General features: G+C 43.3%; 1 protein-coding gene across 1 annotated transcript; it reads right to left on the bottom strand.

Moving 5' to 3' along the window:
- Nucleotides 1-39,778: 39,778 nt before the first annotated feature.
- LOC147672916 (fucolectin-like) lies at nucleotides 39,779-105,070 on the bottom strand. Its single transcript, XM_086947922.1, has 4 exons — nucleotides 105,014-105,070; nucleotides 102,186-102,253; nucleotides 84,654-84,957; nucleotides 39,779-40,135 (listed from the first exon to the last, which is right to left on the bottom strand). Exons 2-4 carry the CDS (start codon nucleotides 102,250-102,252, stop codon nucleotides 39,970-39,972), a joined length of 537 nt encoding a protein of 178 aa, XP_086804048.1. The 5' UTR covers nucleotide 102,253; nucleotides 105,014-105,070; the 3' UTR covers nucleotides 39,779-39,969.
- Between the last annotated feature and the right edge of the window lie 39,109 nt (nucleotides 105,071-144,179).

Here is a 144,179-nt window from a genome sequence, read left to right as displayed (position 1 = left end):
TCTAACACCTAAGCGGCACATTAGTTCACAACACAATAACATTACATATTAGCTGGTATTATTGCGACATATAAGCAGAATTAGTATTCCTCGTGTATAAAATAAAAATAATAATGAAATAACATGTGCATCTTACTCTATGGTTGGTTATTTTCGCAAAACATGCAATTAGTAAACATTATTGTTCTGGGACATTGACTTCATGAGGGGTACACAACATTTTGTGTTTGCCACCTCGCTCCATCAATTCCCTCATCTGGTGATTTTATCACCAAATACCTCCCAACATCTTGTAAAATGTAATTGAACATGTTTCAGTTCCTTTTCATGTTAATATCATCTATACTTTTGTCTCTTTCTCTTTTGAATCTTTGAAAAACTTTTCCTTAATTTCTTCCATTTCTATTTCGTTCTTTTCTCTCATTCCTGCCTGCTGTGCTTCATTTCTTTTCTTTATTGACCTTCTAAAATCTCTTCTACCTTTGTATATACAGCATAATATTATCATAAAAATCACTATCACTAAGACTGTTATTGGAATTAGTATTTTACCTATAATTGAACTACCTATTTCTTAAAACCAATGCTTAATTGCTGAGAAACTTTTACCCAGCCTTCCAAGGACACCCTCAGCCTACAGTGGTTCAATTTCTCTATGCAAATCTGTAATGTTTATAATACACTTTTCAATATTCTGACTTATCTGGGATATAAGGACAACAATGTTGCACCTTCAGAATTCCACAGACTCCTCCCTCTTTTGCTAAAATGATATCAAGGGCAAGTCGATTTTGCAAAACCATAGTCCTCATAGCAATCATTTCGGTATTCACCATCAGGAATCCTCCTGCGGTGTCGGTTGATAATCGATCAACAATTGTGGACAATTTTCTAATTCGATTTGCATTGAATGAAATTCCCACTGCTGGTATCAGTGCTCCGAATACATCACCTATTATTTCTAACACAGTTTCTCTTCTTTTTCGACTTAAAACCTTACCTATCTCATGCTTTCCATTAGTACCTCTATCTACATGGAAATTTTTAGGAAAGACCAAATCCACATAACAAGTCCTGTACCGTTGTTCAGGTAGTCTATAATAAGCTCTGTTCCCACAAATAAAATAAATTCCAGGAAAAACAGGATCATCTCCTCCTTTAAATCCCCAACCCCCTAAAATTCTATAGGTATCTTCACATTGACTTGCACCCACAAAATAGTTGTCATACATTGTGTTATCTCTTCTAATACAAAATTTTCCCATCATTGGTGCATATATATTTATTGTCACATTCACATTTTAGTCTCCAATATTCTCATCATCAAATGTGTAATATTTTGATTTTTCATGACTTATCTTCTCCTTTCGTTTATATGCAATTCTTCTTTCCTCAACCATATTTAAAAAGCCTTTCTCCTCCACTCTCATTTTACATGTCAAATTAGGAGTAAAAGCATACTTGTGTGTTAATTCATCTACTTCTATGAAATACTCTCCCATTACTTCTGCATACTTTCTTTTATTTAGTGTGTTATCAATCTTTAGTTTTGCAAAGATTTCATCCACATTGGAATGTTGATATTCCAGCTTTCCAGTTTTATAAAACAAGCTTGCAATTACACTACAAGTTACTCAATATGTAAGAGGAAGATGGTGATAAGTCACCCCTTCTGACACTGATGCTGGCAATTTTACACAAACATAGCAGTCGTCAATGTTCATTTTTTTAATGTATTCAACCAGTAATTTCGAAAAACTGTTTTTACTGTAATCACTGATAGACTTATTTTGATGCAATTCTGGTTTATTTACATGAGTCTCAGACACCTTTTCTTTCTCAACTTGCTTGCTTGAGCTTACATTCGGTTTTAATTTTGTTAAATTAGTTTGAAAGGGAATCACAATCGCCAAAATTATCCATAATACCACTAACAATTCCATACAAATGGTAAAGCATCTACACCATTTTCTAAAAATTGAGCATTTCGTTCGATGATTGTTCATTGCCATTTTCCCTAACAGCATTTCTTTGACCTTATGTCACCTATAAATTTCACACCACTCAGCACTCTAACAAAATTTTCTCCGACCTTGTGTCAGTTTCTATTCTAAATTAGGTTATATTTAAGTTTTCTAACAAGTTTTCTTCGACCTTGTGTCAACTCCGACCTCTCCTATATTTACAAACACCGTCTGACAGGACTTCAGACTTTTTACTTTAATATCATATATTTTGAGCACCTAACTTTCCATTTCTTAATTGAGTTCTTTACTCACTTTTCCCAATTGGCTTTGGGTCATACAGACTTTTTTGACTGCTATTTACTTCAACAATTGGCGGTAGGACAATATATGTCCATTCAGGTGATTTGTACTTCTGATATGGACATCTCACCCTCTTTGGCCTTTGAATAGTCTCTATTTTCTTTCCCAGTGTTTCCTTTTGACTGGTAATCTCGTTTACTTGATCTTCTGGCTCTTTTCTTGTATTCACTATTTTGAATCTTAATCCTCCAGCTCCTTTAGGTCAATTGTCTCCTTTGCAAACTTTCTTAGTTTTCGGCTCTACAGTGTTATGCTCCACTCTCCAAGATCTTTTTCTTGTGCTTTTTCTTAATGGAGTCTCGTCTGCACTTTCACCAGTTTCACTTTCTGTATCCCCTACTGTATCATTGATTATGATTTTCACAATGTCTTGGTCTTCATCAGATTTAGTTTTTTCTACTGTTACTCTGTTAGGAACAACTTCATAACTGGTACTTGGAATCTCATCTTTATCATGAGTTACTTCCTCTTCCCCTGTTTCAGGATTTCCGTTCCTGCTTCCAGAGTCTTCAGTTTTCGTTTCAGTTTTCTTTTTCTCAACAGCTTCCACTTCACTTTCTTTTGCATCTTTACTGGTGCTTATCTCTACCGGTTCTCGATCTTCAAGTTGATCTTCTGAATCTGGTATTTCAACAATCTCCCTGTCACCTTCACCTTCAGACGCAGAACTGGCTTCTGATACTTCCAGATGTTGACGTTCTTGTCGATCTTCAGTATCTGGATCCTTCTCTGGTTCACCTTCAGAATCAGAGTCAGTTGTACTTTCACTGTCGTATGGGTATTCAGGTTCTGGCATACGATTGGTGTGACTCGCATGAACCCACCTTTTCAATCCAGCACACTTGACTGCAGTAGTACTGACCAAGAGAACTTGACGTGGTCTTTGCCACCTTGGTACCAGACAATTCCTCCTGCAATGGACTTTCACTCTTACCCAGTCCCCAGGGACTAAATCATGAGCTGGATTTTTCTCTTTGGAATTTGATTCAGTCCCACCTGGTGGAGCACAGAAGTTACCACATCAGACAGATTTTTGCAGTAATCCAGTATGATGTCATCATTAATTGTTAATAGCTTATTAACTGGTACATAAGCCTGTATTATCACCCTGCCCATCAAAATTTCATGTGGACTTATTCCAGTTTTCCTGTCAGGTATGCTTCTCAGTGTCATCAAGACAAGCAGCAAAACATCAGGCCACTTCATTTCTGTCGCCAGACACATTTTTGCAATTTATTTTTAATTGTTCCATTTACTTGCTCAACTACCCCAGAAGCCTCAGGTCTATATGCACAGTGCAGCTTCTGGCAAATATCCAGAGCTTCGCAGATCATCTGCAGAAGTTCATTCTGGAAATGCGGGCCTCTATCTGATTCAATCGTGACCGGAAACCCAAACCGTGGTATTATCTCACGTAAGAACAATTTTGCAACAGTTATTCCATCATTCCTCCGTGTTGGAAAAGCTTCCACCCATCATGAGAACAAACAGATTATCACAAGAACATATCTAAGTCTGTTACATAGAGTTAGCTCAATGAAATCCATCTGAACTCTTGTGAATGGGCCACCCTCCCGTCCTATGGTTCCCAAACTTACAACACTTTTTCTGTTTGGGTTAAATTGCTGACAGACCAAACATCTTTGACACAGACTTTCAGCATTCATTCTAAACTTAGGGTTATACTAAGTCTGTCTGAAAAGACGGATCATGGCATCTCTTTCAATATGGGCTTGACCATGGTTTATTCGGGCCATATCTGAGATCATGCTATCAGGCATTACTGGTCTTTCATCTTTGTAAACCCAAATTTCATCCTCTTCCCTTTGCCTCCATCCTGATTTTAGCCAGACATCTTTTTCCTCTGTCCCTGCCTCTTCCTGAATCTGTTTCACTTCCTGTCAGGTCTCAACTACAGAGGTTAGCATTAAAGGACTTGGAACATGTTCTTCATTTTTTCCCCGATTTATTGAAATGTGGTTCTTTGTGCAATGCTTGGCAATCTCGTCCGCATAATTATTACCTCGGTGATATAACCATCACCTTTTGTATGAGCAGAACATTTTACCACAGCCAATTTTTCAGGTAATTGTCTCACATTTATCAATGTCTTCACAAATTCTGCATTCCAGATAGGTGTTCCTGCAGAGGTCAAATAACTTCTTTGGGACCAAAGCTGTCTATAATCGTGAACAACTCCATAACCATATTGACTATCTGTCACTATGGTTACTTTCACCTCTTTTCCCAACTCACATGCTCGTATCAAAGCAATCAACTCTGCTATCTGAGCAGAATGAATTCCTTTCAGACAAGATGCTTCCAGCACTTCTGCTACTGTACAAACAGCATATGCAGCACTTAGAACACCACTCTCTGTTCTCAAGCACGATCTGTCCACAAACATTACAAAATCTGATTCAAGCAAAGGCTTATCCTTAATATCTGGGATAGGTTTGGTACAGTACTCCAAAACATCTAAACACTTGTGATCAAGCTCACCTTTCACTTCTGCTTCAATGGTTTCAGGTAACAATGTAGATGGGTTGACATTCACACATCTTGCAATTGTCACATTTTCAGCCCCTAAAATGACTTTCTCATAATGGGTCAATCTGCTGTTAGTCATGTACTGGGTTTTTGCTCTTGTGCGGTGAATCTCCACTGAATGAGGTACATACACCCTCACAGGAAATCCCATCACAATTCCTTCACTTTGTTCCAGGCTTACACTTGTTGCAGCTACTGCTTTCAGACATCCTGGCAAAGCTTTTGCAACAGGGTTCAAATCAGCTGAGAAATACGCAATTGGTTTTCTCAATTTTCCATGTCTTTGTATTAATACTGACAAAACACATCCTTCTCGCTCACTGCAATACAGCTCAAATTCCTTTTCATAATCAGGCATTCCGAAAGCTGGTGCCTTACACAAATTAGTTTTTAACTGTTCAAATGCTTCCATCTCTGATTTGGTCAAGACAATAGGGTCTCTGATATCTGCCTTCGTCAATCTATGCAGTGGTTTCGCAATCAATGAAATCCACTTATCCACTGTCTGCAATAACCTACCATTCCAAAGAACATTCTTACCTGTCTTTGGGTTTTAGGTGGCTGCATTCCTTGTATCATTTTAATTCTTTCAATAGTAACTTGTCTGATTCCTTTAGCAATCTTGTGACCTAAATATTGTACTTCTTTCTGACAGAACTGCAATTTTGATGTAGACACTTTATGTCCCTCTTCAGCCAAATGATTCAACAATGTCACTGTATCAGTTACACAGGCATGCTTTGTTTTCGATGCAACCAATAGGTCATCAATATACTGCACTAACTCAGATTCTCCAGACATGCTCAAACTTTCTAATGATTTCTTTAGCAACTGATTAAAAATCTATGGACTTTCAGTGTACCCTTGTGGAATTCTACACAATGCTAGGATACGATTTTGGAATCGGAACACAAAAATTGGTTGACTTTCTGGATGCAATGGAACAGTAAAGAACGCATTGAACAGATCAATCACTGTGTACCGTTCTGCATCATGAGGAATCTGGTACAAAATCACTGCTGGATTCGGAACAATCGGACAACATGGGACAACAATCTTATTAACCTTTCTCAAATCCTGCACAATTCTAAATGTTCCATTTGGCTTTTTCAGTCCCATAATCGGTGAATTACATGGACTGCTCTCGATTTCTCTTAAAATTCCCTGCTCAATCATTTTCTCAATTACTGGAGTAATTCCTTGAATCACCTCTGCTGTCATTTTATATTGAGGTATAGTCGGGTAACTTGCACCTTCTTTAATGGTCCCTTTCACTGGATCAACCCCTTTCATCAGACCTATATCCTTTCCAGTGAAATCCCACACACTATCTTTCACTGCCTCTTTCCGTTCAACAGGAATTTTCTCTTGATCAAAAACAGGAAACAATTTATCTTGTTCTGCCTCAATCATGAGCATTGTCAATTTATACAAACTATCTTCATCTGGAGTCTGCAATTCTATGCCATCTGGTGAACAATATATGGCACAGTTCATCTTACACAGTATATCCCTACCTAGCAAACTAAAAGGACTACTGTCGCACACCACAAACCGATGCATATCTTTGTATGTACCAATCTCTATTTCAACTGGTTTTGTCAAGGGAGTATTTAATTGTCTATTAGCTACACCTACAGCTTGGATTGTTTCACCCGAGAGAGGAAGATTTTGAATGTCCACTGACCTGACAGTAGAACGGGTAGCACCAGTGTCCACTAGGAAAGTTATTTCCACATCATTCACTTTTCCACTCAAGAATGGACCTGACTGATCTACCTCAAGAGTGGCTCCAAGCATACACTCTTCTTCCTCCCTCAGGCACTGTCAGAAACTTTCATCCGGCTCACTGCCATTCTCTTCTTACAACCAATATTGAGGACACGCATTTACTTTTTGCGGTCTTTTTACCTGCTCATCTCCGCTGAATCCTGTCTCTGCACTGTATCTCGGCTGATTCCCACAGTATGGCAGTGGCGGTTGTGGCCCCTGACTTTGCTGATTTGCTATCTGCTGTTGCTGTGGCTGCTGCTGATTTACCTCAAACTGCATGGCGGATTCAATGATGTATGTTCCCCATTAATTCTAGGCGGACATTTACACTCTTGTTTCCAATGCCCTAACTTGCCACAATTAAAACATGGCATTTTCTTTTTCAATTCATCAATGCTCCCTACCAATTTAGGTGGAGAAGTGTGGCTCAGGGGTTAGAGGCAGCAGACCTGGAAGCTGAGATCGGCCCTGGACCAGGGTTCAATTCCCCACCTCGACGGGGCTTGGGCTCAATAATTCCACGGACTCGATAATTCTCGCTCCGGTGCCTACTCGACTCACGGGTTCACACTCTGCGACTCTGGGCAATAGCTTGCTTAATCTCCACAACGGCCCTTCGCGGCGGGATGCCTGGCTTTCACCTTGTGGATACCCTGCCTGGGTTATCTCACAGGGGAATACCAGGACGGGTTCCCTAAGCAAGCGCTTAGATACCTGCGATGTGGGTGATTTGCGCTATATAAATACATGTACATTTACATTTACCTTAAACCCACTTTGATCCCCTACATTCTTGCTCTCCATCTGCGCCACTTGCTGTACTGCTACCTTCACTTTTGCCCACATGGCTTTCTCTTTTGATTTATTTTGTTTTGCATCAATTTCCTCACTGCAATATTTTGCCTGTCTCAATACCTTATCCACTGAACTTGTTTACCAATCCATCATGCTATATTTATTCATGTCCGAAATTTCTGGTCTTAATCCATATACAAATCTATATATGAAGTGGCTCAGGTCCTTCTCATTTAATTCTTCGTAACCACTATGCTGTTTGAAAACTAACAACAATGTTTCATAAAAGGAATGTACAGATTCTTTTGGCTCTTGCGTGGTTCTGTCTATTTTTACCCAATCAGTTTCCTTTGGAGGTATCTTATTTTTCAACCATACTAATACTTGCTCGTACTTCCTCATCACATCTGGCGATGGTGCTCCTGTTACTTTGTCCCTTGCAAATTCCCCTCTTGGCCAATCTATAGCAATTTTACATTCTGTCCACAAATCTACTGGCACTACTATGTCAAACAATCCATCTAGATCAATCCATAAAACTTTTGACACTCTAACAAATCTGTCAACCTGCCGGTACCATTCTATTGGTTTTTCTCTCAATCTCGGGAAATCATTAGTGAAAGACAATATATCCTGTCTAGTCCAAGGGACATGTACATACCCTCCTCCAGGTATCTCTCTCAGTTATTACTGTTTTCTTTTCTCTGATCGGGAAAGCTGAAGTGGATTTATCACTATCTTCTTCTCTTTTCTTTGCCCATTTAAGTCTCCATTTGCTCACTTCTCCCCATTTTCGCAGCAACACAATTAATTCTTTTATCTGAACCATTCTCCCAGCTGTATTCATATTTTCAATGTCCTTCTCTATGAAGTCCACTCTGTATGATTTTTGCAATGTTTTGAATTTTGAAAATTCCACTCTTATATCACTAGCTAAGTCTTCTAATTGGTCATGCATTGTTTTTGCTCTTCATGTGATACGTTTACACATAAACATAAGATCATCATCCTGGTATGTTTTTAATCTATCTGTTCCAATTGTTCCACTCATTAATTCTTCCATATCTACTTTTAATTTTGCTACATCTATTACTTTTGGTTCATCTTCTTTTACTTTTAAAGTCTTAAGCCAGTCACTCAATTCCTTATCCGATGGTCCAACAGGAGTGTGTATCGGATCTAATTTGTCTAGGCTTCTTTCTGGAGTTACAGGATCAGATTCTGGGCCAATCGGATAACTATACAATGAACTTTGATTCAATGTCAATTCAGGGGGATTTGCATTAACAGTTCTATTTATTCCTGATAAATCAGGCTGATTATTTCCCCTCACTTTCTGTAAACTTTGTTGCAACTGGATTGTCAAACTTGGTTCTTTTATTCTTTGATTTTCCAACACTGGTATTCCCGGCCCTATCGTTACAGGGACAGTCATTGCTTCCATGTTTTATTAAGGTTCTGAATCAGTTCATGTGCTGAACGTTCATAATCAGAAATACTTGGTTGCACTTCACCTCGAATTTCACTACTTTGTACAATTTTGTGAGAATTATTCATTTGTACAGAAGTGCCTGCAATTCTTGCTTCCGCAACAGGAGTGCTTGGAATATATCTAACTCCCACTCTCTCCGGCACATCTTTTAAACTGGAATATTGTCCTAGAGTTTCACTAATTCTCTCATTTGCAGATGGGGCACTTGGAGTAGTCCATAAAGAACTTGGGTGATATGGGGGCGGTCTCCTATTTAATATTTCTTCTAAAACAGCATCCTCTGATTCACTTTCACCATAACTTTGATTCACAGTTACTATATTCTTCTTCTTCTCTGTACATTTCCGACCCTCATATTCATCCACTAATCTAACTGGATACATGTCATCGCACATATTACTATTTCTCCATCTCCGCATTCTGGTCTCATGTGTCTCTCCCCACAAATCTCTTCCTCTACCTCTTGGTCTAAGATGCCTGCTCAACCTCTCACTTTACATTTGATGCATCTCATCTTCCCATTCAACCAGTGTTTCAAACTGAGTTAGTCTAGGTCTCGCTTCAAGTTCCATCATTTTGTCTCTCAAAGTTCTCAAAATTGCCACATCACATGATCCTCCTTCTGGAAAGGCTAACACACCATCATTCTTGGTATACTGTATCCAATTATCCAGCCAAACACACGTATGATATCCATATTTCGTCAACATGTAGGAAGCAGGTGTTTTCGGCGAAGGAAGTATTTTTCCCTCTCTCATAACTACCTCTTTGTCTTTTGCAAACACATTTTTCAGTCTTTTAAACCATGAAGGTTTCTTCTTGTCATCATCATAGTAGTAGTATGACATTTTCGATAAACTTTTCCTTCTTTCAAAAGATTGCGTACTATTCTGTTGCTGATTCCGTAACACCAACCTGCCACAGCGCGGTTTGCACTAATGCACCAGTAAGAACACAATACGTCACTATAGTGCGTAACCAATAGCTTTTGCTGCTTCTCGTGACGAACCTATCAGCTTCTACTCTGTCTTGGTCACGCGGACCAATCCCAGCGCAACACTTTTGACGACACCAGCACTCCGGCTTCTGCAGCTCCGACTGACCCCTCCTTTACAGGGTTTTTTCAGAAAGCCATATTTAAAAGATATTTTACAAAATCCATTAGTAACTTACACAAAACAATTCCACTAATCTGTTTCGCTAATAAAGTGATAGATTTCTCAATTATACAAGTATTCTGTAACCGGAGTAGACAACGTTTATCTCCTCAGAATTTTTAGACTCGCCGATAAAGCAACACTACTGGCTTTACCCTTCTTTCAGGGAATAACAAACTCGCTTCTCTAGGAAAGCACATACAGAGATCTTTTTCACCTCCTTACAGACAATCCCAGAGTTTCACTTGAACACATATTGCAATTCCATTCACGCACGTTCATACAGAAATCCCTTTCTCAAATATACATGAACTCTGTATTACCCGTAGGCAGTACTCCCGCCTGACCCACCACAGAATTCCTCTATTGTTAGCAGAAGAGAGATGCCACTCCCTTTACCCTTCAATGAAGCACGGGTTAAGCCCTACTAATTTCTTCAGAGATAAGTTTTAGTCAGGATACGTAATGATCCCTATGCTTGAAACTTGAGATTTCATAGACTGCCTTCACTATACGTTTATCCTTTTATACCTAAGGTCCCTAAACAGTGATATGCGACAATATCACTGCAGTATTCGACAATACTCCTTTTTTGAAACAGACTAATTCACTGTGCGACTTTACACACTTCCTCCATCTGCAGACAGAGGCACTGGCTTCTCGCAACACTTGGAAGCCTTTTTCAAACGACATATAACGTAATACGAACTCAACAGATGTTAGTCATAAATCTGTACATCAAACTCTATATAACACCTTATACATAATCCTAGCTAATTTCCTTAGCAACCGTCCTCTGCTACCAAGTAATAACTGCTACAACGCGGCTTTAGAAATTATTTCCATCATCACTCACCATTTCTCTGAAACTTTTAAACACTCAAAACATGCAGCAGTGGGGCCCATAACACTCTGCATTTACTCTGCTCACTTACACTTGCCTTCAGGGCTTCTAGTGAATCACAATGGAGAAATGCTGTAACATTTGGTGGAGCATCTAAACCTATTCAATCTATTTATTATTTACACCTGTAATATTTAGATATTTACCATGGTTTTCATTTAAACATTAATTTATTCAGACACACCACCATAATGTTAATGGATCTGCTAGAAAGAAAATTAGGCGTAGGAAGAAACAAAGACCATCTTTTAATTCTTCATTTCTCTAATTTTTTTATTCAAGAGCAAAATCTTTAGTATGTCTGACATTTATGCATTAATCAAAATCTTTATTCAGCAAAAATTAACTTTATTTCAAAATGATCATTTTATTTAGAGCTCAGGTAAAATCGATCTATTTTAGAATCAGTTAAAGTTAGCAAAGAACAGATAGTTCCAGATTCATTCTTCCCTAACATCCCTAACTAACACCCTCATCTTATAATATTAATAATAATAATAAAGACATTTATCACCTTAGCAGCTATGGAACGTCCAGCTCCAGTGCTGAACGTTCCATTGCGCAGGTGCAGTTGGAATGTCCAACGGCCGACGGCAGCACTCCCGAGGTAGTGGTGCCGTCGGCCGTTGGACTGGCGCAGCACTTATGAGGTTAAAAAGCGCTATGGTTACGCCATCCCGGCGTGTCCCCGCACTAAAGAGAGAAGGAGCTCGCCAGAGGAGAGGTCAGTACATGGTCAGAAACACTAATATAGACTTACAAGGAGAACAGGTGTGTTTTCAGTTGATGGCGGAATTTGGTTTCAGAAGGCTCCAGGCAGAGACTGGTAGGAAGTTTGTTCCAGCCTATCGCCGCCGCCACTCTAAAGGACCGACCTCCCATTTTTACTCTCCTATAGCGGTGGGTCACAAGCGTGCCCATTCCGCCCGACCTAAGCGGTCTGCGTGGCTCATACCAGGTAACCGCCAAATAGCTGGGAGCTGTATGACAAAGGATCCGATGACATATTAGGAGGGCTTTGTACATTATTATTTTTTTCACTGGAAGCCAGTGGAGGGACTCCAGGGCGGCTCTGGAATTGGCTCTTCTTGGGAGTCTAAGTACTAGAGCTGCCGCGTTTTGCAGTATCTGGAGTCGTCCTATACTTTTACTAGAAGCTCCCAAGAAGAGGACATTCCCATAGTCGAGGCCTGACGTAATCAGTGCCTGGGTCATAGTGCGCCGAGCCTCCAAGGGGAGGAGGTCCAGGGTTTTATTGAGAGTCTTTAGGACTCCAAAGCACTTACCCACTAATCGACTAATGTGTGTCTCATAGGAGAGTGTGGGATCCACCCATATCCCTAAGTTCTTAGCTTCAGGACAGGGTGTGGGCATAGAGCCCAGACAGCTTGGCCACCAGAATCCTGCAAAGCAAACAAATAGGAAAAACATTAGAGTTCTTACATCCAGGAATCGGTCAGCAAACTGGCAGCATCTCCGATGGAAATTGAAAAAGCGACCCCAACCTAACAAATCCAGGGGTTTTTATACCTTATTTCTCAAGCTTAATCTATCTAAAATGTAACTTACACTACTTATTCAATCCCGGATTGGACAATTCGGGGTGGGTGAGCATCCTCTCACCATTACAACATTAATTCACAACGTGTCAGCGAAATAATAAAAGTTCTTTGTTTAGGACAGTCTTTGGCCTATGTGCATCCTCAAACAGTTGCATTGCCCAAATTTCTCAGGCTCTGAGCATTACATCGTTCATGCTTGGCACCCATCCTAGGTTCCGGGCTAAGGCAGCCTTGAACTTTTCTCGGGCACAAACAGTTCACTCTGACTTGCAGGTTTTAACGCGCCTGCGCTGTTCAGCTCTTGCTCACAGTTCACCCACACGTCCATTTTTGTCTAGGCCTCAGAGGCCATTTTCTGGAACTATTGTAAAAACAAACACAAATTCACGTTAGTGATTGCATTGAAACCCATTCTGTTTACCTCCCACCATGCTAATGACTCCCATTCGTTGTGACCTAGCCAATAAGCCACACAAATGCGTTTTATACTTACATAATCGACCCTCTCTTTTCACAAAAACGTGTACAAGAGCACATTTAAATAGCATTTTGCTGACATCTAAGCGGCACATTAGTTCACAACACAATAACATTACATATTAGCTGGTTTTATTGCGACATATAAGCAGAATTAGTATTCCCCGTGTATAAAATAAAAATAATAATGAAATAACATGTGCATCTTACTCTATGGTTGGTTATTTTTGCAAAACATGCAATTAGTAAACATTATTGTTATGGGACATTGACTTCATGAGGGATACACAAAATTTTGTGTTTGCCACCTTGCTCCATCACGCTCGGGCAGCCCAATGCTCACTCCATCCATTGGCTTCAAGATCCAGGGTCCACCACTGAGTGGACAGTGGGGCTGCTACCCCGCCAGCACGGGGCTTCCCAGGTGATTTCCATTTGGCAGAGTACAGACTGGAATAGCATAGTGAGCAAAAGAATGGTGGATTTAGGCTCGGATCTCTGTACTGGAATGAATGTTTGACATTCCTTTTCCCATAGGCTGCAATGTGCATCCGGCCGCTCCACCAACTGCGTCCAAGCCGCTCCTGGACACACCCATGGACCTTTCTCATGCTACTCCTGCAAATTCATCGGTACCGTCACCAACTCCGCTACGTTCACACCTCTGATTCCCGACCCCAACCGCCTACAATGCATCCTTCTCAACACCCGATCGGTCCACAGGCACGCCATTGACCTATAGAATCTACTAGACACCATCTCTCCAGACGTCGCCTTCCTAACAGAAACATGGATGAATGCCTCCTCCGCCCCAGACATCACCATTGCCATCCCAGAAGACTATAAGATCACACGCAAGGACCGTACCGGCCACACAGGAGGAGGAATCGCTATCGTCCATAAAAAATCCATCCACATCTCAACCAGCTCTGACGTCAATCTCGCCAACTCTGAACACCTTCACTTCCAGATCCACATCGACCCCAAGACCACACTCAGAGGCACCCTCCTTTACAGGCCACCAGGACCCCGCGCACAATTCAGTGAAGACATCACGGACTTCATCACTCCACACGCGCTCCCCTCCAAAGATTACATCCTTCTGGGAGACCTCAATTTTCACCTTGAAAAGAACAACGACCGCAACACCACCACCCTCTTGGACAACCTCGCCAACCTCGGACTTAAACAACTGGTCACTTCCCCCACCCACATCGCAGGTCACACTCTCGACCCTATCTTCACCTCCAGCAATCACGTCTTCTTCAGCCACACTACGGCTCTCCTCTGGACTGACCACAGCTGCGTTCACTTTACCTACAACAAGCCCAAACCCATCAACCACCCCCAACCAACTCTGCAAAGAAACTGGAACAAAATCACCATCGACCAGATCTTCTCATCGCTCCTTCTAAACACCCCAGCCCACTCTTCAAACCCCGACCAAGCCGCCACCAACTTCACCCTATGGTTATCCAACAGCGCCGACATCCTAGCACCACTGAAAAAACGACAAAGCAAACCTGGCAGCAAGAAGGCCTCATGGTTCAACGATGATCTTAAGAAGTCCAAGAAACTCTGCCGCTCCCTTGAGAAGGCCTGGAAAAAAGACCCAACCACCAGCACCAAGGACGCCTTCAAAAATGCCACCCGCATACACCACCAACTAATCCGAAAGGCCAAGAAAACCACCTTCAAGGATCGACTAGATAACAACGCCCACAACAGCAAGGAACTTTTCAACATCGTCAAGGAATTTACCAATCCCTCGGCCAACTCCAACGACATCACCCCCTCTCAAGCCCTCTGCGACTCCCTAGCTTCATTCTTCCACAACAAAATTGCAGACATCCACAACAGCTTCGACAACCAACCCGGAGACCAACCCACCCAACCATATGCTGAACATTCACCCCACTTGAACATCCTTAACGACTGGAACCCAATCTCCACTGAGGACACCATCCGCCTGATGAACTCCATCCACTCAGGATCCCCCACAGACCCATGCCCTCACCACATCTTCAACAAAGCAGACTCCATCATAGCACCGCACCTCCGAGACGTCATCAACTGCTCCTTCAACTCCGCCACCTTCCCGGAAAGCTGGAAACACGCTGAACTCAGCGCCCTTCTGAAAAAACCCACAGCGGACCCCACCGAACTCAAAAATTACCGCCCCATCTTGCTCCTTCCTTTCCCGGCCAACGTCATCGAGAAAGCTGTCAACAACCAGCTCGCCGCCTTCCTCGAAGCCAACAAATCCCTCGACTCCTCACAGTCCGGCTTCCGAGCAAAACACAGCACTGAGACCGCCCTCATCGCAGCAACAGACGACATTCGAACTCTACTGGACAATGGAGACACAGTCGCCCTCATCCTCCTCGACCTCTCCGCAGCCTTCGACACAGTCTCCCATAGCACCCTTCTACAGCGCCTCAGAAACATCGGAATACAAGGAAAAGCACTTGAATGGATCACCTCGTTCCTCACCGGAAGAACCCAGAGAGTCCGCCTTCCACCATTCAAGTCAGAGGCCACTGAAGTCATCTGCGGTGTACCACAAGGATCCTCACTCAGCCCCACCCTCTTCAACGTATACATGAGCCCCCTCGCGGCCATCGCTCGCCAACACAACCTCAACATCATCTCCTACGCGGATGACACTCAACTGATCCTTTCACTCACCAATGACCCTAGCACCGCCAAAACTAACCTACACGAAGGAATGAAAGAAGTTGCCGAATGGATGAAACACAGCCGTCTGAAACTGAACTCAGATAAAACAGAAGCCCTCATCTCAGGTACATCCCCCTCCGCATGAGACGACTCTTGGTGGCCGGAAGCCCTTGGAAAAGCACCCATCCCGACAGACCACGCAGGGAACCTAGGCGTCATCCTGGATTCCTCACTTTCAATGAACAGACAAGTCAACGCCGTCTCCTCATCCTGCTTCAACATTCTGCGCATGCTCAAAAAAACATTTCGCTGGATCCCCACCGAAACTAGGAAAATGGTCACCCACGCTCTGGTCACGAGCCGACTGGACTACGGAAACACCCTCTACGCAGGTACTACCGCTAAACTCCAGAAGAAACTCCAACGAATCCAAAACGCCTCAGCCAGGATCATATTAGACATCCCGCGTAAAGAACACATCTCTGGTCACCTGAAAAACCTCCACTGGCTTCCCGTCAATAAGAGGATCACTTTCCGGCTCCTAACCCACGCACACAAAGCACTCTACGAAATCGGACCAGAATGCCTCAACACACGACTGTCCTTCTACACCCCCTCCCGCCAACTACGATCTTCCAACCAAGCCCTCGCCACTGTACCTCGCATCAACAAAACCACCATGGGAGGTAGATCCTTCTCATACCTGGCAGCTAAAACATGGAACTCACTTCCCACTTACCTTCGCCTTACCCAGAACCACCTAGCATTCAGAAAGCAACTTAAAACGTGGATATTTGACAAGTAATCCCCCACCCCTCCCTAAGCGCCTTGAGACCCTCTGGGTATGTAGTGCGCTATATAAATTCTATGACTTGACTTGACTTGACTCTACTTGTGTTACATGCTAATCTCTATGTAGGGCTCAACTTCATAGAAGCAACAATTAATTCTAAAATTACATCATGGTATATGTGCATTTTTGTGTATAGGCTTCACACCATGAGCCATTTCTGCACACTTTTAAGAGCATTTGAGTATCATGTAAACCAAACGAACCATCCCACAGATCACTCAGGCCACATCACACTTTGTAAAACTGTTCACTGGGAGTTAGCTATACCTCACAGACCCCTTCAGAGTGCCATACAGCCATATGCTCACATGTGAAATGGGCAGAAATTTAACTTTTCTGTACTGAATTGGTGGAAATGTGAGAGTCATGTGAGATAAGTAGCCTCAGCCTGCAGAGAGCATGGCCTGACTGTGGCAGGATAACTGATGCACAGAGTAATATCCCTTTAGACCTGCGGATCATGGATGATTTTCACAGCAAGAGTTATCAGTACCACTAGTGGCCCTGAAAGTTGTTATATGGATAATATGAGGTATGGTGACGGAGGTGATCATCTGACCTGATACTTAGATCCATTGGCAACAGTCTCAATGCATCTGTCACTAATGACTTTCACCATACTCACAAAGGTCTGTTGACACTGTTTTAATTGTGTTGCTTCCACTGTACAGGCCTTTTGCACATGTCCAATTTCTGAGAATTGTATCTGCTAAATGTGAAAAATAGATAAACTAAATGTGTCCAGTTTTCATTTGACTTTTGAAAAGAAAAAAACAGAGAGAAAACCCCCTAAACCTAAACCCAGCCCAAAAGCCCCCAAACCTAAAAACTTCTCTTCCAAGGACACACCTACCACTCCCTAAACCTCTTCTTCCCCTTCCCAAGTGGTGCCATCTTCGAGGTGCCTGCTATGCCCACTGCATGCCCCTTAGTGAGGAGGTTCCCTGGCAGTGCCAGTAAGGGCAAGTTTGTTTGCACAGCATCGTGCTGTGGCACATGGGCAATACATGGACTGGCCACAGTTTGGAAGATATTAGTCCAATTGAAGTAGTTACTATGATGTGACCTTAAAACCATTGATGGAGCTAGACATGACAAGGGGGGACGTTGGATAGATGTCTATGTGGGTTGATATCCATATGGGGTAGACATTGCATTGGGTGACATGTTATAGGATAAGTATTTCAGCTTGGCCACTGTCAGAGTCATTAGGTTGCACTTCTCCCTATTAGGTAGGTTGGATATGTGTTTGATGTGTTGAAGTTAGATATTTATGTACCCAACACATGGAGGGTGTCAACTTGTCAAACAGTTGTGAAGGTCTGTATGGAATTGTGTTAATTCTACAGTGTATTCTACAGCTACTTCACCTAGATGTGTGCCACATGCTGTTGGTGCTGTGTTTGTTTTCATAAGTTGCACTTAGCCATTGCCTGCACATACATGACACTTGGTTATGGTATTGGTTGTCCCTGATACAGTTCAATTCCCAAGTCCAGTTCACAATATGTTTGTGAGACATGTGCAAAAAGTACTATGCCCCAGGGACCCAGCCTTTCAGGTTTCCACCTGATAGAGGCACAGCTATCCTGCAGAGAGTGCTTCCATTGTGCTCTTAGAATGGTTCTCACACTGATTCTAAGTAATTCCATTAACTGATATTGCCTTTTGATGTGGGTAATGTGTGAGAGTCTAATCCAGAATTGTAGCAGAGAAGGTGTGGTTCACTTTAATGCCACATCCATACCGATCTTTCTTTGACATCAAAACAGGGCCTTGGATGTGTGCAATGTGAGTGTGTCACATTCACTATAGCATCTTGGCTGGAGTTGTAGTGACAGGGCGTAATGGTAATAGTGGCATATTTTCATTGCCGCCTTCCCAACACTTGAGAAATGGTAAGCTGCATGACTAGTGAAGATGAGTAGTGACATGGAAGACAAGTGAGAAAGGGCAAAAGAAATATAGCATATTGGTTAGAGTTCCGTTACAAGGCCTCCTAGTAGTTGTAGTCACTGCAATGTCACTTTCATAAAACTTGGGAAATGGCAAGCTGCATAACAAGAGAAGATCAGTAGTAACATGGGAGACAAGTGAGAAGGGGAAAAATATGTGTGACAAAGATTAGTAGATATGATATTGTTGAGGAAGTGCTGATGTGTAACACAAAATTATGCACACATCACTATACAGTAGTTTTACTGAAAAACTCCAACTAATTCCACGGAGTTCCGCAGGAGAGCAGAGCAGTGCTTGGCCACCTCTCACTGCTTGTAAAGCAGACAAGGACATCTGTTTGGGGAAATTAAATTACGTCTTTCACTTACAACACCTGCAATAGGTTATAATTATTGATTGAATCCTATTAGCATTTTTTTACAACTGCAGCAAAATGATGGTGTGTATGTCCTTAAGAGGACCCCCACTCACCTCAAGTTATCTCCAGTGGCGAGGGAGGTGGGGTTGGGTGGGGATCGGCTCCGGGTACAGGAGAGGAGCTCGAGTCCTGGCTGTTGAGGGGTTTCTTTTGGCTCCAGCTGCCAAAACTGTGTCTCTCTTGTGCCCACTGCCCTTCTCCTAAAACGTTTGATACCCCATGATCAGGCCAGTGTCTGACAACTCTGGCGTTCCTCCGGGCCGTGCTATCCACGGCCAGTGGGTCTTGCCTCCTGCTGGTACGGCTCCGCATCCACGGTCTCCGAGGCAGCCAAAACCATCTTTCTTCTCCTTGCCCCTCCGTGGTTTGAGTGCTGCTTCGTGCTCCTAGTCATTTCCACGGTTCTTGGTAGAGTGCAGAGGGCGCAGGCTGATTCTCCTCTGTCTCTTGCCCTTTGCTGCTTTTACCAAGCACTTCCAGTTTAGAATGTTATGTTGGGGATTGGACCGCCCATCTTGTCTCAGGAGCTTACACACTTGGCTGATTCTGGCACATGTCACTCCTGAGTAATTTACTCTAAACTTAACCACAAGCAGACGTTCACAGACAAGCTAGGCACATGGCCCTAGAATCTGCTGCAGCCATGCAAATTCACGAGGAGGGTTTCGGGGAAGGCCGGTAAACTACGCCATGCTGCGGATACAGTGTTTTTTGCTGAACTCCATGCTCCAAATGATGAGTGGTAAAACTCTGCACAATTCATCAGTGGAACAAAGTTTATCACTGACGCTGACCTAAGAGGACATCCTACAGATGTATTTTTGATTATTGAAACAATAACATTCAGGGTCCCCGTATACGTCCTTAGGGACCCCAAATCCCTTGCCTGGTCTATGGCGGGGCATAGTTTTGCATAGTAGTCAATAGCAGCATGTTGCTGTATGACTTACTGCCGATTTCATCCCCAATGGAGCTGGTTTTAAACGTGGTCAAGACGGTAGATCAGCAGCAGGACATGTCTGATGGGTTCCATGACAGTAGAAGTTGTGTAGAGGCGTGTTTCAGCCTTATATCTCTCCCTTTCCTCCATCTCAGATGTGGTGGCTGGGCCACAATGGTCACGCTGGTTGTAAAGTAACTAGTGATTGGGCCGGCGGTTTCACTGGTGGGCAGAGCCTCCTATTAGGTCTATTCTGCATCCGCTGCAGTCGAAGGTGGCTGATCGTGTCAGCAGTTCAGCAGCAGTCTTCGGAAAGCCAATCCACACACCATGTAATATGGCAGTCGGTATGCCAAGCTCACGGCGGTAGGACTGCTGAGCTCACGGAGGTTGTGTAAAGTGGTGAAGGGCCCTAGGCCCGCATGTTGCAGGAGCAGCAATAATGTGGACGCAGACACCAGTTGGGGGTAGTGGGAATGACCAGGAGCACGTGCGCCCGGCCCCATTTATTGGCCTCGTCACCTGACCCAGTGACGTAGGTGCTGGGTGTGTGTAATGTGTGCTTACAGGCTGCAAACACTAGAACGTGTCTAATGCTCAGACACTACATCCCTCCCATTTTTTAATTGCAAAGACCCACATTCAGAAATCAACCTGTGGGGAAAATAACATGTATCAGGATGCAGTAAAGTGTTCAGCTTCCACAGTGTCTTTCTGTCCGCCGCTGCTTGGAATCACAGATGATGTTCAATCTGCTGTGGGGAACATTAGTTCACAGTGGCACCGGTTTGTGGTGCTCGATGGAAACAGTCTGTTGACGACTCGGCAACCAAATTGTCCTCACAGTCTTTCTTTTGTTGACTTCCGTGGCAACACGTGCAGTTAGAGTTCTTGTTGTTCGCCGTGCAATGATGTTCACATACCGGTCTCGGCCTTGGTTTCACTTGTGGTCTTTGTCTTACTTAGTCAAGTCAGATCTGTTGAAAGGCATCCCTCTCACCAGGATGACTTCTCTCGTTGGTGTTCCCCTGCCACGGGATATCCTTGAGGTCCTCTTTTCTCAGACTTGCGCTGGGCTGGATGTGCCACATCAGTTTACTCCTGCGCCGCCGTCAGTGGGGGTATGGAGGAGACGATGTGCCTCACCTCAGATTCCGCAGCCTCGTCCCGACGGTAGCTATTGGTTTCTGTCTTTGCTTGCGATGTCTTCGCCCTCCCCTGACCTTTCGGATGGGCGTTGGATGACCATCTCTCGTCGCGGGGACTCGCGTCCCAGAGGTCTCTGCCCCTGAGTCACCATGGCTGGCATTTGTCCAGTGTCCGTGTGACCCCAAAGGTGGATGTCACAAACGGTCTCGCCTGCTCATCGGCGCAGATCCTGGGTGTGCGGAAACATCGTCGATCAGATCAGCTGGTCTTCTTTGCCACTGGTGTTCTTACGGCCTGGTCTTCTTTGCCACTGGTGTTCTTCCGGCCTCGTGCTCCTCGCACCGTTGTCCTGGCACTTGTCGCCTTCCTTCTCTTCGGGAGAGTGAGAGGTCTTCCTGCACTCCTCTCTCTTTCCTTGGTTGGTTCACTGTGGGGACGTTGCTTCGCACTGACTTCTCCTTCCACTCTTAACTGTGGCAACAGGCAACGTGGATATACTTCCTTCCACTCTGGCAGTGGCAGACGTGCCACTCTGATCTCTCCTTTTCTTCCTTCCTTTTCGCGGTGGCAGACGTGCCACTCAGATCTCTCCTTTTCTTCCTTCCTTTTCACAGTGGCAGATGTGCCACTCAGATCTCTCCTTTTCTTCCTTCCTTTTCACTGTGGCAGACGTGCCACTCAGATCTCTCCTTTTCTTCCTTCCTGCTTCGTGACATCACTTGGTCCGATCTTGTGTCTTCTCTCCTGACCTGGCTCCTCCATGCAGGGCGCGCCCGCTGCGTGTGTACCCCTGGTCTTGTCCCCGTCGGGGACACTTTCTCCTTCTTCCTCAGCAGCCAGAGTTGGTGTCGCGAACCCTATTCTCTTGATTCTTGTTGGTGACGTTTGTGGGTCCACGTCTGTAGATCTTGTCTTGGTTGAACGTCCTGGACCGTTTGGCGGTCCACTTCTGCCGATGTCTGGCAGGTTATCTTCGGTCGTCCTGTCGGACTTTGCGCTTCAACCATTTTTAGGTTTCGCCTATTATCATTCGCTTGCGAATGTAATAGGCGAAAATTCAAGTGCTCGATCGACTAGTCAAACCACTGCAGTTTCTTCACAGTGCATGTGAGTCACCAAGAGAATCACAACAAGCCTCTCGTGAACGAGCCCAGCCAGCCCAGCCTCCCTCACACAGCTTCTCCCAGCCATATGGTCGTTCGAGTAGCCCACCCCCTCCCTCTCCAGCGCCTGCCTTCCGTGACTCGCATTAGATCATCAGAGGCAGCCCAGCCCAGCAGGAAGCCCACCCCCCTCCCTCTCCATATGGGCAGCCCACCCCCTCCCTCCCCAGCGCCTGCCTTCTCTCTCGCATCGCCTCACTGGCCCGTTTGTTACTTGGTGTGCCTTTGTCAGAGTTGCTTGTTATTTACTGCTTACAGCCTGTGTGCTCTTTTAGAAGCGAACGAGTTTCGGGTAAACACTTTTCTATCCCAACACAGTAGCAACAGATCATTCGTTTTCAAGTTCAGCCACAGTCAAGTATTCCGGTGTAAATACACGAGCAGTTGTATGAATTTGTGTTCAATAGGATATTTATTTACGCGTTTTATCTCCCGTGCATTGGCAGTGCATTTGATTCTTAAGAGTAACCTGCTAAGACGCATTCCTGTGTTGGACGCCTTGATACAGAAACATTCTTCAGTGATCTGCAAAGAAGGCTGTCGCACACGTTCCCTTTTCCATCGATCACTGGTAGTCAGAACGTGCATTCTTCTACCTATAAAAGCGTCCAGAAGGGGAAAACACCCTCACACAAATCCGAGGGCGTCCAAGTGTAAGGCCTTGACAGTGAAGCAGAGTACTTTGTCGCATATATGTGTGCATGCTGTCACTCTCACGTTGCCAGCTTTTGAAGGCGTGTCCTTTTCAGTTTTCAAGGGCTTCAGACTTCTGATTTTTCAGCAGTGACGTGACATGATGTTGCTTATTTTATTACATATTTCTGATAGATATACAGTGCGGATCAGTGAACGGATATGGTGCTTTACTGTGCATTTGAGTTCTGGGCAAACCAGTGTAAGTAAAAATTCCATTGAGCTGTAATGATACGTCTAAAAAAAAACAACAACAACAAAAAAAACGTTTGCGGCTTTAAATCTGAAACTATGATTCCGAGCTAAATACATACCTCTTTGGATGGGATGTTGGCCATTGTACACCGTTGAGCCCTTTTCATATTTAAGTTGATATTTGTTGTAATGTTATTAAAGCTAAACATGTGCTCAGTTCACTAATTTCTCCCACTCCATGTAAATGAAATAATGTAACTTCTTGTTCGGTTTTCTTTTTGCCTAGCGACATTTATCTTTCAATTTTAGACTCGCACCTGACAACAAAGAGTGATGATTGTTCTATATAAAATAGTAACCCCCCCCCCCCTCCCCAATACAGATACTATAGATTTTAAAAGCCCACTTTGACTATGTGATTTGCACAACATGATAGATTCCTTGTGGGAAAGTTATCACGGCGTCTTTTCAGCACAATTTTGTCATTTTCATCGGAAAAAATGTTTTTTTTGCAGTAAGTAATTGATCTTATTGCTGCTAAAAATTAACTTGTTTCTGTCGTACCCACTTCCTTTGTCCCTGACTGCCTTTTCTTAGTGGCATTAGATGAACAGTGTCAGCCTTGCCCTGCAGGATTGTTGTAATCCATTCACACCCACTTTAATAACCGAGGCGTGTGACCCAGGAATCAAGCAGAGTAGGGGGTTCAAATCCTGCCTTTTACGGAGATTGTGTAGTTTTGGTCAAATTGCTGTATTTCACAGTGCCTCCGGCTGTGTGTGCATTTCAATTGTTTCAAAGTGTAATTACCCGATTTAAAGAAAATATGCACACAATATTTCTGAAAATAATGGTCCGAGGGTCATGCAGTGACGTTTTGGGGTCACCTTTGTGAATTTCTCATAAACCAACTCGAACCCCACAGTCACCACAAAATGGAGCGTAGATATGAGGGGTGGGAGGGGGAACACAAAGGGGAGTTTGGAAATGTTTATAATGTTTTATGGTGACCATCCAATCCCAGGCACCTCAATGAGCATTAATTAGCAACTCATTGAGGTGTCCTCTGAGTGGCGCAGATGGGTGTCTGCAGCCCCCCTCCACTCCCCAGGGGCTCTCAGTGCAGCCCTGACGGGTGGGCGCTCACCCTCTAACTGGCAGATTTTCGCCACTTTGATGTCAGCCACACCATTTGTGTTTAAAGAACGTTTTTACAAGCTCAGATGGTGATCGGATAAGAGCTAGGAGTTAATTAAACGCATTTTGGGAGAGGGGCAAATGTTGGCAGTGGGGGCAGAGAAGGATGTGTGGGGAGGACCGCAGAAGAGCTCCTGTGTGGGTGTGAAAAGAAAGTGAAACAAGCATTGGCATAGCCAATAGGTCTCGTCTTTGGGACCTTCTAAGTGTTTAGCCATGCAACAGTTGATGTTGTTGCACCAAAGATATTGTGCGGCATAACTAAAAACGTATACGGTCCCAAAAGCGAGACATACTGGCTATGCCAAGGCTCTTTGCTCCCTCAACACACTTTTTTTACTTTAATAAGCGCGGCGTCATGGTCCCGGACAATGCGCTAAGCAATGCAATAGGTGTTGCTTTTGGTATTGTAAATAACAATACCTTTACATTTTTTTAAAGGCATTGCCATTTTTCTCCTATCCGCCAACCACCCTCATCTCCAAGTTGACTGTGACAGAACTCGCTCTGCTGTCTGAGACTGTCATCTCTACACCCCTCCTCCATTCTCATCCACTTTCCTCGTGTTGTATCCTCCGCGCCGCTCACTCACTGGTAATAGCAGGGGCAGTAGACCTTCCCTCCCTCCCGCCCTCTGTGCCTGCCATAAAGCATACCCCATCCTGCACAGAGGCGAAGCCGGGCGCCTGCAAGAGCCCTGCATGCAGAGAGCTCTTGCTATGAAGGACTTTCAAACAGCCTTTATTTGATGACACCTAACAATACCTCTTCAGAAACACATCGGATATTTTTTGTTTTGTTTCTTGGGCCTGTTCGCTTCTTACTCTTAATTCTGATGACATGGTGTGGAGGGAGTAACCTGTGCTTTGTCCCAGTGTTGAGCAGATTCCGAATCCGAGGGTGTGCTGTATCACTACTAAACCTGAGGGATTTCACTGGATCTTGAGGATCGTTCATTCTTTACATGAGGCATAAATAATACTGCTTCCCCCACTACATTTACATCGCTAACCAGCATGTCTGCATTAGCTGTGTTTTAAATATCTATGGATACCTAAAAAATATATACATTTCAGGGGGAGCCCATATTTTCTGATATGCTAAAAACGTAAATTATTAAAGCACTTTAGTTGTTGCACGTTTTTAATTTTACACCACACTTATCAAGTGACTAGCATTCAGCTCACTGAGCCACATTTCTTTCCTATGTTTAGATGGCTGGAACTTGGGTGGAACACTCGCCATTATTCATTTGTCCAGAATACAACATACACTCCTCATAATACCACTCAGTGCTACATAATTACATGCAACATAGTTGCACTCTATTCAATGCCACATAAATACACTCCACATAATACCACACAGTGCCACATAATTATATGCTCCACAATTACATTGCACTCAGTGCAACATACACTCCAAATAATACCTCTCAGTGGCACATAATTACACACCACACAATTACACTCTACTGAATACAACAGAAACTTCCCATAATACCACTCAGTGCCACATACTTATATGCTACATAATTACACTGCACTCAATGCAACATACACTCCAAACAATACCACTCAGTGCCATATAATTATATGCTACATAATTACACTGCACTCGATGCAACATACACTCCAAATACCACTCAGTGCCACATAATTACATGCCACAAAAGTACACTTTACTGAATACAACATACACTCCCCATATTACCACTCAGTGCCACATAATTACACACCACACAATTACACTCTACTGATTACAACAGAACCTTCCATAATACCACTCAGTGCCACATACTTATATATGCTACATAATTACACTGCACTCAATGGAACATACACTCCAAACAATACCACTCAGTGCCATATAATTATATGCTACATAATTACACTGCACTCAATGCAACATATACTCCAAATACCACTCAGTGCCACATAATTACACGCCACAAAAGTACACTTTAATGAATACAACATACACTCCCCATATTACCACTCAGTGCCACATAATTACACACCACATAATTACACTCTTCTCAATGCAATACATCTAAGTCACGTAAATAGAAAACATGTTGCATTACAAATGACAATGCCAATAACGATATATAAATATAAAATGTCATTTACAAAACAAATAGCTCCAACTTTCCAAATGCGAAACCTAGTGGCAACGCAAGTGCTTGTTTTGTTTGGGGACCCGTCGTGGGTCAGCACTTGATGGGCGATCATTCTGCGGATCGGCTTCTGGGAGGCGCCACGTCGTGTGGTCGTCCTTTTGCGCTACAACAGTTCTTGGGGACCCGTCGTGGGTCAGCACTTGATGGGTGATCATTCAGCTGATCGGTTCCTGGGAGGCGCCACGTCGTCCGCGATAACTGTTCTGCGCGATGGCGCTGCCTGCGCTCTTCTTTCGCCTTGCGGTGGCTGTGCGTTGCCACGTGGCGCGTTATCTGCGCACTTACTGTTCAGGGCTCTTGGACGCCTGTTGCGTGTCGTTGGGTACTTGCTGCTTTGGCTGTCGTCGGGTACTTGCTGCATTGGACCGTTGGCGGGAGTAGTTGATACTGCGGTGAACACCTGTGGCCACTAGGAGTCGCTGCTCTCTCCGTCTTCTGATCGCTGCAGTCTTTATTCTGGACGTTCTTCCAGTGCTTGGCAGTCGTTTCCCTCTAGACGTTCTGTCAGTGCTTGAGTTCTCGCTGAGGTGTTTGTGCCTCTTCCCACGTTGCGTTGGAAGTGGCGACTGCCGACTCCTTGCTGGGCGTGTGGGTGTTTCCTGCGTGGTTGCACACTTACTTGCTGCGTGAGATTATATGCTTTCATTGGGGGGGGCGCTACTCAATCCGTTGCCCCTTGCTATTGTTGACCCATCCTGGGTTTGTGCAATGCTTGTTTTCTTTTCTTGAACGGCAGGTGCGGTTTTCCTCTCCGGCCACTAGATGGCGGTAGACTCCGATTTGGCAGCAGCCTGCCTTGTGGCTCTTGTCTTCCCTGTGTTGTGTTTTAACAATTCATTTTATACACAATATATCATTTCAAAATTGATAAAAAAACACAGAGGTTGCCCAAGAGAGGAACTGTGCAAGAAAAGGAGTGATCAAAAGTGTGAAACAAGTGAACAGAAAGGAAAATCAAACTGGTGGATAGAAAAAATTATTCATGTTATTTGAAAACAATATCGGACCTATGATTAGCCGTATTGAAACCCTGGCCAACCTTTTTAGGTTTTTTGAATCAGGACACTGTTATAAGTAGTCATATATCTTGAGGATATTTTGCACTATATAAAGTTCTTTAATAGTTGGTCCAAGGGTAATTAGAAGATACAGTCGACGTTTCGACTCGTCTTATGCCCAACCGGTGATTTGAACCTGGGGATTGCGAGTCTTCATCAGGACTGGAAAAACAAAACGAGGGCCACCAAGGGATAATAATAACCCCATCAAAAATGCGAGAGCAAGAAGAGATGGTCCTGAGTTCCAACTTTCCATATAATCTCCTTATTTTCAGATTCCATCCTCACCACATGTTGGTCCTTTATGCTCTAGAGGGCTCCTGTTGGTTGGTCCTTTAGTTTCTAGAGGGCTCCTGTTGATAAATCCAGGTAGCTTATATTAGCACTTAGTACGGCGGCGTCCTTGAACAGAGCGCGGCTTGGCCGTATAACACGGGTCGTCACACCAGCAGAAAGCAACTTGATCCTAGGAATAGGCGCCCATACTATATGCATCGGAAAATGCTAATATAAGCTACCTGGATTTATCAACAGGAGCCCTCTAGAACCTAAAGGACTAAAACTCCAAGGTATTAACATACCATGATGCACACATGAAGTACTGTACCCCTCCCAACATGTGGTGAGGATGGAATCTGAAAATAAGGGGATTATATGGAAAGTTGGGCCCTAGGCCCGCATGTTGCAGGAGCAGCAATAATGTGGACGCAGACACCAGATGGGGGTAGTGGGAATGGCCAGGAGCACGTGCGCCCGGCCCCATTTATTGGCCTCGTCACCTGACCCAGTGACGTAGGTGCTGGGTGTGTGTAATGTGTGCTTACAGGCTGCAAAACACTAGAACGTGTCTAATGCTCAGACACTACAGGTTGGACCACCACTGCCGGTACGGTGATCCACAGACCGCCTAACTTGTAATCAGGCACTGAGTGTTACAAAATATATATGAACATCCATATAAATTAATTTGCATGTACTTCCAAAGAGTTCATGAGTATATAAGATCACATTAACATGAGGCCTGGAGCTCAAAATGGCTTCCTATCTGACCTTGACTGGACAAGCTTCAACAAGCTATTCTGTACACCCTTACAGGTCACCTTGCGTGTCTTGACTACATGATATGCAAATGTTACACAGTGCAGAGCCTGCCTTTCTGGTCTGCCCATATCTGGCTGTTTTGCATGGTGCAGACATTGCACATCCATGTCAGCCATATTTGGCTTGGTGCCTTATTCTAGTTCAGCTGAAATGGCACTTTCACATAGTATATAAGACCTAGAAACTTGTCAATCTGGGAAGAAGCGGTCTGAGAGCCCCTAAGGTGGCAGATCTAACTTCTTCCTTGCTAATGTAAATGTAAATGTAAGGTGTTTTGTAGCGCGCTCAATTACTACCGGAGTATCCTGGCGCGAATGACCGCTGGGGAACCCGTCCTGGCTTTCCCTGTGAGATGGTCCCCTGCTGGGTATCTCCAAGGTGAAGCCAGGCATCCCTGGCGTCTGTGGGGGGCCGTTGTACAGATGAGGCAAGCTTAATGCCCAGAGTTACCGAGTGTGATCACTGCCCAAAGTGGGCACCGGGGCGAGAATTATCAGTCCGCTGACCCTGGTCCTCGACCCTGCCGCGTCGGGAATCGAACCCTGGTCCCGGGCCGTTCTCAGCCTCCGGGTCTGCCGCCTCTAACCAGTGAGCCACACCTCTGCAATGATGCATGCTTTTGGTACCAATAAATACATTTCACTCTGTTTCTGAGCAACCTGCTGTGTCTGGTGAGTTTCATTCATGATATGCTCCTGGGAGGGTGCCAGTATTTCCCCATCAGAATGGTGTCAGAAGAAAGTGGGACATGTTGGAAGACTGTGATGTCACCAGTTGATAAGTGAGATGTAAGTTAAATAACTAACTTGCCTTGCTGCAAATGACCTTTCAGTCTTTCAAATATGTATTTAACTCATAGTATTAATAAAAGGGGCATTGACTGGCATTTAAAATAGACAGGTGACTGTAGAGAATGTTTTTTAAAAATATTCTCTGTATCAATATGCTAATTGATATGTGGATATACTGCAGGAGACCCTGGGTTAGAGAATAATTTATGTGTACCTACACATATAAGAAATAGTGATGCAGGTGACTGATAAGTAACTAAGTTACTTTATGTCAATAAATATTGGCAAATGGCTAGACTCTTTGGGAGTTTTATAAAATCCATTTCAGGAGATCCTATGCTAGGAGGGGGTATTGATTTTACCCACAAAAAGAAACACTCCCAGAATATAGTGCATGGAGCTTCTGATTTGCTGGTTGCACCGGAACACAGGGAAATAATTTTTAAATATGCGTAGTAATGTCATGGATGAATGACTGCATTTGAATAGGTTATTGATCTTCAGTACTGAATATCTAAGTTTCATGAATTATATAAAAAAAAATTATTAGGCGCATTAGTGCTTGAGAGAGGGAAATTGCCCTAACATTTTTTTCTTTGCAGGAGACATTTTAAATGTATCTTTCAGGGTAAGCGCACATTGTAAGTACAAAGCAGACATCACAAGACAGGATCTCAGATGAAAAGAATGGTAAGCGCACTAGAAAGCTGTTTAAAAGACCGTCAGGAGAGAAAAATTCAAATGAAGGTAAGAATATGAAGTAAAGTAATATGGACAGTGGAGCAAGTACAAAGTAGGGTTGGAATGCCCTTTTGAGTCTGTGAAAAAAAAAATTGTAACTTGCGTGTTTAAGAGTTTGCACCAATTCTTCTAAAATATTCTCATAATGAGGGGGGTTGGAAATGTACTCTTGACAGTGGCAGACATAAAAGTTCTTCCAGTGTTAGGAAAAAGTGGTTGGAGGAAAAGTGAACTTGGAAACATTTAGATTTTCACAAGAGCAAATCAACACATGCAGAATTGCTCATGGAAAAATGCAGTTCACAAATATTTTCTAGGAGTACTGTTTCTTGGCCTATATATGCAAGGATAAACACCATGCCTGCACTTTTTGAGACTTTGTTTAATAAGTGGGCTTTTAATTAGGCCTGGCGTTAGCCATGACTTTTTGTGTACATTAAAAGTATGCCCGTCACTCTCTCTTTTAGTTGGCATCACTGTAAGTGACTGTATTCTGCTCTTGCACAAGGAGCATATTGACCCACAAATTAGTTTTGTACCGTGCACAGAATTCCTGTGGCAATGAGTACTTTTGAGACCAAAAACGATTTTTGCTTTTGCCAGTGCTTATTAGAATGGTGAGGGCCTATCAGCTTTAACACTGATATGGGTTTACCAAAACAGTGCCTAGAAGAAGGCATGCATTGAAAAATAAAAATAAAAAGACCGAGCATTCTACATAGTCTCACTGGAACTACCATTGGTGGTGCAGTCAGAATATGAGGCTTCTTGGCAGCTGTTAGCTCAGGATGTGTCAAAAGGGCAGAAAAGGTCAGCAGAAATAGATTTGTAGGAGTGCGGGGAATGGTTTGGTAGAGACGGACCTGGTTACCTCAGTGTGTATTTAAAACAAATTTGTACATGATAAATGTAAATGACTGTTCCTAGGAAAAAGGCACTACATAGAAAAAGTAGGCCTCACAGAGATAAATATTAAAAGGCATTCACATTAATGGGTGGCGGCTCAGGATGGCTGCTCAGAGGATGAGCTGCTGTAAAATAAAAAATGCTAATAGATTTAGACTGTTTGGAATATTTAGCCCTTTGAAAAATATTCTGTGTAAAGTATATCAAAGTATATATATCCAGATTTTGAATGTGCACATTAAAATGTATCTCCAACTGGTAAAACTATGTTGTTGCACCACATGAAAAGTGTGGATATACATTTTTCTAATAACACCAATATTACTGTCTCTTAGTGACAAACTTAAAATGTAGTATGGCCTAATGGCTGCAGTGTCAAATACAAAGGCTTTCAAAAGAAATGCAGAGTAGCTCTAGAGACCTGCATTTATGCAATCTTTTGCTTTCATGCACAAGAATACTGGGAGAAAATTATGGCATTCTGAAAAGTGAGATGTTTTGAGACACTTTTTGGGGTGCTGGAGGGGCATAGTGCTAAAGAATAAAATAAATAATAAAGATCCTACCTTAAAAGAAAGATATAGGGGCGTGCTGGCGCGGAGCAGCAATATTTTTCAGCCATGCTTCTCGAGAGATACTTTCCAATGTGATCGTACCTTTTAAAATATCACCACGGAGGCACCCTCAGTCTTGCTTCTGGAGAAGTTCCTTCAACAAATAACACACATAGGGAACGCCTTGGAAGAACAGCTGCTAATAGGTTAGAAGGTCGAGGTCCACATTTAGAAGCCTAAAAGGGCTCAAGAGCAAGGGGTGTCTTTGACATTTTGACCTCTCAAAGTTTTTGAAAGAGGAGATGGCAAGCAGGGAGAGAATGAAAAGTTTACGTACTTTGTTTTTGGCCAAAGCAAGAACTATATGCAGTAATGCTAAGGGAAATGCTGCTTAAATATGCTATTTACTTCCTAAGAGTTTGTTTATGCCCAGTTTCTACATATACATGTAGACAGAAGTGAAAACTGTTTCAGATTTTCTACTTTCAAAATGGGGCAAGGTGGTTAGCTCCTGTGCAAGTTAAGGGTAAGAATAAATGTGGTTGCTCTCTCCTTTTCTCAATCTCTTTTGAGCCTTTCTAAACTGTCTATGAAATTGCCATGAGACATTTAATTGGCTATTCAGTAATACTGTTTTAAAAAGTGTTAGCATTAATAAAATGAATATATATATGTATATGCTATGTTAAAGCCCATCCTGTCTGATGTTTTAATGAGAGGATAAGTAGTCTACATTGCTTTATTAGCTAGTCTGTGTAAATAAGCTGACCCTGCTTATTAGAGCTGATGTTGCATAGTTTGGATCTTGAAGAAAATGTACCCACTAGAATGCCTGTAGAATCAGCAGTTTGGAATTTTCCTGCTGTAGGTGCTTTTATTAAAAGAAATAATTTCAGAAGTGTCTGCAGTCCTGTACAACTAATGTGAAGTCTGTCCATGCAGGGAGTTTTGAGCATGTTGTATCTGAGGTTAAAAAACTGTGACTGTATGTGATTTCTACATTACACTATGAAAGATTGTAATGTTGAAGAGTAGTTTAAACAACTTAAATTCCTTTGTATTAATTAAATATACTGATTCTACCATAGTAGGGTACAACACTACAGGTAAATGTACATTTTGCTCTAATGATGTCTAAATATATAATGTGCCTAGGGAAATTAGGGTCCAAATTAATTCTCAATGCATGGTAATAATATTAGGGATATCACATTAGTCTTCCTGGAACAACATTGGACACCAAAGGTCTGTTTAGGTACCATTAGCTAAAGGATAAATTACATTGTTTTAGGAACAGATGGGGATATAACTGTTTTTTTGAGAAATAATAAATTTGCAGGAAATATACAGGGTGAGTTTATTCCACTGAATAACATTAGCAAGGGGTGCAGCGTAGATACCAGAGGGCAGATAAGAGTATGGTATCAGTTTTATTGTTGCACAGTGTATCAGGATGAAGATATCAGACATGCCCAAGGAGAATTTCATGGTTCCACTAAAGTGGAAGGTGTTTCCACTAATGTGGGAGTTAAAGGGATACATTTCACAACTGTAATATAAATAAATATAATTTTGCAACAGTATATATATCTATATACATTTTCTAATGAATGGTATTTATTCACAAATGCCTAATGATAGGTTAGAACAGAGCAAGTACTGTTTACAGCTTCAGTAAGGATTCTCTGTTGTATACAACCTCTGTAGCGCACGTATAGATGTGTTGAGAGATGATGAATGCTGCTGTTAGACTGCAGTTTGTTACATATGAAAAGGAAATGGATGGATGTACACATAACTAACAAGAAGTTTATAGATATAGGAAAAGAAGAGGTTTTGGATAAATATATTTATTATAAAGTTGTATATAGCGCGAACTTGATACCGAAGGATATAATGCCCTCACAACAAAGTGATATTTAAAATAAATTAAAAAAAAAAAAAAAAAAAAGAGAGGCTGGTGAAAAAATGCTGTCCCCATAAAGTGATTACCTTGAACTTGGAGCCTGTTGTGCCTGACGCCAGTAGAATATTATTATTTATACCTGTAGAGGCAGAGTATTTTTCTCTCCTCAGTGGGTTTTAGCATTAAAGTCCATCCACTGGGTGGAAAACTCTTTGCCATCATACTGAGATACCAAATCCACTATGTTCACTGTGAGTCCCAAAGTCAATGCGCAGGCAGTGAAGAGAGACTTGGGCCACCTATGCCTGGAAGGCGGTAGATTGTCTTGCAGTAAGCTGATAAGCTCCTTGTGACAAGACTGGAGCAGGGACGCTCTGATATTGCACAAGGGAGGATGAATGCGCAAATGCATGTTGCTTCCCAGTGAATGGATTTAAACATTTGCTGGTGTGGGTGGATATGTTTTCAAAATGAATGGAGGTGTATCCAACAGGGAAGAATAATGCAGCAACTGGGGCGCAGCACTTCAGTAAAGCCATCTCTCCAAAGCTAGGGACCCAACAGGGCATAAATAGAAATAAAAAGGAGATCATTTAGTGACTACATTTATGCTGAAGAGGTTGGTTTTGGGAATAAAGTATAACATGCATACCCCATACCACCCTCCAACTTGAGGCCAGGAGGAGTAAATGAACTCCAAAATAAAAATAAAAATACAAAAATAAATTATTAGTAAAAGCAACCAATGGAACATTCCTGAAATGGCCTAAGGCTCTGAATTTAGGACTGCATGCAATGTGGCAAAGACTTCTAAAGTGATTATGGATTCCTTGGTCATTGCGAGAAAAATGAAAACTGTTTCTTTTAGTTTTAGGTGGACTCGACCACAGAGAGTGAACCAACGCCATGAATGGATTGAGGGGAGAAGAGGCAAGGCAGCGCCCCAACGCCTGAGAGGACGGTACCAGAAAGTGATGACCATCTGTCACCAGAGGACCTGAGCAACACAGCAGTCAAGAAGAGGACAGACCAGACCATTTCTACGATCCATGAGGGCCCATCATAAAGTGTCAGATGAATGACATCTACATCTACTGATGCTGTTGAGTGAAGTACACATGATGGTCTGCACCTGCACCTGCAGAAAAATAGACTGAAGAGGACAATGCAGGGCAGGTCCGTGACACAGCCCCTGAACAAGACGACCGCTCACTGCGTGCCTTTAAATTACTGACACTTGCAAAAATGCCCAGGAACTGAGTAAAAAGTGTCACTGTAGCTCTATGCATTGAACGGAGAAAATATTTGTTGGACACTTACTGCTGGTATCACAACAGCCTGCTGATATAATATTGATATCATCAAGATGTATCAATGTGACAATATATGCATTTTATGCAAAGACTGTGTAATGCCATCCAAAGATATGTAACTAATGTTTCCTACATATATAGACATATATATATATATATTGGTTTTACACTAATGTTGGATAGGTATATCCAAAAGGGGGGATTGTTACAAAATATATATGAACATCCATATAAATTAATTTGCATGTACTTCCAAAGAGTTCATGAGTATATAAGATCACATTAACATGAGGCCTGGAGCTCAAAATGGCTTCCTATCTGACCTTGACTGGACAAGCTTCAACAAGCTATTCTGTACACCCTTACAGGTCACCTTGCTTGTCTTGACTACATGATATGCAAATGTTACACAGTGCAGAGCCTGCCTTTCTGGTCTGCCCATATCTGGCTGTTTTGCATGGTGCAGACATTGCACATCCATGTCAGCCATATTTGGCTTGGTGCCTTATTCTAGTTCAGCTGAAATGGCACTTTCACATAGTATATAAGACCTAGAAACTTGTCACTCTGGGAAGAAGCGGTCTGAGAGCCCCTAAGGTGGCAGATCTAACTTCTTCCTTGCTAATTAGCAATGATGCATGCTTTTGGTACCAATAAATACATTTCACTCTGTTTCTGAGCAACCTGCTGTGTCTGGTGAGTTTCATTCATGATATGCTCCTGGGAGGGTGCCAGTATTTCCCCATCACTGAGTCTTTGCTGCTCTGAGTAATAAATAGGTGCTGTTCATAAGCTCTCAGCCACCCTGTGTTTCACCCACATTTCTAAGGACACCTCAGAACTATCCCACCTCCCTTGTTCAACTGCATTTGTAGAGTCTTTGTGAATTATCACTGTTTATTTGTGATACACGTTTGAGAAAAAGCAGCAAATAGAGCATAAATCTGTAACCCAGTTTAAAATCACCACTTTGTCGTCAGTAGAACCCATGTTTCGTCATGCACAAACGTGCTGCTTGTTTAACTCATTCGGCTAAGCATTTAGTAGTCTATAAATAGTTTTACAGGTGAGATATGAACGCCATCTAACTCATGTAAGCATATATCAGGTTATTGCATTTCCAGTCACGTTTATACAGTTACTTTGTGTAAAATAATCATAGAGTTAAAGGGCCAGTTGTACAACCGGTAAAAATAGCGACTCGCAAATTGCCTCAAAATGTGACAATTTGGGAGACACAAAATTATACCTACGAACAAAAGAGAACCCATGATTGCGATTCGCTAATGACTTGCATCACAATTTTTGGTAGCGGCTATTTGCGAGTCGGTAAACGCTCACGAATAGCGTACCCCTCAGAACTTCAAACTTATTACAAATTGGGTAGTAATCAGATCTTTCAATACCAGGCTATCGCGAGGTTTTTAACACACAAAACTGGTAGTACAGCAGGATTTAGATCTGTTACATTAATCGATAAATTAATGAGCCCCAACTTTGCCAGGATAGGTAGTATCTACTCTAGTTTGAATGGACATCGAACTGATGACTTAGATAGAATGGACACTAAATGGCAGCTTAAACTCAGTGTCCCACCTAATGTGTTCAACTTAGCCTATGACCAGGTGCAGTTATTTTTGCTTTCGTCTAAATTGCAGGCGCAGTTTTATAAAACTGCATTTTTTTTGTATATCACGCTGTCCAGAGTTGCTAAATGGTCGTCCGGCCCTGGAGCTAATTGCCCGCGATGTCAAGTAATTAATGCAGATATCGTACACATGTTTGCCACCTGCCCTACCCTTCAGTTATTAATACAAGATGTACAAAAATTCCTGAGCAACGTATTATCTATAAATATCCAACTAACACCCGGTACTATCATGCTAGGGCTATACGACCAGCTAGACTCAAAGGCGGCGGGAGCATTGATATTCGTACTAATGACTATCCTCAGGATATGTATTATCTCATATTGGAAAGACCTGAACCCCCCTCGTTTTGTCAATGGCAGGCAAGGTTATTTGCTACGTTCAGGTTGGAGTGGTCCATTTATGCCAAGAAGGGCAAAGGGGCAAACAAATGGGTCTATTCGTTTGGGGGCTGTGGCCAATTGGCTATAGTCTACTAATGTTTAGGTTTATTAGTATCTGTAAGTTTCTCTTTTTGATGAGTAATAATCTGGACTCACTAGGAGCTGTCTTACCTTTGTTCTGTTTTTCTTCTCTTTTTGTAGAGTGTAATATTGTTATTTGAAATACTGCCTGTAACCCTTTCTTCTTTTTTTCTTTTTTAAATCCACCAGGATGTCTTTGCCCTTGTAACCTTGGATCCCGGGGGAGGGCGGGAGGGGGGGTTAGTCAAGTAAATTTCAACATGTATTGTAAATTGTCGAATCTTAAATAAAACTGTAAAAAAAAAAGAAAGAAAAAGAAAAGGAAAACCAACATACAAATACAATTGGTAATAATGATAGTTTTGTCAGGAATTGAGAAATTTGCAAAGGAACCACTTTACAGCTTCCCACCCCAATTCAAAATAGCCACCCCCTACTATATCGAACAGCTTTTTTTTAATTGAACATTTTTTATTTTCATATGTGAAAGGTTCCTGAAAAGGTAACTGGCAAATATTCATAGGATGGCCAATGAATTGTGTTAGGTGAACAGTTAAAGGTTCTGTATCTGCCCCTAAAAGAGACTATGAGCCTTAAAAATCTGGAAAGGCTGTCAGATGAACGCAGGTCACCCAGCCCTTGCAGAACAACCAATAGAGTCAGTGCCTTTGAGAAAACACAAAGATTCTGCATGTTGTGTCTGTAAACTCCAATGGGTGTTTGTGGGGTAGGGAGGACTGTGGGGATGCAGGGACATGAGTGCCTTTTGTGGATATTTTTTATAAAATGCACAATAAACAGGCTCAAATGTCAGCGGGGCTGTCTCTGCTACTCATCCTCATCAAGCCAATAACATCCGGGACTGCTCTGTAACCGTGACGCGTGTAAAATACATTTTGTAAAGTTCTGTGGCTGTGGCAGAGAGGGAAACCACAAAATACATTGATGTGGTAACCCATATCACAAACATACAACAAACACTTCTGGGCTATCTAGTTTTGAGGGAAACTCCTAGTTGTTTTGATGAAACTTCAATTTATTTATTGCATATGAGGGTGAGTCAAAGAGATCGCCAATGAAATGGACAGGAATTATGCGATATCTGGGCAGGAGGGGTTAAGGTTTTCGAAATCACGGGGTGAGAGGTCTCTTGGTATTGCCAAACATCACTTGGATCCCGCACAACCAAGCCATAGGCCAGTATCATTGGATTCTGCAGGAAGGAGCGGGCCCATCGATAATCAGTGCAGCAGGTGCTGTTGCACTGGGGCAAAAGCCTGTGATTGGACCAATGTACCCCCAATTATTGCTGGATTTTGGTTACCATTTTGTTTATTGTGTTCATTGAGGTGACAAGAAATGATAGAAAAAGAATCAGGCATAGAATTCACTCACAAGCTAGGATCTGTAGTCCCCCATGGAGTGCTTCTGCTTTTTTGCTGTCCCTTTGGCTCGGTCTCTCCAATCAACTTTGTAGAGGCAAGATTCAATAGTTTATTTACTTTGTTCATGCCACAAAAGCACCAACTCCTCACCAAAGCACCAGGTCTGAACGTCTGACACACTGGGCATGAAGATACAGACTCGCTGGAGGAGAGAGAGGATGGGGAGCCCAGATGTGGAGGGTGGTGGATGACTTCCAGTATGTGGTGGGAAAGGAGGCAGAAAGTGGAAAGGCAGCTATAGTGCTACCCTTATATATTTGACAGCATTGCCTGAAAAAAGACTACATTATTAACACAACCAGTTTGTGAATGAGATATGACAGGGGGTGGATTCCTTGGACTGGAAACAAGCAACTTACGACCGGTTTCGGGGTTTCACTCCTCGTCAGCCAGGATCGCTTGACTCCAGTGGCATGGAGAGCATGGGACCCACGTATGACATTGTTTCTGTGTTCTGTCCATCAATTGTTCTTTTTGTATTTGTTACCCCGAATGGGACGGGTATGCCCAGACGTGGGTCCTTTGCTCATTTTACCACTGGATTCAAGCTAGCCTGGCTGATGAGAGGTGTTACCATGAAATCAGTCCCAGGATACTTGATTCCGGTCCAAGGAATACCTGGCCTGTCCCTTTTGCAGGAAACAAGCACATTACTACCTACATACGCCTTTACTCTACTATTTCAGGGTTTCTCAGGACATTCTGAAATTAACATTATTACACAGGCACGGCTACTTTGACTTGCGATAAAATGTCACTCAACGTGTCACACATAAGGCACTGCAAAGTCACACCTAAGCACAATTCAGCCATTGAAATGTCACACATAAGCAATATGGCACCTTGGCAGTGATGCTTGGGGGCACCCCCTCTATTTACTTTGCAGGGACGCCCCCTCCAGTTTCGTTACGCCACTGGTGGACGATAAAATAGGGCTATATTTCACAGGTGACACTTTCCATACCGTGTTTGGATTTTGGTGAACACATACTGTGGTCTTTCAGAAGAGTTACCTATGCCAATAAGGGTCTAGACAATTTGACACATTTTAGGGGTCAGACCACCAGCATTGAATACCAGTGTCCCAGAGTGCAGAGTGAATAAACATAAGCAATAAAACATAGCTACAAAAAAGGGGGTGTGCCTACATAAAGGGGCTTTTTGTGACAAGTTGTATACAGGACAGCAAGAATAGGTTGTAATTGTGTTAATTTAACATTAATACCACACGTCACAACCATTGAAAACGTACTGTTTTGGTGTCTCAGCTTTTTAACAATGGCCTCTTTCAGATTATGGTTACAATACAGAATACATCTAATACAGTACAAAAAAACTTTACAAGTATATATTTATGTAATTGAACTGAAGGACACATTTCAATGTTTCCAAATTATTTTTTTAATCAAATGAACAAAAATGAAAAAAATAGACATCAACCTAGTATGATAATTTTAATTAGCAGTTCATGCTTCAGCAATCGAAGAACAACTGATGCGTATTCAATGCTCTAGAATATGCAATTTCCTGTGTGATTTGTATTGAGTATAGCTAAGAGGAATTTGATGAAATGCCTTTATTTGCCGTGAATGTGTGGTTCCGGGTCAGCAAAGACCTGCACTTCACAAAGCGTGAGGCACTCCTTTCTGCCTCGTATAATGACGTTCACATAGCGACCGACCATTCCATGGCAGTTGAAGGTCTGGGTGGCGCCGGCTCCGATTCCGGAAATGTAGGCGCACCTGGGAAAGCAATGAACAGACAAAGATGGAATAACTCATTCATATTTTAAGCGATCTGCATTAATTTGTGCTGTTCATTTCTCTACTATTCACGTTAAAATTCTGTTTTTTTAAAACTTTGTTTATTGTTTCAATAAGCTTATTGGCATGCAAAGAGATACAATTTTGAATAATCATATCAAAAGGTGAACAACCCCCTAACCCACCCCCCAGCAGGACAGGCGATAGTGCATCATACATTAGAACTAGAAGTATACTGTACCACAGAAACAGATATGAGCGTAGGAACATCAATAAGTCGAGACGTGTTGCCGCAGCATGTACAATGATTACCTTCTACAAAGCAGTAAGGGACATATTATCAAGAACGGTGTTAAAATTATCGCCACTTTAGCCGCAGGAAACTACAGCTAAAGCGGCGATAATGGGCTTGATAATATGCCCTTGTGAATTCCCATAGAAGCCCATATTCACACCAGAATATGGGCTTCTATGGGAATTCACAAGAGCATATTATCAAGCTCATTATCGGTGCTTTAGCGTTCGTTTCCTGCCGCAAAAGCGGCGATAATTTTAACACCGTTCTTGATATTATGCCCCTAAGTGTGGATAACAAGCAGTTCATGTCAAGTCTGGGTGAGTGAGCAAATATGCAGTAAGAGGTGCCGAAAAATCCTTAGGCTGTGAGGCTTCTGGTAATTCCTCAGCATACATCTCTAATGTATCCCTGCAGTAAAGTAAGTCCCGGATCCATTTTTTCACAGTTGGAGTGGTTTTCGCCCACAAGCAAATAGCTACAGCTCTTTTAGCAAACAGCGTGGAAATTGCAGTTATTTGCCTATTACATTTTTCACATAACCAAGCAGGCATAGTTCTGATGTGCAATGCAGAGGTTCCAGCACAACACCAGTGAGTATATTTGTCACCTTTGACAAAAAAGCAAATATTTCAGCACACATCCAAGCCACATGGAAGAAATTGTCATCAGCTTGCCCACATCGCACGCAATTAGCAGACTCGCGCAGACCATACTTAAGCCAAGGCGGTGCATTACACAGGTTTGACTTCAGTCCTGGGACCTCCCGTACCCCCCAGAAAGGGTCGCTGCCTGAAGGGGCAATGGAAGAACAGAGTCGGACTCAATGGCAATATGGGGTTGAAAACTCGGCGGGTAATGCCAGTTGTGTGCGAACTGCGCCTACGTGCATAGATAATATAGTTGGAGGTCTGGAGCTTCAAATCTACCCCGGACAAACGGTTGTACTAAAACATCCCAACTACATCTAGGCTTTTTCCCACCCCATACAAATGTAAGGATTGTTGATTGGAGCGTCTGGAATAGTGCTATACTCAACTTGATTGGTATGTTAAGGAAAAAATAAAACGGCTTGGGTAAAAAAGTCATCTTCACAACTGCAAGCCGATCCGCAAGGGAGCGAGGCAAGTGCGCCCACTGTTCCACCTGTTCAGTGATGCGTGTGATAGCCCGACCATAGTTTTCAGATATCACCCTATCAGGATCCCTATGTAACCAAACTCTGAGATACCGCACTGGTTCACTAGTCCATGTCAGCGGGAAATCCAATTCTATCTCCTTATTGGCAGCTGTCAGCGGAAACACCACTGACTTTGACCAATTGATGCCTAGGCCTGAGTAGTGCTCAAATTTCACATATTCCCGTAGCAATTCCGATAAAAAGGTAGCAGTGCGTTATACATATAGAAGCATATAATCGGCATATAAGGAGACCACCAGTGGTCGCTGCGAAATTGTAATGCCGCAGCCGCATGTAACTGTCTGAGCTTACAGGCCAGAGGTTCCAGCGCTAATGAAAAAAGCATTGGCGACCGGGGGCGTCCCTGCCGCGTGCCCCTATGGATGGGAAATGCCGTGGAAACCCAGCCATTTACTTATACAAATGCAACCGGTGCAGGGTATAGCACTCTAATCCATTTAAGAAAGAATGGAGGTAGTCCCATCCTAGTTAGGACTGTGAACATGAAATCCCAGTGAAGGGAATCAAAGGCTTTTGCTGCATCCAGCAGCACAGCCACCGCATGGAAATCCGGGGTGAAGTAGTTTAGAGTGGAGAACACTGTGCGCAGGTTGTGTGTAGTAGAGCGCGCAGATACACAACCAGACTGGTCAGGTAAGGCTAACAGTGGAATTAGTGGTTGTAGCCTAGTGGCGATCATCTTTGCTAGGACATTGGCGTCAATGTTAATGAGTGACAGAGGCCTATAGGATTCACACCAATCAGGAGGTTTATCTGGTTTCAGCAAGGTTACTAGCAGAGCCTCTCTCAGAGTTGGCGGAAGCTCCTCTTTTTTATAAGCCTCCGCGAATACAGCCAGTAGCCTAGGAGCTAGAGCATTCACATAAGCTTTATAGAATTCACTAGGTAGCCCATCTATACCAGCTGCTTTGCAGGTGGGCAAAGACATAATAGCTATTTTGACGTCCTCCACATCAAAAGGCTGTATTAGATTTTCCCTGTGCACGTTTGAGAGCCATCCTAACGCAACGTCATCAAGGTAGGAATCTATCTGTGCCGTATGTGGGGCATCTGCGCTGCGTACAGCGTGGTATAGAATCTTAATACTATCTCACTGATTTCAGGAGTCCAGTAATGTATTTCCCCTTTCTCATCCGCAAGCTCCTTGATACACTCCTGGCAGCACGGCGCTGACAATTTCTGCGCGAGGGAGCGACTAGGATAGCCCCCCTCCCCATAATAGCAAGCAGTTGCGCGCCAAGATCGGTGCTGCAATTCCTGATCAACTGTTTCATTATGGTCGGTGACCAGTTCCCGTGTCTTGGCCAGCGTGTGCGAGGAGGGTTGTTCCTCATAATCCCGTTCAAGTACAGAGATCTCAGTCGCCAACTTATCTATTCGACGCCAGAGGTCCCGTAGCACTCTACACTGGTCTCCTATGCAAACCCCCCGAATCGGCACCTTGAACGCTTCCCACAGCATTCCTTCACTATCACTATCAACTAACTCCTCATTGTCCTGAAAAAAAAATCCTATTGCTTCACCAATAGTATGTTTAAAAACTGAGTTGGTGAGTTCAGTAGGCTGAAGTCTCCATGCGAAAGCTGGTCTCTCACACATGGGTATCTGTAAGGCCAGGACCACCGGAGAGCGATCCGAAAGTGTGCAAGGCATGTTTCCAACTTTCACCGCCCAGGTGCAAACAGCCTCAGAGACTAACCAAAAGTCTATTCGGGACTAAGTCCCATGTACCGAGGAGACGAACGTACTTTCGCGGCACTCCGGAAGTTGAAGATGCATAGACAGTCCTAATTTTTTTCAGAGATTTGAGTCCAAGCACATTTCAAGTAATGAACTTAATCACACCACTCATACAGTACACTCAGCATTGGATACATACCGGTACCATGCAGTTTCTCAGACATGAAACGATACCCCCTCAAATCATTGCAACAAATGCATAAAATGAGTACACTGGCATCCTGCCCAGTTAACCCCCCCAGGTCCAACACCCCCACCCAGTTCAGCATCCTAAACATTGCCAAAGCCATCCCAAGCCCATTAAACCCCCCAACAAGGTAAAACAAAACATCTATGCATTTGGGACATTCCCATTTGGGGGACGCAGAGTACAACTAGCCTCCCATCCTGTGGAAGGTGGCCAAGCAGGTCGCAGTCTCGTGCCTGGAGGTTGGATCTTTAAAATTCAGTTTAAGGACAAACACAGACAAAGAGAATAGGTTTGATTTTAATTAGTTCATGAGGAGAGACTCATGACATACGTGCACACAGAGAGCAGACCCACGTCCATAGACCAACACACCTACAATCATTTCGCAAAGTTCAACTGACATTAGGGTGAGATTGGAACGGAAAATAGGTCCAGGCACCAAAATACAAGAGTCCCCCTTTACTAAAGAAGTGATCCATGCTTGCATACTGGGTCAGTGTTGATCTTGAAAACAGATACATGTCAGGGGAAACATCCTTTACAACGCAACTTTTACCACGCAGTGCCTTTACGATGCAACTTTTGCAACGCAAACCATTACAACGCATTGTGCTGGGGGGCACTCTAGGATAGGGAATAAGTTTAATTTACTATCCAACACCTTCCCTAGTGTCCACGGGGACTGGAGTTGGAATATTAAATTAAACTATTCACTATCCAGCACCCCAAAGCGCTATGCGTTGTAAAGGTTTGCATTGTAAAAACCGTGTTGTAAAGGCATGCGTGGTAAAAGCATGCGTTGTAACGTCATGGATCCACATGTCAGTGTTTTGCTACACTGTGTGCGTGATTTGCATGGGATGATTAACTGCATGGATTTGCTGCAGCCAATGTTTCTTTTATTATCATGGAAATCAACAGTAAGACCCATATTTATTTATTTATTTATTTATAACATTTATAAAGCGCACTGTTACCAAACGGTGTCCTGGCGCTGAAGTGAGAGCTCCCCATGCCCCAGCCTGAAATGTTTATTGTGCGAAAATCCAGGTTTTCACGCCTTTGCGAAAAGCCATCAGGTCAGTAATTTGTCTGAGACCCAAAGGAAGGGCGTTCCAGGCCCTGGCTGCCCCCAGGATGAAACTCCTGCCTCCCCATCGCCCCTTCATCGATCGAGGGGTTACGATAAAGCCCATGTTAGATGACCTAAGCTGCCTTCCAAGCCTATACCAGTGGAAGTACTGCTTTAGAAAAGACGGGCCGACTCCTCGGAGGGCTTTAAAGAGTATACACAAGGCCTTAAAAGAGATTTGCTTCCATACTGGAAGCCAATGCAGTTTTACTAATTCTTGAGAGACAGAAGCAAACTTAGGTAAACCTGAGATGAGTCGGGCTGATGCATTTTGCAAAGCCTGTAATTTGTTCAGAAGCTCCTGTTGAGCGTTGAGAAGCAGGCTATTGCAATAGTCCAGGCGGGACAAAACCAGGGAAGTCACCACTGTCTTCTTACAGCCATCGGGTAAGAATGGAAGGATCTTCCGGATAGATTTCAAAATTAAATGGATGGATGGAATCAAAGCATTGACCTGGGGTCTGAATGTGAGCTGATCGTCAATCAAGACGCCTAGATTCTTGACCTTTATGACTGGAGAGGGGGGTGTGCCCATCCGATCAGGCCACCAGTTCTGGCCCCAAAAGTTATCACTAGATCTGAACAGTATAACTTCGGTTTTAGCCGAATTCAATTTAAGACAGTTTTTGGCCATCCAATTGCCAACCAGCAGCATACATTACTGTAATTTACAGGCAACACCTTCCTCTTTGCCCGGTAGCAGTGACACCACAATCTGCGTGTCATCCACATACGATGTCAATTCAAACCCAAATGATCGAATAATTGGAGCCAATGAGGAGACGTAAACGTTAAAGAGGGTGGGACTAAGGGAGGATCCCTGGGGGACCCCACAGGGCAACACGAACGGTTTAGATTTGAACTCCCTCAGTGCCACGACCTGGACTCTGTTCGTGAGAAAAGCTTTTAAGATGTTTAGCGCTTTCCCTTGAATCCCGCAGGCCTCCAAACGGTCGACCAGAATCTAATGGTGGACCGTATCGAAGGCTGCTGATCGATCCAACAAGACCAGAGCCGCTCTCCCCCCGACATCAATCACTTTCCTAATTTCCTCCGTTGCTTTAATTAAAGAGGATTCGGTGACATGACCTGTTCTAAAACCGTGTTGGGACGGGTCAACGGCTTGTGTGGCTCCCAGGAATACGCTAAGCTGTCTATTCATAGCTTTTTCAACTAGTTTGGCTGGTAGTGGTAGTCTGACAATAGGACGATAATTATTTGGATCGGTGATGTCTAGATTTGTTTTTTTCAACAATGGAAGGATTGAGGCCCATTTCCAGCTGGACTGGAAAACCCCGTCATAAACATGTTGTTGAACAGCGTGGCTAAAGTTGAGGCTAAAGGAGCCGAGGCTAATTTGGCCACAGTGGCCGGGCTTGGGTCCCGTGGGGAGCCCAATTTAGTTCCTAATACCAAAAGCTTGATCTTCTCAGAGGTCACCGGGGAGAAGTGCAGAATCTTATCTACTATCAGATCGGCTGTTAAAGTTACAGACCTAGCGTCTGGCAGGTTTTCCCTGACATGCCCTTCAAGGGAATTAAAAATAATCTCAACCTTATTTAAGAAGAACTGCGCGAGATCCTCACACAGCTCCATACTGGGAGGCGTAGTCACTGGCTTTGGAGATGCAAGGCTTGAAACCGTAGCAAACAATTCCTTAGGCAAGTTTCTAACGCAATTAATGCGGTTGGTAAAGTAAGTTTGTTTTGCCTTCACAATCAAGACCATATATTCCGAAAGACATGATTTGAGTCTCCTCTTATCTGCCTCGTAGTAGTTTATCCACCAAGCCTGTTCCAGTTTCTTACAGACAAGCTTGTGCTCTCTGAGCTCTTCTGAGAACCAAGGGGCTGAGGTTCTCCCTCGCGGAGAGTTATGCACGCCTGGTCAATCCAATTAGAGTAGCCGGCAGCTGCATCTTCCGCCTCTAAGGGAAGCGTAGCCATGGATGCGACCAAAAGATCCTCCAGGGACCTCCCCTCTATCTTATTCCACGCCCTGCAGGTTCTTTCTAAATTCCTAATCTGTCTTGCCTTGTTGGATTTTGTTGCAGGAATAATAAAAAACACAGCTGAATAATCAGACCAAGTAACCGGGTAAATTTTTGTAACCTCCAGGTCAGGGTGGTTTGTAAAGATTCCATCCAAAGTATGACCCCCATTATGAGTACCAGTTGTTTTAATTCAACTCTTTTCATAACTTCCATTAGAACTGAGGTATCAGGGTCTAAACTATTTTCTAGATGAAAGTTAAAATCTCCTAAGAGAGTAAACGGCTTTGCGCATATGGCCTCCTCCAGAATGTTTCCCACTGAGTCTAGAAACGCTGACTTTGGGCCTGAGGGCCTGTAAAGTAAACAACCTCTAAACGACTGATGGTTGGAAAGCGTAAAATTAAAAGCGAGAGCTTTGCTTGTCTCTGAGGACACGGCTTGAAAGCTACCCTTAATTGAGCTATTGTATAGTATCGCAAGGCCGCCTCCTCTATTCTTTGGTCTATTCAGTATGAAACTGAGATAGTTTGGTGGGGTGGCAATGGCTATATCTGGCCCTGAGGCGGCATCTGTCCAAGACTCAGTGATGAAGGCAATTTTTATCTCCTGGGCCTGTATTAGCTCGGCACAGTCCAAACTATGTTTGACCAGAGATCTTGCATTAAGCAGGAGGCACTTTACTTTATTCACTGTGACCTCCGTTGTCTTCCTTGATATAATGGGGACTGCTCGGACTAGCGCCATTAGTAAAGTAGGTATTATCTGATTACAGGAAGAGCATACTTCAACACCGACACATGCCCCCCTGTCAAACTCCATTCATAGACAGCCAGACAGCCTCCCTCCTCCCCCCAGACTCATTAGTAGATTTCGAGCATAAACTTTGGCTGTTTTTTTGCCTGGCGTAAACCCACCAGGGGTCCTGGCGCTAGGCGGGGGCCGGGTGCAGACGGGCTTGCCTTTGGCGCGCCCGCTGCACGGACGCGCCAGCCCTGCTTTTCAAGTGCTGGGGAGGAAAAAAGCTAGAGCGCTCACCTTGGCCCACGCAATATGGCGGCCGTCCGGGTGAGTGCCTGTTAGCGTTTCCCCCCCGTTATAGTGCTCTCGTTTATGCGGAAATGAAAGCCTGTGCTCCTTGTTGCATGTAGAACCGGGCATAAATTCACGATAAAGTTACAAATTCTAGCAGCAATAAGGTAAGTGCAAAATTGCAAGGAAAGCAGCAGTCATATCAGCATTAGCAGCGTTATCACAGAACTCCCGGCTGAGCCTCAGGAGCAATCAGGGCTGCGCGGTCGCACCAGCCCCGCTTTTCAAGTGCTGGGGAGGAAAAAAGCTAGAGCGCTCACCTTGGCCCACTCAAAATGGCGGCCGTCCGGGTGAGTGCCTGTTAGCGTTTAACCCCCGTTATAGCGATCTCGTTTATGCGGAAATTAAAGCATGTACTCTTTGTTGCATGTAGATTAAAAAGAGCCTAAAAAAAAATGTAAAAACTTTCTGGAAGCAGGCATAAATGCACGATAAAGTTACAAATTCTAGCAGCAATAAGGTAAGTGCAAAATCGCAAGGAAATCAGCAGTCATATCAGCATTAGCAGCGTTATCACACAACTCCCGGCTGAGCCTCAGGAGCAATCAGGGCTGCGCGGTCGCGCCAGCCCCGCTTTTCAAGTGCTGGGGAGGAAAAAAGCTAGAGCGCTCACCTTGGCCCACTCAAAATGGCGGCCGTCCGGGTGAGTGCCTGTTAGCGTTTTCCCCCCGTTATAGCGCTCTCGTTTATGCGGAAATTAAAGCCTGTACTCTTTGTTGCATGTAGATTAAAAAGAGCCTAAAAACGAATTAAAAAAAATTCTGGAACCAGGCATAAATTCACGATAAAGTTACAAATTCTAGCAGCAATAAGGTAAGTGCAAAATCGCAAGGAAATCAGCAGTCATATCACCATTAGCAGCGTTATCACACAACTCCCGGCAGAGCCTCAGGAGCAATCAGGGCTGCGCGGTCGCGCCAGCCCCGCTTTTCAGGTGCTGGGGTGGAAAAAAGCTAGAGCGCTCACCTTGGCCCACTCAAAATGGCGGCCGTCCGGGTGAGTGCCTGTTAGCGTTTTCCCCCTGTTATAGCGCTCTCGTTTATGCAGAAATTAAAGCCTATACTCTTTATAGTATGTAGATTAAAAAGAGCCCAAAAACAAATTAAAAAAATTTCTGGAACCGGGCATAAATTCACGATAAAGTTACAAATTCTAGCAGCAATAAGGTAAGTGCAAAATTGCAAGGAAAGCAGCAGTCATATCAGCATTAGCAGCGTTATCACACAACTCCCGGCTGAGCCTCAGGAGCAACCATACACAAAAGCAATCATATTTACTGGGATTAATGCACTTAGACCAATAGGCTTTAGTGGCCCTACATATCTATGGTGCCAAAGAAGTTTGGGAATATCAAGGCTGGCTTACTTTTAGCAGAAGTAAACAGGCTACAGTATCACATAGCCCAGGACAGAGGTGGCTGGAGAGTCCTGGTTGATGGCCTATACCCCAGGAGGGAGTATAAGGCATAAGTAAGTAAGTATCACTGAGGGCCTGATTACGAGTACGTTTGTCTGACCGCCATGGTCGCTGTTGGATGTCAGACAGCTGAATTAGGAGTTTATTAGATTGTTGTTTGACAGAAAGGTGGAGAACCGCTGACTCCGACAGCCATACTCTGATCACCGAGATGGTTGTTTGGGGAAAGCCGCAGCAATAGAGCCGTACAGAAAAGTGACACCATTATCCTGATTATGAGTTCGTTTTCACACAAGCCGATCATGGTGGGCGGACTGCCTGCTTCAAGTCATCAGAAACTAGGGATTTGGGTTGCATCCTCACCAATTTCCTTCTTTAACCTGCAGTGTCCGATGTGGATGCCTTCCTCCAGGAACCTCCTTCACATCTTGACCCTGAATAAATCAATCCTGTTGGCACAAATATCCAGGTAAGTCCATTGTGCCATATTTACCCATTGAGTAGTATGTACACATATGGTCCACACTCCAGCAATGGATAAACACTAGCACATGGCATATTTCCACATATGTCATGCAAGTGTGCACATTCTGCATGTTTTTGTGTGGAAATGTACACAACTGCATCAACAATTGTGTGCTGCCACCAAGGACAGTGCTGCGGTACCAGCGGGATCATCATAATATGGCGCGCTGGAGTTTGCAGACTCGGCAATCTCATTCGGACTGTGGCGGTAAGGTAGTCAACCGACAAACTCACAATCAGATTCTTAGTGATTGATTCCCAAAAGTATGTTTGTGCGGTAAAAGAACTTTAAAAATTTGGATCAGTTCCTTCAATTGCTTCAGGTCTAAGAGTACACCTGTCACAAGTGCTAAAGATATTCAGTGTGAAATGGGCGGCATATCTAATGAGTGAGTCTGGATCTCCATGCTGCCATGACGGCCAGCTCTCTCTACCTTTTCCATATCTAGAAAAAGGACAAGCAAAAACAGATTTGTCTGCTGTGTGCAGTAATGAATGGAAGGCGGGAGGAGGAACATTGGCACCTGAGTAGAGGATGACAAGGAAAGTTAAGTAAGTACTAAAGTAAAAGTTATTGAGAGCTAAAGTAATCTAACTAAGAAAAATGACTGCAACAGAAAACAACTAAAGGAGCTTAACATGAATATATATCAAAATGAATGTGACACAGCAAATTACTGGAACTGGTTAAAGGTAAGGTACAGTTCATTACCCTATACAGATGGCATGAAGTATATCTAATATATGTGATCAGAGAAGAAATCATGCCCCAGGATTATTCCTGCTTTGGCTTATTTAAACTAATATGTATTTAAAATATGTATTTTGGACAGTGAATACTTGCACTATTCATTGCAAGATGAAGGCTGCAGGACTGATCCCAAGTAGGGGTAGAAGTTGCACATCTTGGAATGCAATCAATGCTGGAAACTATGAAAACCGGACCAGATCCCATTTCTGACGGCGACCCAGTGCAATCTGCTGAATTTGTCCTGGTGTCGTTTTCCAGTATCTTTTTCTGACACTGGGACATAATACAGCAACACCAGTACGTTGTCTGTATTCAGTTTGTAGCAGTAACCTGCAGGCAAGCCAGGGGTTTTCTTATTTTAACATCCAGCTGGGCCCAAAACAAAGGCCTGATTTAGCGGGCTATCAGCCTCCCTTTTTTCAAATCACATCTTGGGTGGGAGCTATCTGGAGCCTAATACCTAAATTCCAATGCAATGAAAGGAAACAAAGTCAAACATCTTGTTCACGAGTACCTAAAAGAAACTATGGGAGGAATGTTTTTATTTGTTCAACTGCATTATGTAAGAGATTTATTTGCACTGTAACAATGCAAAATGTATCTCTCCATAACAGTAATTATACAAATATTGATTCAAAAGGCACTTTGGGGCTCGTTATAGCGGTTGGATCACATCCTATGGCTCATCGGATGGACATTTTCTTCTGCGGTCCGACCAAAGCATTACAATGCGTGCAGTCACAGGCCGTAGGGGAAGGGACAGTCCGACGATTTCCAGTGGGCCCAAGGAGCCAGTCGGAATGTGGCGCGGTCTGTAACCCCTACAATAGGGGCAGTGCCTTCTCAGGCACCGTCGTAGGGATTAGCAATGTCCCTTTATGCCTGCCCTTTCATGGCAGTTCGCTCGCATTGAAAATGGTGGCGGAAAGAGACTTTTGGGGCCCCTAGCAGGCCACCCTTACGCCCTGTCCCTCCGTTATGGGACCTGGGGCGACTTATGGTCCCTAAAATGTGGCACGCACTGCATGGTGCCTTCCACACGGTGCAGGGATGTTTTTAAAGTGTATATTTTTTATTGCTGCTTGTGCTGCAGCCCAAGCCATAATAGAAAATATACATTTTGCGACAGCTGTTAAGGCATCGCATTGTAATGTAGGCAGGGGGAGCGTCGACTCCTTGTCAGTTGGTCCCTCTTCCGCTACTGTTCTGGTCGGGACGAGAGACGGACCGGTATCGTAATGATGCCCTTATAGTTTTCTTTATGTAATTCTTTGATATCACTAAGCATTCCAGTTTAAGGTGTCAGAGTTCTTTACATCACATACAGGTACATTAAATTAAAGGAATAAGGGACAAAGAAAATCCCCCCACTTTGAAGTGTCTGCCAAAAAATTAGCAAAGTGTTCATCCTACTCTTTCAATGCTGATCCCCAGGAGTTTTTTGTCCGGATGGAAAGTTTCCTTCCTTTCTCTTTTTTTCTTTCCATTTTTTCTTTTGCTCTTCACAGAGGTTTTTCCCTCCTGCTTTTCTATTTTTTTTCTCCCATCTTCCATGCTCTCATTTGCCTTTTGCATTTGGTCAATAGATTTCATTAATTCTCTTTCCATATATACCCACGTTTGGTTGCTTTGCCACTCTTTAGTGACCACCTCATAACTCTTTCCTGGTATCTTTCTGTCATGCTGCGCTTAATAAATTTCAGCCAGGCTGAGTGCTCTATTGGTGACACACAAGGATTCCAGCCTTGTCATGCTAGGGGCCTCTAGGGTATACAGTCAAAATATCGAGTTTAAAATATCGATTTGCATTAACATCGAATTAAAAATATAGAATGGACACAATATCGAATGGACAGAATATAGACTAAAAAAATATCAAATAGAATAGCAGTAATATCGAATTCAAAATATAGAATGGACAAAATTTCGAATGAACAGAATATAGACAACAAAAATATTGAATTGACAGAATATAGACAACAAAAATATCGAATTTGAGGTAAGTAAGTTAACACCAAAGCAGCTATGGAACGTCGAGCTCCAGTGCTGAACGTTCCATTGCGCAGGTGCAGTTGGCACGTCCAACGGCCGACGGCAGCACTCCCGAGGTAGTGGTGCCGTCGGCCGTTGGACCGGCGCAGCACTTATGAGGCTAATATACATTTTTTAATATTATCCAATTTTTTAAAGTGTTTTTTATGTTAGTATATGTGTGAAAAGTGTATATTTATTTTATAATTCATTTTAATTAAATAATTTTATGGTATTTAATTTTTGTGTAATATAATTCTGTAGAGGGTTGTGGGTTTATTGGGGAATAGGGTGGGAAGTAATTTATTTATAATTAATTAAATATTTTAATGTATTTACTGGTATTTATTTTGAATTGTTTGTTAATTAAAATTGTAATTGGTAATTAATTAAAATATCATTGGTAATTAATATTTATTAATTGATTAATTGATAATTATGTTAATTTTATTAATTTATTTGCTGTTGCGGGTTGTGGGTTTACAGGGGAATAGGGTGGGAAGTAATTTAATTGTAATTGATTTAAAAAATGTATTTATTTATTGTTTTTTTTGTTTTAATTTTTAATTATTCTTTAATTGTTAATTAATTAATTGTTAATTGGTAAATAATTTGTATTAATAGGTAATTATTGTTAATAATTAATTTGTATTTGTATTTTTAATTGATTAATTATTATATTATATAAAATTGTTCATTACTTTTAATTAATTTGTAATTGGTATTCATATTTAATTTATTTTTATTCATATATGAAGTATTTACTTTCCCTACTTTTGCATCTCTGGAGTGGGAATAGTAATTTTTACCCCTACGCTATCCAACACTTTCCCTACTGTTGCACTATCTGGAGTGGGAATAGTAATTTTTACTACTACTCTACCCAACGGCTTCCCTACTGTTGCACTATCTGGAGTGGGAAGAGTAATGTTTACCCTCCCGCTATCCAACGCTTTCCCTACTGTTGCACTCACTGGAGTGGGAATAGTAATTTTTACCCCAACGCTATCCAACGCTTTCCCTACAGTTGCACTCACTGGAGTGGGAATAGTAATTTTTACCCCTACGCTATCCAACGCTTTCCCTACTGTTGCACTCAATGGTGTGGGAAAAGTAATTGATACCCTCCCGCTATCTAGCGCTTTCCCTACTGTTGCACTCTCTTGATTGGGAATAGTCATTTCTACCCCTACGCTATCCAACGCTTTCCCTACTGTTGCACTCACTGGAGTGGGAATAGTAATTTTTACTCCTATGCTATCCAAACTTTCCCTACTGTTGCACTCTCTGGAGTGTGAATAGTAATTTTTACTACTACGCTATCCAACGCTTTCCCTACTGTTGCACTCTCTGGAGTGGGAATAGTAATTTTTACCCTCCAGCTATCCAACGCTTTCCCTACTGTTAAACTAACTGGAGTGCGAATAATAATTGTTACCCCTACGCTATCCAACGCTTTCCCTACTGTTGCACTCACTGGAGTGGGAATAGTAATTTTTACCTCTAAGCTATCCATCGCTTTCCCTACTGTTGCACTCTCTGGAGTGGGAATAGTAATTTTTACCCTCCCGCCATCCAGTACTTTCCCCACTGTTGCATTCACTGGATTGGGAATAGTAAATATTATGCCTACGCTATCCAACGCTTTCCCTACTGTTACACTCACTGGAGTGGGAATAGTAATTTTTACCCCTACGCTATCCAACGCTTTCCCTACTGTTGCACTCTTTGGAGTGGGAATAGTAATTTTTACCCTCCCACTATCCAACACTTTCCCTACTGTTGCACTCTCCAGAGTGGGAATAGTAATTTTTACCACTACGCTATCCAACGCTTTCCTTATTGTTGCACTCACTGGAGAGGGAAATGTAATTTTTACCCCTACGCTATCCATCGCTTTCCCTACGGTTGCACTCTCTGGAGTGGGAATAGTAATTTTTACCCTCTCGCTATCCAACGCTTTCCCTACTGTTGGACTCACCGAAGTGGGAATAGTAATGTTTACTGCTACGCTATCCAATGTTTTTTCTACTGTTGCACTCACTGGAGAGATAATAGTAAATTTAACCCTCCCGCTATTCCACGGTAAATGTATTGTGTATTTTTTATTAATATTATGTTTATATGTATGTATGTATTAAAAAAAAATATACATTTTTTTACTTGCATTCAATATTTAATAATGTTAAGGTTATTTAAGTATTTTAAGTATGTTTAAGTTAATTATATTTATTATTTCATTAATTTTCAATTACTTTTAAGACATTTTAAAAAAATCGATATTTTGACTAACTATATTTTTTACAACAATATTTTTGATTCGATATTTTTGTACTTACCTGTTTGGAGATAGGGATTCGATATTTCGGGATTCGCTATTTCTGCATTCTATATTTCTTACTCTTTATTTGTGTCATCGATATTCTTTCAGTGATCAGGCCGGTAGTCAGTACTGCATTTGGCTATGAGGGAGCTGGGTGGCCACGATCATCTGAGCAAATAAAAAATATTGGGCATATGTACAAGCCCCTATCGCCACCACAACGTAACTTTTTCCGACGTTGTGGTGGCAATCGGGGCTTAGCCTTATTTACAAAGCAGCGTTAATGCTGCCTTGTATATAAGGCTCCCTTTCACTCTATGGTTAGTGTGAAATGGGTGGGCAGTGGGTGCTTCAGTGGGCATTCCACCACAACACCCATTGATTTTGATGCTGCCCCCTATGTACAAATGCAAAAACAACAGTTGATGGACAGAATGCAGAACAATGTCATACATTCACACCAGTACAGAGATCTGGGCCTAAATCCATCGTTTTTTTGCACTCCACGCCACCCCAGTTCAGACATGGCCATATGCAAATCAGCCTTGACCCTGTGCCTCATGAGATCAGTCCAGCCCGAACTGCCAAGCCAGGTCTTTCCTGTACAAGGACAGCATACATAGGAGGCAGCGCCAAAATTAATACCAGGGAAAACCATGTCTTAAGTTGGCGAAATGAGGAGAAATACATTATTCCTCCTTGTTTTGCTTTTTCCATGTGTGCTGCTGTTTTTTGCAGCACACATGGAAAGGTAAACTGCCCTGGATTGCTTATATACAGGAAGGTCCCCCTTGTAAATATGGTGCAGTTTTGTGTTTCTGAAGTGGCCAGTTTTGTGTTTCTGAAGTGGTGGAGTGAGGCATTAGCCATGACGGCTAATGCCTCACTCCAACACTTCCTCGTACATATGCCCCTATATGTCTGCAGTGATGTCTTCATTGCAGTACTACACTTTTGGTGACGACCAGCTTTGCCAGGAAATCGAAAGTGCTCAGGGATTGGAGGTGCCCCGAAACCAAGCAATGCAATGGTCGACTCGGCTGTGTTTGTCGGCCGCACCGATAAGGAGAGCCGCGTTTGTGCTCATGCATGCGCTGTGGTTTCAGTGACTGAAATTTAAGAAACTACCACCCTGATGTGGAGAAAGGAGAAGAAAACTGCCAGGGCTATGTAAGTGCATGTTACAGCCAGGGCCGGACTGGGAACCAAAATAGGCCCTGGCAAAGTGCTCGGCTGCCCCCCCCATCCCTCCCCCCGGGGAGGGGGGGCCGTCCGCGCTCTTTGCCAGGGCCGGTTTTCGGCCGATTTTGTTACAGGGCCGTTTTTGCAGCTATGCTGCAAAAACGGCCCTGTATTAAAAACGGCCCCCAGGGTTCCCAAACCGGCCCCCACCTGTGCAGCCCACCGGGGGATTGCCCAGTGCCTGTAACGGCCAGTCCAGTCCTGGTTACAGCAGCTGAGGAAAACGCACCAACAAATAAGGGTCAGCGCATCAGGGACCACGTGGAGTCAATGCGGTGTGCATATAATCACTGTGATGCATGTGGCCAATAGGCAGCACTGACAGCACTACAGTGAGCATTTGATCATCCCAACACCGATATAGTAGAAATCTGCCTCCAACAAGTAAGGCTCAGCGCATCAGGGAACGCATGAGAACAGTGCTTTGCTATGTATTTCAACGGTGAGGCCTGTGTGAATGGCGCGCGGCCAACTGGTGGCACAAACAGCAAGCAGATCAGCGCAGTGGGATGCAAGTGTGAAGGATGGTTTTGCGGCAGAGAGTAAGGAGCACTGAAGTTGTTCTCGTGTGTGAGAAGCAAAGCACATCGAACCAGGGGGAGGAAGCGCTGCCGTCTAGTGGTGTGCAGGAACAACAAGCCAGTAATGTGAAGAGAGGGAAGAAGTGTATTGTGGAATAAAGTGAGGCAACCATCTGCTGGCTGGAAAGAATAGTACAGAGGGAAGTCATTTCAAATCACTTTACAAGTTGTACTGCCACATGGCAAGTGAGGATAATGCTCAGAATTCCCCTTTAAGTCACATTAATCATTGAATTGTAACATGGAGAGCAACAGGAGTGACTGGTATTCCCAGTACAAGCCTCTAAGTTTATTACAAAACATTTTAAATGAATATCAACAATAACATAACCATACCACCACCATTTTGAATGTCAACAGGGATCCACCCATAGAATGGGATGATTGGATGGAACTAATTAGTGGAATTTGATGGTACTAGATTTCCTCCCCCACCCATATCAAAGGTCATATGCTCGATCAGATCTGGTCCCTGAACTGCCCTGTGGAATCACTCTCTATTTCTCCTTGTTCCTGGTCCGATCACCACCTGATCTCATTTCTTCTTCCCATCCACCCTCCAGCTAAGCCCCCCCGGCCTAAAATCACCTGGGTCCGATCATGGGGTCGTGTCAACCTGGAGCATCTTTCTTCCCTTCTTACCTCCTCCCTCCCCTCCCTACAGGGCCTTCCCACCCTTTCCCAGGTTGATGCCATAGATCAGTGGCTCTCCTATGGCCGCGACTCCGTTGCCCCGCTCAAGCGCATCACCTCTAAACGTGACAAGGACGCCAATCGGTGGTTCAATGAAGAGCGTAAGGCCACCAAACTAACAGTACGCCGCGCGGAGCGGGCATGGAGGAGAAACTACTGCCCCACTCTGAAACTGGAATATACCAACAGCCTTATCCAGTACAAAAAAGACATCTTGGAGGCTAAAACATCTTATTTCTCCTCCAAAATCCTAGCCGCGGAAAACCAGTCCAAGGAGATATTTACCATCGTCCACAACCTGGCGTTCTCGGACAGAACTACTCTTAAGCCGGCCCCGTCCGAAGAACTCTGCCTCTCGCTCAATAATTATTTCATTCACAAAATCACTACCATCAAGGCCAACATCCCGCCCCCTTCCCCCTCTTTTGTTGACCCCCAATGCCCCCCCAAGGGCGTGCTCACCTCCCTTCCCCCTATCACTCGGCAAAGCTTGAACTCCTTGGTGCCCCTGGTCAAATCCGGCTCTCCGCTGGACCCTTGTCCTGCTCACATTCTCCGCCATATCTTTGTCTCCTGCCCTGACCCTCCCCTTCACCTCCTTAACAGCTCTCTTGCCCAAGGCTTTGTTCCTAACCCCTTGAAGTCTGCGGTAATTGTGCCTATCTTAAAAAAACCCGGGGCAGATCCTTCTGTCCCTGCCAATTTCCATCCTATCTCCCTCCTGCCATTCTTGGCCAAGGTGCTCGAGCGCCACGTCACCTGCGCTCTGAGCTCCTTTGTGGAGAAGCATGGTGATCTTGCCCCCCGTCAAGCCGGTTTCCGCCCCGCACACTCTACTGAGTCCGTTGTCATGTCGGTCCTGGACACCCTCAGGGAGGCCATGGACACCAATCAGCACCAGGCCCTTGTGCTCCTCGATCTCTCAGCCGCCTTGATACGGTGGATCACACCATCTTACTTTCCCGTATCGGGGCGGCGGGGATCGGGGGGACCGCCCTGGTCTGGTTGTCTCCTTCCTGAGCGACCGCACCCAGGCTGTTCTGAGGTTCCGTGACGATTTGAACCCGTGTTTTCAATGTTGTCGGAAATACATAATATTGATATCAGCGAACCGCAAATGATCCATTTAGCATATCCTGGTGTTTTCGCTATGCTACGAGCAAGAGTACTCCTGTTATGAACACATTTCTGATCTACCCACGGCATCCATCTTAGATCATGGCAGCCATTTTGTGTTTCTTGCCCTCACATACGCAATAACCTCTGATCACTTCATTTCGATTAAGGACACGTAGCCTTAGCCGGAGATTCACCTCTTTCATGACACGTGCACCTTAAACCAGATCACGCTGTAGCTACATGACTCGACAAAGGCTGCCTCCTCTGCCCGAGGCCAGCCCAACTGAACTGGTTCTCGTGTCCATTGTCCCGATCATGATTAGGCGGCCGAAGCCGGTAGCCTTGCCCATTTACAACCCACAAACATCTCTTATCCCGCTTTTCTATCTTCCACACCTGGCTCCGTTCCTTTCTTTCTGAATCTTTATTAGGGGGAGGTAACGAAATTTACGATGAGGCGGTCCGGCTCTTGAATACAATATTGACAAGGGATTGTGATGAACTAGTGGGAACCCCTCTTCGTAGATGTTTTGTATCAGATTTTATCAACGGTTCCTGTGTACGCCAAATATTTATTGCTTATGACACAAAGGTTTTGGGAATGTACCAACATGTGAAGAATTCGCCTGAAGGCCAAAATTTAGTATATAAGGAGCAACCCTCTTTGTACAATTTGAACAGGCTCCTAGATACTGCCCATGCGTAGTTTCTGTGACTTCTGTGTCCCTGCAGTAATAAACCTTTGGTCTTTGACGCCACCATCGAGAAGCCCGTGTTTCTGTTCATTTGCGCACCAAGGCAGGTGGAACTCCGGGGTCTTTGGGTGTTGTTCCCTGACACCTCTGGACGGAACCAAAAAGTCCAGAACTCCAATTGGCGCCGTCATTCGGTACCGGTCCAAAAGCCTGAAGAGTTCGAGAAGCTTCGTGTGAAGATTCCTGAGGGAGGCGCCCCACTTCATCGATCCCGGCATATCGCAAAAGTGGCCCGAAGTTCTCTTCCACGAGGGTTCCCATTCAGGACGGTTGCAGTGGGCCGTTGCCTTGACCGTCGCCCTGTCTTGGACCCGAGGTGCAGCCCTTAGTACAGCGAAACGTGACGGGTTTCTCCTTGGTGACGTCTTCAGTGCCTCAGTTAAGTATTTAGTGGTTGCTAGTTAGTGGGTTACTTTGAGAGGGTTGTTGAAATCCTTTTTGGTTCTTGGTTTGGTTTAGTTTCGTAAGATTATCATTGGCTGTTATAGTTACGATAATCTATTTGGTTCAGTTTGGGTATCGATACATCAGTTCGTTTTGGTAGGCCTAAAAGTTCTTGGTTCAGGTGCACATATTTGTTTCGTGTTTTGTTTGTTTTGTGTTCCGGATTGAAAAATGGTAAGTCGGAGAAATTGTATGTTGTCTTGTTTCGGTTGCAACAGTGACTCACGATTGGAGGACTCATGTCTGGTTCCTCCGATTGGGACTGCCCTATATGACTTATATTGTAAACATGGTGTGGGTCCTATATCTTATAATGAGGTGTGGGTCCGCTACACCGAGAAAGATGGTGTCCTTAGTTGGCCACTGCATGGTAGTTTTGAACCCGAAATTCTTGACAATTTAGAAGCGAAATTGTTTAGGAAGAAAGCCCGGCCGGCAATGTTTGATTCTTTCCGTTACTGGCGAAAAGAATCCAAACAGAGAGAAATGAAAAAGTTAAAGAAAGAACAGAAAGAGAAAGAAGAGTTGACTCTAGAGCAAGCAACTAAGCAGTTGCAAAATAACGAGTGTGAGAAGGCCATAGAGGTGGCCATTAGAGAGCATAATTTAGCGATCGACAAGTGCTATCCTGCCTTGCCATCGAAAACAGCTAAGATACTAGAGGACCCCGAAAACGATCCTCTGTTGTCTTATCTGTTACGGTCACCTCCACCGTATGCACAAGGTGCTACGGCTCCACCTGTACCGAATGTTCAATTGCCGGTTGCTGGACAACCTGGTATTCCTGCTCCTGCACCTCAGAATCAAGCTCCTGTACCTCCTGTAGTTAATGTGAATGTTCCTACGGCTCCTCCTCTTCCTGGGTTGCCGACTTCTATACCTGTATCTGTCTCACTTACACCTACTGTTCCACAAACTATTTTTCTCGATACTCCTACTGTTCCGCTATCTGTTCCTACTTCTACTGTGTTCTCTACGTCTGCGAGTGTGTTGACTCCACTTTCTGTTCGTCGAAGAATCACTGATTCCGTGTCTAATATGCTGTCTCCTTTCTATAAAACCTTAATTAAGACTCCTACTTCTGATTCTGTTCAGAGACGTAGTCAGCATCCAAGCACTGAGGAACGGGGAATTTTAGATTCCACGGCTCTCAGATGGATTTCGAAGAGTAGGAGATATAGTACGAGAGATGTGCTAGATACATTTATGCAGTGGAAGGAACCAACGCAACGGTATGTCTTTGATGAGATGTGTTCGTTGTTACGTGAGGAGATAGAAGAAGATGATGTTGAATCGAATTTAGAAGACTTAATTAAGGTTCAGAAAGAGTTTGCTGCTGGTATGATAGTAGGTGAAAATATAGAAGAAGCGATGGAACTGATCTTAAGTTTTAGAAATGATCCATCTCTTCGTTCACCGAGATATTTAGACAAAGGTAAGACGAAGCTGAGTCGCCAATATCCAATGAGGGAGGTTCCTCCAATTTGGCGCGAAGCTGTGCAAGCTGATAATGTTCGTGGTATTGTAGCTGCTCCAGCCCAATTCCAAAGGGTGTGGATACACATTCCGTGGAAGCGAGCCGAAGTGCTAGCAGTGAAACAGGCCTTACCAGATCAGCGTAAGAATCCTGCTGGATATTACAAGGAATTAACACAGACAGTTGAGGCTTGTATAATGAACTTAGCAGACATTGACATGTTATTTGGAAATGTAGTTCCTCAACCAGTGTGGGCTAAAATTCGTAGAGAGGATCATCAAGTTGCCTTAGGTGGTGATTGGGCAGCTATCACTGCAGCGGATGGTCAGCAAACGGGTGGTGCAAAACCTGAACCCCTAATTGCTAATCTTCCAGGTAGAATAATAGCGTTAATGAAGACTCTGATGCCCGCATTGCGTGTTAATTGGGACAAGTTATCCGCATGCAGGCAGAAGAAAGACGAAAGTGTCTCCGACTTCTTCACGAGGTTCGAAGAGACTTTTGTAGATCATAGTGGTCAAGATATGAGCACAGAAGGAGGACAGAGACTGTTTGTCGATAAATTTGTGCATAATTTGTTACCTGAGTTATGTAATAAATTAAAGGATTCAGAGAGTGCGTGGGCTGTTTCTACAACTGCGCAAATACTTGCAACTGCACAGTATTATGAAAATAGGGATAAAGAGGAAAAAGAGAAATCAGACAAGAAAACGAAAGATTTAAAGACTAAAGTTCTTTTGCAACAGGCGTATCCGCCTCGCACGAACCAGACTAACACGCAACAGAATTCATATCAAAGGACAGATTATAGTTCAACGAGGCCTCAATATCAGTGGAACCAGTGTGCGTATTGTAAGAAAGAGGGTCACTACAAGAATGAATGTCCGATCTTAGCGCAAAATAATGCAGCAGCAGCTCAGAGAGGTCGTGGGGGTTTTGTGCAGAATTCTAGAGGTCGAGGGCGAGGTGCTATGCCTCCACAGACGAATGATCGTTCTTCCAATCACTTTGATCAGCGAAATGGACAGTCAGCCCAGCAAAATAGATCTCAACAATATCTTGTTGAAGACTATTGTGAGGTGGATGAGGGATTTCAGCAAAATGGGTACTAGGACAGCCATGGACAGAGAGAGGGAGTAGTATCAGTTCCAGTGGATCAGAGTGGGCCTTATGTCGCAGTAGCAACATCAGGTGTAGTCGAACCGTTTCTGTTGGATACTGGTGCCGCAAAAAGTTCTATTATACATGCGAAACTCCCTGGCGCACCTTTGTCTGGCTCAACAAATGTTTCTGTAGGTTTTTCAGGCGCCCCTGTTTACAACCCCATATCTGGCCCTTTGTCTATTTCTGTTGGACCGTGTCAATTGAAAGCACCCCTGATTTTGACGACAGGTTGTAATGAAAATCTGCTTGGTTTAGACTTGTTAAAACGACTATATGCGACATTGTACTGTTCTCCGGAAGGGGTACAGCTTACATTGGGTAAAAGAATCACCTCTCCGATGTACTTGTCAATGGATGCACTCCCGCCAGAGCTGCGTTCACTCCCTGATTCTCTTTGGGCGACTGGTCCTAATGATGTAGGCCTTTTAGAAATACCACCATATGTAGTAACTTTGAAAGCAAATGTGAAATTTCCAAGAATTCCGCAATACAAAATATCTAGTGAAGGTGAGCGTGCACTTTTATTGATTGTGCAAGATTTGATTAAGAAAGGTGTGGTTGAAGAAACTAGAGGAAATGTTTGTAATAGTCCTGTATTACCGATTTTGAAACAAACTGATCCTACAAAGCCTCCAGTGTATAGGTTTGTCATCGACCTCAGAGAAGTCAATAAGATTGTAGTACCGCAGTTTCCTGTGGTTCCAGACATTACTGCCTTGTTAACATTGATTCCTGCTACAGCCACTTGGTTCTCAGTCATCGACTTGAAGAATGCCTTTTTCAGCATTCCGATAGCCGAGGAAAGCAGAGATATTTTCGGCTTCTGTCTAGGAGGTCGCAGTTTCAGATTTAAACGCGCTCCACAGGGCTACTGTGAGAGCCCATCTATTTACAGTCAAGCATTAAAAAGTCAGTTAGATTCCTTTGTCCTTCCTCCAGGTTCTGCTCTAGTGCAGTATGTAGATGATCTTCTAGTGGCTGCCGATGACAAGGAAACTTGCAAAGCAGCTACGGTTTCGTTATTGCATCACTTGTCTAATTTGAATCACAAGGTATCACCTTCAAAAATGCAATACTGCTGCCAAGAAGTGACCTACCTAGGTCATCTCTTGTCAAAGGAGGGAAGGAAGTTGACCCCAGAGAGAATAAAAGCAATTACGCAGATGAGTGTTCCTCGCACACAGAGAGAAGTACGTGCCTTTCTAGGTATTACCTCTTACTGTAGGCAGTGGATCCCAAATTTTTCTCTTTTAGCAAAGCCATTGGTAGCTTTGACTGGGAAAGGTGTTCCGAGTCCGGTGCCATGGTCTGATGAATGTCAAGAGAGTTTTTCTGAGTTACGAAAAGCACTGTGTTCAGCTCCTGTATTGGGTACACCCGATTACAGTAAGCCATTCACGCTCTACGTTCACGGGAGAGAAGGTTGCGCGTTGAGTGTTCTGACACAGAAGTTTGGTGATAAACAACGCCACTGTGCGTATTTTTCATCAACATTGGATCCGGTAGCTAGAGCGTTACCTAGTTGTTTGAGAGCTACAGCGGCAGCTGCGGCTTCCATTCGACAATCTGCTGGTTTGGTGATGAACAACATGCTAGTGGTCATGGTTCCTCATGCGGTGGATACACTCATGAATCGAACGAAGACACAACACCTTACTAGTGCGAGACTATCTGGTTACGAGCTGACATTACTAGCGAGTCATATTCAGATCAAAAGATGCAATGTATTGAATCCAGCAACGTTGTTGCCGGCTAATCAAGAGTCGAGTGATTTCGAACCACATGATTGTTGTTTTAAAACGGAGGAAGAGACAAAAGGACGAATTGACTTAAAGGATACTCCATTATCAGATCCAGATGGCACATTGTATGTGGATTGGTCATGTTTTAAATTGGAGAATGGTGATGTGACTGCTGCTTACGCAGTAACGACTTTGAAGACGATTGTGGAGACTGCAAGAGTGAATCAGAATTCTGCCCAAGCTGCAGAATTAATAGCTTTAACCAGAGCGTGTGTTTTAGCTAAGGGAAAGAGATTGAATGTCTTTACAGATAGTCAGTACGCATTTGGCGTGGCCCATAGTTTTGGCCGTTTGTGGAGAGAAAGAGGTTTCATTACGTCCCACGGGACTAAGATTCAACATGGTCAGCTAGTTAACGACTTGTTGGAATCCCTAACCTTGCCGACTGAAGTTGCGATTGTGAAGTGCAGTGCTCATAAAGCAATCACGGATGATGTTGGTCGTGGAAATGCTTTTGCTGATGAGACCGCTAAACAGACAGCTAGAGACATGATGAGCAGAATGTATGTTGCTACGTCTGCAAGATGGATTGCTGAATCTGGAATGTGTGAGGATACAATGGAAAGTGTGAAAGAGATTCAGAAAGAGGCAACTGAGGAAGAGAAACGTGTATGGAGAGAGAGTACGGGCAAATTGGATTCGAATAGGTGTTGGATTGATTTGACAGAACAGCAGCGTTGGATGTTGCCTGATGCGTATGTGCTTGCAGTGGTGACGATGGCACATGGAGTAGCGCATATAAGTTCTAAAGGAATCTGTAAGATGTTGGCTCCAGTCTGGAAGAATGATGGGATCAGTAAGTGTGCAGAGAGAGTGGTGAAAAATTGTATGGTATGCCTGATGCATAATCCTGGCAAGGGAACTCCAACTCCTGCTGGTCACTTCGCTCCTCCTTCCTGCCCCTTTGAAGTGATTCAGTTAGAATTCATTCACATGGATCGCTGTAATAATTTGAAATATGTCCTGGTGGTAGTCTGTGCTTTTTCCAGGTGGATCGAAGCATACCCACTAAAGGACAACACTGCCCTATCAACTGCCAAAATTCTTCTCAAAGAATATTTCTCTAGATTCGGTATGCCACGGATTGTATGGTCAGATAACGGAAGTGAGTTTATAGGGAAAGTTATGAAGAGTGTGTGTGCCGGCCTAGGTCTGAAACAAAAGTTCCACAGTGCGAACCATCCCCAGTCTGCTGGTTTAGTGGAGGGTTACAATGGCACCCTCAAACTGAAATTAGCTAAGATACAAGCAACCACAGGTTTAGCCTGGCCAGACGCACTTCCTTTGGCTTTGTTATCCACGAGAGCAACTGTACATTCTAGAGTGGGGCTTAGCCCTTATGAGATAGTGTTTGGCCGCCCGGCAAATATTTGGGGTGTGCCAAGGCCTAAGGAGTTTTGTTCTCTAGAATATCCTATGTTAATAGACTACCTTTACGACTTGACTGCTAAATTGAGTCTTATTCACCAACAGGTTTTCGATGCTTTACCAAAGCCTCCGGAGAGTCCAGGGCATCAGCTGAAACCAGGAGATCAAGTGGTTATCAGGAATTTCGCGAGGACGAAGAATCTTCAGCCCAGATACATCGGCCCCTTCCAGGTCCTGCTTGCAACGAGGACAGCAGTTCGTGTAGCTGGACGCTAGCATTGGGTGCACGCGTCCCATGTTAAGCGTGTACCTTTGCCACTTCCTTACGACGACTGGGTGAAGAAGGGAATTGGTGCCTCCGAGTCTGAACGCACGCCAAAATTCATCCCTTTCAGCGATGCCGAATTGATTACTGACACTCCGAAATCTGACTCTCCTCCTGAAAAGACTCCTTTGAACTCTGAACATTTGTCCCCTGCATCAGAAGAAACTCTGTCATCTGCGAACTTGAACATTGCAACAGCTACCAGTGATACGCTATTTGCCGATCAAACAGTACCTGCGAAGCAAAGATATAATTTACGAAACCGTAAAATGGACAAATAAAGCAGGCAACTGCATATTGTGATATTTTGAAATATTGAACTTTTGCCTTCAGCCAGGAAGTTTGCTATTGTCTTATTGTTTTTAAAATTGCCTTGCCGTCTGGGTAGCCGTAGGGTCGTGGCTGTGTGCCTAGTTGAATCTGCGGGGGTCTGACACAAGGTCGATCTTTCTGTTAGTTCTGGGAACTCCCAGGGCTGATAGAGGCATTTTCATCTACGTACACATCATCAGTGGTCGCGAGCGGATTGTAGAAGATGGAGCTTCCTGCGCTGCAACGAGAAAATGTGATTTATGTTCGCAGAAACAGACTTTACAGAATTCTTCACAGCAAATGCTTTTTGATGCAATGTGCCATTACATTTTTAATTGTTTTGATAACGTTGGTGGGTGGAATCGTTTTCGGTATAAGTTTGATTTTTGTGCCAGTAACTACAGTACCTCCCCTTAATCCTGTTACTTCTACTGTTTCCTCTATACACTCTTTTCATTCGTTTCCTGAACATGAACAAGCTCGACGCTCAGAATTCATTAACAACACTTTTGTACAGCTCTTGCACCAACACCAACTGGTAGTTAACACTACAGACTGCTGGGTGTGTGGCTTGATACCCCACACTATGGATAAAGGCATTCCCTATCTGGTTTTGCCTTTCAGCTACAATGGATCATTTCAGGCCCTTCAAACCATCTTTGCTTATGCCCTTGAAACCTATCCTCCACGTCCATCACGTTCCACTAAATATAACTCTGCCAACAAAGCCTTAGTCCAGGGAATTATTGACATGATCAAGGACGTCAATAACACTCCTTCATATCCTAGAGACGAATTGCGAGTATATTTAAGTTGGAATTCTTCAGACTATCGCCTTAGTTTGGGAGAAAGCAAGCGTAAAAGCTCAACTCCAATCTGGGTCGTACCTCACCGAGGTCAGGTCTGTCTGCAAGGTAATGGGAGAAATCCGAGAGCTCAGCTAGGGAGGAGTGAGTGCGTTGAGACTTATGTGTTTCCGACTAACTCTTCCCCTGCCTTTCTTACTGCTAGGGGTACCTACTTCATCTGTCGAGACAGAGCTTATACATGGTTGCCTGCCGACTTTTCAGGTTCATGTTATATTGCTCGATTGTTGCCTCCAACATACACTGCTTCATCTGAATACCACAAGACTAGAGTAGCGAGAGGTGTCTTCAGCAAGGAAGATACCGCTGGTCAGGAAGCTGGAGACTTCTTCAAAGGCTTCCTTCCGTTCTGGGGGCCTATGGCCAATAGTAGAAACATACGTCAGCTAACACGGGTAGTTGAATCTACTATTACCGAAACTGCTGGTGCCCTTAGCAATTTGACAGCTGAGCTTCAGGCGGATAGACTCATGACGTTGCAGAACCGTATGGTTCTAGACGTTATACTTGCAGATCGAGGTGGGGTATGCAGAATGATCCAATCGAGCTGCTGTGTCTTTATTCCCAATAATGCTCCAACAGTCTATGAGGCGATCTCTAAGCTACACAAGATTTCCGACTCTTTACACGTAGACAAGGGAAACTGGTCCTTCATGGAGTGGTTTTGGACTCTGATCTCAGCGTGGGGATGGAAGGTTCTAATGGTCGTTGGTGTCATCTTAGCATTCCTCTTCTCATGCTGCCTGATTATCCAGTGTGGTCCAGCCCTGTGTAGTCTTTGTGCTGCAACCTGTTTTAGGAAACCACCTGCGTTTGGAGAAAAGGCATGAGAAAGGATGATGATACAACAACATGTCACTGACCTGATGAGCATAGAACTAGATTCTGACATAGACTGAGTAATTGCCTATGTAAGGGCAAAAGGAGGGTCTGAGGTTCCGTGACGATTTGAACCCGTGTTTTCAATGTTGTCGGAAATACATAATATTGGTATCAGCGAACCGCAAATGATCCATTTAGCATATCCTGGTGTTTTCGCTATGCTACGAGCAAGAGTACTCCTGTTATGAACACATTTCTGATCTACCCACGGCATCCATCTTAGATCATGGCAGCCATTTTGTGTTTCTTGCCCTCACATACGCAATAACCTCTGATCACTTCATTTCGATTAAGGACACGTAGCCTTAGCCGGAGATTCACCTCTTTCATGACACGTGCACCTTAAACCAGATCACGCTGTAGCTACATGACTCGACAAAGGCTGCCTCCTCTGCCCGAGGCCAGCCCAACTGAACTGGTTCTCGTGTCCATTGTCCCGATCATGATTAGGCGGCCGAAGCCGGTAGCCTTGCCCATTTACAACCCACAAACATCTCTTATCCCGCTTTTCTATCTTCCACACCTGGCTCCGTTCCTTTCTTTCTGAATCTTTATTAGGGGGAGGTAATGAAATTTACGATGAGGCGGTCCGGCTCTTGAATACAATATTGACAAGGGATTGTGATGAACTAGTGGGAACCCCTCTTCGTAGATGTTTTGTATCAGATTTTATCAACGGTTCCTGTGTACGCCAAATATTTATTGCTTATGACACAAAGGTTTTGGGAATGTACCAACATGTGAAGAATTCGCCTGAAGGCCAAAATTTAGTATATAAGGAGCAACCCTCTTTGTACAATTTGAACAGTCTCCTAGATACTGCCCATGCGTAGTTTCTGTGACTTCTGTGTCCCTGCAGTAATAAACCTTTGGTCTTTGACGCCACCATCGAGAAGCCCGTGTTTCTGTTCATTTGCGCACCAAGGCAGGTGGAACTCCGGGGTCTTTGGGTGTTGTTCCCTGACACCTCTGGACGGAACCAAAAAGTCCAGAACTCCAGTTCGCCTTGGTGACTTCACGGCGGACGTCCGGAAAGTTCAGTGCGGGGTTCCCCAAGGTTCCTCTCTCTCTCCCCTCTTGTTTAATCTGTATATTGCTCCTCTAATTTTCTCTCTTCAACAGATGGAGGTCGCCGTATTTAATTATGCGGACGACCTCCAGCTTGTCTTCAATCTATCTTCTCCCTCCTCTGTTCTAAACTTTCAATCTGTTATGCTTCACATCAGGGACTGGATGAACCACAATCACCTCAAACTCAACCCTGACAAGACCGAGCTGGTGTTGAAGGGTGGTTCATCCCAGTCCCTCCTCACCATCCCACGCTACCGGAGAAAGAAGTGGGGAGGCTCTAAATTTGCCACCCTTGCCCCTACCCTCTGGAACTCCCTTCCCCTTGAACTCCGCACCATCACCCTCTACCCACAATTCCGTAAACAACTCAAGACCTATTTATTCATGAAATCTTTCGAATAACAATCCTCCTGCTCTCCCAGCTCTTTAACCTTGGATCCTGTCAATAATAGCGCCAAGAAACCGCTGGAATACGTGCGCTCTATAAGAAATTTTAAATTCAAATTCAAATTCAAATTTCCAGCAATAAGGAAGAAGGCAGTATTGTTGGCAGCATTAAGAAAAGTAGGTTAACATGTGTACATGCATTTACCGACAATAGGTCGAAGATGTGTGTAAGGATGCTGCATTGAAATGAAGAACTAGGGGCCACATGTATCAACCTATTTTTGCATTCGCAAATGGGCTGATTAGCAGAATCAGCCCGTTTGCGAACACAAAAAAGGGTTTTCAAATGTATCAAACCCAAATTGCGATTACCGAATCACAATTTAGGTTTGCGATTTGGTATTAGGAAGGGGCATCTTTAGGGCGTCCCTTCCTAATATCGAATCTCATCGCCATGCATGAATGTTTTGAGACTGAAATGCAGTCGCAAAACATTAAAATTTTACCACCTACTTCAAGTAGGTGGTAACCCATTCGCAAATGGGAAAGGGTCCCAGAGGGACCCCTTCCCCTTTGTGAATTTTTGTAAAAGCATTTTTAAAGAGCAGGCAGTGGTCCCACGGACCACTGCCAGTTCTTACAAAACTAAAGGAAAGCTTTTCATTTTTTTTGTGAAGCCTCCTGTTTTCCTTAAAGGAAAACGGGCTGCTTTACAAAAAACAAAGATTGCTTTATTTAAAAACAATCCCTGACATGGTGGTCTGCTGACCCCAGCAGGCCATCACCTCTGTGATTTTTGCGATTCCTAGGGGGTCGCAAATTGCAACGTACCTCATTACTATTCATGAGGTAGTTCATTTGGGATCCCCTAGGAATCGCAGAAAGAGTTTGACACACTTTCATGCATGCCATTTTGCGATTTACTAATTGATATTCGCAAGGATTCACAATTAGGAAATCGCATAACTGGGCTTGCATACATCTGGCCGTAGGTTTGCTAAGCAGGAGAATGTGATCATGCGGCAAGACAAGTTCTACACTCAAACAGAAACGGCGACAGAAACCGTTGATGAATTTGTGTCCAGATTGGGGAACATCCTTTACCACGAAACTTTTACAATGCGGTACCATTACCACGCAGGTTTTACAACGAAAGTCGTTACAACGACTTCACTGGAGGGCGCTCTAGGATAGGGAATAGTTTAATTTACTATCCAACACCTTCCCTACTATCCACGGGGACTGGAGTTGGAATAGTAAATTAAACTATTCACTATTATATATATATATAGTGGAGAAGTGTGGCTCACTGGTTAGAGGAGGCAGACCTGGAAGCAGAGGTCAGCCCAGGACCAGGGTTCAATTCCCGGCTTGGCGAGTTGGCGAGTAGATGGGTGGCCCAGATAGGGGGACAGGAGGAAGAGGTTAAGTGACAGCACTGAACTAGCCGGGGCCTTTGCTAGATACTTTGAGAAGTTTACACATCCAGACAGTCATCGACCCAGCCTGATTGCGCAGGGTTACTTGCCACCAGGCTGTGACCTACCCTAGATGCTCAAGAGGTTGAGAACCTAGAGGGTGATTTTACAGTTGAAGAGGTTACAAAGGCCATTGGCTCTCTACAGTCAGATAAAGGTATGGGCCCGAGTGGTCTTCCAATAGAACTATATAAATCCAATGTTACTACTCTTGCCCCCTTCTTAATAAAAATGTAGGAGGAGAGCCGAGTTCACAGTGTTTTGCCTTCTTTCAACAATTAGTCTCTATTGTAGTGATCTATAAAAAGGGTAAACCCCCAGAGAAATGTAGCTCCTATCGCCCCATTTCTTTATTGGAATCGGAAGTCAAAATCCTCACCAAGCTTTTGGCACGACGCCTCTCTCCATGCCTTCTTAAACTAATTCACCCTGATCAATCAGGCGTTATGCACACTAGAGATACAGCATTGAATCTCTGAAGGTTGTATGGAGTGTTGGGCAGGGCCGCCACTATCCAAGAAGACACCATTATTATGTTCCTTGATGCGAAAATGTCCTTTGATATGACAGAGCGCCTGTTTCTTTTTGCCGTACTTGAGCGATATGGCTTCGGGGGCCGATTCCGGTCTTGGGTGCGTCTCCTTTATACTGACCCCTTCCCACGGATTTCTGTTAATGGTTCTTCCTCCGCATCCTTTGTACTGGGTAGAAGTATGAGGCAGGGTTGCCCGCTGTCACCCATGCTTTTTGCCCTGGCCCTGAAGCCCCTGGCGATCTGGATAAGGTGAGACGCGCTCATTAGGGGACTGAACTGGGAGCCTGATTGGTCTGATAGGATTCGCCTTTACGCCGACAACAGTTTGTTGTATCTGGCCAGACCTTCTTTCTCCTTGCATCATGTCCTCCATATATTTACTCTATTTCAAAAATAGTCTGGGTATACAATCAACTGGAACAGGTCCGTGGTGTATATGTTGAGTGGGGTCCCTCCACTTTTACCAGTGGGGTGTGAGGCCAGCATAGTAATGGGTAGTTTTCAATATTTCGGAATCTACGTGATGCCAGACTCCTCTGTCTTTAACTAACATAACTTGTTGCCCCCCTTGCTTCGTCTCAAAAATGATATCCGTCACTGGAAAACATTGCCCCTTACATTGCTGGGTAGAGCGGCCCTGTATAAGATGATAGTCTTCCTTAGTTTTTGTATGTTTTGCAGAACACGCCATATTCAGTTCCTCCTCTGGATTTCCAACTAATTGACTCTGGGGATTGGGGTGCCCCCCGTATTGCTCGTACCAAAGTGACAAAGAGCTGGTACGATGGTGGTATTGCCCTGCCTGACTTCAGGTCTTACTACTTGGTGTCCCAATTAGTTGTCTTAAACCACTGGGTTCATCAAACTATTTCTGATCCTGCTTATAGAATGGACCGACATAATATGCTACATGGTTCCTCTCTCAGAGCACTTTATGGAGGTATTCGTTATGTACCCAGGTTTACTCCCACTTCTTCTACTGTGGATATATGGCATAAAGCTACAACACAAGTTACCCCCCTGCTGGACTCTGACCGCTTGGGTATGCTCTCCCAGCAGCCAAGATTCGATAAATGGGATTTGATAGGCCTTTCTTCGATCGGGGACCTGTGGGCGAGAGGTGAAGTGATCCCCTTTACCAATCCGCAGAGGGATTATCAACTGCACGATCGAGAAACTTTCTGTTACCTTCAGGTCAGACATGCATTGTATAAAGCGATTTCTAAGACCTCTGAGGTACTGGTTTCCTTGCCCCTGGAGGACAGGTTGTTGGACGATTATCTCCCGGAGAAGTTTATCTCACTGACTGACCGGAAAACCCTCAAATATACTCCAGATGCTCAGGATAAATTGTGGGCTACGTGGTCTGACAATGTCGAAGATCAGGACGATGACGACTGGAGGGAAGCGCTGGCATCTCCTTGCGAGGTAGCGATCCGTTCACGATTCAGACTCATACAACTCAAATTGTTGCATCGGACGTACTATACTAGCTCTGTACTGGTCAAGATGTGGGTGCTGGGATCCCCTGTTTGCCCGTGTGGTTGTGGCTTAGAAGGTACCTATATGCATCAATGGTGGTACTGCCCTGTTTTATGAATGTATTAGGAAAAAGTAATTGGTGGTATAAACCCTGTGTTTAGGTCTAAAATAGACAATTCCCCCTGGATGTGTCTCCTTAATATATTGGATGCCACAGATTTGTCACGGACCGAGCAGTTGTGGGTTACTCTTGGGTGTATGGTGGCAAAGTGTAACATTGCAAGAACATGGAGGGGTGAAGTTCAGCTACGTCACAAAGATTGGGAGTTAGACACGGATTGGTGCATGCAGGCGGAGAGGGTGGTTTACCAAAATAAGGGTTGCCCACAAAAATGGTCCAGAATATAGGATCATGCAACAAAAGTAGGGGTTTGCTGTGTGCCCCTGTTGTCCTTCCTCCCTCCCTAGTGGTAGACAATGAAGATTTTTAAGTGCGAAAATGTGAAATGTCAATGTATGCTCTTTTTGGAATGTTTCCCACTGCCTAAATGTTTATATTCACTGTGTCTTGAGACTCTGTACTGTGAGATTATAGTAATGTACTGATTTGTTTGATTTGTACAATAAATGTTTTTTGTTTGAATAAAAAGATTATTAAAACACAAAAAAAAAGTTAATGGCCAGGAGAAACTCAAAGTCTGGATACAAAACGTTCAGTGATTGTGGTGGTCTGTACTAACAAGACATCATTACTTCTCAAAGGAACCCTTCTTTGCAATTTTAGAATAAAAACAGATTGAGAAAAAATAATAAGGATCTAAACTCATATAATTTGCATGCAAGTCTTTGATGCCCATTCATAGCTCAAGTGCTATATTTGAACGCTTGAAACGTATGAACTGGAAGTAAAATAAATTATCTTGGAGTCAAAAGCAGTACCTATAGAAATAAAATACAAATGTGTGATCTGCACATTTCATGATGTGCTTTTCAGCAAGCACATTACCTCTGTAACCTACTTCATGAGTCAAAACTGACTGGACAACAAGCAGAAATCTCTCAGAAATGTGCTAAGCACTACAGTTATGTTACCGCAATCAAACCTCCAAGGATTTTGCAGCATGGATTAGGGAGTTTTGTAGCACAAAAGTGAACATTTTTCAGCACACCGTTGCCTTTTTTGCTACATTTTTGCTTCATCTTATTTTAGTGACATTCCATAGTTAGGACCTAAAACTAAGCATTGACAAAGCAAATAGGTCTCACTTTTGGGACCTTATAAGTGTTTAGCCAGTGCTATTGGCATTGCCAATGTCTTTAAGCTATCTTGTAGAGCAGTGTGGGTGCTGTGCAGCATGCTGAAAAGTTATAATCAAAAAGTGTTATAAGTGACACCTAAAAGATGGGGTACTGCATTTATTAAAGTGATCGCATACAGATCACAATGTACTAAACAATGCAGCAACATGGGCTGCTGCACAGTAGAAGGTCCTTCCCAAAGGTTGACTGCTCACCTTCCAGTAGTTTATAGCTTTGTTTAAATATTAAAGACTTACTAATAGGGTGAAATATTTGATATAACAGTATCAACATGGGTGAAAATGACAACATAATGGAGTAATTCTGTTACAAAAGATGCTGCATAATTTACCTTTACTTGCTGTTTAATTATTATTAAGTCCGCCACATAATTTGGTTGTCTCCTGTCAGATAATTCTAGTGGTCCTGGGTATATTAACCAAATGCCACTGCAATTGGGAGAATATGCTACTGCAGTGTTTTCTTCATATTAATGGATTAACCACATTTGCTGCATAGCACCGCCTGACCATTTGCAATACTCAGCAAAACACATTTAATTTCTAATCAAAAGGGATCAAAAGTAACCACAAACAAGTGTGACAGACATGTGCTAAGCTTTGGCAGGTGCTCCCTCAATTGCTGTATTTGTGTGTTCAGTGCTACTTATTATGTGAAACCTTTGACCAGACAGCATTACTGTTATGTTATGTTATGTTATTTAGTTTTTATAAAGCGCACACCTACTCGATAGAGTGTACCGGCGCTGGGCTGAACGTACAAAGACATAACAGGGCGCACCCTTACACTGGTTTATCCAGGAATAACCACGTTTTAAGTTGTTTCCTAAAACATCCTAAGTCATCCAATTGTCTAAGAGTAACAGGCATTCGATTCCATAGATGGCCCACTTGTACCGGAAAAGAGCGTCCGCCCCTACGTGTGCGGGCAAACCTAGGCACTGTCATCAGGTGAAGACCTGAGGATCTAAGGTTTCTGCTCGGGATATAGAAAGACGCCTGCTTCCTAATGTAAGGGGCTCCGAGGCCATGAAGGGCTTTAAAGGCCAATACAAGTGCCTTAAAGTAGATTCTATTACAGATAGGCAGCCAATGAAGATTCCTTAGATGAAGAGATTTCCGTTCTCTTGGGCCAAACTTGTGGATTGCTCTGGCAGCAATGTTTTGAATAACTCATGTTTATGCAGGAGGCCAGCTGGAAGGCCCAAATAAAGGACATTAGAGTAGCCCAAAATAGATGTTATAAGAACTTGGACCACCGTCCTTCTATGGGTGAGCGAGAGAAGGGGGAGGAATCTTCTAAGCATTTTCAGGATGGCGTAACAGGTCCCGGCGACTGAATTTACTTGAGTTTTCATGTAAAGGGAGGCATCCAGTTTTACCCCAGATTTCTCACTGCTCCGGCCGGTGGCTGTGGAGATGGAGTGTCGCCCGGCCACCAGCCTCTCCACGCATCCTGGGTAAATGAGCCGTAAAGGATCACCTCTGATTTCTTAGGGTCGCACTGCAATTGGTTAGATCTGAACCATGAAAAAACTGCACTTAAACATTTGTTGATCCTCTCTCCATCGGGCTCCTCTCCCTTTTTACAGGTAAACAACAGCTGAGTATCATAAGCATAGGATATAATAGTTGCACCGTAGGCCTCCGCCATAGGGGCGAGGGATGCCAGATAGAAATTGAACAACAGCGGGCTCAGGATGGAACCCTGAGGGACTCCTACTCTCATAGGAGGAATACGGGCAACAAAAGGGGGAGAACAAACCTCCTGGCTCCTGTCTGCCAAAAAGGAAGAGATCCATTCTAACACTGTGCCCCTGAGACCGCACTCCCTTAATCTCTGCAGGAGACGGTCATTGGGCACGGTGTCAAAAGCAGCGGACAGATCGAGTAAGAAAAGGGCCGCTCTACCACCCATATCCAGTGTCTCCTTATTGGACTCCAATATTTCGAGTAAGGCCGTCTCCGTGCTAAAATTGGTGCGGAAGCCGGATTGACTCTGATGGAGGAGGCCTTTGTTTCTGCAATATCAGTAATAACATGGTTTACATATTTTTCAATAGATTTCGCAAAAAAAGGCAGCAGGGAAATAGGCCTGTATTTAGATGTTAGAGTAGGATCTGCCGTAGGTTTAATGTCCGTTGACATTACAAAATTGTGCAACATCATGCACCATATTTTTCATTTTCTAGCCACACAGTTTATCAAAGCTGCCATATATTTGGTCCTCCACTACCAGCCACATAATTCCAGTGACACTGGCAAAGAGAATGTGTTGTAGCACAAAGCCAGCATGGTCAGGGATAGGAGTGGAGCCTGTGGCGAACAGTAAAACAGTCAGGGTGCAGTCGTGGACTTAAATGCGCAAGGCAGACTTTTTATGTAAGCAATAACAGAGGTTTCACCAAGGACGTTCTGCAATACGAGCACCCACTACCGATATGTGTATAGAACGTACCTCAAACTCTCAGGGTCCCCCCCCCCCCATCTTGGCACATCATCAGACAGTAAGAACAAACTGATTGGTCATCAGCTGCTGCTTGAGCACCTCCAAGCCTATATTGTAATTGTAATGTCATTTATATAGCGCCTACTACACCTGACGAGGGATCAGGATGAACACGAACTCACTAGCACCAGGCGCACAGTGCATGTTAGGGCACATATTTATTTTTTAGTTGCCCTGTTTTCAAATCATGACCTACCAGCACAGAATATGCAAGTAGCAGAAGTTTGATTCGCTACCCCCACATAGCCACTGCATTAATATTTATTTACAAAACACCTGCCACCAAAAAGGTATCTGTCATGAGCAAATGAATGTCTCTTGTACGCCATTAAAGTGCACCACAATGGGAAAGTATAACAAAAGGATCTAACAGCCATTAAAAGGAAAAGTCAAATCATATTTCTTAGAAGGATGAGACAGAATTGAGTGCTTAAAAGTAAATAAACTGCTTGTGCTTTGAGGAAAAGAAGCGATTTTGCCTCCTCACTCGATTGTTAATGAGGTAGCTGTTGGGTTGAACCATGATACCGGGGGGGGCAGATTTATGTTGGGAATGCGCCACGTTTGCGTCATGCAACTGCGGCGTAAACGTGACGCATCCCTACGACCCATTTACAACGTGACGCATCTAAGCAGATGCGTCACGTTGTAAAGCCCTGCGCCACTTGTGGGCGTTCCGGCGCAGGGTGGACGTTCCGGGGCATGTGTGCCTCGCAAAAGTGGCTCAGTCACTTTCAGGCCAATGATGCGTCAAAAACCTGCGCCTGCCTGAAGCAGACGTAGGTCTTGACGCAGCATTGGAAAGATGGGGCACCCCCGATCCTTGCTGGAGCTGCGTCGCGCTTGCGACGCAACTCCAGCAATGCGCCGTTTTTGCCCCATGGTGCGCCGCATTATAAATGCGGCGCACCATGGGTGGCAGAGCAGCGGCGCAAAATAACTGGTGCATCACTGGGGATGCACCAGTTATCATAAATCTGCCCCCTGGTATCTAAGTACGCATCTTACCCACTGCGGGGCCTGGGGTAAGCAGGGTCGCAGACCAGTCTTTCCCCAGGGTTATTCGCGCAAGCGGAAGGACATGGAAGGGTGTGGGAGGTCACGGGGTGGGGTTAAGGGCGGTCCGGTGGTGCACTTAAAAGGTGCTGGTGGAGAGGTTCCTCGCACCACCAGGATACGGAGAGCCAAGGGAAATGATTAATTGATGCACCCACCCACCCTGCAGTTATTAGGGTAAAGGGGGGAAGGGGGTATGCGCGCCAGTTTAGGACAGGTTATACGGCCCCAGGTTCACAGATCTTTTGAGGGGGTGTGAGTCACAGACGGCCAGAGCCACCCCTCAGGGGAGGGGAAGAGGTACCCAGGTGAATGAGGGCGGATAGCAGGATGCAAGGTGCATCTGAAGAAAAAATAAAATAGAAAGAGAGGATGCTTAAGAGGGTGCGAAGGTGAGAAGGGATGTATTAGAGGAACTTTACGGCAGGAATGGGAGGAGTGAGAGCGGAGAAACGGATGGAGAATGGAAGAGGGGGATGTGGTTAGTGTTGAATAAAGTTATAAGATTTTGATTGTTACCGTTTAATAAATGTTGGGCATGTTCGTTAACCATGTCCTAATAAATAGCCTTTTACGCCTTAAACAGGAGTGGAGTGGAGTTATTGCGCGATTGGCCACATCACACGGGTAAGGCACCATCAACCTGCAAAGCTGAGACAGAGAATCGGAAGCGCGCCAGTGCTTCGGGCACACTCCTGTCTTTTGAAAACGGACCCCTGAGCCATTCATAGACTGGAATAGGAGCAGGGCGGAGATTTGAACCTGGGTCTTGAGGGAGCACTGACGGATACTCCTTCCTGTTGTTGTAATATAAATATCCAGCCTTACATTCCCAACACCTAAACTCATTTACAAACAAAATCAAGTCCCGGGCTCTGGTGAGGTTGTTGCAACGTGGAAACCATTCTGAGCACCATAAACCACTGTCCACCCGTCAGTGGGACCGACGGGCTGTTGTTCAGTGACACTGGTGTGGCCAATGTGCAAACATTGGGAGAGGAGGGAGGGGCCAGAGAGGGAAAAGATATGAAGATATGAAGATAGAGTGAAGTGGAAGAAAACCAGTGTCAGAAGATATATTGTACGAGCTATCCGGGGATACTCACAAAGAGACAGACACACGGAAAAAGCCAAACTCTGAAAGAGAAGATATGAACTGAGAAAGAGAGACAGAGGGGCATATTATCAAGGGGGTTTATCTCCGCTTTTTTGGCTTTAAAAGACAAGAAAGCAGAGATAAAATTATCTCCCTATTACCTAGCTGTTGCTAACACCAGTTAGCGACAGCTAGTAGGAGATAGCAACCATCTTGGGCCCCACTTTGCATGTCAGTGATATTTATCACTAATGATATGCAAAGTGGGCGTGCCAAGATGTTAGCGACTGAAAACAGTCGCTAACATTGCTATCTCATATTACCAACTTTTGGAGATATTCGCGCTAAGCGCGAATATCTCCAAAAGCTAACACCTGCCCTGAGCAGTTCTTAGCCACGTTATCCAATGGGAGGTGGATAACATGGCTAAGAGCATTAGCTCGGTAATGCATGAATATCGCTGACTTTTCAGCGATATTCATGCATTGCAGCGATTTTTATCCCATTTGCGATAAACCTTGGTAATATAAGGTTTATTTGCGGTAACAATCGCTGCAGCGCAGCGGTAAATTTCTGTCTCTAACCAAGCAATAGCGATAATTATTGCTGTTGCTTGGTAATGTGCCCCAGAGATTTTAAAAGTTCAGCAGAGGAACAGATGGGGTTTATGGTCCCTTCATTTCCTACTGGCGCTTGATTCTTTAATAGTCAAATGTATAACCTCTGCTGCAATGACATCCAGAGAAACTGGAGCTGGTGAAATACAACGTATTCACTACGCATACAAAATTCTGCTCCTACTTTACAAATGCAGAAACTTCATGTTCTAGATGCTATAACTCTATTTGGCTAATTTTAGGGCGTTAAGTGGGGCGCGGACTTTGAATCCCACAACACCTTTATTTTTAGTGGGAGAGTACCGGCACTTCTCAGGAGCAAACAGGTACTGTAATTAGCGAGCATGTGCACTTTTATATTTCTATTTAAAGCGCTGCACGTTAGTAAAAAAAAAACTCACTGCCCTTCAATTTTTAACTTACTTTAAAGGACAAAGCGGAAGATTTTTCCCTGATCAGACAGAGCAATATTAGTATCCCTTATAGCCCACAATTTGTAGGTTGCACTCAACTTTCGAACCAGCACCTTACGACCCACTAGCTGGTTTACTTTACATCTTTCGAGATAAAATAATTCCCATCGTCATTCCTACTGATGTCATCTGTGCCATTTCTCGCATTCTTATGAAGTGCAGAAATGTAAAAGTTGATTCTCAAAATGCTACTTAGCTTTCTCCTCAGGACCGCATTCACTCTGAAACATAAATTCTATCCTGTACCAATGTGCTGCCAGCTTGCCGCTTGAAATCTGCCGGAGGAGCAGGCTGCCAGACTGAGCTCTGCAGAAGCAGCAGACGCCAGTCATGGCCCATCCTGCTAACAATACTGCAGGCTTCCAAGTATGAACCTCAGGGCCGGTCCTAGGATATGTGGGGCCCCGGGCAGAATAGGAGCATGTGAGGCCCCTAAGCAGAGACGACGTGGGATCGGATCTGGCCAATTAAGGAATTTTTTTATTTTATTTTTTAGAATTAAAATTAAACCAACACCCGCGACTCATGCTGGCCACGACTGGGTTTTGTCAATGGTTGTTAGCTGTTTAAACTAAATGTATAACAATACATTATTTTCCATTCACCTTGTTGTTATGATCAATAAGTAGCTCCTTCACACACATTTACAAAGAATCACAATTGGAAAACAGGACCATTGCTCTTTGTGCTCTGCAGAGAGGACATACTTTGGATGATCATGTAATCGGAACACTTTTTTGATCCACGGACAGGCACAGTGTGAAAGTTGTACTGCCTGCGTCCTCAACTCCAAAGTGCTCATTCGTAGCCTGTTATAAACACCTGGAGGCAACTCAGTACAAAGGGTGCATCATCTATTATTGATTTCTTCAGACAGTTCTCAAAAGCATAATCTGGCACATTTTAAAATAGTATTACTTCATTTTTTTGCCATTTTTAAACTTGGTAACACTGTTTGGGCACTGGTTGTACCCCATTAGTACCAATTTAACACCCAAATGTAGCAGTAGGGAACAGAAAATTGACTATTCCAGCTTTTCAAAGGACCTTGTCGCTGCATTTTTGTTAACTTTTGAACCACATGAGATGGAAAGCAATTTTGTTGTTAAAATCTATTGATTATGCATCAGATGATGGAGTATGTGGCAGATGCCCCAAATGCATTATTCTGCAGAAGTCGCCGCTGCCACACAATCGCATAATTCCAGTGGCCCTGCCAAACATGCAGCATCAGACTGGGAAAGAAAATAGGCCCACTACCAAAATAAAAGGGGCCCCCATTAGTGAGTTAGTTAGCTGGAAAAGTGCCCCATGTTTGTGTACGTTTTTTGTAAAGTATTGAAGACTGCACTGATTTGAGTTTGGGACAGGAAATGTTTGCTTTAATATCATAAAAATCAATAGTAAAAACGGGCTCACCTGACCATAAAGCAGGTCAACAACTAAATACTGACCTGACAGAAGGGCTTTAAGTAGGATGAAATAAAACTGGGGTTGTCTTTCAAAGGGGCATTACTGATGTATTAAGGGTGAGGCTTAAAAACATGTAAGCTATATAAATCTGGGCTTAGCATAGTGCGTCGCCCACTGGTATTTTGCTGCTTCTGTCATTGCCTCCGGATAAATATTGCAACAAGTAAAATTACACCTACAACAAGCCAATACTATTAGCTTTGCCAGTGGTTATTAGTTGCATAAGATGAATAGGCAACATCTATGGCTTCCTTGTATATAATATTGAAAATGTTCCAGTTCTGACATGATGAGAGTGAAAGAACTATAACGAGTCTCTTTGAAGTTTCAGTGAAGGTAGCGGAGGCTAGCACTGCTGCAGAGTTGAGATTTGTGTTTTTCACTCTGAGGGTGAGGGCAAAAATGGAGAGGGGGCCCGTCTCATCACCTGCTTTTCAGAACTTTCAATCATTGTGCAGACACTGGATCAATGGTTTTGCAAGCGAACTTAAGGACATGAATGTAGTGCCCCTTTTGAATGTCCATTTTAATTCACTACCGGGTCTGAGACTTGAGTGACCCAGCAGACTTTAATCCCTGCTGCATCCACTTTTACATGCTGATTCTGCTCCTGTGTATGCACCTCTTGTCACACTGCCATTTTTTTAAGAACTCCGACACCATTTCAAGTAAAGAGTTCTATTTATTATGAAGACAACACATGCTCCTACAGAAGTCGGAGCGTTAACTTCCAGTCAGTTCGGTGATCAGCTGTCAACTGTCATTCTGACAGTTCCAGACGATGACCTCACCGCCAGTACGGTGTCTGTGCAGGGACACTGTTATGCATTAACAGTACGGTGTCCAGGAGAGGACACGAGCATTGTAATCACAACACATCTTCCCCCTTTTGGGAGAAGGGAACAAAACCGTACAACCAAAAAGAGCATAGGGCTCCACTATCCACAAACATAATCTTTAAATTTTGCAGGTGGTCCCAACAATCTTCCTGTCCTGCTTCTGTCAAATGGCTGTGCAGACTCGCATATCGAGATGGGAGGTAACCTGAGTCTGACTCCTACTGGTCTGCATGGTGTTTGATTGTGTGCTATTTCTGCTCTTCCCATTAGAAGATGCAGGCCACTCATAGTCAGATTCCATGTCAGAGGAGTAGTGTTGTGTCACGTTGCCTCCAGGTAATCCATGTTGGTCTTTGGTGGACTTACTGAGTGGATTATCTTCCATGCCATCCACAGGATGTCTGTAGGCAGAGAGGGCTGAGAAATGCCAAACTTTCTCATCGCTTAAGCGTGCAGAATTGCAGTATACCTCGTACATGGTTAGGGACTTTGCATGAAGAAATCACTGAAAAATGTTTGATTTCTAAATATTCCTTAATTGCGCCTCGCAAATTGCGAGTCGCAATTAAGGAATACCTCCCTATTCATCCCTATGGGCGATCGCAAAAAGCTTTGATGCATGTGCCCCTAAGAAGATTAAGAAATCGCAAAGAAATATCGAATTTTTACATACATGCCATTTTGCTATTTCTAAATAGCTATTCCTTAAAAATCGCTGTTTAGAAATCGCAAAGGGGTATGTTGATACATGTACTCCCTGGAGTGCTCATAGATGACCCCTACAGACGCCCCACGCATGTGCCTTTTGACTCAATTTTTTTTACATTTGGATCCTAAATACGGAGCACACATGATCTTATGGCACTTTTCCCTCCACCGCTCTTACCATAGCGCTGCATTAGAGCTGCCATTTTTCTGTTAACCTAACTGCCACCACATGGGTCCACTTGAACATAGGACCTGGAGTGCCCATATATGACCTGTTTAGACTCTCCACGCATGTGCCTTTTGACTCACTAATTTTTAACATTCAGATCTCAACCACGGAGAACCCATAGGGGAACCACCATTACATATTGGACTCTGAACACTAAGGGGGTCATTAGGATTACGGGCAGATCGCCACCGCCCGTATAGTGGTGGCGATCTGCCCGCTAAAAACCTCCGCCTGCTCGGCATTTTCCCCCTGCCAAGATTATGTGGCCGAAACCTTTGATGTAAGAAGGAGAAGCCCATCCAGTTGCTGAATTCCACAGCACGAAACTAAACAAATCGGGGATCAACCCCAGCTTCCTGCATGTCCAAATTGTGTTATATTAGGCAAGTAGTCTAGCTGAATGAGCATCCATTTTTCATTACCACATATGAGAGCACATTCAAATACGTGATTTCAGAATGTGCGCCGTACAATTACCTCTATAATGTTTGATATAATCTATAATGTTACTCAATCTATAATAAGAATCCAGGCCAACTATAGGGAACACATGACAACTGACTTGCCACGTAGTTAACTAGCAGCTTTGTATTGGTATTTTCTTAGAATTTGTAGAAGATGAGAACAAGCTTTTCACCTGTACTTAGTTCTGCTATATTAGACTTCTGTTTTTTACAACTCCTCGTGAGGACAGAGGCATTGCTGAAGAGCGGAGCAGTAAAAGAGCAAAAAGATAAATTAGAGCAGACCAAATTACATGTAAGAAGATTGTGTTATTCTTCTGAAAACTCTTCAGAAAATATTGATGCCGGCCTGGGGTCCTCGCTGTCCTCACTCTCTGAGGTAAATCCGTTAACAGTGAGGAGGAGGAGGAGGAGGAGGAGGAGGAGGAGGAGGAGGAGCAGAGGAAGGTCACTTTACATTATTTAGAGCACATCTTGGAAGGGAGGGAAAGTAGTGAAAAGGCACGCCGTTGTGCTGCCTGAGAGTGTCATAGCGTTCTGTATTCAGAGCCAAGAGGCAATAAAACCATAAATAAATCAGGGAAGCAAAACTTTTTCTATTTTTCCCATCTCAAACACATGAGAAAGCGTCCTTTGCGCATCTTCGCAATTTGTGGCAAAAACGGGAGTCATGAAACCGCAAAAAGCTGGTGGTCTGGCTATTATAATTCCCAACATTGCTGGACACAAAATGATCTGTGCAGCTAGTGCCTTAACCCTATTAGATATTCCAATAGGGTTGCTTTGCTTTGAGGCCAATTAAGTAATCTAGTACAGATTTACTGTCACATATGCCATGGTTGCCAACTTCTTTGCAGCATAATAAACAAAAAAATAGGTATACATTGACTGTTAGGCTCTGCTTTTCAAACTCCAGTGCTTGTGACTCCACCCCCTTTCATCGGCTACACCATGACTGCCATTTTACACAGTTATCACAACGGTGGTCCAACAAGCAGTGTCATCTGTAAATGGCAACGAAAACAGAACATCATTCTCACTGTACCTTGCATTGCTATTTCCATGGTTTGTCAAAGAATTTCCGATGAGAATTTCTGCTCCATTCAGCCTTTCACTTAATGAATCTCTGGTGGTGATGGCAATGGCATTCACTCTGTGTGGTCTCAGCAAATCCACCCTCCACCAGGGATTATATTCTGTCTCAGTGTGGGAGCAGGATCCATGCAAAAAATTGGGATCCTGATTTCCATCTACCGCGTTGATCGCGTCTGACAGGAAATCTTCGCCATTGGCATTTTTAAAAAGAACGCTTGACTGGGTGGCCCGCCCACTCAGAGCCACATTTTCACCTGAGAGTGGACAAAACATTAATTGGTAAGAGCCTGCAAGAGCTTGTGTCACTAGTCAAGTCTTCAGAGCTAAAACATATTTATGTCATCACATAGCTATTATTAATACATTTACATGGTACGCAAGGTTGTGAAGACCAGTGCCCTTTTGGTGAAGCGGTGTTTACATCTAAATGCAGCACATAATCCAAGGTCAGGTCGAGAGGTGATTCCAGCAAAGCATTTAATAGAGGATGCATTAGAAACATTTTACAATTGAATCGAGTTAGCATAATACCATCTGTGCTGACATGCACAATGCACCAGCATGACCATTCTCAAAGGAACATTTGCACTTCCAAGACTGTGCACACAAACACAACCAGGCTATAATTGCAGTAATGTTACACCAATCCAAAAGGTTTAGGCATCTGACAGCAGTAGTAATAGTGCTATAAAAAAACAAACAAAATTACCAATATTATGCCAGTGCAACTATTACATCAGGGCTGGGCACTGTTGTTTATATAATGCCCATAATGTAAAGAATTACCAACACAAAGTCTGTGCAAGCCTTAGACTAAGTGTGAGCACTATTGTTCCAAGAATGCCTACATTTTGGCCCTGATAAGTGATCCGGGAATCCAACAGAGCCATTAGGAGGATCAACAGACCTTATTGGGATTAAAAGCACCACAGAAACACTGTAGAGTGTCCAGGCGATTTCTAGGGTAACAAATGATTAAATTGGTTTCTGATTCCCCTGGCATAGTAATTTTCTGTTTTTCAGTTGGCCCTCAAGGACAAACACATCTCATTGTACGTCCCCATCCCATGATTTATCAATGCTTATAATATCAGTAACTCAGAGGTAAAACCAAGCCTAATTACTTCTCACTCACTTCTAATAGGCCCCTTCCTCATGAATTACTGCTAATATGCTAAATCAGTTAAGACCTAAAAAACAACGAGAATCCAATCAGAAGAGTCGGAGATATGAAATTTTAAAGATTTAAGTGAAAATTGCGGCAGCAGTGGCCATCTGGTCGCACCAGACCGAGACGAAATTATAAGTTCAGGCCGACCTACATGGAGTGTGGGCACGCAACAGGGGTCAAAATAGGCCCACTGAACAAAGTATCTTAATTCCTGATTGCAGACCGATGCTTCATCCCTCATTGAGGATGCATCATGCAACAGCAGTTATTTGGAGCTGCAAGGCTGCAATGTGCTATCCAGCATCGTAGTTGAAGATGCTGTCATCAAGGGGATTGTGGTGCGAAGACCTACGTCATACCGCATCAGCGATTCCGAGGAGACTGAAGGTACAATGGGAATTTCTGCATTGGGGATGTGTCTTGCAGCAGTTTCAATGAAGGGTTTTGCAAGGCTGCATCGGTTCTGCTGGAATCACAGATCAGCTAGCAGAGCACCTTAACACCCACTTACAAGGGTCCAGGACTGAGGAGGCACCATTTGGCAGGCAATATTCACAGCTAGCAGTGAACACATGCTGGGAACAGGGTTGTAATAGATAGTTTTGTCCCTGATGCTCTGATAAGATGGCAAGGTAACGAGCCCTTGGAGTCACTGTGGTGGTCCTGGGTTCAAGATGCAGGTCCAGACCTTCTCAATCAGGCAGTATTGCAGCACAGCAAGGCATCAGAGTGGCTGCCCTTCTTGCAGAAAAGCAGCACAGCAGTCATTTTGATGAATCTTTCACAAGTCCAGATGTGTACTGAAGAGTTGACTCTGAGGGTCCATTATTTATGCCAGGTTCACACTTTAAAATGGGAGAAGGTTCTTGTGGTTTCCACCTCACTGAGGTGTGAGACATCCCCTTCCTCCCTACCCCAGCCCCAGCTTCTCCGAGATGCAAAAGACTAGTGACAAACCCTTTGTTGGTTGGGGGCTTAGTGTCCTTGTGCGCACATGGTTCCCTTTTCTGTTTCTCTGCCTCTGGTGCCCCGGGCTATCCTGTCTGGGCTTGGCAGTCCAGTTGCTGGGGTCTGTTGGTCGGTCTGATCTCCTATTTCGTTGTGGGACGGTCCTTCCCTCGGTGGATGTGTCCCTCTTGGGGGCTTTCCCTCCTGTTTGGCGGGTTTTTCATCCTATTGTGTCCGCTTGCTGGCTTGGGGGGTCCTTGGCTCCTTGTTTTCTGGATGTTCTTTCTTGCCAGTGTTTGGGGGCTGGGCTTGCCTCTGGGTTTTGGTCGGCTGTGTTGCGTCCGGCTTGCCTTTCCTGTTTGTTTGACCTTCTTTGGTGTGCTTTGTTCCGATATTCTGGGTTTGGACAGTTGACCTGGTTTTTCTTGGCTTGGTATGTTTCATTGCACAATGGAGAGAAGCGAGAGGGACGTGGAAGTAATGTTTCTATTATTTACCGCTAATCACATTACTCCTAGTCATACTCTCGCTTCTCTTCATTCCGGCTCGCCCTCCCTACCGGTGGCCCTGCCAGCTTTTTCTATGGTGGCTTGGTACCTACAGGTATGTTGGAGGGGACGGTGATGGATGGAGGAGGGTCAGTGGCGCTGATCCTCCACGATCTATCAGACGCTTTTGATACGGTCAATCACAATTTGCTGCAACAACGGCTGGAATCGATAGGGGTCCGGGGAACTGCACTGACCTTATTGGCCTCCTTCCTGAAAGAAAGGAGATTAACTGTTGCTATGGACAATTTCCAATCAAAACCTTATGTTCTGCCCTGTGGAATCCCCCAGGGATCATCCTTAAGTTCAACTCTTTTTATATATATGTTGCAGAACTTGCCCCATTGATTCGGAAGTGTGGGTTCAATTTGATGTCCTACGCAGACAACACCCAGATAGTTGTGGCAGCATATAATAAACATGTAAATATCAATAAGGACAAGCTAGAGAGAGAATTTAGAAGACTCAGGTAAGTACGTTAATGTATAGGGAAAAGCATTGTTTTCCTTATAAAGCCCTCACCCACCGACCTAGTCGGTGGCATGCTTCATCATCGGGCCCACCACAGTGGCACCGAATGTGCCCCGGGTGTGCTTCAACGCCAGGAGACTGCGGAGCTTGTATGATGCTGAGTGTGCAGTGAAAAAGGGTGAGAAGGTGAAAAGTTAAAAGCTATACAGGCGGTCCCAGCACCAGAGGGTTACTTACTTTTAATAAACGGGGCCTCTGTTAGCGAATAAAAGGCAGGTAGACGTAATTTTGGAGTATGGATTATGACCCCCAACGTCTAGTGTGGTCTACATGTTTCAGCCAGTGCCTTTGTTTAAGCTGGCTTTCCTCAGGACCATATATTTAAGTGAAAAGGTGCAAATTAAATTAACTTATAATTAAGTGTTTGTGTAGTTCTTTGACTATGTGTTGCGCACGCTAAGGCGCTATAACTGTTAGAGGGGGATTCCCTCAAGCTTGACTACAAATAACACATAGGACAAAGACAAGACGTACATGGTAGAGTCATATTAATATATTACATTGTTATATTTCAAAAATGCCGGCATATAAGGTGGCGAACGACCTATAATGGGCTTATGGTGATTTCATGCCAGTTGCATGAAATGGGTGAGGATTCTAAATGGAACCGTAGGTGTTTGGTGGTGGGCTAAAAAGCGTATTTACAAGGTGAGGTACAGGTAAGTAAAATGCTAGGTCCTCACTCTGTTTTGTCTTGTAAAAAGCTTCAAGGGTCACCTGGCAGAGAAAGAGACCCTGTATGGATGAGAGTTCGGTCAGAAGGTGTCCAACCTGTAGGGAAAAAGATTGGTAGCTTACCCCAGTCGTAGCTGTAGTTATTACTCACGAGTTTTTCGATCTGGTTCCTCCTTGGACCTATTCTTCCTTCCGCGGCGCCCGTTATGAGGAAAGGGGCCGCTGTTCTCTGTTTTATGTATTCTGTTGATTAGTTTCACCTGTATGCGGTAGAAAGAGAGGGAGGGGTGCGTGCTAATCGCCATGTCATTGTTACCCTGTTCTGCCCATGCGTTAAAGAGTAGAGCGCGATTCGCGCATGCGCTAAAGGGTGGGGCGCGAGTCACGCATGCGCGAATATGTAGCGCATGCGTGCTAGTATCGGTTTGGGATACTGGCTGAAGACAATGGTGTGAGCATGCCCGGGTATGTTGCGCATGTGTACAGGGGCTAGCGGGCTGGCTGAACGGGGGTGAGCCAGAACAGGGGTGATTTGAGCATAAATTATGCAAGGTATATATACAAAGACTATATTAAAAGTGCCAGTATTGTGGCAATGGATTAGTACCGTTAAATACTGTAAGGTACATGGGTGATTTTATAAGTGCACATGTGTGCACCGGGGTCTCATATTGGTATCTGGTGCTCACTTGGGAGAAGATAGGAATCTGGAAGGGGACGCTCATACATAGATACCTGGCACAGGTATCGGGAGTTTCTTACTGCAGGGTAGAGTTTTACATGGCTAGGGAGTTCCAAGGTATAGCATAATTGAGGCCATGTATATGGGTGGACAAGCGATATATCCATCTTTGTTCTTTTTGCAAGAGGAGTTTTTCATTGATTGTATTGTCAAATTTCTCAATGACGGTCCAGGAGAAATCATTGGGGGTGTGGTTGTGGGTGAGGAAACGGTCTGTGAGTTTGCTTATGCTCTTGCCACACCTTATCGTGCTCCTGTGTTCCGTCATTCTTATCCGGACTTTCCGGGTGGTCATGCCGATGTATCTCAGACCACATCGGCAGGTCATCAAGTACACCAGGTTTGTGGAGTTGCAATTTGTAAACTGTTGTTGAGTCCAAATTTTGCCTGGTTCCAGATTCAATGTTTTGGAAGGGGAGGTCAGGTGGCACACGCTGCAATTGTTGCAGGGTTGGTGGCCAGTGATTCTGGGTAGGCCCCATGCATTGAGGATGGTGTTGTCATTCCTACGAGTGTTTTGCCATGGCCTAGTATTGACCAGCTGGTCTTTGAGATTGGTTGCTCTTTTATAAGCAAAACGAGGTTTTTCCCAATTCCTTGTGCCGGAGTTGATGATCTTCCAATTTCGTTGGATAATGTTGGTACCTGGTTGGATGCTGTGTTATAGGTAGTCACACATGTTAGGGAAGGTTCTTCCTGTGGTTTCGCAAAAGTTTCCAAGAGTGCTTCCCTATTTTGATTCCTTGCCCTTTTGCATGTCTTGTTTATTATCCTGGTGGGATAGCCACGATCTTTGAGCTTGTGTATTAGCTCATTAGATTGTGATTTGTAGTCTTGAATGCTGCTACAATTACGTCTGATGCGCAAAAATTGCCCGTAGGGTAAGTTTTCCCTAAGGTGTCGGGGGTGAAAACTGTCAAATCTGAGTAGGGAATTCCTTGCTGTTGGCTTATATAATGTGGTGGTGGTGAGACCTCCATTCTCTGGTTTGATGTTCAAGTCAAGGAAAGCTAGTTCGGTGGAACTGCTGGTACTTGTGAAGCGCAGGTAGGGATCTTGGTGGTTGATCCAGATTATGAAGTTATCTAGCCGTTCTTGGGTGCCTTTCCATATCAGGAGGATGTCATCAATGTATCTCCGCCACATTTTTATGTTGGCGGAGAAGGGGTTAGTTGGTTGTTGTATATAGGTATGTTCAAAGTGTGCCACATACAGGCCTGCCACGCTCGGGGCGAAAACGCTGCCCATGGATGTTCCATTGGTCTGTAGGTAGAAGACTCCCTCGTATTCGAAGTAGTTCTCCTTGAGGGCCAGGGTGGCGCAGTCCAAGATAAAACTGCGGGGGGTGTTGTATTCCCAGGGGCTAGCCATCAGGACGTCATGTAGTACCTCCAGCGTTGCGTCCTGTGGTAAGCTGGTGTAAAGGCTCTCTATGTCTAGTCCTACTAGTAGGTCAGTTGTGGGGTCAAAGTGGATGTCTTGGATTACACTTAGAAGGTGCTTGGTATCCTTGATATAGGAAGGAGTTTTTTGAACCAAAGGGTTAAGGAAGAAGTCACAGAAGCATGACAGGGGTTCTAGTAGGGACTTTAATCCAGACACGATGCGTCTGCCGGGTGGTGGGGTGATGCCCTTGTGTATCTTTGGTACTGTGTAAAAGTATGGAGTCTTTACATCAGTGGGGCATAAATAGTTTGCCTCTTGTTTAGAGATCTTTTCTCTGTCTTTTGCATTTTTGATCAGGAGGTTGATCGTATTTTGTAGTTGTTCAGTGGGGTCCTTATTAAGACGTTTGTAATTCCTGTTGTCACTGAGGAGTCTCTTACATTCCTGGTCATAATCGGTTTTGTTCATAAGGACTATGCCACCTCCCTTGCCCGCTGGTTTTATGATGAGGGAGGGGTCATTTTGCAGGCGTTGGATAGTGTTCCTCTCTTTGTTGGACTGGTTGTTAAATGTCTCTTTATGTTGGAGTTGTTCCACTTCTGTGTATACGGCCTGTTCGAAGGTCAGGATCTCAACTGGAATACTCCCAGGTGGGGGAGTGAAAGTGGATTTAAGTTTGAGTCCAGTTTCATTGGGGGTGTTCTCCCTCTCAGTTTTGATATCGTCTTTTTTCTCAAAGAACGCTTTGAGTTTGAGTTTCCTGAAAAATTCAGCGAGTTCTATATGTAATTTGAACATGTCAAGTCTGGTGGTAGGGACGAACGAGAGACCTTTGTTAAGGACATCTGTTTCCTCCACTGTTAGTTGAGTATCAGACAGGTTGAATACAAGTGGGTCTGTAGGTCTTACTTGCTGGTTCCCGGTTGTTCCCTTGTTTTGTTTCTGGTGTTGGAGCTGACTGGCTCTTCTTCCGGTACCCATTGGACGTGTCCCGGGTTCCGCCTCTTGCCCCGTCCCCTCCGGCCCTGGGATAAAAAAGGGTATCGTTGGTTCTGGTTTCCTTGGAAGAACGGCATGTTTCCTGGGGGGTACATCTGGGGATAGCCGAAATATGGAGGCGGTAGGTGGCCGAAGTGGGGTGGTGGTGGGCCATAGTTGTAGTTTTGGGGTGTTTGCTATTGTTGTGGCCAATGTTGTCCTCGTCGACCCCTGCCTCTAGATTTGTTGGAATCTGTACTCGAGTTGCTCGAGATGCTAGAGTTAGAGCAATTGTCAAGGTTCTCAAAGGATTTTTTGGGGGGGGGTGTAGTCATCATCAGAGTATGGGTAGGTTTTGGAGTAGCTGAATCTTTTTAGATCCTTCTCGAACTTCTTAAATTTGGTCTGGGTTAAGTAGTCTTTGTATTCAGCTATTTCTCGGTTTTGGTCATTAAGTTTTTTCTTGTAACCTGTCAGTGTGGTTTTGAAGTGTGATTCTGTCGCTTGGATCTCTATCATGATGGCATCTGATAGGCGTTTGGCAGTTTTAATGATTAGGATTAGCCAGTCCCTGGTGCAGTGCCAGGCGATCTGGGCCCAGTCTTTACGAAATGCTGCATCATCCAGGAAAATCCTGGGGGCGTTCGTGACCAGAAGGCCGGTGGGAGCTGTGATAGTGCGTAGATATTGTGCCAGAATAACACCATGTAGAACAGTCCGGATTCTGTTCCTTTTCTTCTCTGTCAGTGAGTCCCAGTCAGAGGATTGGGCTACTGTGGCTGGAATATTGAAGTCTGCCAGGAGTGAGGGGTCAGATAGTTTTTCACTGACATCCTCGGCGGTAAATGTGAGGCCAATGTTTTCGGCCATGTTGGAAAATAGGACTCTCGCAGCTGCGCGCTGCTTAGTGATGCTCAGATCAATGGGAGAGAGATGACTAGATATGCTAGACCGTATCCCCTGATTTATATGTAAATATCAATAAGGACTAGCTAGAGAGAGAATTTAGAAGACTCAGGTAAGTACGTTAATGTATAGGGAAAAGCATTGTTTTCCTTATAAAGCCCTCACCCACCGACCTAGTCGGTGGCATGCTTCATCATCGGGCCCACCACAGTGGCACCGAATGTGCCCCGGGTGTGCTTCAATGCCAGGAGACTGCGGAGTTGGTATGTTGCTGAGTGTGCAGTGAAAAAGGGTGAGAAGGTGAAAAGTTAAAAGCTATACAGGAGGTCCCAGCACCCGAGGGTTACTTACTTTTAATAAACTGGGCCTCTGTTAGCGAATAAAAGGCAGGTAGACGTAATTTTGGAGTATGGATTATGATCCCCAACGTCTAGTGTGGTCTACATGTTTCAGCCAGTGCCTTTGTTTAAGCTGGCTTTCCTCAGGACCATATATTTAAGTGAAAAGGTGCAAATTAAATTAACTTATAATTAAGTGTTTGTGTAGTTCTTTGACTATGTGTTGCGCACGCTAAGGCGCTATAACTGTTAGAGGGGGATTCCCTCAAGCTTGACTACAAATAATACATAGGACAAAGACAAGACGTACATGGTAGAGTCATATTAATATATTACATTGTTATATTTCAAAAATGCCGGCATATAAGGTGGTGAACGACCTATAATGGGCTTATGGTGATTTCATGCCAGTTGCATGAAATGGGTGAGGATTCTAAATGGAACCGTAGGTGTTTGGTGGTGGGCTAAAAAGCATATTTACAAGTCACCAGGGATCGCAAAGGAGCCTTGAGCGGAAATGCAAGAACCAGGATCATGGAACACTCCAGGCTCCAGCCACATCCCTTTTGGCTACTGTAAGGCCAAGAAGCAGTAAATGCCATTTATAGATGTTACCACCCACTTGTTCCATAACATGGAGAAGGCCCAACTGCAGCATACGGGGAAGCTCCCAACCCAACACTTCAGACAAACAGTCCCACACACTTGTCCAGAACCTCTCCAGCGCACCACATGACCATACCTTGTGTATAAAGGTGCCCACCTCCCGACCACACCTCAAGCATTCAGGGGACGCAATCAAGCCAGCTTGCCATAGCCTCTCCCTAGTATAGTAAGCTCTATGTAAATATTTGAATTGGATAAACCATAGGCGTACAGCAATTGCCACTCCTCCAGGGGCTTCAAGGGCTTCTCTTCAATCCTCCTCTTCCAGCTCACCCACGTCCCCCTCCCATGTGGCCCGCAGCTTATCCAGTGAAGGGGAGCAATGCGTAACTAACGTCTGGTAGATGTGGGATATCTTTTTATTCTCCCATGAATACCTTGGCCTTCAGGGGGCTGAATTCGGGGAAGGAGTCCAGGCCTTCCAAGGCGGGCGAGATGGCATGGCGGAACTGTAAATATTTGAAGAACTGGGTTCGGGGCATGTCATATTCTTCCCTCAGCTCTTGGAACGATTTGATGGTCGTGCCCTTCATTACATGGCCCAACACCAATATTCCTATTGTGTCCCAGCCGCGGAATCCCTGTAGGGATGCCAGAGCCGGCAACCGACCATTCTGCCACAATGGGGTTTCCTCCGTCAGTCTGTTCCACCATCCCATGATGCGCAGCGCCTGACGCCAAATCCGGAAGACCACCTAAGTAACGACTGGGAGCCTCTTCCTCTTCCCAGCCGAATATAACATAGTGTGTAGGGTGTCCGGTTCCATCAGATACCTCTTGAGGGCGTACGCTGGGTCTCCCCGGTCGCCATACCACCATTTGTTCAATATCAATAGGTGAGACGCCTGATAATAGGACAATACATCTGATGTCGCCAATCCACTGCAGTAAGTGGAGAGGAAACAGGTACGGAGCGCCACTCTCACCGCACCCCCGGCTCAAAGGAATTGGCCTAACAATGAGTTGACCTGTCTAAACCATTGTGGCGAGATAGGGTAGGGGTGGTTCTGCAGTTGGTATAAGAGACGCGGGAGGGCCACCATCTTGAAGATGGCCGAGCGGCCATAAATATTCAGGGGCATACAGGACCATGTTTTCGTCTCCGACCGGACCCGGTCACAGACAGGAACGACATTACGCTCCCAAGAAACTCCAGGTAAGTCCGTCAGGAAAACTCCAAGATACTTAAGGCCCCCCGCCGCTTCCTGCAACGCAGACGCCCAGGACCCTAGTTCCGTGCGTTTTCCTAGTGTCCACAGCGTGTTTTTTTCCACAAATTTAGGTGGAGCCCCGACACCTCCCCGAATACCCGCATTATTTCCAGAACCCTCGGCCCAGACCTATTTAGTTCCATGAGGAAGAAGTGAACATCGTCGGCATATAGCGCGATTCTGTCTGACGGTCTGCCACCCATTCAAAGCCTTGCATTTGTGCGACTATTCGTACCCACGCCGCTAATGGCTCCATGGCAAGGGCAAATAGGTACGGCGAGAGGGGGCACCCCTGCTGAGTGCCCCATCCAATAGGGAAGGCGTTAGATACAGCCCCAGCCACTCTCACGAGGCCGTTAGGTCGGTCTACAGCAGCTTCAAATATGATAGAAATTGGGGCCCAAGATTCAGGTGAGGTAGGAGCACATGAAGGTAGACACGAGTCAAAGGTCCTATCTATGTCGGCCAGCAGGAGCGCCGCCTGGGATCCCGTGGCCCGCATCGCCTCCACCGCCACCTGTGCATGCCTAATATTGTGCCTCGTCGCTCTACGAGGCATGAATCCCGCCTGGTCTGGGTGGACAAGGTCAGTGATATAAGGAAGGAGGCAATTGGCGAGTGCTTTGGCCAGTATCTTCGCCTCAACATTCAGGAGCGATATGGGCCTATAAGATTCGTGATTTTCGGGGGGGCCTCCCAGGCTTACAGAAGACTACTATTTCGGCATGTCGCCAGTCACCCGACAGGCAGCCACAATCTCTGGCTGCCTCCAACGCCCTCTTATAGTACGTCCCCAACTGCAGATGATATTTCCAAAAGAATTCGCACAGGAATCCATTGGGCCCGGGGGCCTTACCAGCATTCATTTCACCAAGGGCAGTTCCCAGCTCCTCAGCCAACAGAGGGAGTTCGAGACGATCCCGTCCCTCCTCCCAGATTGCCCGTGGCGGAAGGTCTGCAAAAAATGTGTCAATGGCCTCCCCCGGGAGGGATTCCCGAGGGGCATACTGGGCCGCATAGTATCGCGCAAAACGGTCTGCTAGCTCCTCAGGGGCTGACAAGGAATCTCCAGCCTCATCCCTAAGACCCGGCAGGGCCTGTGCCTGGAAAGTACCCTGGCAGAGCCTATATAGCATCGTGCTGGACTTATCGCCCCATTGGTACATTCTGCTCTGTGTAGCCAGCCACACCTGATGTGACTCCTCAAGGATTAAAGACGCATAAGCCTACTGCATTAGTAGTAGTTGTCCTACGTCTCTATCATCCCCCGTCGTATTGCATTGCTCCTCTAAGTTACGGACCCAACCTGCTGCCTCTTCCAGGCCCTCCCTGTGTGTCCTACGGGCCGCCGCGCACCAGGCTATATCTACTCCTCGGAGTGTGGGATTTAGAGCCTCCCAGATGGTCATGTCATCAGTCCCCGACCCATCATTGTCCTCCCAATAATGGGCTATGGCCTCCCTCATGTGGGTCTGGTAATTGTCTTGTTGTAGATGCCATGTGGAGAGGCGCCATCGAAACGGCTGCCGCCTCCTATCTAGGAAAAGGTCTACAGTAATCGGGGAATGACCAGAGAGGCCTCACGGCAATATAGATGTTGAGTCCACCCTCCCTATCCGGGCGTGGGGGACAAATAGGTAGTCCAATCTGGGGAAATATTTTTGCACTGCAGAGACATAGGTATATTCCCGGCTATGGGTGTGCTGGTAACGCCATGTATCTATCCAGCCCATCCCCCTCACCATATCATTCAGTTTAGTGGGAGTGTCTGCCGCCTGCTCACCCCCAGGCCTATGGCGATACATCCGGCTATCCATAACATCATTCCAGTCACCCCCGACCACAGTCATCACGTCTGGGATCTCAGCCCATATGGTAAACAGTTTTTCCACAAGTGACCACTGCAATGGGGGCGGGGCATAGACACTACAGAAGACCATAGGTTCATCTCTAATCATCCCTTTGACAAACACATACCGACCCTGTGCATCCGCCCATTGCGTCGTGTGGACGTAGGACACCCTGCGGTGTATCAAAACATCCACCCCCCAGGAGCCCCTCACAAACCCGGCATGATAAGCCTATCGGTATCCATTTCTCTGCAGGCTAAGGGTTTTGGTGACCAGGAGATGCGTCTCCTGCAAAAGCAGGATATCCGCCCTTTCTTTCTTCCCCTGCCGCAGAACTGCGCCCCTCTTTATTTTATCAAGCATACCCCTTACATTCCAGCTCACAATTCGCAACAACGCCTGGGGGGGGCTGGCCCTAGATATTCAACTGCCATCTATGGGTAGATAAACCAACTGCCTGGGTGTCAGGGACTGTAAACTTATACATGTCTGTAATGGAACTTGAAGGGACATCGTGCTGCAGAGAACTACCCCCCCAACCCCGTGCCCCCCCCACCTCCCCACCTCCCATCAACCCCCTTCCCAAATTCCCCTCAACTCCCATCCCCCCATACCTCAGCAACATTGAAGTACCTGTCGCAGTGTGGGTGAGCGCCGACCCCCAACGGGAGGCCGGAGGCCACCCACCCCAATGGATCCCCATGAACTACTCACCCAATCCCCAACTTACCCCCCGGAAGTAATAAACTTCCCTTAACTCGGGGAACGTGTCCGCCCACAGTCTGCTGCCCTCACCCACACCCACCCACATCCCATATCAGCTAGCTATAAGCAGTTCAACATCAATTATAGTAAATCTCAAGTTCTTCAGCCGTCCCCAGTAGCAACCACTCAACATCTCGTGCCCCCCACATAAGTCTGAGCCTGCAAGTTGTCTTCATGTCCGCCAATTCCCTCAAGGATCCGGCTTTCGAGTGTCCAGGGTATCGGGCCCCTCTTCGATCATATCCTGAGAGGGAGAACGTTTTTTGGGCCGGGACCTCCAGTTGCTCGTACTCCACGATCGCCGGTGAGTCTGCCGCGGCGCCGTCGCCGAGGATGAATCAGAGTCCTGACCCGGTGGAGTGTACACTCTAACTCTGACAGTTTCGTCGTTCTAGGCGAACACCTTCTCCGGTGTGTTAAAGAAAAGGGTACGGGACCGAAAGACAACCCGCAAGCAGGCCGAGTAGAGCAAGGCGTATTGGATCTTCAGGTCTCTCAGCCGTGCCTTGGCCGCCGTAAAAGATTGCCGTTGCTGCTGCACCAGTTTAGTATAGTCCGGGAATATTAGGATCTTCTGGTTGTCGTACAGGAGGGGTTCTTTTGCTCTTGCTTGGCGCAGGATAGTGTACCGATCATGGTAATTGAGCAGCCGGCTATCACAGGTCGTGGGCGAGCACCAACTGGCGGTTTCTTGATGAGCACTCTATGCGCCCGCTCAACTACGAAGCAGCGCGAGAGGGAGTCCGACGGCATCCACCCCTCCAGCCACTGGTTCAGGAAGGCCTCCATGTTGTCCTTCTCGCAGCCCTCCGAAAAGCCAACAAATCGCAAGTTGTTGCGCCGAGCCCGCCCTTCTGCATCTTCGACCCGGAGGACAAGGCCCTTCTGAATCCCCTCCATACTGGCCACTTTTTTCTTTAGGGTCACCACTCCGTCTTCCACCTCCGAGAGTCTGGATTCGACTTTGGTAATGCGGGTCACGGCATTCCGCAGGTCTTGGCGCAAGAGGGTGACATCAGCCCCCACCCCCCCAATCTTCGCCTCCAGCATGTCCCTAGATTGCGTGATTGCTGTCATGAGAGCCGCATTGTCCGGCCCCGGTGTCTGGAGGCCCCCAGAGGCACCCGTTCCCCCACTCGGGCCCGCAAACTTATCCATGGGCCCCTGTTTCGAAGCCCCTCCGCCACTCCCGCCTCTGGTCATGATTGGTCTCGGCCGGACACCTCCTCCCCAATCTCACTGGGCGTATCACCCGGCTCCTGCTGTATCGTTGGAGGGGAGCCACGTCCCAAGACTATTTCTGTTCTCTCAGGCTCCGGGGGAATATGTGCCACGCTGTCTGTATCGCATTCAGTGCCTCGCTACCCCTTTATGCCACCGCCATTTTCAGCCGCCAATGCCTTCAGCGCCTTTCAGCTCCCCTCTGGCAGTTATAAGCAGGCGTAGCGTTCAGTAAAGGCCTCTTCCAGGGATCAAGCACCAGGCGAGCTCAGCCTCCATGGAACATGAACGGGGTGCTTGTACGGCCTCTCCACAGCACTCCCACTGCACCCTCCGGTCAAGGCTGGCGGACTGTGTTGCGGCTGCCCGTGACCCAGGTAGAAGCATAGTGGCTCGTCAGAGAGAGGTTCGCCTGGGCCCGCGCCGCAGCCGGACCTGACCGCCGAATGGAGGGCGTCACCAACTCGTGCAAGCCATGCACGCAGGGTGTCCCAGCGCGGAGTCCCCCCTAACCGCTGTGTCACATGTGCGTCCAAGAAGGGGGGGCCCCGGCGGTGGTCCGCTAAGTCGGGGCACCCGGTCATGCGTGGAGGGGGGGAATGGTCACACTCGTCCACCCCACAGCACCAATGCGGTCTGATGTGACCGCCGAAGAGGAGGTGCCCCCCCGCACAGGCCGCCACCCCACAGGGTCTCTCGACTCCCTCTACCTCACCTCATGGATCGGCCGAGACCGCGCCGTATGGAAGGTGCCCCAGCCGCCAAATCGAGACCCTGGCTGCGCCTCACTCTCCAGGCCGTACCGCCTCACTGTCCCCTGCACCGCCTGCCTGCAATCTCCAGTGTCTGTCACCTGCTGGCGGCGGCTAGGATCACCCGTGCTTCGCCCGGCTTCAATGCGGCCACGTCGCGCCTCCGTTAGGGTTCGCAGCACCCAAGGTCCCGGCTTCTTGTCTCGTGGTAGGCCTCACTGACCCGGGCTCCACTCCGCCATGACTGGTGCCTCGATCGCTCCCAAACTGCTCTCAGGGTGCGCCCACCGACGGAACTTGCAGGACACCTCGTCGGGATGCTTCTGGGTATGGGAGAAGCAGTATATATGCTTGGACACTGCAGCGGCGGGACGGAGCTCTCTCAGGCTGCGTCCCGGTTGTTGACTACCTTGGCCACGCCCCCTAGGTATTGTGTTTTTAAAAAAGTTTTTTTAACAGTTGCAGTACAGTACATTGAGAGTGCTTCCCTGGAGACTGTTAAGATGGGCCTTTCAACTCGTTTTCTAACTCTGCTCTGAGTTTTGTTTTGATGAACAATGTTTTGTGTCTTACACCATTTTTATACTGAATTGATTAAGCTATTGCTAATATAGTCAGGGTATTGCCTGGATCCAGCTACTATAGCAGCGCATATCTAGGCCACATTGTATATTTAAACATGGGGAGCTCATGTCTTCACAAAACCCTTCAGAACCAACTGCAGAATAATTAAGCCAAGACATAAATGTAATTACACCGGAGTAATGGAAGTAATTTTGATAATTCCACGTTACTCTTTGCAATTACTCCTGCTAGCGTAATTATGAGTAATTTGGGGGGTGGGGTTTGAACCCTACTGTGAGGGCATTCGTTTACTACTGCTTAATACAAAATGCATCCTCGCATCCATTTTCGATACAAGGGTGTATTTTGTGCTAAGCAAAGAGTGATAAATGCTGGGAGTAAATTGAGGACAAATCCTACCCCAAGGCCACATTTCATGAGCTTGAGCAACTGCTCACATGTGCTATTTGTGTTCTGTTGCATTTAGCAATATTTGTATGCACAATATGTATTCGCACTTCTATTTTTGGCGTGAGAAGGCATTTGTGTGCTAAAAAATAGCACTAAGCACAGAATGTCACTTCCCAAGTTATTTAGTTTATCTTGCAGAATTCTAAATTAATTCTGACTGATTATGCTACTCTGAATGCAAGTTACGCCCACCCCTAAAAATAATCTTATGTTTAGAAAGGTAACATACATTCGGTCTTTCAGGGGTATATTAGCAAGGGCGATATCGCTGCTTTAGCAGGACTTTTTCCAGCTAATTCAGAAAAGGGGGTGGTGATGGACAGAGTATCTGAATTAAGCAGAACACTCCTACCCAGTCAACAGATCAGGGCTTGATCCATCACTGTTTTTTAGCTCACTGCACCATCCCAGCTCAGAACCTGGCTGCATGCAAATTAGTCTGTCCCTGGCCCAGTGCATCATGGGAACAGGGCAGACCAAACTACCAAGCCAATTCTTTTTCCTGGAAAGGAAACAAGCTTCCGGGGACCGGTTTCCGGCATTGCAGCCGTCTTCGGCCCGGCTTGCTTGAATCCTGATGGTGCAGTGAGCAAGGGACTCATGTCTGAGCATACCCTTCCACGCTTATGGTGGACAAAACGATTCAGAAAAGGGGGTGGTGATGGACAGAGTATCTGAATTAAGCAGAACACTCCTACCCAGTCAACAGATCAGGGCTTGATCCATCACCGTTTTTTAGCTCACTGCACCATCCCAGCTCAGAACCTGGCTACATGCAAATTAGTCTGTCCCTGGCCCAGTGCATCATGGGAACAGGGCAGACCAAACTACCAAGCCAATTCTTTTACTGGAAAGGAAACAAGCTTACGGGGACCGGTTTCTGGCATTACAGCCGTCTTCGGCCCGGCTTGCTTGAATCCTGATGGTGCAGTGAGCAAGGGACTCATGTCTGAGCATACCCTTCCACGCTTATGGTGGACAAAACGATTCAGAAAAGGGGGTGGGTGCTGATGGACTTTTCTGAATCCTTTTTCCAGCTAAAGCGGCAATATTTTTATTGCCCTATTAGCAAGCTGTCGCTAACAGCAGTTAGTCACAGCTTTTAGGCGATATCTACAGGTTTGGGGCCCGCTTTGCAAGTCAGCAACATTTATCGCTAATGACATGCAAAGTGGGTGTACCCAAACTGTTAGCAACTGAAAACAGTCCCTAACTCAGCTATCGCCTATTAGCAAGGCAGGCATAGCGAGAAAAAAAACTCACGCTAATCGCGATTATCGCTAGAATCTAACGCCTGCTAAAAAGTTGACTTACCTGTATAGTTAGTGGGGGGTGGATTATCACATTTAGCCCCCATTGGCGTTGATGCGAGAATATCGCGGGATTTCCAGAGATATTCTCGCATTGAGCCACTATCGTCAGATATTTTATCGCATTGGAGATAAACGTTGCTAGTAGCATGCTATCTCTGCGATAATATCCGGCGATAGGCAGCGATAAAAAAAATGCGCTAAGAGCATTTAGTGATAAATATCGCTGCTCCTTGCTAATATGCTCCTCAGTGGTTATGACAGGGACCATCTGCTTCTCAGGAGAGCACTGTGGAGGGGTACACCATGCAGGGGTGGCAGGCAGTGCTCAAGGGCTTAGACAATGGGCACCCTAACAGAGAACGTTAAATTGCAGGATAAAAATGAAACTGCAGGTTCGTACATTGCAAATAAACCTAATAACTTTTAATAATGGGTGTTAACATTACCTATGAATGCTGAGCCCACAGAAAGCAGCAGTGTACAGACAAACGCAGTTGCAAGCACAGCTTTCATTCTGCAAAAATAAAAATAAATGTTTAACATTTTCGATTTCATTAAATTTGGATAGCAAACAGAAGCCACCTTGGACGTGGGCGAGGCTATTGAAGGGCGGAATGGGAATATAAGAGAACCACTCGATAAGCCCATCATTCATGGTGACAGCCTCAGATTTGTTTTCAATTTTTAGTCTTTGCAGGAGTCAGAACTATTTGAAGAGTTTGAGGATCAGCAACACAGAGCTATAAGAACAAAAAACTATTTACATTTGATGACAACAGATTAAATTAGAACTCCACCTGTAAATCTCCATTGGCGAAGGGGTGTGAGTCTCCTCATGAGTTTGGAAAGAAAGGTGCTTCATGTTAATCAGGTCCATCAATGCATCGTCAACAAGTAGTCCTTGAGTTCAGTTGCCGCTGTTGTAGGGTCAACTCCTGGTGATGCATGAGCTTTTCATCAGACAGGGTTCTGGCTTCTCACAATTCCAGGATGGCCACAATGCTTAATTTTTGGTCTAAGTATATGAAGTATTAGCTTCTAAGTGATACATGTCATGTTATATATACTGCCTGATCCTAAGGGATGCCATTATAGAGACGCAAGTACAAAGGAGATATGGCCATCTTTTTAGGCATAGCGTTAGCCAAGACGTTTTCATTTTACTAAAATGATAGCCCTGTGCCAGGTATAACGTATGCAGGGGGGGAGTGGGTGTTCTGACGCAATAAGCTTCATTGGACGCAAATGTGTCAATATGACGCAGGCACATTTGAAATGGGACCTGCCCATATGAAATGACCCATTGATGGAGTTGCGTCACTTTCATGACACACTCCAGCAATGTGTCATTTTTGCGCTTACAGATTCGTCAGAAAAACGGACATATCTGTAACTTCTTGCGACATGATGCGTCATACTGTAAATATGACGCATCCAGCAAGTCGCAAGGAGGGCGCAATGAAAAGTGGCGCATCGCTGTTCTTACACAGCAATGCGTCACTTTTCTTAAAGGAGGCCCTATATGTGTAATTTGTTAATTGTGTTTTGTTGAATAATTATGTGAGGGCATGACACCTCCCCAAACACTGCTGCCAGGCCCTTGCTGGTGCTTGCAGTATGCCACATACCGTGCAAGAGCTGTAACCATGACCCATATTTGAATGGGTTTAAAACTATTCGAAGATGGCTGCCAAACCATTTCCATGGGAAAAGGTTGATTGACTTTGAGGGGAGCAGATAGTGGTTCAGTGGACCATTCCAGGCTCTCCTTGATCTCTTCTGTGCCTAGACCATTTCTATTTTAATGCAGCAACTATCCCTTTAAAGGCCCAGCTTCTTGAAAAAATGTTTCCAGGCAAGGAAGGAGGTCTATTGTCCCTTGCAGACCTCCATCCCCGCGCTCACAGTCATTCACAAGGGATTCGATATTATATCCTATCTCATCATTATTAATAATGCAGGCGCTTTTGTGACGTTCTGTAAATATAGATTTTGTGACGTGAGTGCAAAATACAACCCTGTTTGCAAATCAAGAAACAGGCGATGGAAGGAAGGCTTGGTTAATATCAGTCACTGACGACCAGTAAAACCACATTCCAGACCATTGTTTTTCACCCGCTGTGCCATTCTAGATAGAGACCTTGTGTGCTTAAATCAGTCTTGATCCTGCTGCATTCGGAACAGGCCAGACAGACCGGGTTGCTTCCAGATGGCAACATCAACAATACCAGACCAGTTTCAATCTACTTAGATCCCAGCAGAGAGGTGTAGCTTGAGTCCTATTGCACAGTAGGCAAGAACACATTTTCCATTGCTCCCAGCAAAAGTCTGGTGTTAATTGTGTGGCAAAATGAAATATCCAGATGTCATATTACAGAAGATGTCCTGAGGCACAGTTGGCATTCTGCTAGTTTTCGCAGAAGGGCTTGCGACACCACCTTCTGTGTTTTGCATCCCAAGCAGGTGTCTCCGTATTGGCATGGAGGCATGGGCCCCATAAAAATGTGGAAACACCTTTGCCCTTGAGTGGTCTTACAGATGCAGGCACAAGAGCAATAGTCCATCTGGGGTCTCACTACTTTATACCACAAATGAAGTGGTGTCCAGTCTATGCATCCCATTGAGGATGCCCCTTAGTAGGACCTCATGGGGTCCCATGGATCTTCCCAGTCACCCTTGCGTTGGCTCCAGTGACGCGCTGCACTCACTTGTAGCGGGTCCCTGCCTCATCCTCAACGTGCGCCCAGTCCCTCTGCATTGAAAGACAGAATGGTAGTCTCAAGCCTCTTTCACTGCAGCGCTTGACGAAACAGAGGCAAGTTTGCGCCTGCAGTGGGGACAGCACATTTATATTTAATTTGGCACACTGCTGCTGTCTGCGGTGGCTCTAGAAAATTGTGGGTGCATCTGTCCCAGACATAAATAGTGTAACATTTCCCATAAGGCAACCCGGAAGTTATTGACATTTTACCACCCTAAAAGTAAATGTAGCCCCTGCCTGCAGATTTAATACCCAAACCAAATCATTTCACTGGGTCCATCCATGGGCACTAGGCTTGTTCTGAATAAACATTGTCATTTCTCATTCTAAGTTACCCTCTTTCCATAAGTGAAACCAATTTAGCTTTTATACTAGAGATTTCTGCTTGATACAGCTCTAAGAACCCCACACATATACTGATGGTTACAGGATATCTAATACAACTATGTCAGTGTTGATTAGCTTTTATGGCTACCTCAGCTCCAAAAACGAATAAGCAGATTGAGTCTTTACCTGTATTGATGGGACCGACAAATCTTCTGCAGATGTCTTTGGTTTCTGTTCTGCCTTAGATCTCAACACATGAAGCACACTCATTTATATAGTCTGTGATGTCTTACACAGAGCGATGCTATATTTGCATTGACAATATACCATCTGTTATCTGTAAATAGTACTTACTTAGGAAATAATTTGACTAGAGGAACTTCTTTTAGCATGACTCATTGACATACAATATTTGTCTCGGCCTGTCAATCAGGCATTGATGACTTAAATACCTAAACAATCTTCCTGTGAACAAACAGTCCCAAGAGTAACAACTGTTTGCTGCGCACCAGGTACAAATATAGCTGACAGGGAAATTAAAGCTAAGCAAATATAAAGATGGAGTCAGAGTGGGAAGTCCATAAAAAAGGAAAACAAGAATACCAGACAAACGAGTACATGAAGTGACAAGAAAGAAAATGAACCAATAGAAAAACCATAGGATTAGCACAATCCAGGTGTAAACTGTGAAGCAAGAGTAGCTAAATTATGTAGCAAGTAAAATGGTAATTATCATCAAGTTATTTTATTAAAAACTAGGGACCTAATTCAAAAAGTCATTTAAGACTATGAGGAATAGTTCTACTGTAGCACTAGTTCGCCTACTTAGAGAGTAACCCTTTGGCTGCCAGCCCCTCCCCCCGTGCCACACCCTTTTTTGGCTATTAGGGATAGACGTTTGTCACATTTTTGGCATTTTACGGGGACTTTGCCCATTTTTCCTATATATGTGCTTTAGCCTCCATCCAGTTAGTGGTAGAAATGGGTGTTAAACCAATAATGGCTCCTGGAAAGCTATACATTTCTGGAAAGTGGGATTCAACACTGGGTCATTTGTGTAGATCCTTCAAGGTTTTCCTATAGAAAGTAACAGCTAAAATGAAAAAATATTGAAATTGAGTCACAAGTACCTACATTTTCTCCTGTAACTTAACCTAAATATGGCAAATTTTTGAAAGCAATATACCATTACATCAGTTTGAACCTTATGGTTGTGGGGCTATATCAGGCTTCTAGGTTCACCAGGAACCTGAGGTTCCCAGAGCCAATAACTGAGCTGCACCTTGCAATGGTTTTTCAATATGTACAAGGTATACAGCAATTCATTTGGTCAAATATAAAGAGAGAAAAATAGGTATTAAGGAAACATATGTATTTACAAAACGGGAACAAGATATGGAGTTTAGAAGCAATGGTTATTTGCACATCTCTGAATTTGTGGGTACACATACTAGCATATGAATTAGAGGGCATTTTTGAACATGTCTGTTCTTTTACACACTCTCTTACATTTGGAAGGCACAAATACAAAGAAAGACAAGTGATAATAACACTTGGTCTACTATTCTCTGTTCCACCATGTTTTCTAATAAAAACAGTACCATACATGTGTGAGTAGGCCTAGTGCCCTTGACAGGAAATGGGTGAAAACACAACGTGGACACAACAAATGTTTCCATTAAAAACGGACTCTTTTTTTTGCAATGTGCCTAGCTGTGGATTTGGAGCCCTAGCTCAGCCGGCACCTAGAGAAACCTAGCACATCTGTACATTTTAAAAAACTAGGCACCCAGGGGAATCCAGAATAGCACGACTTGTGTGGCTCTCACCAAGTTATGTTACTCAGACTCCCTTGCAAATCTCTAAATTTGTAAAAAAAAATAAAAAAATATTTCTGTGATGGAAAGTCCTGGAATCTGCAGGGAGCCACAAACTTCCACCCATCTAGCAGTCTACTTATAAAAATGGTGCCTCACTTGTGTGAGTAGGCACAGTGCCCACGACAGGACTTCCCCAGATGTGTAGTTTTCAGAAATGTCTGGGTTTCAGGAGGTTTTCCTAGAGCCCCCGAGCCCAGGACCAAAAACGCAGGTGACCCCCTTGCAAAAAAACAGGTTGTTTTGTGATATATAGGGCACACCTATATTTTTGGTTGCAAGCTCGGCAGCCCACTAAATAAACCCAGAGATTTATGAAAACTAGACATCCAAAGGAGTACAGGGATTGTGGATTGCATGGATCCCCAATGATTTCTTCCCCAGATTCCCCTGCAAACCTCAAATTTAGTTAATAAGTCACACGTTCCTTCAATGTGTGTGTGTAAAGGTTGTGAGAATAACGTGCCAGCACAGATTTTTCTCCATCAAGTGTTCCCCTCACTCTCCCGATAAAAATGATACCTCACTTGTGCCCAAAGCAGAGTCAGCATAAAAACATCCCTTTTGGACCCACTTTGGTTCCACCTCAGTTTTTCATTTTGTGTGTGTTTTATGTTCTCTGCTTTGAGCATCCACACAAGTGACGTATTACTTTTATCAGAAGACCAGGGGGAGCGCTACGTAGAGGGAATTTCATGCTGGTGCGGTGATCCCACAACATTTCTACACAGAAATGTGAGGAAAGTGCTCACCGACAGCCAAACATCCACGCATACCACCAGCCAAGCGCCATCCATGCACACCACCAGCCTAGCGACATCCATGCAGACCACAAGCCACTCCTCACTCACTGCCAGCTAAGCGTAGGTCCACATACAACACCGACAAAATGCAGGTTCACACACAGCCAGCCAAACGCCTGTACACACAGACCATCACCGAACTCCAGTTCACAGAAGCTTTCGCTAGTGTCTAGTGGTTTTTGCCCTGTTGGATGAACCTACAAATATCGCTGATCTGCCCCAAAGGGGGGAAGAAATGGCAAAATGTGTGCACAATAAAAAAAGGTAAGCAACCCTTGTCTAAGGGTCTGCCCCCTGATATGCCCATAAACATATCTCTAGTGCCTAGCAGCTTTCTGCCTTCCTGCGGGGCAGATCTTGGACTCTTGGGGGCAGGAGAACTATTTTTTTTAGGGGCATTGGCATGCCCATTCTGGGCATCCCCCACCCCTATTATACAAATAAAAATATACCCTGGCTTCCTAGTGGGCTTTGTGCCACCCTGGGGGGCAGATTGGAAGCTATTGCTCCTGTATGCCTCCAGGGGGGGTAAAATACTGTCTATTTGTTTTTGATGGGGTGGGGACATAGGCATGGCCATTCTGGGCAGTCCCCACCTCTACTCTAGCTAAAAAAAACTCCCTGGTGCTTAGTGGTATTTCTGCCCCCGTGGGGGTAGAACAGGAGCATGTACCCCCATATGCCCCCCAAAAACATTGGTGGGGATTAAAAGCCCTTGCCCAGGGGGTCGCTCCTCCTCTCTGTCTAGTGGTGCATCCCTGCTTGGAGATCACACTCCTGTGGCATTTCTCAAGCAGGGATCCACTAGGAAAGGTACCATTGGAAAGGGAAGATTCTCTCCTTTTCAGTGATACCTCTCCTGTGTGTTTCGGTGCTCGGGGGCTGAGATAGCCCCACGAGAACTGAAGCAGTGAAACTGAAATGAGGCGATCTGCTTATTTCCATGTCACTTTCAATTTAATTACGTCAGCACGCCTATCGTCATTACACTGGTAAAAACATCAGAAGGCTAAGGTAGCTGTTCCCCAGCTCCCAAGGCCAAGAAATAAAAATGAAATCCCTCTGCTGCTTACAGCAGAGGGAATTCTGGGTGGTGAGCAGAGGAAGTAACGGTTATGTACTATACGCAACAGTCCACAGCCGAGAACATAACTGTTACGTCCTCAGCACAGAAGGGGTTAGGCAGGTGCATAGCCGCTGCCTCCCTGGATTTACCTGCAACCGGTCCTCCAACCGGTCAAGGGCCTTGGGACCTGGCTCCAGCGCCTTGCGTTACCTGTCTCAACTCTCTCCCTCTTTCTCGCTCTCTCTCTCTCTCTTTCTCTCTCTCTTTTTGTCTCTTTCTCTCACTGTTGTGAAACTTTACTTGCACTTTGTGCCTTTTATCTTGCTCTTTTGTTTTTTTCCACTCTTTCTGTAACTATTTGTGTGCATTTTCTCTTGTACTTTGTGCCTTTTCACACAATCTTTCTGTGATATATTTTAAACTTCTCTTGCTCGTTGTCCCTTTCTCTTACTCTATTTCTTGTGCCTACTCTCTCTGTGAGTTTTGTGCCAGTTCTCTGACTCTTTGTGCCTTTTCTGTCACTCTTTTTTCCTTTTCCCACTTTGTGCCATTTCTCTCACTCCTTTTCTGACCTTAGCCATCTCTCTCACTCTTTTAGTGACCTCTCTGTCCTGTCTCTCCATTTTCTCCGCTTTCTCCTTACCTCGCCCATTTCCTGTCCTCTCTTCACCCTTTCTCTCCTCACCCCACTCCTACCTTTTCCTCCAGCCTCTCCCTTTCCCTGCTTTTAAGCTCATCCTCAGCCCGCCCACTGCCTCCTGCAGTCCTTCCCTACTCCCAAGACCTGTTTAATGGTGGCTGCAGTCCAGGTGCAAGTTTATAGGTTCAGCTCCCCACTCCCAGTCCTCTGTCTGTTTACCGTAATGTGGACCCAGCTGCAGTGCCTCGGGGCACCTACCTCTCTCGCTTTTTGCTACCTCTTTTTCTCTCTTTCTCACCTTGTTCTCTCACTCTCTGACTTTTGTGCCGCTCTATGTGCCTTTTCTCTCATGCTGTGTCTTTTACCTCTCACTCTCTCTGCAACTTTTGTCCCACTTCTCTCACTCTTTTTGCCTTTTCTTTCACTCTTTTCTTGACCTTTTGTGCCACTTCTCTTGCTCTTTGTGCCTTTTCTCTCACTCTTTTTGCCTTTTCTTTCACTCTTTTCGTGACCTTTTGTGCTACTTCTCTTGCTATTTGTGCCTTTTCTTTCATCCTTTCAGTGACTTTTGTGAAACTGTATCATTTGCTTCAACTCTCTCTGTGACTTTTCTACCATATTTCTCGCTCTTTCTGCCTTTTCCTTGGTTCTTTGTACCTTTTTTGCTAAGTCTTTTAGCCTTTTCTCACTCTTTGTCCCATTCTTCATGCTAATTTTCTGACCTATGCCATCTCTCGTCTTTCTCTGACCTTTGTGCTGTGGCTCTCTATCTTCTCTGTGCGCCCTCCTCTGGTGCCCCTTTCCCACCCTTTCTCACCCACCTCTCTCCTCCTTCCCCGCTTCCTACCTGTTCCTCAGAACTCTCGCCTTCCCTGCTGTGGCACTGCACCTCAGCATGCGCATCACTTACTGCACTCCTTTTCCCTACAGGAGTTACTTTTTTTAAGTTTAAAGAGCTTTATTGAAGCAAATCAAAGCAGAGGTACGACTTTATAAAAAAATCACATAAGAAAGAGCAAACAAGTAACAAACAAAATATATATTATAAAGGAATAAACATCTCAAGATATTTAGCAGTGATAGACAATAACCCAAAAGATAAAAGCAATACTGAAAGGTTGTATCTTCAAACACAATAGCATTTTACATTTTTCAGAAGAGAAGGAAAGCTCAATAAAGAAAGAAAAAAAAGAAAAGAGAAAAGAGGGGGAAAAAGAAGGAAGAAGAAGAAAATAAGAAGATATTCTTATCTAATGTCATATTTAAGATTACCAAAATACATTATTATATAATTTTTCGGAAAAACAGGATAGAAATAAAACCTTGACTAATAAGGGCTACAGAAGAAAAAGAAAGAAAGAGGATACTCATGGTGGTTAATAGACAAAAGAAAAGTCCATTTTCCGAGGCACAGATGTGGATAAATAATTAGTGATTGGAGACCAAAAGGCTTCCTTTCGAATCCGTTGCTGAGATATGCTAACAGACGTTCTATCCAGTCTGTGATGATAACAAAGAAGGTTCCACCAAGCAGAAAAGGAGAACTTAGAGGCGTATTTCCATTTAGAGGGTACTACCTGGAAAGCAATAGCAATTAACAGATCCACAAAGAGACCCATCTTCCCAGAACCAAACCATGTTACAGAGTTACTCCCCAGGAATATGGAATAGACATCAAAGGGAAAATTAGTAGAGCAAATGGATGTTGGGACAAAGAAAAAAGAAGTGCATTAATGAGCCAGGGCTGTGTTGACATGACCAGCAATTCGGGTATAAGTCTACACTATACTTGGAAAGAGATAATGGAGTGAAAAATTAGTCTTTGATAAAAATAATAAAGGGTCTGAGAGGTGCTAGCATTACAAGAGGTATGGTGTATGCGTGCCCAAATAGAGTTCCATGTGTGAACAGAGAGAGTATGCTGCAAATCAGATTCCCCTAAAAGTTCAACTTTACTCTTGGGGCGATTAATAGAGAAAAAATGAAGATATTTATAAATGTGAGAGGCCCTGATAGAGGAAGAAGTGGATAAAGGTTCTAACAAGGATTCCAAAGAATCTAGAAAGGAGGGAGAACTGGTGAAGAGCGATCTCAAAGACTCATATCTAAGTAGTGAGGAAACAGGTAGATCAACCTTAGACTGTACCTCTAGGGGAAAGAAATAGAGAATCCTTTACTAAATGCTTAGCAAGGACAATACCTTTAGCGACCCATTGTTTCCAAAAAATAGTACCATTTGACAGTTTAATGAATGTTATATGCCACAGAGGTGAGTCTAGAAATATTTGTAGAGGAGAATGGGATCTGCGCTTAACTGGGTGGAAGGTAGAAATAAAACTTGAAATTGTCAGGTAATTAAAAGAACGAGGAGGATTAATACAACTGGCTAATAAGGAAAAAGGAAAAGGATAAATCAGATATTCCTCCAATCTGTGCCAGATCGAACTGAAAACCCCTTCAGAGGAAGATAAATAGGGTAACACATGTTGAATTAGAAAGGAAGAATGATATTGTCAAAAATAGGGAAAGTGAACACCTCCCCCTTCTTTAGGGGCAGACTAGAGGGCTAAGGAAATACGGGCTTTCCGACCATTCCAGAGAAATTTACTCAAATCTCCATTAAGGGTTTTAACATTTTTTAAGGGAAGTTTCATTGGTAACATAGACAAATAAAAATTAATAACGTGAAGCAGCATAAATTTCATTGCGTCCAATCTACCCCACCAAGACAGGAAAAGTGGAGACTATTTATTTGTCATGTTTTTTACTTTTAAAAAGACCTCATCTAAATTGAGCTGAATTGTTTGTGCAATAGAAGGGGAATAATTAATCCGCAAGCAAGTGATACTATTAATATTCCACTTAAAATCAGACCCTTCAAACATGCTCCTTAAACAGTATTTATTTAGTGGAAGCACCTCTGATTTAGAAATTTTTTGTTTATATCCAGATAAGGAGGCATAGGAAGAAAGAAGATCTGAGAATGCGGGCAAAGAAGTAGATGGATCCGAAATATATAGCATAATATCATCAGCATAGGCAGTACATTTAATTTCAATTGCCTCAGACGGTGGGTGAATTCCGCAAAGAATGAAGAAAAGGCTCAAGGGAAAAAAAAAGCAAAGGAGAAAGAGGACATCCTTGACTGGTACCTCTTTGTAAAGAAAAATAAGACAATTGAGAACCATTAGCAAAAACCAATGTAGAAGGAGAAGAGTATAAAAAATGAATCAGGGATAAAATAGAGGGCCCAAAACCATGCCACTTGAGAGCATGCATCATAAAAAGCCAATGAACACGGTCAAAAGCTTTCTCCACGTCAAGGGTTATGACTATGACAGGGAAAGAGCTCTTAGATGCAAGATGAATAATATTAAGAAAAGTTCTTGAATTATCAGCTATAGTTCTCCCCTTAACAAACCCCATCGGCTCAGGACCGATTAACTCTGGAAGTACCTGATTAATGCAAAGGGATAGTACCTTGGCAAAGATTTTACAATCTATATCATTTAATGATATGGGGTGATAATTAGCACAAAATGAAGGATCCTAAACGTTTGTTAGGAATTAAACATATCATAGCTTCTAGAAAAGAGCCTTGAGCCTCATTGGAGGAAACAAAATGTTGAAACAGGAATAAAATTCAACTTCAGGCCGTCCGGGCCAGGGGCCTTATCATTGGGTAGCTTAGATAAGGCAGATTTGATCTCTGAAAGGGATATATTGGCATCCAAAATAGAGCAATCAGGAAGAGGGGAAGAGCGAAGAGGTAATGAATGAAAAAATGAATCCAAGGCGGCGTCAGGAGGATAAGATTCAGTGGTATATAAGGTCTGATAAAAATATTTAAAACATTTTAATATCTCTTCATCATTAAAGCGATGAATACCGCAGTCATCAGTAATCTTGACAATTCTGGATCTTTGAGACTTAATCTTCAAGTAATTCGCTAGCAATTAACCTGCTCTATTGTGGCCACTATAAAATTTAGATTGAATTTTTAATAATGTTCCAGAAGCTTCTTCCGTGGATTTTCTATTAAAAGATAGCTTTGCCTGAACCAGATTCCTAAGAGAGTCTGCATTGTTAGATTAAAACTATGCATGCTCCAATTTCCTAATAGAAGATAACATAGAAGCAGACTCCTTACGATATTGTTTTTTTTACTGGCTACATAATCAATAATAACACTTCTGGCTGTCGCCCTAAAGTCATCCCATACGCTGTAAAAAAGGCATATCCGGACTCGCATTAAGGAGAAAGAATTCTGAAACAAAGTGTTTAAAGCGTCCAATAAGCGAGGGATATTTAAGAAGATAATTATTAAATCATCATCAGAGAGATTTTGAGGGCAGGGAGGGAAGATCTAAATTGATAAGGACAGGAGCATGATCGTAAATCAAAATGTAATCAATCTCAGCATGCAATAGATTGGGAAGAAGATGTGGGCTCAAAAAATATAATCAATCTTAGATGTAGAGGTATGAGTCGCGGAATAAAATGTGAATTCTAAACAATCTGGATTGAATATTCTCCAGGCATCAACCAACCCTTTAGAGAGTATGGTGTTAGCGAAGGTATTTTGCATTTTATTAGGAACGTATCTAGAAGAAGATTTCATGTCAATAAATGGATCCATGACCTGATTACAATCATCACCCACTGAACATGGATTGCCAGAATTAGGAGTCGATACCTGTGGGACCATAAATGTTGAGGAGAGATATACGTGAACCATTAATGAGAGTATGAAGAAGAAGCCAAAGTCCGTCCCCATCCATCTCCTCTCTTTCTACAGTAGGGGAAAGGGACTTCTGAAATCATATCACCACTCCATTTCTCCTATCTTTAGATGGGGAACTATAAACATCACCATACCATTGTTTTCTAAGGGGATTAACATCATTGTCATTAAGGTGCGTTTCCAGTAATATTGCAATTTTGCATTGTGTTTTGGAAAAATGCATAAGTACTCGTTGCTTCTGAACAGGATTATGTAAACCTTTTATATCCCATGAAATAATTCGAACATTATCAGTCATTGCATAAGGGAGAGGATATTAATCAATACCATAAGCACTGCAAAAATTATCAATAACATGAGCATTGCAATATTCAGAACGGTTATATAGGCAATATTACAGCAATCAAAGTCGACAAGGTTATTATAGTTGGACTGAAAACAGATAAGAATAAAGAAAGATATGAGATAAATTATAAGTAAGGGTTATAAAGAGAAAGAAAGGAAAAGGAAATAGAGAAAATGCACATGAAAAAGGAAATACATGAACTAAAGTCAGAAGAGAGAAAATATAAAGAAAGAGAAAAAAACTGAAAGGAGAAGGAAAAGAAAGAAAAGGTAGAAAAAACGAAGGAAGACAGATGGCAGAGCCAGCAAGAACAACCGAGAATAACCAATACCAATAATAGAAAAATACATATGAAAACAAGGAGCCTACTATGGAATAACACAGCACAATGGAGGAGACCAACTATATATTAACCTTAATATTAACCTTAATTGATAAACATAAAACAGGTAGGCAACAGCAACAAACGGTACAATATTATTTTTTATTTTTTTGCAGTTTTATATAGCGCAAACTTGACCCCAACCGAATCGGGTATCAGAGCGCTTTACATAGCACCAGTTACGTTACATGAGGACACACAGTCATTTTTGTTAGGCATGGGGAGATTAAGTGATTTGTCCAGAATCACAGGATGTTTGGCGTTGTTACCGAGACTCGGACCCAGATCCTCAGGTACGAGGTCGAGCACCCTAGCTGTTAGGCCAACTCCTCTCCCCTATGAAATTGTCAAATACTTACCAGAGAAGAAGATTAACGAAGAACATTAGGATTGAGGTAAAAAGGCAGGAAGGAGGGAAACATCTGGGGAATGTGTTCGGGAGAGAACATCTGTGGAAAAAGACAAGAGAAACAGTAATATGAAATGACCTCTGAAGAGGACAAAAGAGCCACAATAACCTAGAAAGAGCAGGAACAATAGACTATATCCTACACCAGAAAAGAAGACACAACTCTTCAAAAATTTAGAGTAAAACAGATGAACCCAGAGAGTATAATGCAAAGCAGAAACAACAATGTTTTTCAAGGCCCTCCAAAGTCCATTACATCTTCTTTATGACAAGAAATAAATTGTCTTAGATTTTCAGGATGATCAAAGGAGTAGGACCTCTCTTTGTATGTAACTTTAAGGAAGCAGGGATATACTAGGCCATATCGAGCATTCATGAAAGAAGAGCCGGGCGAAGAGAAAGAAACTTTTTGCGACTGGCAGCAGTGGCGCGAGTCACATCTTGAGAGAAAAAAACTTTCTGACCAGACCATAACATCTGCTTTCTTAACTTTGCCGCTGAAAAGACCATTAATAACTCAGTGTACTCCAAAAATAAACCGATTTTCCCTCTGGGGCTAGTGACAGTCGAAGAAGAAGGCCAAATCCCTGTTTTAAGACCAATGCGGTGAGCACGCTGCAAATTAGGAGTGGTGCCATCTTTGAGACCAACGCTTTTGGAGATATGTATTTTAAGAAGGTGAGCATGTCAGATCCCTCCGCTCCCTCAGGAATGCCACAATTTTGAAGATTGTTGCATCTATTGAGATTTTCTAAGTCATCCCTTTGCGCCTTGAGGAGAGCAATTTCCTTTGACATATCAGCAACCTGAGGAATCACATCTTGAGCATCGCAAATTTTCTGTTCTACTGTCAACACTCTTGAGTCTAGGTTAGACTATTTCTCATCCAACCTCTAAAGAGTAGCATTGGTTTCTACCATGAAAGGTTTAAGCATCCTTATCTCTTCCATAAAGTCTTCCATTGTAATGGGTAGTGGAGACTTGATAGGAGAATTAGGTCCCTTTTTGTTACGTTTTGGAGATGCAGCAGAATTGGAATTCTTACTGAGAGAAGCCATTCTTGTTGAAGTAGTTTTCTGTGCATGTAGGTGGATGTGTTGGTGTATTGAAGTTGTCAGAAGATAGACGGTGTATAAACGTGTAATGTGAGCCTTATAAAATGCTGCAAAAAACAGTAATGAAAAAGCTCCTCTAATCATCTGCGCACCACATCTGCGTTGGGAGGCCTGATTCCGTAGGCAACCTCAAGGGGAACATATTTAATATCCACCACGAGACAAGCAGCAGTAAACATGGAAAGTGCCTACTCCCTGTAGAAAAAGCATCAAAACACAACAACTGACTAAGTTCATTTATCAGAAAGGCCATTTATAAAGACACACTTAGGGGCCTATTAGGATGGCGGGCGGATCGCCCCCGCCAAGCTGGCGGTAGACACCGCCGGCCTGGCGGGGGCGATACGCCCGCCATCCTAGCCTTAAACACCACCCGCCATATCAGCATGGCAGGGGTGACCGTGGCGGACGGAAAGACCGTTCGCCGCTTTTCCGCCCCGGTCACCTTGCTGCCGGGGACGAAAAGGTTTAATATGGTGGCAATGTCTATTAGACACCACCAGCCATATTAGCATTTCTCAAAACAGATGCCTTTCCGTGGAGGCGATGCCGCCACGGAAAGAGATGCGGTCTTCACTTAAGGGGCCCCCTGCGGGCCCCCGGAGTGAAGGACAGGTGGGGGGTGCACACGGGGGGTACCTGTGGTACCCCCCTGCATTTACATTAACAAAGTGGCAGGCACTGTGCGGTGCCTGCAGCTTTGTTAATGTAAATGCAAATGTGCATTTTTATCATTGGTGGGGGCGGTGCTAAGAGCACTGCCCACCACAATGATAAAAATGCAGGATGTGCTACCACTGTGGCGGACACATCCTAATACCCCCCCGGGGCCCCCCGCCATTATGGTGGGCGGTCCCGATTTCCGATTGGATGGCGGGCGGAATAAGTCAGCCCGTCATCCTAATGACCCCCTAAGTGTGGGTCAATTGTGATGAAGAAGAATCCTTTTATTAGGCAAGGTATTACCCCCAGCCCTATGTGTTTCGGAGATCCCATCTCCATGATCACGAGCTTGAAATGGGCGGATGAAGAAAAAAACAGTCTCTAGTGGCCGTTCTATCGCCCTCTATTGGGCAGAATTCTACTTCAGCATTAAGCTGCAGCGGCGTCTCCAAAACCACGCTGCAGGCAGCTCCGCTATGCCTGTGAGAACGAGCGGCGTCCCGCAAAATAAAAAATGGCGGGCGCCACCTCAGATACACTGTGTCTTTACGCAGAGTTGCAGGTTGGCGAATTTTGGACTTGCGATGTAACTGGGGGGCTCTATCGAGAGCTTTGAATATACAATTGCAATAAGGTAGAACCCATCGGGGTAATATTTCAGCAGGACTACAAGTCCCAACAAGCCTTCAAGACTATTCAGGCCCAATAGAGGGCGATATAACGGCCACCAGAGACTGTTTTTTTCTGCATCCGCCAATTACAAGCCTGTGATCAAGGAGATGAGATCTACGAAACGCGTAGGGCTGGTGGAAATACCTTGCTGCATACGCTGCTTTGCCTAATAAAAGAATCCTGCTTCAGCAGAATTGACCCGCACTGAGTGCGTCTTCATTTGTGGGCAATCTTTTTTAGAAGTTTTACCGGCCGGTCCAGGTCAGGAAGGCTGCACTGCTGCACGATGTTAAGCGGACTGCGGATACAGATACACTGTGTCATTATGCAGAGTTGCAGGTTGGCGAATTTCGGACTTGCGATGCAACTGGTGGGCTCTATCAAGAGCTTTGAATATACAATTGCAATGAGGCAGAACCCATCAGGGTAATATTTCAGCAGGACTACACGTCCCAATAAGCCTTCAAGACTATCTAGGCCCAATAGAGGGCGATATAATGCCCACTAAAGACAGTTTTTTTCTGCATCCTCCCAGTCCAGCCCGTAATCAAGGGGAAGGGATCTCCGAAACGGGTAGGGCTGGTGGAAATACCTTGCTGCATACGCTAGTTTGCCTAATAAAAGGATACTGCTTCAGCGGAAATGACCCGCACTGAGAGCGTCTTCATTTGTGGGCAATCTTTTTTTGAAGTTTTAGCGGCCAGTGCAGGTCGGAAAGGCTGCACCGCCGCACTATTTTAGGCGGACTGTGGATACAGATACACTGTGTCATCACACAGAGTTGCAAGTTGGTGAATTTTGGACTTGCGATGCAACTGGGGGGCTCTATCGAGAGCTTTGAATATACAATTGCAATGAGGCGGAACCCATTGGGGTAATATTTCAGCAGGTCTGCAAGTCCCAACAAGTCTTCAAGACTATTCAGGCCCAATAGAGGGCGATATACCAGCCACTAGAGGCTGTTTTTTTTCTGCATCCTCCCATTCCAAGTCTGGTTTCAAGGAGAAGGTATCTCCGAAATGTGTAGGGCTGGTGGAAATACCTTGATGCATACACTGGTTTGCCTACTAAAAGGATTTTGGTTCTGCGGAATTGACCCATACTGAGTGCGTCTTCATTTGTGGGCAGTGTTTTTTTTAAAAAAAAATATATATATATATTCACTGAAAAAACTATAGGTTTTACACACGTTATAGTTAGGAAGTAGCATTTACAAAACCTGTGAAATTCACTGAAAAAACAATAGGTTTGACACATGTTATAGTTAGCTGGATATTTCTCTCGTATAAAACCAATTAAATTCCCCCGTTATAGTTACTTCAGCTAACTATAACTCGCGCGCCGCAATCACTCATAACATCATCTATTAAATGGGTTAGTTTTAAAAATTACATATATTTTATATATGTAGATCTGAAAGTTGGATGAACAAAAATGTAGTATATAAATGTATAACCAGTTGTTTTTTGGGTGAAAAATAGATTCTATAAGTGACTGATTAAATATATCTTAATGAATACATGGGTTACTGAGTAATATTTAAATATATACATATCTGTGTCTGTCTATCAGTTTCTATTTTAGTGGCTGAATGGTTTGATGAGTAGCTATATCATTGAAACATTATATCTATATAGGTTTTTGTTTCTTTATTATTACCAAGAGTGTCTTAGTGTCTGAGTGTTAATATGGTACATTAAGAGTTTTTACACATTGCATACATGCCTGAATCAGTGACATACTATTCCTATATGTTAGAGACAACATATGTGAGTTATTAGATGTTATCAGTGATGTCAAGAGTGATGTCACTGACCATGTGATGAGTGATGTAATATGTAACATCATCAGCAGTGCATTGCGGGCGCACGAGTTATAGTTAGCTGAAGTTACTATAACGGGGGAATTTCATTGGTTTTATATGAGTGAAATGTCCAGCTAACTATAACATGTGTCAAACCAATGGTTTTTTCAGTGAATTTCATAGGTTTTGTAAATGCTACTTCCTAACTATAACGTGTGTAAAACCTATGTTTTTTTTACTGAATTTCATAGGTTTTTTAAATGCTACTTCCTAACTATAACGTGTGTAAAACCTATGGTTTTTTCAATGAATTTCATAGGTTTTAAAATGCTAATTCAGAACTATATTGTGAATGCAACCTATACTTTTATCAATAAAGTTCTGGGAATATTATTTTCGGACACAAGCCGTTTTCTTGACTGTTCAGGTTGCATAGAGACTCCTTGTAAAGCGGTACTGAATTAGAAAGTCTGTACCTTGCCTTATTTTGAACGTATTGAAATTTGTCTGTAAATAAAAATAGCGTTTCTAAACTTTCGTGCGCGACCCGGTGCGCGCACTCTCGGCACAAGTTGTCAATAAAATTGACATCGCCTTTCCAGGCTTTCATGCGCGACCGAGCGCGCACCCGCCTATATATTTTGTGAAAACTTCGCAATTTGAACGTATTGAATTTCTTCATAGACCCATCAAAGAACTTATAATACGTCAAAGAGACTGAACCTAGGCTTCTTTTTTATTGTTATGAAACTTTTTATTAAATGGAGCCGCACTTTCGTGCGTGACCGGATATACACACCTTGGTGTTTTTTTTAGAAATATAAAAGGTTTTATAGTTTAACAATTGTATGCTTGAATCAAGCTCAGAAGATATACAAAATCCGGATGTGTTTGAATTTACTCCTTTTCACGTTTTGAAACTTCGCTGAATTAGACCGCTACTTCAAAAAAACGTACGTGACTAGATACTGTCACCGCGTACACGTCCTGAGACGCGCATGTGAAGTCATGTGACTTGAAAACAACACTTCCAATTGGTTCTTAGTACTTTCTATTCTGGAATTTACACAGAGCACTCCACCCACTTCCCTCACTATCTTTTCTACTCTCAAGAGAGAACAACGTCCAACATCTTTCGGAAGACTTTGCTGAAATGTCTGCCGTTCCGCATTCATCTTCCGAATCTGAAGGAAATGAGCGACTACCTTTAAAAAGAAAAAAGGAATCTTTTATCTGGCAATTTTTCACTTATCCTGAAGATCAAAAGAAAGTGAATGCGCCAAAAGTAACCTGCACTATATGTAACTCGAAATCCGACAAAAAAATATTCCTTTTCCATTCATACCATGGTGCGGCATGTCAAACAAGTGCACCCTGTGCAATTTGCAGAGGCATCGACAAGAGCCCTGGCCACGCTATTACCATCAGAGGTGGCCCGCACATCTTCTGGTCGATGACCTGTATCTCCATCGAGTGCAGAGATGGACTTGAGACCATATTTAGCGAAGGTGAACATGAAATGCAACGACTGTGGAGAAATTCTTCTGTACGGAGAGCAGAGCCTCAATCTTATTAAACTAAAAATTGAGAGTCATAAATGCCCCGAGAAAAGATCAATTTTTTCATTTCATTTTGATCCTGTGTCACAGTTGAAAATGTCGGTGCAAGTTTAAAAAATCAAAAACAACATAAAACTTGTTTTAAAAAAAAAGTGTTATTTTCAGAACTAACTCATTGTACCAAAATGAGCTCGAGGAGCATATTATAAAGGGCGTTTATCTCTGCTTTTTTGGCTTTAAAAGCCAAGAAAGCGGAGATAAAATGATCTCCCTATTACCAAGCAGTCGCTAACACCAGTTAGCGACAGCTAGTAGGAGATAGCGACCATCTTGGGCCCCACTTTGCATGTCAGTGATATTTATCACTAATGATATGCAAAGTGGGCCTGCCAAGATGTTAGCGACTGGAAACAGTCGGTAACATCGCTATCTCCTATTACCAACTTTTGGAGATATTCGCGCTAAGCGCGTAAATCTGCAAAAGCTAACACCTGCCCTGAGCAGTCCTTAGCCATGTTATCCAATGGGAGGTGGATAACATGGCTAAGAGCATTAGCTCGGTAATGCATGAATTCCGCTGACTTTTCAGCGATTTTCATGCATTGCAGCCGATTTTTATCGCATTTGCAATAAAAATCGCACAGCTCAGGCGTAAATTTTTGTCTCTAACCAAGCAATAGCGATAATTATCGCTATTGCTTGGTAATATGCCCCCTATTCAGAAGCTGAAGTATCGACACTTTTTTTCAGGACAATTATGCAAAAAAGCGACGATACTTCGGAATATTATGAAGGAGACGTAATACATTATCGTTGATTTCATCCACAGGACACTGCCGATAAAACGACAATAATAGCCTTCATATTATGATGTATGAATTGCAACCGAAACCTACGTTACTTGTCTTTACATCTAACATTAGATTCGATTGCAATTCATAAAGCATATTATCAACGCCGTTATCGCCACTATATCTGCAGTTTTCTGCCGATGAAAGCGGCGTTAATGTTTTACCTATCCCTGAAAATATTCTGCTGCACCTTCTTGAAAACGGCATTACAACGCCTGCCGTAAGACCACTTTGCATATGTTACGTATACTAAGAAAGTAACATGCAAAGTGGGCGAAGGTCACAGCACATTCAAAATGTGCTTGGAGGGCAAAACACCCCATCACAAAAAGAGGCGTTGCGAGAAAAAGTTTATCACAAAACTGTTAAAGCCTCCCGTAATCAAACATTCGACATTGTTAACATAACAGTGTAGTAAATGAAACTAAATCCAACCCGTCCCCTAATTACAAGGCACACATTACTGAAACTGTTACAGGATTTACTATCACATATGTGTTTCCATTGATGTTGAAGCACTAACACTGTGGAAAATACCACCGATAGCGGCGATATTTTTAACGCCGAGCACCGGCGATTTTTATCGCTTAGAGGCCTTGCTATTATGAAGGTTTATCTCCTAAGTCTCTGATTCTCAAACTGTGCAACACGGCTCCCCAGTGTGCCGTAATGAGGTGCCAGGGGCGCCGCGCACACTCTAGTGTGACTAACCATCCATAAATTCCACAGACATCTCTACCCTGTTATCTGCAATTGTGGGCATCAAAAGGAGCTGTGCTGCTCCCCTCTGAGAGGCCTCACTCCCACTGCTGCAGCTGCTTTGAAGTCCTCCATGAGCACAGGAACAGCCCCTCCCATCCATTGAAGTTCTGTGTCGGTCTCATTACCACTTACTAAATTAAAATAAGCACTGAAGAATATTCAAGTATGTAGTACTCCTCCTGCTACAGCATACAGAATGCATTCGGTTAGGTATAAAAAAGTGAAACACCCACGCTACAATCATATAGAACACTTCCTCTAAAGAAGCCTGTGAATAACTTTAAAACATCAGGTTAACCTTTTTTTACTCGCTCATCATTCTTAAAGATAAGTATTTACAGTACTATATTAAACAATGCCATGGTTGTTACTTTTTAATTTTAAGAATCTTGCAATCATTCACAAATCCAATACTCATGGCTTGTTTTTCATGACAAAAATCTTGCAATATTACATATCTACATAGAATAACAGAAAAAACATAACACTACAAAGGCCGAACACTCTACTAAACGCAGATTTGTAACCTATGGGGCAGATTTATGTTAACTACTTCATACCCAGATATGCACCAGTTAATGTGCTCCACAGTATGCTACTGCTCCGTCACCCATGGTGTGCCACATTTAAAATGTGGCGCACCATGGTACAAAAACAGCATACGTGCGTAACACATCTGTGCCGAAAAAGTAATACATTGCTAGAGTTGCAGCTCCAGCAAGGCTCACCAGTGCACTATATTCACAATGCTGCGTCAATACCTACGCCTGCTTCAAGCACATGCACAGTTTTGAAACAGCATAGGCCTGAAAGTCACTGAGTGAAATCTCATGGACTACAGTCAGCCACTTTCAAGACACATTCCTTCAGAGGAATACTTCCTTATGGTGCAGGGCTTTAGGATGTGACATATCTCCTAGATCCATAATGTTGTAAATATGGTACATTATTTGCACTGTAATTGTATTAAATAAAGTGACAAAATTGTGCCGCAAAGAGATGCAAGGTCAACATAAAGCTGCCACAATGTCTTTTAAAGTGCCCTTTAAATTACAACCAACACTCTCTTTGAAGAGACCCCTCAGTTTTTTTTAACACCTGTTAAGTCCTTCCATGCTCATGACAGAGCCGCTCCGTCACGAGCATCGCCTGAGCTGTCCTCATGAGGGACCAGTTTTGTCATGGCCTTGCCGCTGTGCTTGCGCAGCACTGATATTGTGCCTCCATGACATGTTCTATTGACTAAGCGGAGCCATGACAGAACTACTCTATCATGAACACATCTCAACCGTGGCTCGTGAAGGAGTGGCTCTATCATGAATATACAAGTACCACTCAGCCCCCCCCTCCTAATGCTGAGGCAGAATTGCCACTGCAGCAAAGAACTTAAAGTCCTGGAAAGAACACCATGTAACATTTAATATCATATCCCACCAATCTTTTCATATATCAGTGTTGCTGAACTCACTCAGTGAAATGTCGCTCATTTCATTAAATCACTTTTATAGCATGCCTTATAAGAATGCACCCAATCCTATGTGGAAGATCTTATATTAAACATGACATTGCTATAACAAGGATAGACAAAGAAATGACACAGTGATGTAAAAGTTTCTTTATTTTTTATACTTACCTAAAAAATAGTAAAAAATAAAGTACATTTCTTTTAAAAACGTAGTACATGTGGAAGAAAAGTAAAAAATAAGATTATAATGTACATTTCATAAAAGAAAAAAAAGTAGGAGTCAATAAGAGAGAGGCAGAGAAAACTCTCGGATGTTATTAGTTGTACTTACCTTATAAATATAATATCTGTGGAAGACAGTAAAAAAAATCTGTTATAATACATATTTCTAAATTCAATGTAACAAAATAACTTAAACACCATATCAAATGGTTTATTTTTGCTGTCCTCAGAATACATTGATTTTTACTATAAACAGTGATTTCAATATTTATCATCATATAACAGCGGAGAAAAAAAAACACAATCAAAATGATTGTGTTTAAAAAACCCATACAAAATCTCAATACATAATATAAATACCTGAAAAAAAACATGTCTTAAATGTTTTTCTCAAATTCGCAATTTGTTGAGTAAGCACACTACATCTTCCACAGTTACAAACTAATTAAACTATACAACCTATTTTTAAATATATCTCAACAAAGCCCAGTGCCACTATCTTCTATAAAAATCTATCTTAAGTACACATTTTCTTCTCTCATATCTTTCCGCGTGGCCAAATTGTATAAGTTAACTCATTATCTTTTATATACCTCTCCCAAAAACTTGCGTCCATACATGTTCTAAAATAATTAGCTAAAGTACTCATTTTCATCTCTCATATTTTCCACGTGGCCAAATACTATGAGTTAAGTAGTTTTTTTCTGAAATTTCTTAACCTTAGTCTTATCTATTCTTTTCTGAACCTGTACAGTTAAAATTTGTAACATGTTTTATACCATCAAACATTAAGTAAACTTGTACCTGATGTTATCACTATGCCAAACACAAATTTCATTTATAGATTTGTACACCCTTAGTCGCATGATATTTGTAAACAAGAAAGTTTCATATCTTTACAGTATTAATCTTCCTACACCAAGTCATTCTACTGAAATTTGGGTTCCAAAAATAGCAGATAGGAGTTAGTTAAGGCAAAAGGCAAACGTTTCTTAAAAGTCAATTGACTATCATTGCAAAGCGTCCAGCCGCTTGCACACTTCAAATAAGCTGTATAATGTCCTGATGATGTTGAAGGCCCTCCATGAAAAATAATGGCTACAGTTACAAATGTTCTTCTAGAAATAGATACTTGAGAAGCCACCATTTTTTTTTTAATTGAAGTTGACAATTTACTCCCATCAGCTCTGCATCGTTGAAACATTAAAAGTACATATTGTCCATATCTATGGATAAATAAAGTTGATAACATTTCAGACTTACATTGAGAACAGACCATGTTCTGATGCGCATCTTTAACTAGTTTATTAAAAGACACTTCTTTACAGTCTGGTAATGTTAAATATATTAATCTTTCACTGTGTATATCAGTAATACTTGAAAACGAGCAATTATCACACTTATGTTCCCATTTATAAGAAAGGCCAAAAAGACTATCAATATCTACACCTTCATCTTCCAAAACTGTAAACATATACATAATAAATTCCTGACAATCTTGCTGAATATTCTGAGAAAATTGATTTACTCCTGCACATATGTCTAAAACATTCCTTAGTTCTGAAACACTTGCTACTTCACTATGACCACTACTACATTTTTCAAATATAGAATTTAATGAATAGCAAAATGTTTGCTCCTGATTTTTTACAATCTGTTCCTTAACATTTTTTAGAAAAAAACAACATTAACTACTACATTTGCATAGCAGTTGACACCAGACCTGTTTTCAAACTTAAATACAACAATCTCTTCAATACTAACCGTTTTCTTACGCCTACCAACAACAGCTACATCTTTTTATCGTTGTTTCTCGACTACTTCAGCACATTTCTCCTCATTTCTCCTTTTCTGACCAACCATACGCCTTTCAATTAAAGGATATTGAGGTAAACTTGGAGGATATTCTCTTCTTAACCTATTATACCCCTTCACACAATTTAAATATGCACTAATCTTTGTCTCATCATAATCAATTAGATAAAGTCCACATAAAGTTCTTACTCGCGATAAAGCAACATACGCCGTACCCTCTTTGAATACAGTGCTTCCAATATTTACCAAAGCACAATCTACACTTAAACCTTGAGATTTGTGAATAGTCACTGCATATGCCAAACAAACTGGAAATTGCTTCTGACGGACATATAAGTCTTTCACAAGCAAAAAACGAGTTGAATAGCGACTAATTTGTTGAACTTCCTCATTTCCATCAAATTTTATTCTTAAAAATTCAATCTCATCTCTATTTGTGTAATTGACAAAACCAACAACATTACCCATTACTCCATTTACCAATCCTCTTTCTACATGTAAATTTCTCCTTAAAATGATCCGACAATTTACCATACATACAGATTTTTCTCTAAACCAGCAGTTTTAGATATAGTTTTTTGAAGAGAATCCAATTTTAACTTCAACTTTTCAGACAAAACAATAGTACTACCTTCATGCTCTATTCTATCTTTAGCTTCCAGTTTCTTAATTTCTTGATTTACTAAATTCAACATTTTCTCATTAAAAACCGAACATTCTTTGAGAGTTGGCATCAAGCATATCACTGACTTATCTGCTACCTCTTTACTATATATTTTCTCAGGTACATTATCTTCATTAGGAAACAGCTTGGAAAGTAATCGGGTTCGTAGGAAGTCTTTCGCATTTTCAGTTAGTTTTCCAATCCTTATATCTTGAAGAATATTTCCATATTTAGTATCCTTTGCCTGTCGCATATTTTGAATCAGTTCAGTATATTTGAAATGTGACCATATATTAACATTTCCAATACTGCCCAGGCACTTTCTGGTCTCCTCATGCGTAACAGTTTCAAATACAGGTTGTCCTTTCACAGGAGTTAGCTGCAGTAGATCTCCAAAAACTATGACATGTTTACCTCCAAATAACACATCATACTCTGTCTTAAGTATCTGTTGCATTCTTAAATGCACAAAAGCAAGCATTAAATTGGATACCATGCTTACTTCATCAATAATAAGAAGTTTCATTTTTTTAAGGACTCTAGAAACTTCAAAACAAGCTTCTCCAGATAGCTTGTGATATTGTAATTTATTTTCATGTTCAACTGGCAGCAACAGTAAACGATGTAAAGTAATACCTTTAATATTATGTGCTGCCAATCCAGTTGGAGCAGTAACAACACACGACAGTGTTGACTGAGTTCTTTGCTGTAAATATGTAGTAATTCCTTTAATTAGGAAACTTTTACCAGTTCCAGCTTCTCCACTTACATATAGTCGAATAGGTTCAAATGACATACATGAGCAATCTTTTCTTTCATGACGAAAGCCATGCTCAATGTGCTCTGTCACTTCATCATATATCTGTCTTTGCTAAAGATTACATTGCTTCTTTAATTCTTCTAAGTTGATTACTTCCTCTTGACCTTGCTGCATTGCTCTTTCCACCTCATCCATGGCGGTGGCTGCTTCATTTTGGATAATTGGTTGTCCCAGTGGATCTTGACTTAATGAAGCCGAACTTTGACTACCTTGTGAACTATCTCTAGCAATCTCCGCTGCAATTGTCGCTTCTTGCTCTATTTCATCATTCAACATTTGGAGATATTTACTAAAAACAGGACATTCAATACTACTTTTAGATGCGTTGAATGAATCTTCATAACTATCAAAGTCCCCAAGTACTTCCTCTTCTCTACGCCATGGTTTAAAGAGTTGCAAAAGAGCAAAATTGTAAAATTCTTTTTTGTCAGGTGTATCACAACTCAGTTTCCAATGATTAATCACATGTCCTTTTTTTTGTTTCACCAGACATCCTTCATGTCCAATTACAGCGTGTACACCTTTTTCAATATTCTCTGTAACATTCCTTTTAAAAGTGTAGTTTTGAAGTATTTCATACAGACAAATGTTTTCAAGCAGAGTACTTCTATTTGGATAGTATGTATCCAACATATTTGTTTTCAGAATGTCTGTACTGTTTGGTTCTTTCTGGGCTAAATATTCAATTTCTTGCACAGGTTTCAGAACACAGTTTCGTGTTTCTGCAAGACCCAAACTCACCCAGAGAATAGTCCTTGATTTTGCATAAAGACTTGCTGATGATAACCGGTCACAACATTCATATGCTCCAATTTCTCGATGAGACAACTTCTCAAACTGTACGTATACAATTTCTTGCTTAGGCTCTTTTCATGAGAAATGTCTTCCCACATCTCCTTCAGTTCCGTCTTTTCAGATTTCGTGATGTAAGACGTTACATATCGAGCCACAGCAATAGAGTTGTCTGCAACATATTGTATGTCCATGTTAGCATTCCACATGGACAAAATGACTGGGTTATAGTCATTTATATATTTGGATTCTTCACCTCTTCTTAAATTGTATGTATTTTTAGGTGACCTTCTTCTGATATTATGTCGCAAACATGACATCAAATTGTTGACTCTTCCTTTTGAAAGTACTGGTCGTGCAAATCCAAAACGACATTTTGTGTAGAATTTACTCTTTGATTTGAATTTTCGCCGACAATATTTTCCACTTTGAAAATGTAACACTTTTCCTCTTAAGTCCTTATCAGTTGTACTATTAGGTATGTCACAAGTGGCATACTGTTCAATAAAAGACAGTACAGTCTCATCCGAGTCTGTTCCAAATTTAGGAGCATCCTTGATCCATAAGCATATGAATATGAGGAGCACCTCTTGCTTGATATTCTTTTCTCCAAAAGAAATCCAGTACGTCACCAAGAGGCGGACTTTTCTTCTTGTTAGTAATAAAAGACATCATAGCTTCAAATCTATGATTAAAATATCTGCAAACATTAAGTGGATCTAACAAACACAGTTCTCCAGGTGTCTTGTAGTTTATATTTTCTATGTTTGCATTCGCCTCCCGAAGAAATTCAAGTAAATCTTCCCAAGCATACTCTGCACAGCTTAGAGTTAAAAACCATGTTGGTGCTCCTAAGTTTCTAAGCACGCACTTCAAATCTCCATGACGATGGTACCAATACTCATTAGTACCACGCTGACAAGCCATTAAATTAATTAGATGTGAATCCAAAACACTATCTTTCTGTTGCACTTTATCCATGAATTCCTTTGCTGAAATATTTTGCAGATGAACTCCACTTTTTAAGATATGGTTTACTGCATAAGACAGACCAGATAAGTCACTCTCAAACAGAAGATGAAACAAATATGGAATGCTTTGGGGAAACCTTGGATCTTCTGCATATAATCTTGTTGTCCGGTATTCAGATGCAGTAATCTGCATAGGTTGATCATCATATCGTGTACCTTCACCTGTAGGGAATAACTGTGGAAAACAACGACCTTCCAAACTTTCTTCCCACACGATGGGCGATTTCAATTTTTGGCCGTCAGATCCTGCTGAGTGTACCTCCTCTAAGGAATTTTCTGAAACCCTCTGTTCTTTTAATTTTACTCCTCACATCCACTCCCCCACCCATGTTAAGGACATGTGCTTGACCAGATCTGGTCTTTGAACTGCCCTGTAAATTCTGTTTCTATCTTACCTTGCTCCTGGTCGGACCATCACTCGATTTCTTTTACCCTTTCTATATACCCCCCGGTCAAACCTTCACATCCTAAAAACGTGTGGGTTCGGGCTTGGGGACGAGTAGACCTAGACAACCTCTCTGACTCACTTATGACCTCCTACCCCTCACTACAGGGGTTATCTACCCTCTCCCAAGCCGCCTCCATCAACCAGTGGCTCATTTCTGGGTGTGACTCTATTGCTCCACTCAAGCGGGTCACATCTAAGCGGGAGAAGGATGCCAACCTGTGGTTTAATGAGGATCTCAAGACTGCCAAATTAGCGGTACGCAGAGCTGAGCGTGCCTGGAGGAGAAATTACTGTCCCCTATTAAGACTGGAGTTTATCAACATCTTAGCCCAGTATAAGCAGGCCATCTTAGGGGCTAAAACAGCTTATTTCTCCTCCAAAATCCTCGCCGCAGAGAATCAATCGAAAGTAATTTTTTCGATTGTGAACAACTTGGCATTCTCTGATAGAACTACATTGAAACCCACTCCCTCACCTGAACTCTGTCACTCCCTCAATAATTTTTTTCTTCAGAAAATCTCTATTATCAAGGCCAACATTCCTCCTCCCTCTCCTACGTTTGTGGACCCTCGGTGTCCTTCCCCCAAGGGTCATCTTGACGCTTTTCCTCCGCTGACTAAGGAATGTCTCATTTCAATAATTCCCTTGGTCAAATCTGGTTCCCCTCTTGATCCCTGTCCCTCCCACATCCTCCGTCACATTTTTTCTTCATGTTCTGATCCCCCTCTCCACCTCCTTAACAGTTCACTTTCCCAGGGTGTGGTGCCCACCCCTCTGAAAACCGCTATCATCGTTCCCATTCTCAAGAAACCGGGTGCGGACCCCTCGGTCCTGGCCAACTACCGCCCCATCTCCCTTTTGCCATTCTTAGCAAAGGTGCTCGAACGCCACGTTACTCGCACCCTGAGCACTTTTGTGGAGATGCATGGGGTCTTAGCCCCCCGCCAGGCCGGTTTCCGCCCCGCACACTCTACGGAGTCTGTGGTACTCTCGGTCCTTGACAACCTCAGGGAGGGAATGGATACCAATAAGACCCAGGCCTTGGTACTGCTCGATCTCTCAGCCGCCTTTGACACGGTTGATCATACCATCTTACTCTCCCGTGTCAGGGCGGCGGGGATCGGAGGTACTGCACTGGTCTGGTTATCCTCCTTCCTGAGGGACCGCACCCAGGCTGTTCGCCTGGGTGATTTTACCGCGGATTTCCGGAAAGTCCAGTGCGGGGTCCCCCAGGGCTCTTCTCTTTCTCCCCTCTTATTCAATCTTTACATTGCCCCGCTCATCTTTTCTCTTCAGCAGATGGAGGTCGCAGTATATAACTATGCTGACGACCTCCAACTTGTTTTTGATCTTTCTTCCTCTCTGTCTTCTATCTCTAATTTCCAATCTACTATGACCCATATTCGCGACTGGATGAACCACAACCATCTAAAACTTAACCCAGATAAGACCGAGCTGGTGTTAACAGGTGGTTCATCCAGCCCCTGGTCTTCTTTGTTCTGGCCCCCTTCTCTCGGTTCCCCACCTGTCCCTTCTTCCTCAGTAAAAACTTTAGGTATTAAGCTCAATTCACAACTCACTCTTCACTCCCAGGTCAGCTCTGTGGTGTCCTCTTCTTTTCTCTCACTGCGTACTATACGCAAGGTGTCCCGTTTCTTTTCTTTTCAAGCCCTTAAACTGATCACCTTGGCGATGGTCATCTCCCGCCTGGATTACGGCAACGCCCTATATGCCAGCATACCTGCATATAGTCTTAGGCGGTTGCAACAGATCCTAAACCAGGCGGCCCGCCTGGTGTTCAAATTACCTAAATTTCACCATGTCACCCCCCTCCTTAAATCTTTACACTGGCTCCCCGTTCGCGAGCGTGTCCAGTTCAAGCTGGCTTCCATCACTTTTCAAGCGAGACTGGGCACGGCTCCAGCTTTTATCTCCTCTGAGATTACCCCCTACGTCCCCACCAGAGACCTCCGTTCATCCACCCAGGCCCTTCTTACGGTCCCGCGTTTTCGGAGGAAGAAATGGGGCGGTTCGAAATTTGCGACCCTTGCCCCTCTCCTCTGGAATTCCCTTCCCCCTGAGCTTAGGACCCTGACTCTTTACCTCCAGTTCAGAAAGCAACTTAAGACCCTTTTGTTTTCTAAAGCTTTTAATTAAACTATTCCCCCCATAACCTGAATTATTTATTCTGCTTGGGTTTGCCACCCTGTTTCTGTTTGTTGTAGCGCCATGAAGCCGCTGGCGAACGTGCGCTTTAAAAGTAATTTTAAATTCAAATTCAAAATTCACACACTAATAGGATTTCCTTTCGCCTTTTTCATCTGAAATAATTCAATAGCATTCCCTATTGCTTCTTTGGAATGTAGTGGATGAACACTGTAATGTTCATAAATGTCTTCACTTCTGGATACATCAACTTTTTCAATTCGTTTAATAGACAAATCATTGTCCTCTTCTTCACTTACATCTTCTTCTTCTACGTATACATCTTTATAGTACTTATTATTTTGGACTAAATACAACGTTGCCTTTTTGACTTTTCTAACATCCACTAAATCTTGCCAGATTTTCTTACTCTTTGTAGGTACACCATTAACTAGAATAACTAGAGGTTCCTCTTCTACATTTTCAACACCAATGGTTTCCATATTTTTTTTAAATCAAGTGGCAAATATACAACTCTACCCTTTAATCCTCTTTGTAAATCTGAAGGATTCAATTTGCCAGTCTTAGGCTCCATACGAACAATAGCCTGAAAAGGATGTACACATTGAATCAAAATAGTCTCATAAGTATTTAAATCCATCAATTCTGATGGAATATTTATCAACTCTAGATTATTATGAACACCTCTAGCAGGCATTTTATTTTCATTTAATTTATTATACAAATACGTTGCTCAAATCCCAAATCAAAATAGTTTTCCACCAACAAATAAGTTGCAAAATATGTCCATTGACAATTACTTTCATCTTCACTTTTTAAATATAAATCAACTAACCTAGTTTGACTTTTGTAATGAATGCGTCGACAACAGACACAAGAAAAATTTGGTTTCTCACCTGCAAATACCTTAAACTTTATTATTTCCTGTTCAAAATTTTCAATATTAACATTTCCAACATTTTCTAACACATTTCCTTCTATAATTATATCAGTTTCTGCATTATCTTCCTCTGGACCAAAATAACTTGCCTCAATTTCTGCACAAATCTTCTTAACATCTAATTCACATCCATGCAAAAGAGCACTATTTAACTGTCTAAGTTTAAGTGCTGGACTTTTTGCATAATACAACTTTCTCACTAATTTTCTCATTTTAGTATGATGCACTGCTAACATCCTGAAGTGATGAAACACACTCTGGCATATTTTTTTAGAAAGACAAGCCAGAGAATGACCTTGCAGACCTATTTTTTCTCGCACTCAGCAATTATCTAATTCTTGCAACATTACAATTTTTTTTTAAGACTTTCTTTAGTGTACCTATGTAAGAAATTGCGAAAGAAATCAATTGAATCCTGTCGTACACTACAAATGCTACTACAATTCCAACTGTAAACAGGAACATTAGGACGTCCCTCTAAAGCTTCTCCAGCCATCACCTCTTCTGCATTTCTAACCGCAATTTTCTCTTTCTCAATTACAAAACCATCCTTCACCTCATATGCTCGAACACTGGTGTCAACTGCATGCAACAAATCGTTACTTTGAAAGTAACTCTCTTCATTAAAAAATGGTTCAGAAGTTAAAGTATGCATCCACTTCCCAGAGAACACTTTACAAAAATTACTCCTATTTATGTGTCTCTTCCATTTACTTTTAGCTTTTAAAACTCGTATTCCATTATTTAGTGTATTTATTCTATTAGGTACTAAAATAAATAATTTTCTTTTTGTCTCAAACGCGCGCTCAACAATACCCTCTATATGTTGTTTCTTCTTAAAAAAAGCAGATCTTCTTTTACAAACTTTCTCCTTTTTTAATAAATTCGAAACTACTCTGTTGTAAAACATACGCTTCCTGATTTGGCTAAATTGATTCGTCCGAGTTTTCCTGTATTGATTGTCCTCTCTGCTCATTCCAGAAACATTTTTATCTTTGGTTCCATGTCTCCTTCTCGATACTGGTAAAATGTTTTCCTTTTGGACTTTAATACTAACATTTTTCCTTTCACATATTGCTTTCAGAAACGTTTTGGTTTTCTTACCAGGAGCACTCTTCTTTTTATCCATCTTTTTGTTCTTTTGATAATTCTTGAATTCCTTTCTTCTTCAAATTGTAAGTCCGTTTATAGAGCTTTCTTTTTTCACTTTTGGTCGGCATCTTAACTTAAGATTTTGCTGAAAATGTCAATCTGTAAAACACAAACATAACAAATATTATAGTTGACTACTAGCATATAACGTACAAATTAACACCACAGATTCATTTTCTAAGTAGAATAAAGAGAATAACAAAAAGTCTCTGAACAGAGTAGGAAATCCTGTAGTGAATGTGGGTTCTAAATTTATCACACTCCATAGCTGTTTTTACATTAAAGACGTATTTTTTTATTCTAATTTTTAAAGCATACAAACAGTACACTTTTTTCAAGAACTATCGGTTATCGTAGATGTTTTAACCTTTTTTACTACAATCTCTTTTACACTTCATGAGAACATGTCTTAGCACTCTCATAAAGCACATCAACGACGAATAGGACAAGAAAACTGTCTTTAAGAATGCTATACTATCAGAAATTTTTTTATTTATTCAAAAGTTCATAATTTAGTAGAACTTCTAGCATTACATCATCAGGGACTTCTTCAAGTCCAAAGTCCTCATCCCCTTCTACCATCTCTAAGTAAGCAGAGTCTAAAGAAATGTCCATAAAATCATCATTTTGATTGTCTATTTCCTCTTCAAAGACCGCTTCTAAAATTTCCTCCACCACTTCTTTAATAATTTTGAAATGAATTTGTTTCTGTTCTGAGCAATACTCCATAACTAGATTCAGTTTATTCTTCTGTATCCTTTAAAATAAATATAGACACTAAATTATATCTTTATTCATAAATATATAACTTAAAAGTACCTTTACTAATTTTTAAACTACATATATTTTTATAATTTCTAACTTATTAACTCTATATATTTTAAGATAGCACGTTCCTCTTGTTTTGAAAACAAATTGGCAGTATAACCCTAAACATTAACACTGATCCTTTTTTTTGCATTAAATAATTACTGTTGTTAAAAGACATTTTACTGTAAAATTTCTTTTTAGATTTTCTAGATAAAGAGCAGGCTCACATTATACAAACCATAACATTCACAGATTATTACTTCCCGCGGAGACAGTTGCTTTTATGTTTCAACAGCATACTCACCATGTAAATGTCATAGCATATACAAAATGTCATGCTAACCATGGAGAACCACATCATAATAAAGCTCTGCATATGTATGTAAAACAGTGCCTATACATAGTATAATCAAAGATATGCAGGAAAGATGCCCATTACACCAAGAACCATATCATAATACCTCTCTGTAAATAAAGGAGAAACACTGACAAACATAATACAACAAGATTTCAAAAATAATGAGCACTTCACAAGAATTAATTAATGGAAACATGAAAGAATTATACTGAACTCCATCAAAAAGAACACATGCACCAAGCCCATTATAAGATAATTTCAACTGTCAGTGAAGAAATATCTCAAAATACATATCTAGTATAAGCAGATACAACCCATGGGAAAAATTCAAGATAAAATCATGTTCCAAAATGAAATTTAACAAACATTTTAAAAAATCTTCTTTATTATTTTAATATGCACCCAAAAAAATTGCCTATGCAAAAATACCAACTCACCTGAAAAAAATGATATAATTCCTCAAATTGTGTAATTCAGAAGGCAGGTTGTTGCTTTTCAGCATCAAACACTATAAAAAAAATAATAACATTTAATTAACATATTACAGACTTATTTCTTACACAACATAGAGCCATTGTACCAAAGAACAAGCATAACAGATAAATTCCCCAAGATTCTCTATCATTAGAATAAGATACACAACGTCTCATTTATGAAAGCGTTGCGCCAAAGATACGTCACTTTTTCCCATGTTAAAAGTGATGCACCAGCAACACAAGGCATTCATAACTAAAAGCCCATGTGATGGAGAACAAGTGCATAGACAGAAAATGCAGGGCCGGCCTTAGGCATATGCAAGCTGTACACCTGCACAGGGCCACCAAACCCCAGGGGCCACCTTGCCAAAATATATCCTTAATATAATAATCCTCTGAGGATGGATACATATTTGCGTGGCGGCCCATGCCAAGAATTTGGCGTCCTCTGGCTCTGTTCCACTTCCAAACACCCTGACCCCCCCCTCTTCACTAGGCTCCGCGCTCCGCCCCGCCCAGACCTCCTCTTACGGGGCCCCCTACCTATGCTCCCTGCCCAGGGCCGCCATGAGCCTAGAGACGCCCCTGGAAAATGTATAAGACACAGCAACAGCAAAAATCAAAGAATAGGCAACATGCTGAAAAACTGCACAGTAGATAAAGAAACATATTTTTTAGATAACCCCATTGAAAACATGTAGTAATTTTTTTTAATCTGCCATGCATCTGGCCCTCCAGGTCCGCTTTGGAAACTCCTGCTTTAAACCTTTACATTTCATTTTCAAACCATACACATGTTTTTTTTCAAAGCTGCATATTAAACGCCTAAACACTTTTCCCTTTTTAGAATCCGAACCCACAACTGCAACATTACTAATGCACAAATTATTTAGTGTACCTTTTCAGTTTTTTTACTCTTTAAATTCCATAGATTTCTTCACATAAATGGATACCAGTGGCTCAGTACCTCCTACAGTCATAAAACTGAAAAAGTCGCTCCCTTTCACTTACAAATGCCTTTGGCACAGGAAAAAAATGTCGGGCAGATTTACAATCCCTTTACGCCACTTTAGCATCACTTTTAACATGTGACAAGTGAAGCAAAACTGCCGCACGGAGCATGTTAATCTGCCCCTAAATGTTTATACAAATGACTGTACTCAAACATGTAAATAATCGTCCACATGCAGGCACTTTCAATTACATGACTTATTTAAGTAGAATCCCTGTAATGTTGCATATTTTTTCAAAAATACACCAGTGCCTGCTATTATGACGATTTTTTTTCATTCTTCATCAGTGATATTTTTTTTTACATATAATGAAATATACTATGACTTTTTAAACGACAAAGCTTATGCGGTAAAAATCACTCTGCATTTGCTTCCCTTTAGGAATGTAGTTTATCTACCCCCCGCATGTGAAGCTTGATGTTTCCATCTGGCAGCGAATTCCGGCCTTGAATCACAAGACATGAACAACACCCTTATTGTCAGAAAAACAAGTTACCGTAGCATCTGTTCACACACATATCTTTCACGGAGCTAATATTCACAGAGAAGAGCATTCGTTATAAAACAGTGACCTTCCTTTACAATTTGCTGACGTGACTCCCTTAATTTTGAATGCATCCTCCACTTCAGGACAGGCTATTTTTTTTATAACTACTAAGCAATGGTTTAATGACTACTGTGCCAGAAATTATATCAAGTCATTCTGCTACTCTTCACTCCATAGTCGGCGACCTATCTCTCTGGACTTCCTATTGAACTGCCAGTGCTGGGACGTTGCTGTTCCCATCTTGTTTATTTCAAAATGGATGTCCCTCCTGTCTTCGCAAACGAGCCAGAACACTTAGAACTATTTCGCCAGAGGATGCTTGAATACTACGGCATCTTAGCACTCTCGACTTTTAATGCATCATGTCGATTATCATTTCAATATTCCTATTTCACCTGTGTGCAGCCTGTATTTCATTGCCTGAGCTGTGATTTCATGTGGGCCCTGGACACATGTCTCTGCAACTTGGTACCTCCTGAAGTGAATTACAATCATCATATGAATCCGTTAATTTATCATGAACAACTTTGTTGCAACGGAAGGATTATGGCCTTTGCAGTGATACAAAGAGTTCTGGGTCATTGGAATATATTCGCAGCGCAAGATTTCCTGACAGACATCTACATTGAAAACCCACCGAGCTGTCCTCTGATGGTAATAGAGGCTCTGGTAATAGAAGACCATGAATGCTGCTTTCCTCTTTTCAATTGGATGGCTGACATGTTTTCGGATGATAACAGTGACTTCCTTTTAGAAGCAGTTGCTGCCTACTTCGCCTACACAATGGTAGGATGACTCTTATGCAAGCCATTGACGTCCACATTTTGTTTTGCCTCCCTATCTTTCTCACGTTTTCTTGGATATTTTTTTAACATGAACATACCTATTGGCTTTACTAACAGTGGACATTATGATTTCCTGCTGGTTAAATTTTTGTCTTATATGTGGACTAAATTTTTTTTCTTCAGCTACTCGATTTCGAACTTTATTTTTTATTAAACTCTAATCTCAACAATTCTATTGCATATCTTATCTTATGTTATTTCAAACGTACTCGAAGCAAAACTCGCTAATATATGCTACATGTGCCCTGATTAATGTCTAAATATAGCATGAGTTTTTTATAACTGTAAACGCCATTTCGCCTTTGGACTGTTTATTTCGCCTCACACACCTCTGCTCCTTTAATTTTCCATAAAGTAAAATATTTTTTAATACATAAGAGAAACATATGTTCTTTCAATAATATTTCCATTGTTTTTCGTGCTGTATTTCAATGCAATACTGCAACCTTCAAAAGATATCTCAATACAGTAGTTCTTCTCAACACTGATTTGCGAACGATCCAACAGATTACATACATGGACCTCTCGCCAACTTGTCGCTTTTGGCGCCTTTTTTTTTCCTTACACAAAAGCATAACACAAACTTGATAATGCTTCGCATGCACAGAGCTGATTGTTAATGAGATGATATCTAACCACTAGCATTTTCATGTATCGTTCTTAAACTGAAATGCCAGAGACCTTCTTACATTTATTAAAATATAATGTACTTCCTCATAACAGTGTACAATTAATTTTGCTAAACCATATTCATTTTACATCAACTATACCGTTTGTATTCTATGTAGTAGTGAGTATACTGATTACTTTGTTTCTTTCTATGCTACTTACCTTCCCATGGAAAAAACTAGGTCCTCTCAGCGCTGGGATGCCCAAGGGTAGCTATGCGCTCTACAAATCCACTTCCAAATTCCAAATTCCAAATTCCAAATATGTCTGTACGCATATTACATAAGGGACTTGCCTTGAAAACAGTGCATTTCTGAATAAACATTTCAAATATACACGTTCTCTCTTTTAATCCATAATCTCAACTGAAATAATTGTATACTAAAATAATATTCATGTGTTCCTCGTAACCTCAGCTGTACTAACCTAATGTTTTCTTTTGTCGACCTGACTTACTCATACTAGAACCCGCAGGCCTATAACGGCGTGTGAACCCTTTCTTAGTAGGTCGCGCACCATGCAGACAGTTGTACCTCTGTAAAAAAATAATTTATTACTGTTACTAAGCACCGCCGCAGCTTAACTCAGTGTTAATCACTGCTCCCACGCTTCTACAGACCAGACGCTATGTCGTATTTCACTCCTTATCATGCTTTCATCTCCACAATAACAAACACTTCTCCGCCAGCCCCCAGAGAACAGAGTGCAGATGCAGAGGCACTAAGTAGTGAAATACGACATACCCTCTGCTCTATGGAAGCAACGGAGCGGTAATTGTGAAAGAAGACATTCACTAGCGCTTCGAAAAAGCATCTCAATTATATAAATATTGTTTAGAAAAAGTTCCAACTACTTTGATGCGACTATCTGTGTGTGCCTCCACAGCAAACTTCCTCAGCCCGGACTGAAGGCAGACACAGACAGACACACACACAATAAGATTACACAGAGCAACGGAGACGGAAAACAGAAGGGAGATGAAGATGCACTCAAACAGCAGGAGTGAGAGAGATATTTTTATATTCGGTTTGCTACCTCAATTTACGAAGACATTTACTGCACAAATCTGTGTACAACCTCATGGTCAGAACTTTTCATTTTATTTTTCCTCGACCACCTCCCCCTCTCACCCCACCAGTGCAAGCCGCGGCCACAAACCACAGTGTAATTTTGTCATCTGTCAGAAAGTTTAAGAATTCATTAAGCATTACCACTTTTGTAATGTACCAACTTTTCATTTTATTTAACTGGACCACCTGCCCCTCTCACCCTAACCCCACCAATGCAGGCCGCGGCCAGAAACCGCACTGTAATTTTGTCGTCTGACAGGAACTTTATGAATACCTTCATCATTACCACTTTGGCCCCCTCTCCCTCTCACCCCACCCCTACCAGTGCAGGCCACAGCCACAAACCACACTGTAATTTTGTCGTTTGACAGAAACTTTAGGAATTCATTAAGCATTACCACTTTTTCAAGATGGTATCACATGTAATATACCAACTTTTCATTTCATTTCACTCAACCACCTGCCCCTCTCACCCTACGCATACCAATGCAGGCCGCGGCCAGAAACCGCACTGTAATTTAGTCGTCTGACAGAAAGTTTATGAATACCTTAATCATTACCACTATGGCCCCCTCCCCCCCCCTCTCACCCCACCCTCACCACTGCAGGCCACGGCCACAAACCACACTATAATTTTGTTTCATTGACCATTAGCATTTTTGAACGACGGTACCACATGTAATTTACCATTTCTCTCTCTATCTCCATTATCTCTCTCTCTGCTAATACCATTTTTTCACTTCATAAACAACTTCTCTCATTATATATAAAGGCTTCAAAATCACACAAATAATTACTCTCTATATTAAACATATTTTATACTCCATATTTCACTGTTCACCAAAAATATATACAAAACTATAATTTACACTTGAAAAAATTTGAACAAAAGACGCGCAATCCCCATTAAATTCACAGGGGCATATTTACAAGCCGCTTGCGCCACCCGTACGTCACTTTTCCCATGTTAAAAATGACGCAAAAGTGGCGCAAGGTGCTTGTAAATAAGCCCCACAGACTTTAGGCCCACAAGCCCCTCCCGTCAGACTGTGAGGAAAATCAATCAATGTTTGTGACTAAACCACATTTTACGGTACATGACAAAACAGTTACAGACTTACCTATACCAATGCTTTGTACGATGTACAACAGTGACAGTCACAAAACAGATATTCGTTTGACAGAACTCTCAATTATGCTTCTATCACTGCAACCAAAATTCAATGGCACAGATATCCTGTCAATACAGACTCATATATGTCTCTTCAGCCAATCATATTTCTTCCCGCAAAATTTTGAAATCAAATTTACATTTCAGTTGGTTCACCCTCATTCTGCACCTGGCTGAAGGCACAGGTCAAAAGTTCATATCTCAACGTTCTACCGCAAACTAAGAACACTGCTTTCCCTCCAGAAACACCTGCCTATCCACAGCTCTGTTACATGTCATTTTTTTCACACCCAATAGTACTTTTCGTTTTCCATAAACATTAACATGCAACGTAGTCTTCAATCTTGAGGTATTACAATCAACCAATCATTTTTATTTTTTCAACAACACCAAGCCTCATCCTTTTTTTTCCTTACTTTCAGCTTCTAACTACCATTCCACTTCCTGAACCCATCGGAGTACGAGTGCATGTCCCTTGAAAATGAAGGTTTGGATTTTAGGACACAGCTATATTCCCGTGAGCAAGAGGTAGGCTTACCTTGAAACGCGTAGGGGTTGTTTTTCTGCCAAATAAACTTATAGCACTTTAAACTTAACTTGGGCTTCGACTCTGGTGTTTCAAAAAGGAAGATTGCACCAGGAACTTGACATATACAGTCACTGGGTGTTGTCATCAGTGATGTCATCAGTGTTGTCATCAGTGATGTCATTTGAGATGTCATCAGTGATGTCATCAGTGATGTCACTGACCATGTGATGAATGATGTAATATGTGACATCATTAGCAGTGGATTGCGGGTCCGCGATATATAGTTAGTGCAACTAACTATACATGGAATTTCAATGGTTTTGTGCAAATAAAATAAGGTTTTTTAAATGCTAATCCCTAACTATATATGGTCTATAACCTATGGTTTTTTCAGTGAATTTTCAAGGTTTTGTAAATGCAAATTCCTAACTATATATGGTCTATAACCTATGGTTTTTTCTGTGAATTTCATTGGTTTTTTAAAAGCTAATATCTATAGCTGTAAAATATATTCTTTATTAAGTGACGTATCACGTAGCCCGTGAGACGCCTCATGATGCATCGCATAACCGTGACGTATCGTCTCTGCAGCGCAAACCAAACCCAAAACGTAAGCGCGCCAGAACACGCTTAAAGATATATATATATTTTTTTAACCTTAATTAGACAAAATCCACACATGCACATATCACAAACATTCAAAAAACACAATATGTCGGACTCCCGTTACGCTGCCGTTTAGCTGCCCGGTGAACGTACCAGGAAGCACCTTTACCGTGAAAAATCGCAATTTTTTTTTCTTATGCCCCGCAGGGAACTTTAATAGCCCCCTCATCAATCCTAGGGGTTCAGGAGGGGTCTGCCTTACCCCTTTCATTCATTTACACCTTTTTTTTTTCCACCTCTTGTCTCTCGATCCTACCGAGAGACAAGATGGCGGCCGCTCCGGACTGTTTACAATGTTGACAGCCAATCAGCTACTCCTCAGACTCCCGTTACACTGCCGGTTAGCTTCCCGGTTAGCTGCCCGGTTCGCGTACCAAGACGCGTCTCTACGGCGAAAAAATCGGATTTATTTTTTTTTGGCCCCGCGTGGCTTTATAATATCCCCCTCATCAATCCTATGGGGTCAGAAGGGGTCTACCTTGCCCTCTTTCCTTCATTTCCCCCTTTGTTTTGGTCTCCTCTTGTCTCTCGATCCTACCGAGAGACAAGATGGCGGCCGCTCCGGACTGTTTACAATGTTGACAGCCTATCAGCTACTCCTCAGACTCCCGTTACACTGCCGGTTAGCTTCCCGGTTAGCTGCCCGGTTAGCTGCCCGGTTCGCGTACCAAGACGCGTCTCTACGGCGAAAAAATCGGATTTTTTTTTTTTGGGGCCCCGCGTGGCTCTATAATATCCCCCTCATCAATCCTAGGGGGTCAGAAGGGGTCTACCTTGCCCCCTTTCCTTCATTTCCCCCTTTGTTTTGGCCTCCTCTTGTCTCTCGATCCTACCGAGAGACAAGATGGCGGCCGCTCCAGACTGTTTAGAATGTTGACAGACACCAGAGAGCCAATCAGCTTCGCTTCGCAAAGTTCCGATACGCGAAAAGTACGCGAACCGGAGCGCAGCCCGGAGCGCTGTTACAGATATATATCTTGTTTTAAACGTTAATTTCTCAAAATCCACTGAAGCACATATATTGAGACCTAGCAAAGGCACATCGGGCTATCAGTCCCTACAATTTTGCCAAGTTTCGTGGAAATCTATTCAGCCGTTCGGGCTAAAAGTGAGGCCAACCGCCCTATGGAAATTAACATGGGAAAAACGCGTTTTGGGACCCCCCTTTTTTCTCGGCCCCCCCTTGACGAACCCCCCCCAAATTTCCAGGAGCTGCTCAGAAACAAAATGTGCCATTTTCCTGAAAATTTCAGCCAATTCCGTCCACAAACGCCAAAGTTATTAGGCATAGAATTTTCAAAAGTTCCATAGAGAAAAAATCCTAACTATATATACCTACTGGCTATCGCCAGTAGGTAATATATATATATATATTCAATGAAAAAACCATAGGTTATAGGCCATATATAGTTAGGAATTAGCATTTACAAAACCTTATTTTACTCGCATAAAACCATTGAAATTCCATATATAGTTAGCTAACTATAAGCGCTAACTATATATCGCGCACCCGCAATCCACTGCTGATGATGTCACATATTACATCATTCATGACATGGTCAGTGACATCACTGATGACATCACTGATGACATCTCAAATGACATCACTGATGACATCACTGATCACAACATCCAGTGATTGTATGTGTCTGTAAAGTTTAAATATGTTTCACATATTGAAGAATGAGTGGATGTATAAGTGCCTGGATGAAGAATTTAGTAGGTGCATGACAGACTGTATGAGTGAGTGATTAAATGTGTCTCACTGAGTACATGGGTTAGTGACTAAACTGTCTTAATTCGTGCATCAGTATGTTTGTTGTTGTGTAAGCTGCTGCATGTGTTGATCAGTAGCTATAAGAGTGGCCATATGGGTTATTGATTGGTTGCCCAAGTATTTGAATGGGAGGCTGAGTGTGTGTGTGGGTGGCTGGGAGGTGCGTGACTCTGTGCATAGATGTGTAAGCAGTTGATTCACTAGGAGTATGAG

This window comes from Lissotriton vulgaris, unplaced genomic scaffold (assembly GCF_964263255.1).
Source record: "Lissotriton vulgaris unplaced genomic scaffold, aLisVul1.2 SCAFFOLD_618, whole genome shotgun sequence".
NCBI lineage: Eukaryota > Metazoa > Chordata > Amphibia > Caudata > Salamandridae > Lissotriton > Lissotriton vulgaris.
This window is presented reverse-complemented; position numbering and strand designations above follow the sequence as displayed.

Coding starts and splice junctions, on each gene's coding strand:
- LOC147672916 (XM_086947922.1), bottom strand. CDS start 102,252: ATGAAAGCTGTGCTTGCAACTGCGTTTGTCTGTACACTGCTGCTTTCT. Junction 84,958..102,185: donor TGTGGGCTCAGCATTCATAG/GTAATGTTAACA, acceptor GTCCACTCTCAG/GTGAAAATGTGGCTCTGAGT. Junction 40,136..84,653: donor CATGGAAATAGCAATGCAAG/GTACAGTGAGAA, acceptor TTGCTTTCCCAG/GTGCGCCTACATTTCCGGAA.